A 115170-nucleotide genomic window follows, 5' to 3' on the forward strand; every position below is an offset into this window, starting at 1 on the left:
AAGGCTGAGAAGTACTTCCAGAAGCCGCCCCTTGAGAACGGGAAGAGTGGCCCTTGTTTGATTTATTAGAAGTAGAACACTGAGGGGTGGCAGTAGCAGGACCCCGATGTTGAAGGCCTGCAGCAATGCCTCATTCAATAGCTGCTGCTATGATGTCAGCCATATCATTAGGATTGACAGTAATAGTTCTGGGGGAAGGAGAACCCACATCTATGTCCGGGGTGACACTACCATCGCCTTCGGAATCATACTCCGCTTGAAACCCAATCCTACCCTCAGGGTTTAAGGGAGAAGCAGGAGTGGAGATATCCTCATCAGTATCAGTAGAGAGTAGGATTGATCATTATTTCAGAAAAAATCAGTGGGGCAGAGATGGGAGCAGTGCAATGCTTGTCCTTAGAAGTGGCCTTTCATGGAGCAGAATCTGAAGCCTTGTCCTGGTCGGAACCAGGGGTAGCTAGGCTTGGGGCCTCCTGAGGTGGAACAGTCTTAGGGGCCTTAGCAGGCTTGGCTGTAGGTGGCTGAGAAGCAGTGGTTCTCTTTTTGCTCCTAGGCTCAGAGGGGACTGGAGGATAAATAATGGCTGGGGAAGGTGGATCATCCCCCTGTGTAATAGTGGTCTCATTGGTTGCATTACTCATGGTTGAGGAGAGCATCTAAAATGGTCACCGCAGGCATCCCACCAAACAAAATGGCCGCCCAAGTAGATAGGGCCCTGAGGAAGGGCTGAGGGAGCAAACTGACAAGGCGGCTAAACACTGAACAGAATTTGCCACCCAACAAATGCCTCGGTGCAAGAGGATGAATGCCCAAGCCCGAAAGAGCCATTTGTCGAAAGAAGGAACACTGTTGTGGTGGCAATGAAGAGCGGTGGCATGCAAAATGCCCTGCACTCAAGCGGCTTTGGGGCGGCTGCCGCGTTTTGAAGAATCTTCAACCGGCGAGATCGAGATGATCGCAAGTTCTTCTGGCGGCGCAGCTGCAGCGATCAGCTTTTTGGGTGGCGTGGCAGCAGCAATCAGCGAATTAGCAGCGCCTGAGGTAAAAACCTTGTAGGCTAGACGCTAGTGTTCTCCGAGATTAGAGCCAAGCGAGAACGAGGCAAAAGCCCCTTGGAGGCTACGAAGCGTCCAAAGCGAAAGAAACCAGAGCCAATTGAATTAAATTTAAAAGAGAGCTAATTAGAAGAAATTTTGAAAGTTTTACCTAGAATTTAGTTTAAAATCGAATTAGCAAGGAGAGATACACAGACACAGCTAATCAAAGGATCGACTGAGTCTAAGCTGGGTAGCAGGAGCCTTGTGGGCATGTCTTTAATGCTTGTAGACCCAGTCGGATTGGATCCTGACGGAGTCATACCCATGTCTGGATGAAGTCTCCACCTACTAGGCGAATATAACATTTGAACTTTAAAAACATATACAAATAAGAGGGGTGATTGTGAATGTTATATATCACTTATATGTAGCTTTGCTTGTAAAATGTTCTTTCATGTTTTAACATATTAAGTGAAGCATGATCCCTCAATAAGGACAATAAGCTTATTAGACTTTACTCCTAATCTTATAACTGATTTGCTTTATAGCATACAAATGGGTAACTAAAACCTAGTGGACAATTTTGTTCAGACTGAGAATTATCAGACTTTGTGCTGTGAGTTGAGGATTTCATTCCAAAATAAACGACAGAATCTAAAATGGGCCTGATTGTGGGAAGGGTGAAATCGGTTTGTAAACTTTATAAAACTCCAATTTTATTCTTTAAATTTGCTCAAATTCCAAAAAATGAATAAATTATTAATCTTGCCTAGACTCATGGTATTACAGAAGTGATATGAACTCTATTTGATCCATTAACTACTGATTTTGCATCTTTGCAAAAAAACAATTTATTGTTAATGAGGCACTCCAAACCTTGGATCTGATTTTAGTAACTGAGTACTGCAACTTTGTTTAAAACTTATCAAGATACACGAGAGAACAAAATTTAGTTTTCTCAATTTTATATAAAAAGAATCTAAGTGGCATTTTTGTCCTACCTCTGTTCTTTCAAAGTTGAGAAGACTATTATTGCTATAATGCAATCCAACATGTGGGAACACTTCTGACAAGGAGGTCCAGATATAGATATAAAACAATTTCTGAGCAGTTGGAAAAGCTGACAATTTTAAACAACATTTTTAATGCTATTATACAGTGCTGCTCTTTCAATATATAAGCTGAAACAAAAAATACTAATTACACAAAGGTGATGATTACAGGGAAAATGATTCAGATTGAGCTAGTTACATTTATGACTCACTGAAATCAGTAAGAAATATAGTTATAACATAAATCTTAATTATTCCAGTAGAAAGTAAGCACAATTCATTTTTTTGTTTTAACTAATCATAAATACCTCAAATTTCAAGTTTTTAGAACCTATTACCTTTAAGATATGCCATTGTGAATATTACCTGTTTCCCCAAAAATAAGACCTGGTCTTATTTCCTTTTGGGTCCCAAAATAAGCAATAGGGCAGTAGTTTCCAAAGGGGGCGGTGGGATGACTTAGGGGAGCACTAAGAGGCAACGGAGGTGGCAGAGGGGCGCTAAGAGGCATGGGGGGATGGCAGGGGGTGCTCAGAGGCAAGTGGCAGGAGTGCTGGAGATGGCCCCCTCGCAGGGTGCAATTCTGCCTGGGGCTCTGTTGGCCGCCAGTCAGCTGAGCACTTCCAGCAGGGGTGAAATTCAGCTGATTCTGACCGGTTCTCCTGAATGGTAGGATAAATTATGGGCAGTTCGGAGAACCGGTAAAATGCACTGACTGGCTCCACCCTCACTTCCCGCCCCTCCCACTCACTCTTTTTCGTACCTCGCCTGCAGCTGCTCCCTGGCTCCCTCGCTTATCTCAACCACACAGCCCAGATGATCTCTGCCCGGTGAGTCTTCCTTTGTTTCTATTCTAGCTATATCAGGATCTTCTTTTGATGGAAATTCCAGATTGGGTGATAAATCAATTTTCAGATACTGAGGAAGATGGGGTAGTGGAGGAACAACTCATAGAGCTTCAAAATGACATTGAGTTGAAGCCAAAGTGTAAGAAATTGTACCAAGAGTTTTGGTTACAGAAAGAAATTTCTGATCGCTATCCTTCACTATAGCAGTGGTTAAAAAGCTCCTTGTTGCATTTCCAACATCATATTTGGTGGAATGTGGCTTCAGTGTGGTCATCCAACTTCTCTCCAAGCAAAGAAATCGACTCCAGATTACTGAACGTGGTGATTTAAGACTCCTGCTAAGTGACTTAAAACCAGACATTGGGAAACTGGTATCACTTCATCAAGTCCATCCATTACATTAAGAATTTACTGAACAGTGAAGTAGTTACTAAATTTTACTGAGTTTACTAAGTTACTAAGGTTCTTGATAAATGACTTATCAGACTTTGAAAACCTGGTATCACTGGATCATGTTCAACAATTTTGTTGAATTAACATTAACTAAAAAGGTTTTTAAATTGGATTTTGAATAAATGTGCAATTAATTGTTACAGTTTTGAATTTTACTGTTACTATCTTCCTTCCGTCGTGCAAACCGCCCAATCACATGACACCCTCCAGCCACGCCCACCAAGTCCCGACCATGGGACCAGTAGCAAAAAAAGTTGAATTCCACCACTGGGTGGGGGGCACTGAGGATCAGTTTGTAGCACCAAGGGGGTGGTAGACTGAAAAAGTTTGGGAACCACTGCAATAGGGCCTATTTTCAGGAGGTGTCTTATTTTTTACCATGTACAGGAGGCCCAGTTCTGCTTGCTTGCGGTGGGATAGGAGACCATGTGGTTTGTAAGTGCTGCTGCTGTGAGTAGGAGAAATGGAGCTGTCTCCATCCCTGTTTACCTCAGGGCCCCTGCAGCTAGGCAATCCACACCCTGACACCTGCCTCGCCTTACGGCCACGTCATCAGCAGCCACATCCCATAATGCACTGCTGCCACAGTCACGAGGTGAGGCAGTGAAGCTGCCCATGCACCCCATCACCTTTCTTGCCTCCCGGCCATGGTAGCATCACACCACTCAGCCTCCTGCTTCATTGTGGCAATGAGCAAGCAGAAATGGGCCAGCGGCCACTTGGGCTCCTGTTGCATGTGTTCTGATCCAAACAGAACAAACCCTCTGTACTTAATTAAATATCCCCTTTATTAGGAGCATCATCAGCTCTAGCAAAAAGTCTTTTTCTCTCTCATAGCAGGCTAACAAGTCTTTCAGTGCCTGTGGAAAGCTGAGCTCCCTCCCTTTCCCCCTGAAATGGCCCCACACACCAGGAGTCTTTCCCTCTCTCTCTCTCCATGCTCTCACAAAAAGTTCTGGAAGTTACACTAGCTTTTTTCCAAAAGCAGACACCCCCACACTCCCACCCAGAAGGTACACCCGACTCTCAGTGCCGCCGACTCAAAGGAAGGAGTCTGATAAGTCCCAGAGAGGATTCAGAAGTCAGTAGCTGACCAAGGGAGATGAATAGATGTCTGACACTTGTCTTGCCTTGACACTCTTAACACTTTCTCCTCATCTGACTCAGCTGTTAGAGAGGCTGGTGGACAACAGGCCACAACAACATGGTTGCTGCTGCTGCTGCGAGGCATCAGGGTGTGAATGGCCTGATTGCGGGGCCTGCGGGGCACATGGGGCAGCTCCACCACCCCATCTTGCCTCGTGGCCACCGCACTGTGAGAATCAGATGGAATTGGCAGGTAACTGGCTGCACGGGTCTTAAATAGGGCTTATTTGGGGGGCAGGCAGATTATATTATGCACACGTGTAAAACATGCTAGGACTTACTTTGAGGCTAGGACTTATTTTCAGGGAAACAGGGTATTAAATACGAAAGCAAGATTACAAAAATAAGGATAATTCTTCCATACATCCATGTTTTTAAGTTGTGATCAAACGAAATATCTGATTCTTTAGGTAAGTGCACAGTTGATTCATTAAGTCTCTGTTCTGTCCATCAATCCAGTGCATTTCTATTAAAATATCAGGACCTTCTTTCTTCACAATTAACACACATTTGAAAAGGAACCATTCCCCTGAAGTGTTATCATTCTGTCCAGTTTCAAGAGCCAGGATTTCAGTAGCAAAGGTCTTGGTCCCTTCATTTTGATTACTGGAAATATCTTTGGATTCTGAAATGAAGGATGGTTCCTCTGCACTGCTGCTTTCCTCAGTGGATCCCTGCACATTTTTCTCCTGAATTGCAGGTACATTATTGAGTCCATTGCCCTCTGAGGACTCAACATCTAGACAAAGTACCTCAGAGAATTTTTCAGTAGACCCATTTGCATTTCCTTCACACTCAGAAATGTTACAGGATGTTTTCTGATTCTTTTCTTCTGTTGATTGCAGGAAATCTTCAGATGCTCGAGGAAGTTCACGCAATTGCCTGACTCTATCTCTCTTTTTTCTCCTTAAATGAATCCAGGAATTTTCCACAGCTGTTAGAAACAAGCTGACCTCATCTTTTCCACACGGAAGTGTTTTATGCTGAACCTATTGAAGGGAATAACATCAAACTGTAGTGTGGCTCTTTTTCGGCTACTGGCAATTGCCTGAAGCAGAATTTTTAAAAATTAGCATACCTTCAGGTCAGTGAGTAGTTTTCTAATCCATGCGGCAACAACTCCTAATCCTTCAACAGCATTGATTCCTACAGATGAAGCTTTAATACCTAATTCTTTGGCTGTAGATGCCAACACGAGAAATGTGATTGGTTTCCGAGGTTTTTCTAGTTTCCTTTTCTTGGAAGGAGGTGACTAAGAGGAAAAGTACAATATTCAAGTTGAACAAAATAATTAGAAAACAAAATGATATCCTGAAGAACATGAAGAGAACATTGAAAAGACTTTGATCCTAGCGTACATATAGTTAGTGAATTCATAAAATATCCTAGCGTACATATAGTTAGTGAATTCATAAAATATATGCTACCCCATTCATCACTATGCACCATCCTCATCCCCACAAAATGCCAGTGGAAAGCCACATCTGAACATGGTGAACATAACAGAAGGGATTATCAGTGGGGACTAGAAAAGAAATGGAATGCATAAAGGTAGAAACCTGGTTTTGGACTAAAGAAATTCATAAAAAAGAATCCTTCAAAACTCGATACCTCATTTTTTAGAAAGCTTTTGTCATTTTTCAGATATATATCTGGGGAGGTAGATGATGTTAGAGAAGAAAGCCACTATGAGGTAGTTTCCTTCTGTGAATTTTTCCAATTTGATGTTCCCTACACATGTTAGAATGCACCTCATACATTTTTTGAGCCAGCCTAAAGCTAAGTACATATTCTAAGTATTCTGGGAACTGCAATAATATAGTTACAATACATCTGAGGGAACAACCAAAAAATTATCACCTCCTCCAATTATTTAATAATAAGTAGTTGAATTATTTTTAGTATCTTCATTGTTTGCTGAAACAATAGATATTTTTTGACTGACAATGATAGTGCCTGAGAAGTCAGATCCCACAAAGGCAAAGGCTATCACCCAGCAGAGGGCCACTTACTATTCCTTCCTCTTGAATTTTACTGTACAAGTAAGACAAATGGCATAATTTGCAATCACACATGGCTGATGGCTTCCACTTGCATGAGAGAAAGGCAGTGAAGAAAACCAATCTCTGCACTCTTTCTTTTCATTTGTGGTGTTGTCCACATTCATCTCTTTGGTGTCTTAAGACATGCATAGATAACTTTCTCATAAGTACACTTTATTAGGAAAGGCTCTCCTGTACAAAGAATAACCCGTCTCCGGGATCTAAAGAATCACCCCAGTAAGCCATAGAAATAAAAAGGGATCTGAATGTGTTTTATCAACAGATACTCTACCTCTCTCTATTTGCTCTAGAAAAACTGTGTGTGCAACTAGTCCCAGGACTATAGGTAGTTCTTGACTTATGGTCATAATTGGGACCAGAATTTCTGTTGCTAAGCAAGGTGGTCACTTCCAATTTTAAGGTCTTTTTTGCCACAAATAATAAGTGAATCTTTGCAGTTAAGTAACTTATCTGATTGTTAAGCGAATCCTGCCTCCCGCATTACTGTACGTGTCGGAAGCTGGCTGGGAAGGTAGCAAATAGGATCGCATATCCCTGGGATGCTATAACTGTTGTATATATGTGTTTGTTGCCAAGTGCCAGAATTTTGATCACATGATTCTGAGGATGCTGTGATAGTCATAAGCTTGGTGACCAATCATAAGTCACTTTTTTCAGTGCCATAATTTTGAATTGTCACTAAATTAATAGTTGTGAGGACTTCCTGTAAATAATTCCCCATGAAGATTCAAAGTCGATATTGAAAGAGGAGACAAGAGAACCACTTACTGGAACTTTGACATTTTCATAGAAGCTCCAAGCCAGGGCCCATCGCATAGTACGACCTTGGCAGAATTCAGTATGGGTGACTTTAGGAATCTACATGGAAAAATAAAACCAGTCTTAAACTTTTCCAGTTTCCAAAAGCTATATTCTACAGCTGTTTAATGACAATTTAAGAGATATCTGACATAACATCAATAATTTTTATCGACAAAGTATTCTTTTTTACAATTAACCTGTTAAAAAAATAAAAAAAATAAAAATAAGGAATAGTATGAAGAGCACATCTGGATAAGTTATAACCCACACAAGTCTTGAAATATATGGTGTCCAGCTCACAAAATGCACTTCCACAAACCTGCTGATTGACAGTTCGGCAGGTTAAAGAGGAAGCGCAGGTCTTGCAGGAGTGATGGTATACTGTATGTGGAATTTTAACTGCATACTGTTTTCTCAATTGCTGCATGCTGTTTTCTCATTTTGCTGAATTTGTATGGGAAGGGGCTGAATTTGATATGATACAAATTGTTGAGCATATATAATAATAATAATAATAATAATAATAATAATAATAATAATAATAATAATAATAATAATAATAATAATAATAATAATAATAATAAATATTTATTTCTTAGCCGCACCCTCTCCCGAAGGACTCGGGGCGGCGTACAACAAAACATAGGAAATAAATATATCGACATACATATAACAAAACATATACCAAGACATATACACGACATATACACGACATATATATATGAGATAGTGTGCATATACATCCAAGTAAGTGAAATATAAACATAAGAGACAAGTTTCTATAGTGGACATTTTTTCCTAATTTGCACTGGGCCAAATAAGAATGTATCTAAATATGTAGATACAGCTGGTCTGAAGAGCACTATGTTCTGAAGGTAAAATATGAACTGACAATTTCATTTTACGTGTGTTTCAGCCACTTTGTTGAATCAATGTTAAAGGAACTAGAATGGAACTTTTATAGCATGCTAGTGGTATGATGTTCTTTGAATTCACTAAGAAAAGTGAACTATACTGCTTATTAACCTACACTGCAGAATTTAGATCAATTTACATATTCTTCCACATAATTCCCTTTAAATAGTTGTGGGTTTTTTGTATAATAAAACAGCGAAACATTAGGAATAATTTCACCTTAATTCTTAGCACCAGCTTTAAAATTTCTTCAAATGAGAAAGAGCACAGGATGAGTGACTGGCCAGATAGGAAGGAACCAGCAATTTCACATAAACAGAAGAAAAAGCATTGTTTCTGCTCCAGATGTCTTTGTACAGTTCATATGGAAAACAAGCAAGCTACAAAAACAAATCCTGCAATGCACATCCCAAAATAATACCAACATTAGTTTCTAATAGATCGACACTGAAGAAAAAAGTGGTTTAATGCTTTTTTATAAGATTATCAGGGCTACACCTTTTTCCTATTAGAAGTTTTATTTTAACTAAGCATAATAAACAAACTTAAAGACTACTTTTTTCAAGATGTAACTTTATGTAAGTCACAATCTAGTCACAATTTTTAAATAACAGATAACTTTAGTGTCTTTAGAAAACTACTTACTCCATGGATTCGCAGTTCTTCTTTCAAAGGTGCCAAACTGCATTTCTTTCCCAACATACAACTATACCACCTTTAATAAAGAAAACAACATTTCAGAAATGGGAAATAAAGTTCAAGTAAATGAAATATATTTCGAAATCATCAGAATAAATCCTAGACTGTGATATATTGGAGTGACTCTCTTTCTTGGAACTAGCCTTTTTCAAATGGATGACTTGTCACTTTGACTTTTTTGAAATAGCAAATAATTTTACATTAAGATACAAATTATTATTTATTATTACTTCATTTAAAACTAATATTCTGATATTTTTGGTAGTTCTTTGATTAGTTTTAATTTCTGTTGACTGTTTGGTATTAATCCTTGCTTAGCTGGAAGTTGGCTGTTGGAAAAAATGTGTTCTGGTCTTTTCAAAATGTGGAAATTAGATAAAAGAGCACGTGTGTGCGCACGCACACACACACACACCACCGCATCTACATGATTCTGGGCACCTTGTGGGAGGCTGGGTTGTTATTTTGATAATGGAGCATTTGGTTAGTGTGGACCGATTTAAAAAAGACTTTCATTTCTAATTTGCTGTTGTTTCCTCTGATGAGGAAGAAGGGTAGTATGTTGTTGTTTTCTTCCACTCTAAATCTCACATCCTCAGCAATGAGGTTACTTCGTTGGGTAATGAAATGTTTGCAAGCAAACAACCAAGGTCAAATTCTCCTTTCATAGATATTTACACACGGTACCATGAATTAAGCAGGCTATTTTGGATACAAAATATATACTGTGATATACAAAATATATTATATGCCATGAAAAAAATTACATATATTGATTACACTTTAAGTCAAGTTGTAATATTTGTGAATGTCCATATAGTTTTGAATTACTTATATACTACATAGGAACTGATGACTGGATAATGGAAATGGATTCTTCTCATCTTTCATATTGTTTCTTATTATTAAGAAACTTATTCTTCAATATTGGAACGATAAATGTATGGCTACAATTCCTCACTGTATTGAAGTTATTCTGAAACTAATTATGATTTATAGGCATAGGTAGGGTGTGTGTGTGTGTGTGTGTGTGTGTGTGTGTGTGTGTGTGTAAAATTTCCATCTTTTTTGCTTTTCTTTAAATACAGACATACCATTTATACTAAATGCCAGTGCTTTTAAATTTAATGTAACTTCTTACCGTAATCTTTTTTTAAGTTGCAAGCTATCATGAATGATTCTCTTGACAAATTCTAGCTCTCCTCCTTCAGCCATAATCTCAGTTATGCCTCCTGTATTGACTGAACTAGGAGGTGGCCTTCTAGGATTACGAGAATTTACTCCCTGAAAAAGAAACAATTTCTTTTACAGCTAAAATGTAAACAACCAATAGCTATTATTGATTTTTTTCCTGTGAGCTAATTATGTCATATTTTCATTTGATTAACATTCAATTTTTTTTCCTGACATTGCTGTATTACTTCAAAAAACAAAAAGCAAAACAAAGCTGTTAAAGAAAATAGAACTAGTGTAATTTTGGGAACTAGTAAATAAAAAGTGGGAACAGCTTAAACCAGTGATGGCGAACCTATGGCATGCGTGCCACAGGCGGCATGCGGAGCCATTTGTCAGGGCACGCGAGGCGCTGCCGTCAGCTGGCCAGCGCGCATGTGTGTGCTGGCCAGCTGAGTTCACCCTTTTTAAAAGCCATTTTTCGCCCTCCCCAGGCTCCAGAGGCTTTATAGGAGCCTGGGGAGGGCGAAAAGAGCCTCCCCTGCCCCCCCCCCCGAGGCCCTCCGGAGGCTTAATGAGCTTCCTGACGCCTTCGGAGCGCTCAAAACGACCCTCCGAGCAAACCGGAAGTCACTTCCTGTTTGCTTGGAGGGTCGTTTTGAGCGCTCCGAAGGCGTCAGGGAAGCCTCCGGACGGTCCCTGAAGCCTTCAGAGCACTTAAAATGACCCTCCGAGCAAACCGGAAGTGACGGTTATCTTTCTAGTGCCATCTAAATTGATATCTAACCAGGATATCAATAACCTAACCACTCAGCCCTATACTACATGTATTCTCCATGACTATAACATAGCATAAGCATGCAGGAAAATAATAACTTGAATTAACATATTTAAAATAAATAGTTCCATGCTCAGGCAGGCAACATAGTTTTATAATGCATATAATAAAGAGTTAATGGAATGTTTTTGCAGATTTACTATATATAAGAAAACATAAAATACATGTAAGGAATTGCATTGTTTTACTTTAATAATAAAAATTAAGAGCATCAAAATTTATCAGAATCTTCTCTATTTCGTAATTAAAAATGGATCATTTATTATTTGCAATTCTAATGCTCAACAGGTAAAATAACAAAGATGAAAAAAAATATCTCAATTTTTTAAAAAAAAGTAGTGAAAAAAATCAACCGAAGAACAATTTTCAGTAGCTGATATAATAGCTATGTTTAATAATGGCTTTAGTCCCACAATTCTTTATTTTTTTATGATGGAAAGATTTTTGCTAGAACAAAGAGGCATTTTTCTCATAAGATGTGCTAGAAACATTTCATTTATACTTTTGACATCAATTTATAAACACTCCCCTCTTCAATTAAATCTAGTGGAATAAATTTATTAGTGAATGTTTTGCACTGTTTTTATATAATAAAAAATCTAAAATTATTACTGTGGTAACAAATGTCATAGGATTTTAGCAATATTTGCTATTACTAAAATAAGAAGTCATAATTATTGGAAATATATACCCACAAAATCATGCATAAATAAACAGACATTTCACAAAAGCAAAATGAAAAAATGCAACATTTTGATTTTTTAAAAAAATAAAGTAAAAATGGTTGGTAACAACTTTGATTAATAGTATTTTCTTAGATTTGAAATGATGGGGTCAATGCATGCTGTCTTATAACAAGCTGAATTGGACCTTACAATTAACAATTGTTATTAAAACAATAAAAACTGTACCTAGTTATGATATATGAGGTTCATAACTTTAAACATTATTTTAATTATAATCTCTTAGATCCATTGTGAACGGAATAAAATATATGACATAAATTGGTTTGGGATCTCATAATCTTTTCCTGTAGCCAAAAACATTTCACAGAAGAGTTTAATTTTGCTTCACAGCAGGTGGCAGCAGCTATCTGACCTTCTTTGATTTCAAAGAAGATAAACAAGGATAGGAAATCACCAAGAAACTGCAGCAATGTAGGTTGCAGAGTGACAAAAAGTGAAAGGCTTTCATAGTTATCAAAGAAATAAAATGTATGTATATATCTATTCAACCATTAAACAATGGTAAGTGTACAACTTCTATTTGTAAGCATCTCAAGGGCATCAGCTTGGCAAGAATGAGAAACAAAAAGCTGCACAAAAATGTGTCCTAACCTGAACCATTATGAACTTGAGGAATTTTTATTTATTTCTTATTATACAAATAAACAAATGGGATAAAACTATTTTTACATGCCTAGTTTCAGTTATATCACCATTCAGCTTCAAGCATTATAAATATGAAATATCCTCTCAACAATAAGTATTCATCAAATGAAGAAGGAAAGGTCCATTGATAAGCTCATAATAAACAAACCTTTGCTTCTAGTTGGTTGGCAAAAAATGGAGGATTGCACATACAGAAGTCATAAATAACTTCAGACTCTTCTTCTAAGGCATCCAGGAGTAGTGTTTTTTGTGGTACTTTAACCACTAGAAGAAAAATAAAGAAAAATAATTAGTTGACAGCCTTTCATTCAAACATTAGAGCTCATTCTTAATACATCCTGAAAAATAAATATGTATCTAGGTTGTTTATATTAAAAAAATTGATGCATATAACTCACCCTAGATCTTAGATGTTCAGTTTAATAACTACATTTTTATTTTAAACCTAGTGGTATTTCAGTGCAACAACTGAACAACAATTAAAAGCGATCATTGGAAACTCATATAGTCAAATAAATTAAAATTATAATTAGCCTTTAACACCTTCTTGACATTATCTATTCCTAATGGACTGGAGTAACTGGAAGGAAAGCTAGATGTTTTGTTAATTGATTTCCTATTCATTGCCACTAGTCTTTAACAAAGTAGCTTCAAAACAACCCTGTGAATCAAAACAACTTCTAAATAATGTACTTTATATGATTTTTTTTAAACAGCACATAAAGAACTCTGCCTAGGTATTATAAAAGAGAAACAAAGTGTTACCTTTTATAAGATCAGATAAGTTATTTTGCTCTACATTTTTCTTGGCATAGCTGAAACACACATCATCCACTTCTGTTGCAATAAAATACCATCCATTCAAAGTTGCACCCAGTAATGGGTAAATACAGGATGCACCAGTACCTGTATCACATTCAAGAAGGGGAAATTTGATTGATTAAAAGTGATAAATAGGAAAAACGTACTAACTTTCAAGTCTTTCCATGGTAATCACTCTATTAGTCGATTGCATCAAGTAAACCTTTACTAAATGAATTCTGCATGGCAAAGAGGATCTTTTTTGCTACTCCTTAGAACGTAAACAGCAAGTTTAAAAAGTAGCTTCCTTTGAGTTTAACCTAATTCCTGGTGACTGCATGATCACATCAATGTAGTCTACCACATACCTATGTCTATTCCCCATGTAATAGAACCTTTAGTAGCAGTATCTTGCTGAGCAATCAGATCTTCAACCCAGTGGATATAGTTAAGTCTCAAGGGAACAGTTGGAATAAGCCTTTCTAATGGTATATCAATCTGAAGTCCAAAATCTTCTTTCAGCAACGTACACGTCAAGGCTCTCACTGCTTGTGGATCCTTGAAATTTACACTAGAAGATACAAGAAACAGGTAGAGAGAACTGTGGAATGAGTAAACAACTGACAAAAATGGGGTTTAAATAATTTGCTATATCCCGAAAGATCTGCTGTTGTATTCCAATCACATTTTCAAAATGAAAGATCAAAGATAAAAACAGTATTTATCTAGTATAAATGAATCTAGGGAGGATGTCAAATATAGATTGATCCAGGATGAACCCCTTAGGTGGTGAGGTGATCATGGTCTGTTTCAGAATTGTTGGCATCATTACTTCTCAAAGAGAGGGATTAAAACCATTGGTAGCTTTCTTTGTTCCCTGAATAAGCCATGTATAGGTTCTAGCCCGTAAGTAGAACTTAAAAGTGTTCAACCCTGCACTCATTTGAACTGCCCACAAGATAGCTAAGGAAAAAAAACAAGCCCCTGTCAGACCCCATTTGGATTCATAAGATGTTTAGGGCAAATCATTTTAATTAGCCATTTCAATATGTAAATCTGGCTACTATTTCCTATTTAACAGACAAATACGTGCACACTATGTGAAAAAAGTGGTAGTAAAGTCCCACATACATTCTATCAGCCTGTGAATACTATCAAAAGTAAGATTGTGATTCGTTTTTATTATGGGTAATTATCAGTTAAAAACTACATATATGCAATATTTTAAACTGAACAACTGGAGATATATTTCTCTCTCTCTCTTTCTACTTCCCCCTCTCAGGAGTGAGATTTTAGATTATGAGTTCTATCCCCATCAGTCTAGCACTAAATATGTTACCTAGTTTGGATAATGAAACATCTACAAGAAAACAGCCATGCTCAGAGAGCACCAAGGGCATTTCATTTCAACCCTGTGCTACAAATATTCCTTTATATTGGTCCTGTGAATCCTCTGAAGACAGGGATGTCCAAACATGGCTGGCTGGGGAATTTTGGGAGTTGAAGTCCACAAGTCTTCAAGTTCCCAAGCTTGGACACCCCTTTCTTAAGAGGAAAACCTTTTCTCATTCGGTGAAACTCTGTCTTCAGCGACAGGTATTATATAAAGACGAAAGATAAGCGGATGTACATGCTGACCTACCTCACTCTTCCGGACAAGTTAATTTGCACGTGCTGCTTAAATTCTGGATACTTGGATGCCAGAAAAGCGAAGTCGGGAGGTTTGTTCTTGTACCTATTCCTCTCGTGCATAGATTTGTTGAGGGCCATTCGGAGGGCCGGCCAATACCTACTGAAACGAAAAGATTACCAGGTCATCTAAAAGTGCCTGAAGACTGCCCAAATAAGGTGCTCGGACCTCTTCCAGCGAGATCCCCACCCACGCAGTAGGCGCAGCGGCACAAGCTCGCCCAGCCCGGGAGCCGGGGAGGGGGAGAGAAGTATTTTAAAAAACAACAACCGCTCAAGTCTCTTTGGTGCAAACTACCGAGCAATGCGTCCTCCTCCTCGCGCACACCGGAAGTGAAAACGAGTGACTGCATTTGTTTTTAAAGGAAGTCCTGCAAGGCCCCTCTGGAGGTCGATACCTCTATGGTTAGAGGTGCTCTTGTCCCCACCTTCCCTTGGGGAGGAAGTGGAGGGGCGGGGGGAGCGCTTTGGGCTTCTGGCTTGTCTTCCTCGTTAGCAGCAACTGTCAGGGCGTCGGTTTCTACTAGGGAATGGAGGCAGTTACCTTTTTCCTGGTTGAAGGGCGAGGGAGACGCTCCTTTGCCGAGAACGGCCTCCCCTCGTCTGCCTTCAGAAAAGTTAGTGAAGGGGCTGTTGGTTGCTGCTGTTCGCTCGTTATTCCCTCGTTGCCAGAGCAAACGGATGACCAGGAGGTGCCTCTATGAAGTGTAGGGGTGCGGGGATAAACAGGTTGGAGGAAGCTGCCCCCTATTGCTGGACACCTCCCACACACACCTTGGGTTGCTAGAAGTTGTCGTTCACCAACGTTGGAGTCTCGCATGCCTACCACTCTCAGTTTAAAGTAACACTGAAATGTAGACATAAAAACACAGGTTGCGGATTTATAAATATTTTCCCATCATAAATGTGAACCTCTAAATAAATATGTACCAGTTAAACTCCATTTCCCAACATTTAAAGCATGATTATAAGCACGATATGCGCCTAAACACACAAAGAGGTTATTTAAATTAAACTTTTTAATCAAAATTTTAATCCAACAATATTATTTTAATTCTTTTACCATGCCATAGCGATTATTAACCCAAATGTGTGTAGAAATATCAAAACAGTAGGAATAACTATCTCCAGACTAATAAAATGTTTAAACGTTTGCAGATGGATTAACAAGTAATAATGTCTAATAATATAATTTGCAAATAATACTTTTAATTTGCATAGTTTAAAACTTTTTAATTGCTTTTCTATTTTTCTTTTTATGAACTGTAAGCTGACCAGAGTTATCTTCCGGAGATGGGTGCCATGTAATTTTAATAATAATAAATAATAATAATAAAATTTTATTTGATTAGCCGCACCCTCTCCCGAAGGACTCGGGGCGGCGTACAACAAAAACACATAGAATACAAATATAGACAATACATACACATAAATGCAGACGTATACATGGAGGAGGTAGATAGATAAGTGGAGATAAAATTAAAATTACTAAGTTAAAAACCCGTCAGGAGCGATATGATCGAACTATGGTTGAGCCAGGCCAGCTACTTGGAAAAGGTGGGTCTTAAGCTTTACACGGAAGGAGCGGAGGTCGGAGGTAGTCCTGATATCCGGGGGGAGGTCGTTCCACAGGGCTGGGCCCGCCACAGAGAAGGCTCTGCTCCTAGGCGCCGCCCCCCGACACTGTCTGGTGGACGGCACCTGGAGAAGTCCCTCTCTGTGAGCGAATTGGTCGCAGGGATGTATGGGGCAGGATACGATCCCGCAAGTAGCTAGGTCCTGTGCCATGGAGCGCTTTGAAGATCGTTATCAAAACCTTGAAACGCACCCGATAGACCACAGGAAGCCAGTGCAGCTCGCGCAGGAGAGGTGTCACATGGGAGTACCTTGTACTCCCCATAATCACCCGCGCGGCTGCATTCTGGACCAACCGTAGTCTCCGGGTGCATCTCAAGGGAAGCCCCATGTAGAGAGCATTGCAGTAGTCGAGGCGAGACGTCACCAGCGCATGAGTGACTGTGCGTAAGGCATCCCGGTCCAATAGGGGGCGCAATTGGCGCACCAGGCGAACCTGGTGGAACGCCCCCCTTGCCACGGCTGTCACATGATCATCCATGGACAGCCGGGCATCCAGGAGGACGCCCAAATTGCGCGCCCGCTCCACGGGGGCCAGTTGTACGCCCCCGATGGCCAGAGATGGAGTTAACTGGTTGAACCGGGGGGCCGGAACCCACAGCCACTCCGTCTTGGAGGGGTTGAGCTTGAGTCGGTTGTCATCCATCCAGACCCATACGGCTTCCACACACCGGGACATCACTTCGACGGCCTCGTTGGGGTGGTTCGGGGTGGAAATGTACAGCTGAGTATCATCAGCGTACAGATGATATCCCACCCCGAAACCACGAATGATCTCACCCAGCGGCTTCATATATGTGTTGAACAGGAATGGCGAGAGGACCGACCCCTGTGGCACCCCACAAGTAAGGGGGCTTAGGGTCGACCTCTGCTCCCCTGCCAACACACGTTGCATCCGGCCGGAAAGGTAGGAGCCGAACCACCGCAGAACGGTGCCCCGAACCCCCAACCCCTCCAGTCGGTGCAACAGGATACCATGGTCGATGGTATCAAAAGCCGCCGAGAGGTCTAATAGGACCAGGATAGAGGAACAACCCCTATCTCTGGCCCTCCAGAGATCATCCACCAACGCGACCAAGGCCGTCTCTGTGCTGTGCCCGGGGCGAAAGCCGGACTGGCGCGGGTCTAGATAATCATTTTCCTCCAGATGTCGTGGAAACTGATACGCCACCACACTCTCTACAACCTTCGCCAAAAAGGGAAGGTTGGAGACAGGACGGTAATTGGCCAGCTCCGTAGGGTCCAGGGAAGGCTTCTTGAGCAAGGGTCTCACCACCGCCTCTTTCAAGGCGGCCGGAAGAGACCCCTCCCCCAACGAAGCATTCACTAGGCCCAGGAGCCAGTCACGTGTAACCTCCCAGGATGCCAGTACAAGCCAGGAGGGGCACGGGTCCAGTAAACATGTGGTAGGTCGCAGTCGTCCACGCATTCTGTCCAAATCCTCGATGGCAACCAAGTCAAACTCCTCCCAGACTGGTCTCTCAAGACTCGCCGCGGACGTCTCCACTAGACCACTGAAGGGGACCCAATCCTTCCGGATTTGAGCGATTTTATCCTGCAGATATTTCCCAAATTCCTCTGCCCTACCCTGTAAAGGGGCCTCCCTCGGCCTCTGAAACAGGAGGGAGCGGGACACCCGAAACAGGGCGGCAGGGCGGTTCTCTGCGGATGCAATGAGAGCGGCACAATATTGACGTTTGGCCGCTCTCAATGCCACAAGGTACGTCCTTAAATGGGTTCGTACCTGTGTTCGGTCAAATTCGGAATGGGAGGATCTCCAACGACTCTCTAGGCATCTCTTGCGGCGCTTCATCACCCTTAGCTCCTCGGTAAACCAAGGGGCCAGGGTGGATTGTTGCCGGCGGAGAGGCCGCAAAGGCGCCATCCGGTTCAAGGCCCCGGTAGTCGCATTATTCCACGCAACCACCAGGTCCTCTACCCGGGGGTGGATCAGGGCTACAGGAGGTGGCCCAAGCTCCATCTGGAACCTATCTGGTTCCATCAGGCGCCTGGGGCGGAACCATCTAGTATTTTCCGGTTCCGCCTCCCCACAGCGGGGGGTAGCACCAGGGAAGGTGCATTTGTGTCACCCTTGCTAAGTAAATCAGATAGGAATCACAACCAGATTAGCTGGTGTTACTATATTGTAAAGCTACATTGGCTATGCTGCACACATGAAAGAAACATGAAAAAATGGAACTGTTGTTGAAGCACATCCAGTACATCAAATACAACTGGTACGTCTGTGGAAATCTAAAAGTAGTGGTTCTGCTTGGAATGCAGCTGAGACATACCAAGTACTATTGTTACACATGAGAATGGGATTGCTATATAAGAGTCACATTAAAAAGAAATGGCCACTGTGAAAAAATATAGTTCCAGGCAGAAAAATGTTGCATATGAACCACTTGTTGACTCAACAAAAATATTTTTGTTTCTGCTTCACATAAAACTCAAAATAATGATTTTTTTTTTTTGTAAAAGCAATAAACGGGGAAGTTTCTTATTTGAGACAGGTTTCCAAGAATCATGGATGCCAAGATTAAGGAAGGCATTTTTGTTGATCCATAGATCACATACGTCATCAATAGCAAGCAGTCTGAAGATCTGTTAGTGGGGCAGAGAAAATCACCTGGAAACATTCAAGGATGTTTTTGAGAATTTTTTTTGGCAATTACAGAGTGCTAAATACATTAAACTGGTTAAACTGGTTTTGTTTCAGGAAACAAACCTTTCAAAAAAAATTGTCGTGTTTCCCAAACTTACCAGAGATTCTGACAATTGCACTTAAATTTTTTTACACAGAAGATTATATTCTGTTTCTGCTGGACATTAATGATCAGGATGAAGTAGTAGCATGTTGTTATTCTCAACTGTCGTCTTGAACTTTCTGAATCATACCTGGAAAAAGATCACTGCAGTCAGTCCTCAACTAAGAATCACAACTGCGACCGGAAAACATTGTTAACCGAAGTGATTAAGTGTGTCATCAGGTGACACCTGACTTTATAACTTTCTTGCCACTCTAGTGAATCATGTGGTAATTAAATGAATCTGAATTTTCTCATGACTTTGCTTGTCAAAAGCTCCCTCGAAAGATTGTAAATGGCAATCACTTATCCCTTGGGACACTGCAACTATTATAAATACATGCCAGTTGCTAAATCAGAATCATGATCATGTGGCATTGGGGCACTATGTCATTTGTAAGTTGTAAGGACTGGTCATATGTTTTTTTTTCAGTCCTGTTGTAATTTCAAATGGATGCTAAATGAATTATCATAAATTGAAGACTTTTCATATGCTATTGCTGATACAGGAAAATGTTTAAAGTCCTGAAGCTCCAAGATACGATAACCCTGCTTACAGTATATACATTCACTGCTTTGACAGCTACAGTTCTGTACAGCTGTTATATTACTGAATTTCCAAAGTCATATCCTATTTCTCATCCTCTTAGCTGGGCTTCTTTCTTCCTAAATTGCTCTGCCACTCCTCCTCCTCCTCTTCATTTTAGTCATTCTGTCCACTGTAGAATGAAGGCCTCTTCCACATGTTTCCCAACCAATATGGTCCTGAGCTTGGTTTTGCCAACTGGGCGTGCAATACTTGCTGATGTAATTGATCCATCTTGCTTTTGTGGACTTTTTTTTAATCATGGGATCCATTCTATGACTGCCTTGGTCCACCTGCCATCACGTATTCTTGCTATGTGGCCAGCCCACTTCCATTTCCATTTGGCAAGCTAAGCATACTTTTTAAGAACAACCTCCCCTTATGCCTGAAGACAAAAGTTTTTGATGGGTATATGCTACCTGTTCTAACATATACCAGTGAAACATGGGCACTAACCTCCACCATCAATACAAAAGCTACGAGTGGCACAAAGAGTCATGGAAAGATAGATGCTCAGCTTTACAAGACAAGATAGAAAGACCTGCACATGGATTAGAGACGAAAAGAAAGTATACTATATCAAGAGAGTAATAAAATTGAAATACTGTATTCCACAAATATTTTCACAAATTCCAGCAGCTCCCACTTTATCAAAGTATACATTAAAAAGATACAAAAAGGTACATTAAGCTGAGGGATACTGTCTCCAAATCACTGAGTAAACTTAATTATAAAGGGGGAAAATGAATTGGGTCTCCCAGCTTCAGTTTAAAACTTTGTCTGAGGAAAAACAAAATATTCAATTACAGAATGAAGTAAAAATAAAGTATAAATACTATTGCTTTAAATTTGTAATGTTAATTTAAAAATGACAGTTGTCATGCTCCTTATCACATTACAGGTTGAAGAGGTTATCACATACAAACTATACATACAATACATACCACATACAAACTATATATACATATATACTGTTTATCTTTGGGATAGGAATGTTATGCAGACAATGGAAAAGAGAGTAAAAAAAAAAACCCAGTAAGACAAAGGCAGGAGAAAAGGAAACGAAAAAAAGGAAACGAGCTGTGGTGGCGCAGTGGTTAGAATGCAGTACTGCAGGCTACTTCTGCTGCTAGCAGTTTGGTAATTCGATTCCCACCAGCTCAAGGTTGACTCATCCTTCCATTTTTCCGAGGTCAGTAAAAGATTGTTGGGTGTAATATGCTGACTCTATAAAATGCTTAGAGAGAGCTGCACTATGAAGCGGTATATGTCTAAGTGATATTGCTATAGAAAACAGCTAAAATAGTTTACCTTAATTCTATACCTCTCCATATTTTTCTAGCCTTACACATCATCCTTCCTTCCAATATATTTATAAACTGCTATACACATTACCTCTTTGTCTTTGTCTTTTTTACATCTCATCAGTTGACAATTGCAACTTTCTTGGTATTCCTGTTTCCCTCAATTCATTCACTCTTCTTTCATATATGTGTATTCTGATTCACCCTCATTCAGTGAATCAGACTAAATCATTCTGCTATATTTCTTTTTAATGGTGCTCATTCATATTTATATTCAGTCCGCATTCTTTCTTGATACTGCCCCTTCTTGTTTTATCATATACTGTAACATCTAAGTGCAATGCTCCATTCCTACTGCTTTCAACTTCTTTTATGCACATGCTCAACTCTCATGTAATGAAGTACACAGAAGCATGTTCTGTGCAGCAATTGTTTTGACATTTTCAACTACCAGCCTTAGTTATAGCTGAGCCACATGCAAACCTGTGTACTAATAGTTAGTTTTGGCATATTTTGGTCAATATGCTATAAGTCATACTAAGTCTAATTTTACTCCAAATGTGCTCATACTATTCTATGCCGATTAGAATCTCTAGTCTAAAGGTTACACATTGATGCCTGCATTCAATTAACAATTCCCATTGCATTCAAATTACTTTCTCTGACATATATCACTCAATTCCTTATAGCAAAATAAAGGCATGCTCAGATGCATAGCCATGTTTTTTTCTTTCTTTCAACATTCATTCCTCATTTCAAATCATATACTACTCATCATCTGACTTAAAATTTCCATATCTATTTTTCTATGTTTAAATAGGTTAGCTTTCAGGACATTCTTTTCACAGAAACAAACTTAAAGATCTTCCTAAATTGTACTTTATACTGCAGAGAGGGGCAGCAAGTTGAATGCTTCTTCACAAAACAAACACCCCCCCCCATTTCTTTTGTTCATAAGAAAAATAGCCCATCAATTTATTTGCTTCCCAATCAACTGGCATAGAAATTAAACTGAAGTTCAAAAATATCAGAGAAACAGTGAATGAGCTCACTTATTGAAAAGATGCAACACAAACTTTGTCAGCACAATTTAGTGATTTTATTTTTGAGATTTATAAAAAGCACACTTTTATTATTTTTATAACTAACTCAAGGCAACAAACATATCCAAAACTTCTTCCTCTTCCAATATTCCCCACAATATCAACCACAAGAGATAGGTTGGACTGAGAACGTGACTGGTCCAAAGTCATCCAACCAGGACTAGGACTTAAGAGTCTCTTGATTTCTAGTCCTATTTCGATCACATGGATATTTCTTTGCCTTCTGCTTTGTTATTTTGACATCAAATCTTGAGGACTGAATTCTGTACTGTAGTCAGACTCCAAGTCATCTTCCTCTTAGATAGCTTCCAACATCTTTTGTGTGCAAAGCTGCGAGAAGATGAAACCTAGAAAGCAGGTATATCAAATCAGGACTGCAAAAATCCAGATGACCATTAGATGGCAGCAAAAATATTCGGGAAGCTCTTTTGGCTACCATCAAGAAGATTGTATTTTCAATTTTTGCAATTTGGGTACAATAGATATAAGAAGTAAGAGAATAAGATGTAGATAACACCAGGGAAGCATATTTCCATTCATGCAACTCATTGAATAACAAAGAACTTTCCCCCTCTCATTTGCTTTCATTCTCCATGCAGCTCAAATATGCAACATTGCTGAAATCCATATTACACCTTGCTGGATGTAAACAGGATTGGCTCAAAACAAATAGTGGCAACCACAAGGAGTCCCTTGAGTAATTTGTTCATTCTTCTTCAATCTATGACACCATAGTTACATGGCCAGTATGCATTTTAGAAATAGGTGGTTTATTAGCCATTTTAATTATTTACGTTAATTGTTAAATTTTTATTGTTTTTTAATCTCACTTGCCAATTGTCTGTTTATTTGTTGTATGTGTGTATGTGGGGGGGGGGGAGGTTACAAAAATAGAATTATTATTGTTGTTGTTAGTTTCCAAGAGTCACTTGCAGCCATATACATTGAATAAAACTCTATCAATCCATTGTATAAAGAAATATTGTTTGAGCATCCCAGGTTTCCTTTTCCTTGTCCTTGAATTAATATCCTATGCTGACTTGGAATATATTCAAGCTTCTTAACTGATTCCTGCTGGAGAAAAATACATTCAATAACTTGCCACAAACTCAGACAAGAGGTATGATACAACTGTATCACGAGCATTCATAGTTTGGAAGAATATTGGCTGGGATTTGTGTTAAAAGATTACATTTTCTGTGATTCAAATTTTGTGTTTGGTTCCTGTTTTGAAGGCTTTATTGATGGATTTTTACAACTGTACTAAAGAATATTGCTTTAGTTTCATCGATGTTTATGGAGAAAATAGCAATGACTAATCTAAGACCTATTCATTTCTGAAAGACTAAAGTATGCCTTAATTTGGATGTAATCCAATATGCATACCAGGGCTATGAAGAGATCCAGTAGCATTTAGTTGATCACCTGCATTGTAATATGCTACTATAAATAGCTGCTTTTTGAATGCAAATAGAACTTAGAAAAAGCACTAACAACACCAAGTTAGAGTATTTATTTCAATGATAATTTTTATTCTCTATTAATATCAGAAATAATTTCGCTTTTTAAGAGTTATCAATCTAGTTTTTATTGCTTCTCCAAAGGAAAATTGAATCATTTTTTCCCCAGCCTCTAAACTGCATGCTAAAATTTAGTGGAAAAACTTGGCAAAACTTCATATTGAGCAGGACAATTTTTGGCAAAAAAAAATCATCATTTTCATCACTTATCACCAAATACAGGTAGTCCTCGACTTACAGCAGTTCGTTATTAACTATTCAAAGTTACAATGGCACTGAAAAAAAGTGACTTATGACTTATTCACACTTACGACCATTGTAGCATCCTCATGGTCGTGTGATCAAAATTGAGATGCTTAGCAGCTGGTTCATATTTATGATGGAGTCATGTGATCAATTTTTGCAACCTTCTGACAAACAAAGCCAATGGGGAAGCCAGATTCACTTAACAATCAGGTTACTAACTTAACAACTGCAATGATTTACTTAACAACTGTGGCAAGAAAGGTCGTAAAATGGGCAAATTCATTTAACAAATGTCTCACTTAATAACATACATTTTGGGCTCAGTTGTTCATAAGCTGAGGACTACCTGTATGCTTCCTGCATCCCACGGAGAATAAACTTTCTTTAAAAATCAAAGTATAATTTCTAATCAGAAAAAGAACTAAAGCTAAATTAAATAAAAATTCAATTTAATTTAACCAATTTAAATTTAGTTTCTATTTTAGTTCAACTCTTGGTCATCTACATGTTTTAAAGGTTGAATTATAAACTTTTCAGATTCTAACTAAATATACTTATTTAGTTTGTCTTTAGATCAGTGCTTATGGATTTAAAACGTTTCTCTTTAGAGATACAACCTTGGAAGTTTTTGCAAAACCAGTACTTGTGTTAATTAGTCTAGAAGCCTTGTTCTTGATTTAACTGGAAGAATAGACACTGGGAATTTTTCTTTATTCTTAACACCATTCAGAGGAAACATGAGTAACCTGGATAGCTCTCTTTGACAGTTGACAGACTTATCAGCCTAAATCTTTATTGCAAAGAAGGGATTTAATTTAGAAAATAGGTTAGTAGCCACTTCAAATAGCAAGGCATGGTGCAGACCTTGTCAAAAATCAGGGTATATCTGAATACAAGGACATAGGACAGTGATGGCGAATCTTTTTTTTTCTCGGGTGCCAAAAGCGTATACATGCACGCTATTGCGTGTGCATGTATGCCCAAACCTGTAATTAAATGCCTTTCCTGGAGCCTGGGGAGGGGAGAAACAGTCCCCCTGCCCCCCAGAAGCCCCCAAAACAGCTGGACAGCACGTGCATACACGCTGGAGCTGACATAGGGCAATGCCTCGTGTGCCCTAAGTTATGGCTCTAAATAGGTTCACCATCACAGACATAGGGCAATATTCAAGAAACTATTCATGACTATCAAGAGCTGTCTTTAAGAAGAAAGGGGAAGAAAATTAAGTATCAAGATTTATATACCTAAGCACTTAGTCTTCTCATCACTCACATATGGGATCCAACCATTCTGAAGTGTTATCGATTAGCAGAGTGTGATGATGAGACACAGCTTCATCTTTCTTTTTCAGTGAGATGATGGTTTGAAGAATTAGCAATACATTTGCCTCATGCAATTGTTGTAATTCCTGTTTTAGCCATTGAAGGTGGATAAATAAAGAGCATAGTGAAAGATTAAAAACATAAATTAATGCTAACATCATGTATTAAACACCGGCACAGGAAAATTAAATACTGAGAGAAGTCTAAATACAGCTAAGGAACTACATTTCATTATGTTAGGGCAATGCAAAAAGTCCTCTTCACTAGAGCCTCTTATAGTGACATGGGGAAGATTATCAAAAGGTATTCTCAGGGAAATCCTGACAATTAGACAGAGGTACCTAATACAAAAAACAATTCTTCAGATAATCAGGTCCCAAACTAAATTATGCTTAGAAAGCAACTAAGAACCAATGCAATCCAAGGCATAATGTGATCCATGTTTTTTTCTGGTTATTAAGCTTACCTGCTGTATTTTGCACCAATTGGAATTTTTGGGCACTTTTCAAGGATAGCCTTACATTCAACATGTTCCAATAGCCAATGTAGAATGGAACTAAGGGAATGGATGACCTTTACCAAATCTTCACTAGTTTTGAAAGTTTCATATTTGGCATACTAGCTTTAATTGTGTGAAAATACTCCTTGTTGCAGCTGCCATCTAAGAATTCTGTGTCAGCTGAAGATTAAGGAGCACTCTGAGAGAGTGGACTTGCTCTTTCAGAAATAGAATCTGGTTCAAAACTGACTAAACATTAGTCAATAACTGTAATTTCATACTTATTTGCACCTTTGTCTTCTCTCCCTCTTTTTAAACTTTTACTCACAACCAATTTCGTTGTATTTAAGTACAATGACAATAAAGATTATACTTATTATCATACTTAGCAAATTTGAAAAGGAGGAAAGAGAAAAAAGGAGGAATGGAACCAAGTATCATCAGTATGTTGGCACCCCATTTCAAACCTCTGGCATGATCTCCCCCAAGCATTTTCATATAGATCAGGGGTTCCCAACTCCAGGACCCCATTGGGAACTGGGCCACTGAAGCACTGAGCGAGCATGTGAAGCATATGCACGGGATTTATGTTGCGCATGTAAAATTATTAACCCCCCCCCCACCTGCTGAAGCAATCGGTCCACAGAACCAAAAAGGTTGGGGAGCCCTGATGTAGATTCTGAATAAGTGGATCAACTGAGTAAATATTGATCAATAATAATCCCCCCCCGCATCAGTTTTGGGTACAAAGGATTGGAACTACTGGGGAATGGTATCCCCCCCCCCCTCCGTGACACCACTATATAATATTGTATCATGTAATCCAGAAAGTGACATGTACTGAAAATTGCCAAAAGGTCCAGGATAATTAGTAGACTTATACTCTTGTATTGGTTACAGAGCTTTATTATGCAGCACTGGCATATTTTAGACAGCAGTTTGCAAGCATTAAACCTTGATCAGGATGCCTGCCCTAAGTTCATATCTTTCATGAAGTTTGTAAGGCAGCTGTGATATGATAGGCCTTCTCAATAATAATTCCTAATAGATTCCCCCAGATGTACTTGCAGTCCTCACCTTGTTGCAATGCTGTAGCCAAAAGCCAGATTGAAATGGATCCCATACACTTTATCAGCTATATTTGTTTAAAGCTGCAAGACAATCTTCTAATTTTTTCCAGAAATAGATGGACCATCATTATTTAGCTCCCCTGGGCTAAGTGTGGCCAGCTTTAGAGAAGGCTTATAATTGCAGTTTTTAATGTGGCGGTTGGGGGCCTGGGAAACTTTCCCCAAACTTAAGGTTATATAGATTTACATGGGATACATGAAAAGGGATCCTTCTTGCATTTTGAAGCATTTGTTGTGTATATTTGTGTAGTACAGTTGCAACCTGCAACCTTTCCTGCAAGTTTCCTAGGAAGGAAGTTGCACGTCTAAAGGTATTGACACACTTCCACCATCAGCTGCAACATGATCTCCACTGACTTTTTCCCTGCAAGTGTCCCACTTTACTTATGGGAAGATGTCAAGCTAATCTCCTCTTGTTGCAAATAAGGATCACACGTTATCATTTCAGATGTTTGCTTAAACAGGATTATCAGTGGAGGGCAAAAAATCAGTGGGAGTGAGACCTACTTTGGACTTCCTATAGGCTTGCTTCTCCACTGAATTATCTTGTGGGAATCTGGCAGTGAGCATTATAAATCTTTTTTTCCTTTCTTCCATTCTTCTTTCCTTCCTCCCTCCCTCCCTCCTTTTCCTTTCCTTTTCCTTCTCTACCTCTTTCCAGCCAGGCAGGTTGTGGCTACTTCTGAGAAGAGGAGAATTGAGGGATTGCACAAGTGGCTTAGAAAATATAATGCAATTTTGAAAATGTGAATCACATGATTTCAGCAGCAGCCCTGCAGCTCTGACATAGCCACAACTTCCCCAAATTTCATTCCCTCAGGAGTAATGGTTCCATCATTTTCTAAGTTTGACTATGTTTTCACCCAGTTGAAGGTTACAGATATAAATTTATTTATAGGTTGTTCCTGATTTAGATTTTTACCTTGTTTGAAAATTTGCCTTCCTTTTCTTAAGGGAAAAAAAAGTAAAATATTTTAGGGAAAAAAAGTAAAACAATGTTCTGTCTGCAAGAAGATATAATGAATTACTTCCAGTATGATATATTTTTGGAAATGATAATGTCAGTAATTTATCACAGGCTGGAATCTCATATTATAAGGATTTTGTAAGTTTCAAAATGAGTTGAAATTATTTCAAATGTTACATGAGGATAACACTTCTCTGCAATTCACTAAAGGAGCCTGATTTTTTAGGTTTTTGCATACATAAGGGTGAAAAAATGTGCTTTAAAACAAAATCAACAGAATCATTACCTTCCTTAAAGAGTGGCATCACTCAGATGCAAATGTGAAAAACAGAAGACACTTTTAATTAATAGAAATGCGTAGCTGTGTTTAGGTGAGATCCAAAGCAGTTTCTGAATACAATAATTCTTGAAGTATGCACAACTTTAGGCAGTCATGCCTAGTCTATTGTAGGGCTCTTATCACTATATTTCTGTACTAATGGATGGGGAAATTTTATTTCAAATAAAGAGCTCAATCCTGAGAACAATCTTACTATTATTGGGAAAAACTACAGCAAAATGTAAAATTAGTAGAAATGGTTCTTAGCTCAGAATACAAGATGTTGCTGCCTTCAGGAATTATGAGTGGCCTATATTATATTGGGGACAGAAGTCTTGTCCAAATAACTATCTGGAGAAAGTTCTAAAATTTCATTAGGCATTTCTGATATAAGATCTTTTAAGGCAAACAATCATGAAGATTTTCCCAGCATAATGGACTTGTCCTCCAATTAAAAAATCTTGGCATTTGAAGAACCATTTACATGATTATTTATATTTAAGGGAAGGTAGTACTTTATTTCTGCCCACAATGCTTTATTCATTTTTACAACTGACTTACAATCTATCAGATCTTCCTATTAGAGAAGGAAAACCACATCTTTTTCAAATTCTTGTGGACTCCAACAAACTATTTGCTTATATTGTTTCATCAGGACCAATGTCTTTTATAGAGCTTGTGATTTTCATGCCTCTCATAACAATAACACAGCCTAAATATAAAACCAGGCAAGTGAAAAGATTGCATTTTTGAAAACATGTTTAATATCCATATTTTTGTCTGTAGGGCAAAGCCAAAACAGTCTGGCCTAGTTTCAAGTTACAAATCCATACACCTTTCTTTTTCCCTTTCAGTTAAATGAACAGTGTGGCAACAAAAAGGCTTGGATACCCAAAATAAAACAGTTCAGCAACCGCTTAAAGAAATGAAAAACTCAGTCTGTATTTCTCTTCCAGAGTGATTTAGCCTGGTTTAGTGATGAACTCATGAAAAGGGTAGAAGCTTCTGCTCAGGTACAATGAATGAAGATCAATATATCAGACAGCTATTATTTAATGGGTGAGCGGAGGAGGAGGAGGGGAGAGTCATTTTGCGATTTTAAACGTTATTGATTGAGATTCTTTTAAAAACAAAATTAAGTACTGTAAGGTTTATTTGGGATAAGATTTCTACTAATGATCAAGAATCAACTAAAGGATATATAAAATGCAGATTTCTATCTATCTTTCCAAGTAAGACATATGGAGAGCAAAAATCTACAATGTTAGACCTGAGCACTGACATGGACAAGCTTTCATATTTTGCATTCAGCTATGGAAAAATAAAGCAAACCCTATCCCAAAATAGATGAGATAACGGGCTAACCATTATTGTCCAAACAAGCTGAAAGCAGCCATATCTTGTTATGGCAGCAGTCATTTCTGCCTATGTATTTTGACAGTTAATATGAGCTGCATTTAGGTGAAAGAGCTACGAGTAACCATGGCACATATGAACCCTGAAAGAAACAGACATGTGAGTTGGCTTATTTTAAGACAAGAAAGTAAATTGAAAACTGGGAGAAGGGAAAAACAAAACAAAACAAAAAAGACATATTATTTTCATATGTTTTCAGAGGTAATTAACAACTTCATTGGGAGAAATAGGTGCAATGGATGTGATTCACTAGAAATCTAGATAATCCTGGAAACTGCTTACATTTTATCTCTAGTAAAAGATGCTTAAATATCAGTTGTTTGTTTAGGAAAAGAAGCAAAAAATATGATTGAGAGTGAAAGAAAAAAGGAAGACACGGTCCTTCAAAGCTTTGACAACATATCATACTGATGAGAAGCTCCCATTCTAAAGGTAGTCATCTATTTGGAGGAGATTATTTTAAAGATGACCACTATGAGCTTTCTTATGGTATCTTCAGTTGTGACAGTGACATATTGCGTTTCCTTACTCTTTTTACAGGCTCATTTAATTCCACTTAAGTATGAGAATCATCTTCTGATCGAATGGTGCATGCACTGTGCTGCTTCAGAAGGGTCAGGCCCCAAATAGACTTAACAATCAGGTCTTGTCACCTGATCTGCAAAAGTAGCCAGAGGATATCCTATTAGTTTACATACAAAGCCCTTATGCCCACATTTTGCTCTCTCCTAATTCTCTTGACTTTCAAAATATTTGGCCCCTGACTGCTTCTGTTTGTATTATTACCTATAAGAAATTAAGGGAGACTGAGAATCATCAGCTGTAAGTGAAGAACTGAGGTCTCTGCCAGGATACTTGCAGTAAACATCCTTTCAGCTATTAGCAGGAGTAGCGTTTTGCCACAAGTTTCAAGCAACTGGATTCTTCTTTGGTTTTTAAGGTTTTTTTTTAGAAGATGAAAAAGTAAAGAATATTAAAAAAACACTTCTTAACCGAGAAGAAAATTAAACACAAGACAGAAGATTAGAAAAGTCTGTCTCTTCTACATACACTTCCTTCAAGATGTAAATGCAGCAAATGCATCCAAAACAATGCAGAAAGCTAATATGAAAGATTAGGAAGGATAAGAACTTTGCCTAAAGGATTTGCTAGAGCCAGCATTTGTATGCATGTTAAAGAGAGCACAGTTTTCTAAAGGAAATATCAATGAATGGATCGAAGAATTAGGTAGGTAAAGAAAAAAGAAGATAAGAAATTCTACATTTATTCAAAAGGGAGAACTGACAACTGTCATAATTCCTGACAAAATAGTAACTTTCTTAGGATGCTGAGAGGGGAGAGAAATCTAAGCTCAGTTGTTAAGTAAACTCTGCATTGCATTCCTTTCTCATAGATTATGAAGTCACTCTAAGGAAAAATTGCTGCCACACTGACTTGCTATTTAATTCATCTTGTATCCAAAAAACAAATTTGTTACTAAAGATGAAATTATTTGGGATAACATGCTAATGCTGGTGCTGTCAATAGGCAGGACACTGCATTCTCTTGTACAGAGTGCAAAAATCCTATGCCAACCTTCAGTGTAACCTCATACCATTGACCTATGTGGTTTCTTCCCCCTCCCTCCAATGAGATGTAGTCTTACAAAAAAGAAAAAAAATATTTTAAATATTGATGGTGGACTGTCTCCAGCCTCTTTACCCTGCCACCAAAACCACATTTCTTCACACTAAGTGTGTGCACCCTGCAACATGGAACCGCACTCTGGGTCTGTAGTGTTTGGAAGTTCACGGTACATGGAACCATCTTTTTCCTTTCACTGCCCAGAGCAGATAGTGCCTTTGCAACTGCTTAGCACTAGAACCAACCAATCTTCTTTTCCTTGGCTACTTAGCTTAAGTTGCCATAATCCTTGCTGAGAATCAATGATGCCTTGCTCTACGGATGGGACAAGAATGCAAGAGAAAAACAAAGAACCTGATCCTGGTTTCTTGGAGCCATTTTGTGGACTTCTTGCCAATCCCAAGGCTGCATCTCAAAACATGTCTGACTCTCTCTGTTTCCTTCTGCAGTTCCAGTTATATATATGTTTTGGCCTATTGTTCCTGCTCAGTTTGAAGAGCTATTATTAGAAGATCCAGAAGTTGAGGCGACAGCAGCTCCAGCTGGACTGCTTGTTGATACAGACTTGCGGATGTGAGGAAGCAAGTAGGGGTCACATGCCAATTGTTGGACATCTATCCGATCTTCCTTCCTATATGCCAGGCAACGCCTAATAAATGCCTACAAGATAATGAAAGACAAGGAGAAAATAGGCACGAGAAATGAAAATTTGTATTCTCCCCCTTGTAAAGGGAAGAAACTAGCAGCACTATCAAAAACAAATCAAATTTGTATGTTAATGAAGTGTTATAGCAAATTAAAGTTATAGAGAAATCCTCCTATGTTGTATGAAATTTGCCCCAGGTAGGATTTCTCCAGGTCAAATTTTCATTTGTGATACAGGCATTCCTCCTAAAAATCTGATTGAAAGGCAGCTATTCAACATTTATTTCAGCTTCCCTACACTTATTTCACTGGTCTTTTATCTGTTTTAAAGATGATAAGCAATCCAAATGATCAATAGACTCAAAAATATAGTGCTTTTCCTCCAATAGGAGAATTAAACAAATCCCTAAAAACTAGACTAATCCTATTCCCCTATACGAAATATAACTCTTTTTACCTTTGCTTCTGGCGTTACCACTGGTTTAGGAGGAAACTGTACTTCCGTAGCTTTAAGGATTGTGTTTTCCTGCAGAATATCTTGCTGAGATTGGTTGTGACCAAAAGGCTGCAGAGGAAAAGAAAAAGTGCAAGAAAGGGATACAAGGATGACTACAGAACTAAAAATTTCTAGGAGAAGAAAATGAGGGAGCTAGCTTTGAGAAAAGATGAACAAGAAGAGATTCTGCTCTAGTGAAAAGGATCACGTAGAAGGCCATTTACTACTGTCCAGGCATGGAATAATGGTCAAGTTGTTGTAAGAAACCTGAATGGTAGGAACATCTCCTAATATTAAGTGTAGTTCAATAGTGGAACCAATTAACAAGAAAAATTGTGGCTCTCCTTTGCTGGATGTGTCTAAGCAAAGGTTGGCCAATATCTGTGAAGAATGCTTTACCTGAATTTCTTCACTGACAGTGAATTGCATTTGAAGTGTGAAACAAAACTGCTAGCTGTAATCATTAATCAAATTCCAAGTGTATTTTTTCAGAAATCCTTTCATTTTCCTTTATATTATCTCTCCTTTCCTGAATTTCATCTGACATTCCTTTATGAGTTAGACAGCCAATCAAGATTTTTTAAAAAAGTATTACATTTCATGAATAAAAATAAATGACTGAAGTCTTCAAAATATTCATATTGTTGGTTAACCATGTTTTATATACAATATAGATCTAACAGTTTTAACCATGGAAGTGTTAATAATAATATGTATTACTTAGAACTATGGGAATCCTTGGTATTAATGGCAATATACAAATTGTTAAATTCAGAAACTTTTAATATGTAAGCACAGACATTTTTAACAAAATCTATTTGCAAAAATTGACGTTATATCAACATGATAGAATATGTTCTTTAACACATAAACCAGATGTTAAGATCTTTAGAAAGCTGTAGCTCATGGAAGTTTATACTTTTTAATAAAATTTGTTACATGGAAAAGGTATCACCACTCCTCCTAATTTTAGGAGCTGTAACTGAATGCACCTAAAGCTTAGACTAAAGTGACTGAATATTTTTTGCAATACCTTAGTTGTCCTTCTACTTACCTTTCTGCCATAAAGACACTGGTAGAAGATAACTCCTACCGACCAAACATCCACTTTATTTGAAATCTTTGGAGGCTCTTTTCCAACAACAAAACATTCAGGCGGCAGATACCTGAGGAAGAGGGAGTAATAGCTACATTTATTTTAAATGCCCATTTTTTTCACCATTAAACATTTATGTCACAGAATATATTTTACCCAAGGACTATTATTTAATTTCATACGATTAAAATTCCTTCCCCCCTCCCCTGTCCCCCACCACCTTTTCTTTTTGCTTATCGGGGCATGTTCTGGTTCTATATGGCATACACTGAAACAACCACTATGAATTTCCATTAACTTTTGTTCTTGCAGAAATAGCAACAAGACACCAAGTTGCTTTAACTTGCTTCTTTGGTTTAAAGTTGAATAAAATGTCTCTTACTTCAGCTCTCTATTACAACAATTCAGTTGTAAATAGCAAAATTATTCTGAAACAATAAAAAACAATCATAGGAAATCAGCTGGCTTTATTAATATATGTCTAATTATTGAAATAGTGATTCAAACATTAGGGCTATTGCCAAATTTCCTGTACTACCCAATATGCAAATTCTGTGGATGTTATACCACACTTCTATATGTTCAACCTATGGACTCTAAAAATGTTCTTCACACTTGTTTACATCAATGGATCTGCATTTTCTGGAAAGTTATTTATAACGTAATAACCAGGGCCAACACTACAATTTGGGTGAAAAAGGATAAACAGTAAGTATTCTCAAATATGTTGCTTTAACTGAGTTGTTGACTTACAAGAAAAGGACACTATACCTTCAGAGTGCACCCCCCTCCCCAAGTACATATCCTCAAGTGATCTTTAGTTTGTCCATATCTTACAGTATTGCTTACTTGTTCAGGCAAAAGATCGTCCATCTTATATTTCAGTAAGCTACTACAACCAAAAGACTTCTGATTTGCTTTTCTTTGGAAGTGTATGGTGTATCAGTGGCTGGTTATAATATTCACCTTATTACCCATTCAGGATTCTCAGACACTGTGCCCTTCAGATAGCTGCTTTCAAATATGTGTAGAATGTAGGCAAAATGTTCTGAACTTGAAATGCAAATTATGACTATTTCAAGCTTGGAACAAACTATCCAGTGTTCTGTAATTTTATCTCAGATATAATAGGGCCTTTTAAAAGGAAATACTGGGATACCAAAATAGGTTGTTATTCTCTCAACTGTTTGTTCCAGGTCTACAAATTTAGATGGGGTAATAGGCTATAGTGACTTGCCTACCTACCAACTAGTCTAGAGAAAAATATTCATGATTATGATTTTTATTATTTTTTCAAATTAATTTCCATAGTAAAAATGTACAAAAATAAGCACCTCTTTTGCAATGATTTCCCCTTAAATATTCTCAGAATAATTTTTCTGTTGTCCTGAGATGTTCATAGTTTGGAAATGAGACAAGAGATGACCTTTCTCATGTATCCGAGTAAGTCTTTGAAAATCACTAAGGATTCTGCTATACATTTTACAACTAAGGTCCCTTATATATTTACATGTATCTAATCTTTTGAAATGAGGAGGTGACAAACTGCCTGGGAAAGCCAAGGGAAACCATCAAAATTATAAAAAAGAGAGAGTTACAATATTTTGGAGATGTGATGGGACACCTGGAAAAATACAGCAAGCTTCATTAATTCTCCTGGTAAATATTGAAGGCAAAAGAGGTCCAGGCAGAAGAACAACATCATGGCTTCAAAATCTAACGGACTGCTTTAGACAAAACTCAGCAGCAATTTATAGTGTGGCTTTTGATAAAATAGGGTCACCAATATGATCATCAATGTCCGATGATGGACATGGCACAAGAAGAAGAATTTTTTGAAAGATCTTTTCAATATGTCAGATTGTTAATTGAGTTGAAAAAACTAAGGATGTGCAAAACTCAATTATTTAAGGAATAGAATGTTCTGCGGTTCTTTAAAGAACTCAGAAGGTTCATACTAGAGAACTATTTTCTGAGTTGTTTTGCATATTCCTAAGAGATATCGAATTTCCTCTAAAAACTGTGATTTTGATATAGTAGTTGAATCTACTGTCCTCATTATTTCTCCTACTTTTACAAAATTCTTCTTTTGGAAAAATGTATGTTTTTCTCTTTTTTCCCTAATGTTTTATTGACAGGTATTTTAAAAATATTATGGACTGTGCAAGATAAAAAACAGATTATATACCCACCAGTATGTACCAGCTCCTTGAGATGTCAGCTCCATGCCATCAACTGAATTGTAACTGTCATCGTCCATGATTTTTGAGAGGCCGAAGTCAGTGATTTTAATTTCACCACAAGCAGTACCATTTACCAAGAGGATGTTTCCTGGGCAGGAAAAAATGAAGTTGAACAGGCCTATTAAGTATGAGCGTGGATAGAATAGCAAAATAATTCTTTTCAATCAATGTGATACCTTGTTGTATTAACCTAAAAGATAAAAAGATGCACTGGGTTCTTTCACAAAACTTAATGTAGTTATGTTTTTTCACATCCAAGAGAAACTCTCCTTAGATGTAATGTTACAAGATAAACTAATAGGTGAAGAAAAATGGCACAACAACAACAACCACAACAACAATAATAATAAATGAAATATCGCGGCCTGGCCATCAAAACTACATGGCTATGGATGAAGCATGTAACAGTAATACCCATTGTCATCGGGGCACTTGGAACCATTCCAAGAATTTTAAAAGATACATCAACGAATTGCAGCTTCCTGCAATAACACCAGCGGAACTGCAAAAAACTGCGCTACTCAGAACATCTTATATTTTAAGAAGGTACTTGGTTGTTACCACGGACGCTGGCAGCAAACCGTATCAACCATTAGCACCAGTCACTGGTATTTGTAATGCATTTTTGAATGTTCAGTTGGCTGAGTTTCATGTTTAATGAATAAAGTATATAATAAAAAAAAATCATGGCTATCAAACATAAAATAGGCTGATAAAATTTGACATTCTCCTTTGCGCTGCTTGGAGAATCCAAGCATGGGTTAAATTTAGCTCATTAGCCTGGAGACTGAGTTTGAAAAAGTCTTGATCACGCCTCTCTTGCCCTCCAGAAATCTGTTTTTTAACCCAATCTAGCCTAAGAGAAACATATTCAAGACTTTTTCCAACTCAATTTTCAACTTTGGAATAAAAGAAGTGAATTATTGGACAACTTGGATGCTCTAAAGTGTTTTACAGCAGATTACATACAGACAGAATTGAGTGTAAGCTTTGTGCGTCCCAGACCGCCTTTTGGCTACGGGTGAGTGCGCTGTTTTCTCCTGGTCTGCCGGATAGAACCGCCACCGCCCCTTCTCTGTTGGCTCTTGGGTGTGTTGGAGCTCCTAAGGATCATTTTTTGTTGGAGCTTGAGTGACCGGAGATATTACCCGATCACGCGGGCTAGCCTCCATTGGTGATGGGGAGGAGGATGTTGACGCTTGAAGAGCCAGTTTGCTGCTCCTGTGCGAGGGATCCCTCCATTTCAAGTTTTTTCCCCTTGTTTTGAATTCCGCGGCTGAGCCGGCAGTGCAGGAGGTGTCTGCTGAATTTGCGCCAATTGTATTCCTGACGTGATGAACCACGACTGTTGGTCTTGGCGCCAAGAGCACTGGTTTGCTGCGCCTGAACCATTTTTACCCGCACTCTTACCCTTTGATTACAGAACTTGCTTGGTGGCACCCTTCGCCTTGCCTTGATATCGTCCCTTGGTGCTGGTCTCCTGCCCTTGATCACTGCAGTGAGTGTTTTTAACATTGGCTGCTTCCAGATTGTGCAGCGCTTCATCTTGGGCCAGCACCTTGTTGGGAGGTTGCAAGATGGCAGATCGCTCCATTTTGGGTAGCAGTGGTGTGGCAGAGCCATCCCCCAGCCAATCACCTTCTATGGAGGCATCTGGCCCCTAGGACTGGTAGGGCCGCTGCAAGGGCTCTATCCTCCAGAGCTAAATCCAGCAGATCCATTATCAGGTCAGCGTCAGCAGCTGCCACTAAGGACACGGAGCGGAGTCAGCGGGCCTTGGAAAAACAGCTCTCCAAGGACACTAAGGGGGCGATAGATTCTAGATTCCCACCTTCCCTGGTAGTTGAAAAAGATTCCCTGAGGTCGCAGGCAGTTTCCCCTCCTGTTCTAAAGGCCATCTGATCATTGTCACCAGACAACTCTCATATCCAGGGCCTTGCCGGGGCTGAATTTGGAATTGGGCCTTACCTCCTTGCCTGCATAACAGTGGCAGGTCTCGATTCTCCACCCAGGGCGAAGCGTTCCACCCCTGAGGCTACCTTCACCCAACTGTAGTGGGACTCTGCTCAGAGGAGGGTCGGGGGATGGTTCTCACCCGGGAAATTAAAGACCTGATTTCCATAGCCATTTCCCAGGGGGTAGACTCAGAAATACAGAGCAGAGGACAGTCACTCCATCCATTGGGTATACCTAGGGTTCCTCTAGGTCCAATATTGGATCCCCTTCACCTCGTCATTCCTTGCACAGCAAGGCCTCGCTGTTAAGGGATGAAGACATGGATGAGCAGAACTGTCAGAGGATGAAGGTCTAGCCCCCGACAGGCCCGCATTTTCAGGGTTATTTTTCACAGCCTTATTTAAGTCCCTTCTGTACGAGGTCAAGGCTACAGCGAATATGGGAACCCTGGAGGCCCCAGCTGGGGCCACCTTAGGATTGGATGCCACTGAACGTCTTTTTTCTGAATTAGTACCCGAACAGGAGGTCATTCTCTCTCCTAAGCTATTCATGGATGTAATTCAGAGACAGTGGAACAAACCTGGATCCATACCTCCCCTCAGTAATGATGATTGGAAGCTTTATGGTTGCGGCCAGGACTTAGAAGGGCTGCTCCAGATTCCATCTGTGGATGCTCCGGTCACCACTCTAGCCTCTCCTGCCACTGTGCCTTCAGATGTTTAGGAGGGCCTTCATGCGGAGGATCGCAGGGTGGAGTTGACACTCCGTAAAACCCATCAGGTGGCTGCCTGGATGATCTGTGCGGCTAAAGCTGCGTCCTTTTTCAACTGGACTTCCCTAGTGTGGCTTCAGCAGTTGCAGGCCAGGATTTCCCCTGAGGACATTCAGCTCCACCAGGATGTTAACAAACTGGTGGCAGTAGTTGAATTCTCTTCAGACACAACTCTGAATGCTGCCAAGTTTGCATCTCGAGCTATGGCCTCCAATATTTCTTCTTGTCGTCTCCTATGGCTCCGCCACTAGCAGGCTGACATGCGCTCTAAATGGCATCTTGCTTCCACTTCTTTTAAAGGTGGGAAGCTATTTGGGGAGGCCTTGGATCCCATTTTGGTCAAAAATAAGGATAAGCGAAAGGTCCTGGCCTCTTTATACTGACAAATGGATCGTAGCACGCACCCTTATTTTCGTAGGCAGTCCTTTCGGGAAACTGAACTTAACTTCAGTTACCAGCCATACCACCGGATCTATTCACAGGCTCCGGATCAATCCTGGACAGATCAGTGTTCAGAGATAGGGGCAGAAAGCAGCAGTCCCAGAATAGGCGGTCCTTTTGAGGATTGGGTAGCTGGCTTTTTATCGTAGATATAAGTGACTTCCAAGTACCTACCCCCATTGGTGGTTGGCTTACACTTTGCCAGCCAATGGGAGGCAACAGTCTCAGATGCTTGGATAATAAAGACAGTGAGGCTGAGCCTCACTCTAGAGTTCCTTTGCACCCTGAGGCACTTCATCAGGTGTCCTACCCCCCGTTGTCAGATCAAGAGGGGTCTCATGGAAACTGAGATCCAACATCTGTTGGATATCATGGCCATCAAGCTGGTTCCATCAGACCAGGAGGAATTGGGGTTTTACTCAATCCTCTTCTTAGTTCCCCAGAGCTTGGGGTAGTGGTAGAGAGCAATCCTAGATTTGAAAAGACTCAACGTCCACCTGTCATACAAATAATTCAAGATGCAGTCCCTTCAAGCCATCTTTGGATGCATTTGCCAGGGAGACCTTCTTACCTCTGTGTACATCAAGAAGGCTTACCTTCATGTGCCAATAATGACAGCTCACTGGAGGTTCCTGAGATTTTGCTTCACAGGGCGCCACTACCAGTATCAGCCCCTGCCGTTCGGCCTGTCGTCATCTGCCAGAACTTTCACAAAGTTGCTTCCGGATGTGGCAGCCCATCTCAGACTGATTCCCGTGAGGTTACAATGTTACCTCGACAACATTTTGATCCAGTCGTCATCCCCAGCCTGGGCACAGCAGGACCTCCAAGTCACGATTCAATCTCTTCAGCGACACGGATTCGTGGTGAATTTCGACAAGAGCCATCTGCAGCCTTCCACCAGCCTGCTTCATTTGGGAGCGGTGATAAATACCAACATGGGCAAAGTCTCCCTCTCCCAAGAACGGCACTCCAGCATTCAGTCGATGGTTCCCCAGCTCCATGCTCAGCGGTCAGTATCCCTTGTGTCCTTTCCCAACTCTTGGGGAAAATGATTTCCTGTATCAATGTCATACCCTGGGCTCGACTGCATTCGCGGATCCTCCAGTGAGCTGGCAACAGCAGTTCCAACCTCAAGGTACGGTGCTAGTCAGGGTCCTTCACTCGTTACAATGGTGGACATCCCCCGCCCTTCTCAGGGGCTGCCTCTTCAAGGAGCTGGATTGCGTCATGGTCACATCTGATGCCAGTCTCTTCGGGTGGGGCACGCACTCCCAGAATCAGGTGGCCCAGGGTCGGTGGAGTCCACAGGAGCTAGCCAACAACATCAATTGGCTGGAACTCCGAGCTGTGCGCTTCATCACTTCCGGTCTCTAGTAACAGGATACCATGTTCTCATACTCACCAACAATGTGGCCACAAAGGCCCACATCAATTGACCGAGGGGGCACCCATTCCAGGTCCCTCACGGTGATTGCGGAATGGCTGGGTCAGTGGGCGGAGATCCACACCCTCTCCATCAGGGCAAAACACATCTCTGGGATTGCAAATGTCCAAGCAGACTGGCTGAGCAGATCGACCGTAGATCATTTGGAGTAGAGGCTACATCCGGACCTTTTCCAGGAGCTCTCCCGGCGTTTCAGGTGGCCGACTGTGGACCTGTTCACTCAACTCCCGAGGTGTTTGTCAGATTCCCAGTCCACCGGGCAGAGGGGGTGAATGCTCTTCATTGTCCATGGCCTCAGGAGCTGCTGTATGCCTTCCCTTCTCTCCCTCTCATTCCGAGAATTATCTGGAAAATCTTGGCAGAAGGAGCGGAAGTATTTCTTGCAGCGCCTCACTGGCCCAGGCAAGTCTGGTACGCCGACCTCGTCAATCTCTCCATCTCCCATCTCTGGAGGATTCCCGATGATAGGATAGTCCTCAGCCAGGGGCTCTACTCCATCCGGAGCCTCAATGGCTCCAATTAGCCATATGGCACTTGAAGGGGACATCCTGAGATGGGCTAATTTGTCCAGGAAGGTCATTCAGACTATTCAAGTGGCCAGATGATCTTCCACCACCAGGATATATGATGTGGCCTGGACAGCTTTCAGCAAGCGGTGCTGTGGTGCTGGACCCGAGGATAGCTTCCATCCCGCAGGTCCTTGAGTCCTTACAAGACGGTTTGAACAGAGGGTTAGCTCCTATTACCCTTTGAAGAGAGGTGGTGGCATTAGTGGACAACCATACCCTTATGCACCATTGTAGAGTCCATAGTTTCCTGAAGGGGGCGTCTAATCTCAGGCCTCCCGTAGTCCATCATTATCCCACCTGGGAACTACCCCTAGTGTTGCAGGGCCTCACCTCACCCGTTTGAGCCATTAAGATTTGTCAGTCTTCGGTTGCTGACCCTTAAGGTCATCTTCCTCATCGCTAGTACCTCGCTGAGGAGGGTATTGGACCTGTAGGCCCTGTTGGTCAGGAAGGACCTCTGTGTCTTCCATTCGGGCAGAGTTGTTTTGAGTTTGGACCCTTTGCCCCTTCCAAAAGTTAACTCCTAGTTTCGCCGCGGCCAGGAGGTTGTCCTTCCTTTCTGCCCTAGGCTGACTCAACCACTTGAATGGAAATGGCACCTCCTAGATGTCAGGAAGGCCCTTCGCAGGTACATTATACGCACTGTATCCTTCCGCAAGTCACGGTCCCTCTTTATTTCCTTTCAGCCAACTACTGTGGGCAGGAAAGTTACTCCCTCGACCATAGGACACTGGCTTAAAGCCTGCATTTCCTTGGCCTACACACACCAGTCTCGACCACTGCCCAGACATATCACAGCTCATTCCACCAGGAGCACAGCCACCTCAGCAGCTTGGGACACACAAGCAACAGTAGAAGAGATCTGCAGGATGGTGACGTGGTCTTTTCCGTTGTCCTTCATCAAACATTACAAGGTGGAGAAGTTCGCCTCGGCCGAGGCGTCATTCAGGTGGCGAATACTGCAGAGGATTCAATCTGAATCCGGGGCCCTGGACCAGGCCTCTTCCCACCCTTGTGACTCTTAGCTTGGGTATATCCCATGCTTGGATTCTCCAAGCAGCGCACATGAGAAAGTCCATTGGCTTACCTTATGCTGCGGGAGAATCCAACCCTGCCCTGTGTCCAGCTGGTCCAGGATTAGCGGGCAGACCTACCTTTGACACCAACTTATCGTCATCTTGGACATTTCTTCTTCTGGCTATGCCGCATTAAAAAACTGACTTCCAGAGGGCAAGAGAGGTGTGGTCAAGACTTTTTTCAAACTCAGTCTCTAGGCTAATGGGCTGAATTTAACCCATGCTTGGATTCTCCCACAACGCACAGAGAACAGCCATTCAGGTAAGCCAACAGACTTTTGCTTTATATGGATAATCTACAGCTTTGTAGAAAACCAGAAATCATTGTCAGTCATGGATAAATTACCTTAAGAATTTTTAGCATAGACACAGCAATGGAACTTGGCCTAACAAAATGTACAGTAGAACCTGTGGTCACAAACGCTTCTGAACATGACCACATCAGGTTCCGACCAAAAAATGCACAATTCTCTGCCTCCTGAGTACCAGCTGATTGGGAGGGAATGGGGATTTTGCAGTAACCTTCCCCTGGAGTGGGTGGGAATGGAAATTTTACAGTATCCTTCCCCTGCCATGCCCACCAAGCCATGCCCACAGAACCGGTGGTAAAAAAAAATTGAATCCTACCCTGTAGACCATTTAAATGTTTCAATCCTAAACCATGCAGTTCATCTTCACCTAGAGCTGAACACTTCTTAATTTTCCTTGCCCTTTTCTCCATAATTTTTTCTGTTATTACAAATTCATTCATTCCAGCTTCTTTTTAATTCTTATCCTCCTCAAGTTGCATTCTTGATGTATTTCTGTGCATTGGTTGATTTGTTTCTTTCAGTAAGCTAGTGCTTATATTTGTTATTACAGCATTTGTATTTTGTAATACTTGTGCTAGCTATTTTTTGGGGAAAAAGCTTCATGTCAGGTTCCGAAGGGTTAATGAAACCAGCCAAACACAGAAACGGTTTGTAAATACAGTTTGCATTCTTCCTTCGGCATGAACTGACCAATAAAGCACTAAGGCAATGAAAAAATTGTCAGAGCTGCCACCCTGTGCTTCCCACCACCCTGGGAAGTTACATATAGTTACAATAGTAATTAAGATAAACTGTACCCCGCGCATGCGCACACCCATCACCTTATGACCCAGAGCGAAAACCACTCAGCAATTAGTCATGGATTGTTAGCAGGAGTTTCTTCAGCTTGTGGAGGTGGGACAGTGAGTCTTGGCAGCTGGTCCAGTTTTCTCCACTGAATAGCAGCTCCAGGCCTCTGGGCTGTCCAGAGCTGACACTTGGCAATCTTACAGCCATTGTGCTAGAGCCATGGTGGTGCGGTGGTTAGAATGCAGTATTACCGGCTACTTCTGCTGACTGCCAGCAATTTGGCAGTTCAAATCCCACCAGGCTTAAGGCTGTCTCAGCCTTCCATTCTTCCGAGGTGGGTAAAATGAGGACCCAAATTGTTGGGGGCAATATGCTGACTCTGTAAGCCATTTAGAGGGGTCTGTAGAGCACTGTGAAGGGTTATATATGTCTAAATGCTATTGCTATTGCTTATTTCGTTGTTTTTATGCTGTTCTAGATGTTGAATTATTCTTTGTTTTAATTTTTTCTTTCGGTAGGGAACTTTGTTCTTTTTTAGGAGAAGGCACAGGATAGGGTGCCTGGTTTGGAAATGAAAATATTCAGTGTCTATGCTGTAAATTCAGCTACCAGTTCTTTAGCTAGTCTTGGCCTTCATGTATACAGAGTTCTTCCCAAGACATGGGCTTGGCATGTTAAAATTTTGGAAATGCCTTGAATCTGCTCTTATGTCCCAATAAAAAGAGAAATAATTCTCTATTATTGCCCCCCCTCCCCTCATTAAAACCATCCTGCTGAGTAACACTCAAAAAGGCTACCTTGTACCATTTCCCAAGGAACGGTTACCTTGCAGTCAGCACTCCCCAGGATCTGCTTGTGTCAGTTATCTTCAGGCAATGTCCTTTTTTTTGTTACAGGCCACTGCAGCCTATGTGAGGCTACTCTATGTCACATGAGGTCTTCATTCTTGAAGTGGCTTCTAAAATGCTCTTTTGCAGCCTCTGAAAGCTGCATAAAAGCATATCCCATTCTGACATGATTTTCAGAATATAGGTCTTGTGCGCACAGCCTTTAGACGTCCAAAAATACATAAGAAGATACCCTATTTTCACACAGCCTCCATAGCCTCACAAATTGCACAAGAACAAGGTATGTTTTCAAAAATAGTTGTCAGGTGTTGGTGAATGCTGGTATGTCACCAATATGCTGTGGCATGTCATGGGATACACAGGTATCATAGTTTTGCCATCACTTGTTTTGTGGTCCAAACTCTCCAGTTAAAATTCTAGCAGTATATCACATCATGGGTATAGCCCAGATACTAATGATTTTGATGGTGTTTCCATCATCTTCAGCACTTTTTCATTTTGGATGTATTATTTACTAATCACATTTTAGCTTCTTCATGTTTGATATTATCCAACTGTAAAATACTTGTAGGCTTCTTCATGATGGCTCCTGATGGTTTCACCTTTTTAATTCCATTACTATTCATGATTTTATCTCAATTTATTGCTACTGTAGTACAGTAGAACCTCTTGTCACAACCATAATTCGTTCAATAATTTTGGTTGCATACTGATTTGGTCATGACCCAAACCTAATTTTGGAAATTTAGTGCTTACAAAAAAATTGCCGCGGAAGGGGAAATTGGCAGCAAATGGTGGTGGTGGTGGGAATAGATGGGGGCCTGTCAGAGGAGGTATTTACCGGTTCTCCAAATTACTCCAAATTTCTGCTACCGGTTCTCCAGAAATGATCAGAACCTGCAGAATACCACCTCTGGTCTACACCCATTCATTGCTAAACAGTTTAACAACAAGGTGCAGGATGGTGAAATTAAAAAATACATCTGGTAAAATCTACCTGATAACAAAAGTTCCAGCCAAAGGGGCAGCACCAGGCAACTACAAACCAATTGTCTACTTAGCAATAACTTTCAGATTTTATCTGTGTGGTAACTGATGCAGTCCAACAGCATCTAGTTGAAAACAAGCTCTTTCCATTTGAGCAGAAAGGAAACTGCCCAGACAGCACTGGAACAAAACTTCAGCCCTTAACTGACAAGATGCTTTTGGAAACCGCAAGACAAGATCAACTGGAATGTAGCTTGGATTCATTATTAGAAGGCATTTGACTTCCTGCCATATGATTGTATAATCAAGTGCCTAGAAATAAGTGGAATTAGTAGAAACAGATCCACTGATCTTTATACAAAGATCAATGGGTCAATGGAAGACATAATTGCTGCTCAATGGTTTAGATCAGGAGATGTTAATATCAAATGAGGAATCTTTCAAGGAGACTCTCTACCACTATTACTGTTTGTTATTGCACTGATGTCAATAATACTGAACACATAAATCCATAGCTCTCAAACATCAAAGATATCTGCTAATCAATCCCATTTCTTTTACATGTGATGTGAAGCTGTATGGAGAAATACCTGCTGAAATAGAATTGATTCTCAACACTGTTCTTTTATACAGCCAAGAAAGTGAAAGGATTTTGGACTGAACAAATGTGCTTCTGCCACTATCAACAGAAAAAATATTGAAAACTGGAAGAATCAAGATGGCTTATGAAAATAACATTGAGAATCAAGAGGAAGACAATCACTACAAACACCTGGGCATATTTAAAGCTGGCAACATCAAGCACACTGAAGCCAAGAAGTGGGTTAGGAGTAAATACATCATAAGACTGAAGAAGATATTAAAAGTCCAAATTCAGTGGAGGAAATATCACCAAGGCAAACCTGGACAATTCCAATCATTAGATATAGAGGTGGAATAGTGGACTGGACTCAAGCAGAAGTAAAAGCCCTAGATAGAAAGACCAGAAAAATGATCATGAATCATGTCTTTCATCCCCACAGCAAGGTTGGCAGATTCTGCTTACCAAGGAAAACAGGTGGGTGTGGGATGTATTCCAAGCAACTGAAGAAGAGGCATTGGATGAATATTTGAAAATGCACAGAAGCTAGTGTACCAGGAATATTTACTAAGTACTGGAGAGCCCAAACTGGTCTATATGAAAGACCAAATGAAAAATCGAAAAGAGACACAACAAGACAAAGTATTACATGGCCAGTACATTAAAGAAATAGGAGGCAAAGCAGAGAGGACAAGACATGGCAATGGCTAAAAGCAGGAAAGTTGAATTAAGAGGCAGAAGGGCTAATTCTGGCTGCATAAGACCAAGCCTTAAGAATGAATGCATATAAAGGCAGAATTGAGAGGACAGCTACAGACAACAAATACCACCTCTGCATTTGTTGACGCAGAAGAAACAATTGGGCACCTAGTTAGCTGCTGTAAGAAGATGGCACAGACTGACTACACGAGGGAAAGACAAAATAGCAACAATGGTGCAGAGGAATATCTAGTAATAGAACATGAAGAAGTTAAAGTGCTCTGGGAATCTAGAATTCAAACAGACAAGCATCTGTCACATTTCTTGTCAATGACTGTTGACAAGAAAAACAAAAAAATCTGGATAGTGGATGTGGCAATACCTGGAGACAACAAAGGACAAAGAAAGGGAGAAAATCAAAAACACAAAGATCTGCCCATGAAGTAGAAAAATAGAAAAATAAAATAAAGTGAATATTACCAATAGTAATAAGGTGCCTTGGGTGGAATTCCAAAACGTCTGGAGCAGGGGTGAATTCCGGCAGCTGCTACTGCCTGTTTGCTTGTGGTTGTGCAGTGTGCACGCATGCACAGTACTGTAAAAATGCCTCTATGCATGCGCAGAAGTCAAAAAGAAGATGGCAGCGCCAGGAGAACCAGTTCAGGGGCTTGGCAGGCCTGGGTCCATGCCGGTTCCAGCAACCCAGGCTGCCAAACCACTACTGATTTGGCCGAACCGGTAGGAACCCACCACTGGTCTAGACCACTACTTGAACACTGACAAAATTAACATCAGTTAATGGCAAAAGATAGATTTACTTGGAACAACTTATATCCTGTGACAATACCTTTAATATTATTAAATAACACCTTACTATTTGTAGGTCTTTGGGAAGAATTTGACAGGTTGAACAAACGTGCCAAATCCAGTATGAATATCTGGCGGGCTGTGCAACCAACCATAATTTTCTAAAATGTATTAGTTGCTCTCCAATTAAGTGCTCTTATAACACTCAATCAAAACAAATAATCATCCATACAAAATGGTAATACAATAAACTAAAGCAGTTTTCTTTTAGGATGACTTTGTAGGAATAAAGATGAAGGCTAAACATGACCAGAAGATCAAAAGATCCATCATTATCATCTTAATAATAATTTCCATTCATGAGCTTTCTTCCCATCTCAGTCTAACTTATTTCACTGATAAAAGAACATCATACAAACATGAGCCAAATTAAAACCATGCATCAACTCCAGTTCACTAAAGCACCTCGTTACAACCTGAATAAGAGATAAAAATTTAAAGATAATTACTGATCTCCTTTTCAGAATAACATCTATCCACCATTGAAGATATTTAGCACTACAAGTGGAACAGAATATTTAATACTTCTCAAAGAAACAAAATGATAGTACCCATTTGGAAGAGAAAGGATTGACAATGTTCCCAGTTATGACCTTGGAAGTTTACAGTGATGAGAATTGCTAAATAATCAAACCAAACTACATATTTCACATTCAATCATTAAGGAAGCATAATCCTGTAAAATACATCATATTGTGCCCCCCACCCCACCCCCGGTGCAGTACAATCTTCACTATGAACTTACCTGGTTTGAGATCATAATGAATAATAGGTGGCTTGATTTCATTTAAATATTTTAATGCATTTACAATCTGCATGATTATAGATCGGGCTTCTTTCTCTGTCATTAATTTGTGCTGTTTCAGGTAGAAGTCCAGATCGTTCCCCTCACAGTATTCTAATACTGTACAAAACCTGGAGGAAGTGAAATCAAACAATCAAACATGTTTTATACATGTATCAAAATCAACTTAATGTTTACTTAAGAAATCACAAATAATGATTTTTCTTGATCTGTACATCAGCACTGATATATGAATGACTCAAAAATGTATAGTATGTATAGACCTATTAACCTGATTTTAGCCAAGAAGTGATAGACCTTGCTTTTTTTCAAAGTATGTTTATTTACTGGTAAAAAAGGATAAAGATAAGCTGGAGCAACACAACATCATTTATTTTATGTCTGATCAGACTTTCATGAGAATGATGTGACATACTTAAACACTTTTAGTTTCTACTGATCCAAAAATACTTTTCTTTTTTATATAAATCTTGATTGGCATTAATGTATCACATATTTTTTTAAAAAATGATACTGAATTCACCTGCAACATGCTTTAATAGAATTTGTATGAATGTACTTTCTTGATTCATTTGGAATTTTAATATGAAACTATTCATTTAATTACTATATATTTCTATTAATATTTTGATATCATTCCTTTCAATATCGGAAAAGAAAAAGTTTGGGCAGTATGTATTCCTACCGACATTTCTATGTACTGCTTTGAAATTTGAAATTCTGCACTGTTAATATGAACCAAGGGTCAAATCCTCAATACTGCCTGTATTTTCCTCTTATATTAATATATTCTTCCTTTCTTTGCTACATTAATTCTGGGTGAAATGTCCTTAAATGGGGTAACGTATACTATAGCATCTAACGTATCTGGAAAATAATAGGTCCTAGTCTTTGGAAATGACAAATTTCTTCGATTCTTAGTCGGGAAATGTTAGTCAGTCTCAGAGCAACCTGTACATGGCTGTCCTTAAAAGGTCACACATACTTCTGATTGCATTTCTGACACCTTCAGAAGCCTGATCTGGGAACTCTGAGGTCAGCTCCGATCTCTCCTTATTGGAGGGTCTAAATTTGGACCATAGCCACTCTGAAGGAATGGCGAAGCAAAGGGCAGGTATAGGGTAGAGGCCAACAGGTAGAGGGGAGACGCATCTCTCCCCCTGACTAGGAAAGACCACTCAGCAGCGGCAGCAAACATGGCTGCCATGAAGCCAAACCACAGCCTGAAAAACCTAAGACTGCAGGAATAGAGAAATGAGTGGCTTGTGAAATGGGTAAGAGACTACTTTTTATTGAAAAGTGACCCCAAGAAATTCAAGGGGAAAGCATATTGGAACTATTGGCCAGCAGCGGGAAAAGCACATAAAAAAAAATCAGAATATTTAAGAAGAGAAGTTTTTTTGAAAGAAAACTAAGGAAAGGAAAATTGAACTCTCAAAATATTTTTTAAAATACTGGAATTCGATCTGGAGCTTGCTTTTTTATTATTATTATAAATGTTGCCCTCCTGGATTTACAAATTTTAAATAATTAAAATCAGCACTACACAGAGAGGCAGAACCAAGCTGAAGTTTGAATGTCATCTGCTGCTAAAAGGAGAACTGTGCAACTTTGCCTTTTACATTGTTGGATTGTATTTACCTAAAAATTACTGGAGCCTTATGCAATAAACAAGACCTTTAGTCAAGTGACCCTGAATATTGTTGAGCAAATCAAAGTGATTGGAAGAGGCGTGGACAACCCCCTGGCTTTTCTTCAATGGGGTTGATTGTAAAATGGAAGCAAGTGGAGACAATGAAATGGAGCTGATGTACCAAGAAATTAAGGATTTTATAAAAGAACACAAGAGATGAAGAAAATATTTGGTTGTATGGAATGTACAGATCAAAAACTAGAAAATACAATACAAGGAACAACAAGTAAAGAACAGGACAATGAAGAAAAAATAGAATTATCAGAAAGAGTGGAGGAGATAGCAGAATCGGGAAATCAACAAGAAGGCAACAACAAGAAGATATTAGTACAATTGATGGTCAATAAGGGAGTAGAACAGAAGGAAAATATTCTAAAAGATGTGAAAAGGAAATGGGGAGAAACAGGAAAACGGGTAGAGAGAAGAAAAAGGGGTTAGAACAGGCAGTCGTAGAATTAAGACAGTAGGAAAAAGGGCGAAGGGAGAGAAAATTAGAGGGCATAGTTACAATACAGATTCAAAAGTAGGTGAAATAAAAGAATTGAAATATGTGCATGGGAGACAACAAAAAAAAAGATTAAAAGTTTAGATGAGGGTGAAACATGTGGGACAAAAGGAAAGGAAAGGAATGCAAAGTAACATTTTATGAAAATACCTTATAATGTGTATGAATATTAGAACTATGTAAGTTGAATAATTGCTTTATATGTAGTGTGAGAAAATTCATCTTTGAATATATATTAGTAAGGTAATATTGTAATGTATATTATTATTAGAATTATAGAGGCTGAAAAATAGTTTGTAAATTAGATAAACAGAATTTGTATAAGGGTATTATTAAATATGTATAAAATGTGATTAACAGTGAAAAGCTAGGATTAAGTAATTTGATAATTGTTTGAAAAATCATAATTGATGCTAGAAGTGCATATTAAAATACAGAATAATGAAAAAAGGAAACAACACCTTTGAATATTAGAATGATAGGGGAAGGGGGGAAAGGGGGGGCTAAAATAGAGATAGAAATAAGAGGGGAAAAATAGCAAAAACAGATATTAAGATATGTATGGTAGAACTATGAGAAGGTTTAGAATTGAAGGATGACAGTAGAAATTACATGTTAGTAAAACTAAAAATGAAAATGAAATGTAATTACTAGGAATAATACTGTTATGTTTATTGGTATTGAACTGTATGATAGCAATCAAACCATTCATGCAATGAGATGCATAAAAATAAAAAATAAACTTTATTATTTTTTTAAAAAAAGATCACACATATTTGTTGAAAAAAAATCATTCTCAGCAACTGAAATCTCCTGTATATTTTGAATGTATAACTATATCTTTTAAGCTGAAAAGTGGCCTAAAACAACATAAATAAATAGAAATGCTGTTATAAGTAAGTGTCCTGTGTTATGTAGTGTTACATTTGATTTTCTTGGATTTATTTTATAACGTGAAATATTTTCAGGTTATTTTTAATTAATTTCACCAGTACTATGCTTTATCATACAAATACATTAATTTTGACACAAAGCACATTTTCCTTTATTTTTTATCTGTTAATAAGACCAGAGCTGAAGAAGCTTCTTGGATGAGAAGTGAAATGTGTTCGAAGAAAAACAAGAAAGTTCAGTTACCACTTGAAAAAGCACCTTTGGGACAAGACCTTAGCCTGTTTCGAAATATCATATTTTAAACTTGGATGAAAAAGATAAATATTAAACTTATTGGAAAAAAATGGGCTAACAGCTAATTTACTTAGTATATTTAGCATACATTTCAATTGCAAAAAGTTAACTATTTGGCACCCACAAAATGAAATATTGCTGCAGCTTCTCTTATGTGCAAGGTGATAATACTTGAATCCCTTTTATAAATCCTATTTTTTCTTCCATGATATATTTCCCCAGAATGCTAATTATAAATTGCCTTTCCACAATTTATGAGGTTTGTGAAAGAAGGCCATCATGTATATTGTTTCCAAATTATGGAATGTACACCCTGAGTTTTACTAGGTTTCTACTGATTTGGTTTTTTTTTTGGAAAAGAAACAAAGCAGATTTAGGATGGCTCCTTTGGTATAAATGTTTACTCATATTTTAGCTATTTGTGTTTTTTTAATTGTAAGCCACCATGCTGTGTAGAAAGAAATATAAATCTTATGAGATGTATACCAATGTTGGCAAACCATTTTGGCACTAAGTGCCAAAATGGGAGTGTGCACGGACGGGGGAGTGCCAGAAACTGGAAGAGCAGCTCCCTGGCATGCACGTGCAAGAGTGACAGAAACAGGAAGAGCAGTTCCATGAAGTTGAGCTTCCAGTTTTGGCACACATGCATTTGCAAAGCCAGCTGGCTCAGCTTCCTGGCATACGCATGCACGCCAGGGAGCTGCCCTTCTGGTTTTCGACACTTCTGCAGGCACGAATACCATCTGGCCAGAACCTAGAAGAGTAATGGGCGATGGCTGGCATGCCCGGAGAGATGGCTCTGCGTGCCACTTCCGTCACATATTCCGTAGGTTCACCATCACGGTCCTATAGCAGTGATGGTAAACGTTTTCGGCACCCAGTGCTGAAAAGGGAGGAGGTGTGGTTGCTCATCAGGGCCACAATCTGGAAGAGGAGCTGCCCAGAGGCCATGCACATGCCAGAAAATGAACTTCCGGTTTCCAGGACATGCATACGCACCAGCAAGTTAGTGTTCTGGTTACTGGTGCGCATGCCAATCAGCTGGCCGGAATGGAAAGCCAGCGCTTCGTTTCCAGCATTGCTGCACACATGATGGCCAGTTGATTATCGCACACACATGTGCACCATAAACTCAGAAGAGGAATGGGTGATGCCGCACGTGCCAGGCTACATGGCTCCACCTGCCACTTCGGTCACGGGTGCCATAGGTTCGCCATCACAGATGTATACCTATATTAGTATCAAGCACTCTAGTCCTTTTAATTTAATAATTAAAAGCTCAGTGTAAACATTTAAAGATAATTAAAAGCTAGGAATAAACACCATACATGCTTGTAAAGCTAAACTAATCTAAGGGCTGAACCCAAGCTGGAACAAAACTGCTTTGTTTACAAAATGCCAGTAGCATTTGGGCCATCTGTTCTTCCAGAGAAAAGTATTTCACAAAATAGGTCCATCACTCAGAATGCATGCTGCATTTTCTATGCCCCATGCATCTTTGTAAGGAGTGGGGACTTTCAAAAGCCTTCTCCTAATAATTGGATTGGTCAGGCAAATACAATTTCTGGCAAGGCTTTACTTTAAATGTTATAATCCATATTTCAAAACAGATTGGTTTGCTCCATTTCCTCCCCCTGCAAATTTCTAAACAGCTTAATCACAAATTTTCAAGTGACTTTATTAACAGTGCAAATTACAAAGACAGCCGCACTTACGAGTCAGTGTCCAATGAGAAATAGTCATACAATTTAACTATGCGAGGATGATCCAGCTCTTTATGAATTCTGTACTCCCTACAAGCATGCCTAAAAAAAAAAGACAATTATTTATTACAAGTGACTTCTCACCATTCCTCCAGGAGGTGAAAAAAAAGGGGGGGGGGTAATGCTTTGTCAGGTGCCAAACTCAACTCAAGTATCCCTCAAAATTATTTCATAGAATACTTCCAGGAGAAGTGTAGGTCTGCAAATGGAAGATTGAATGCATCTGAATGTGATATTTTAAAAATGTTAGGTTATATATCACAATTTAGTTCACACAATATGTTACCTCAAAACTGAATGTATCGAATATCACTTAGTATGCCTGACTTTTAACCTGAACATGGCACATAAATGGAACCATTAAGAAAATATTGTCAAGATCATGACACAGGAATATAGTCTGCCTTTTTAAAGGGTTAACCTGAACCTGAAAAAAATAATAATTTCTAAAGGCTTTTGGAATAAATCTATCTTTTGAAATGGAGCCAAGGCAGCAATCAATGTTATCTCCAGATCATTATTCTATATTCTTCTCCAAGCATGTTCTGATTTTTCTGAAAACAGTCTAAAGAGTTATAACTGGCAGTGGACATAGTATCCAGCTAGATTCGAATCAACAAAGGATATTATTTTTGGTGATTTGGAAAATAACTCAGCTGTTGTTAGGCCCAGCCCAAGAATGACATAGAACAATCAAGCCAATGTTCGGTCCTTTACTTGCTTACATGAATAGACAGAATCTTGCAGACTAAACTTTTACGATTCTCACATCAACAGATCTACTCAGGGAGATTTTAGGAGTGGCTATTCTAAATCTCTTCCATCCTCTATCCAGTTGTGGGCTATGTTGTCTCTTATCTGAGCTACTTTCATTTAGACTAGTCTAAAATGTACAATTCCAGAAATGATAACATAATGAAGAAATGGATAGTGATTCATTAATTTTTGCTCACAGGGAACAGTTATTTCATGTTTTTCAATTATATCTAGAAAAAATATATTTACATTTTTCTAATTACATTTTCATTTACAATTTATAAACAAAGTTTTTAATAAAAACTTCAAACAAACCTTAATACAATCTAAAGGGAAACCTGAGTATATGTTAATATAAAACTCTTCCTATTATTCTATATATACCCAATATAGTTGTTAAGTGAACCACATGGTTGATAAGTGAATCTGGCTTCCCAATTATTTTTTGTCAAGAGTTGGTTGAGAAGGTGGTGACCATATGATCCCAGAACTGTCATAAATTCATGTTGGTTGCCAACATTTTAATGATGTAACTGTGGAAATACTCACTTGTGGTAATTCTCTTTCTTTTCATCCCTCCAGTTTTTATTTAACTGGTGGATTTTTACTGCTACATACCTCTGTTCCGTTAAATCAAATGCCTGAAAGAGAAGGATAGCTAGTAAGTAGTCAAAAACACCACAAAGACTGCCATCTTTAAACATGAAAAAGATCAGTTATGAAAAGAACAATGTTTAAATGCTTAACTTTTATTGACTAGAGCAGGGGTCTTCAAACTTTTTAAACAGAGGGCCAATTCAAAGTTCCTCAGACTGTTGGGGGGCTGGACCGACTGGGTGGGTATCGCTCGGTGGTCATACATATTTTAAATGTTTAGGCATCATCAGCATCATCATTATTATTATGTGGTTAATCTCTAGTGAGATTCACAGCCTTTGGGGCTGATTGGTAGCTCAACAGCTCGAGTTCTAACCAAGGACCTAGGAACTCTTAAGGTTATTAACATCAGCATCACCATCATCATCACCATTATTATTATGAATTTGGTGATCTCCCTGTAGGTCAAAATGAAGCTTGGGATTTAGACTTGGGAAAACAAATGGAACATGCAAAATAGCAAACACTATGGAAGTTAGGCTTTTTATCAGCCTCTATACAGTATAAAACTTGCAATGAAAGTAAATACATTATACAATAACTTAAATGTCTCTCAGCTATTCAGTAAAATGTCGGAGGAGTTGTCAAAAGAAAGGAACATCTTTTTATATGAAAAATGTGTCTTTCTGGAAGAAAGTGTATAAAGAAGAATTATAATTAAACAAAGAATAGAATGTGCTCCAAAATGGGAATTATTAAAAGGAATTCATTATATTTTTACTTCTGTCAACTACATGAATCATAATTTAACAAAGTAATTTCCCAAATAATTCAATGACTTATTGAAAATTGGTATTATTAGATATGCCCTCGCTAAAAAAATTACTGATATTAAGCTCCCAGAGTGTTTCCAGGATCTGGAAATGTTATACACATATATGATAATAAGAAAAATAATCCCCGTTTTGACAAACTTTGCAATTTATGAAAACTGTGAGTGAACTTCATGAGCATGAGTTTAAAAAAAGTCCCATTACCATATTTTTTGCTTTGTAAGACGCACTTCCCCCTCCCCCAAAAAATGGGTGGAAATGTCTGTGCATTTTATAGAGCAAATATTGTGGCGAGGGGATGGTATCACTGTTGCCGGCGGGAAACATTGGAGCCTTCACTGCAGGGCAGCTGATTGGCAGTTGGATCGGCTTCCTGGAATTCTTCTGATCAGCTGTTGTAGGTGACGGCGATTGCTGCCTCTGCCACTGTTTGCCACCGCTTTCCGTCACTGCTGCTTGCTGCCTATCGCTGCTGCGGTGGTGATAGGCAGCGGCAATGAATGGCGGTGGTGATAGGCAGTGATCTCCGCCACCTAGAACAGCTGTATTCCAGGAGGCTGATCCAACTGCCAATCAGCTGCTAAGCAGCGAAGGCTCCAGCATTCCCTGGAGGAGGCAGCAGACATGGAAGAGGTAGACTGTTTGCTGCAAGGATGCTAGCCAGATGAATACCATGTGGATGCTGGGAGGCAAAGCCAGATTTTTTTTTCTTGTTTTCCTCCTCTAAAGCTAATGTGCGTCTTATGGTCCGGTACAAAAAAATACAATATGTAGAATATAGGTAAATAGTAAAAGTTCCCTTTGCACATATGTGCTAGTCGTTCCTGACTCTAGGGGGTGGTGCTCATGTCCATTTCAAAGCTGAAGAGCCAGCGCTGTCTGAAGACATCTCCATGGTCATGGGGCCAGCATGACAAAACACCAAAGATGCACGGAACCTTCCTACCAAATGTGGTTCCTGTTTTTCTACTTGCATTTTTACGTGCTTTCAAACTGCTAGGTTGGCAGAAGCTGGGACAAGTAATGGGAGCTCACTCTGTTACACAGAACTAGGGATTTGAACCACAGAACTGCAGACCTTTGTGATCAACAAGCTCAGTGTCTTAGCCACTGAGCCACCACATCCCTCGTGTGAAATATAGAATTAGTAAATAATTCTATAAAATCTTCTGAAAATGATTTAAACTATTTACAGATTAATGGAAAGAAGGACTAGAGGATATAATTGTAGTGTTCCAATATCTCAGGGGCTGCCACAAAGAAAAGGGGGTCAACCTATTTTTCAAAGCACAAGAAGCAATGGATGGAAACTAATCAAGGAGAGAAGCTCTAGAATTAAGGAGAATTTTTCTGACAGTTAGAGCAATTAATCAGTAGAACAACTTGTCTTCAGAAGTTATGGGTGCTCCAACACTGGAGGATTTTAAGAAGAGACTGGACAACTATTTGTTTGAAATAGTATAGGATTTCCTGCTTGAGCATGGGGTTGGATAGAAAACCTCCAACCTCCAAGGTCTGCTACACTAGTCTGATTGACATGCTAAAAAACCTTTTAACGTAGTGTCAAATTTGGTGAGTATGAAATGACAATGCTAAAACAAAACCAAGAAAATTCACTTAATTGTAATGAGCATACAGAGTAACTTTCATTAATTTGAATCTACTGACTTCTCAGACCAAATAAGTCTCTTAGATTGACATACTCCTTAGAACACAAAGACAGAATTTTTAAAAAAAACTTTACAATATTTAATCAAACAAAATAGAAAGGTGATTTAATTTACCTTATATACTTCACTAAATCCTCCTCTGCCTAGGAGATGTAACAACAAATACCTATCATTTAGTGTTGGATGGTCTTTAAACCTAATCGGGAGAGAACAGGAGACTTTATTCATATAATGGTTAGAACAATCTTAAGCAAATCATCCAAAAGGTAAATTATTTGACAAATGGAATCTCTCTGCCTATAATGTGTAGAAAGGTTTGAGAAATACAGCCAAACTTTCTGAGTCTTGCACTGCCCACCAGAGACACATTTGGGCCTGTTTTCTTTTATATTTATGTTTATTCATTTACATTGTCATCTGGAAGGATATACTACACAAAGTAGCTAGGAGTCAGATTATATTCATTTAATAAATATTAATTCTAAACGAAGTTAATTCCAAGCAAACATTTCTAGGGTATTTTAACAAACGAGTCATCTTTCATAAAGTTGTAATTTGCTTCTCTCTTATGGGCAATACTCACTGTGAATTATCTTCATTATGTATCCTTTTCAATTCCCTAATATGCAGATTTCTAACCCGTTCTAATCGCTCTAATTCTGCTTGAATCTCAGCTTCTTCCTGCACAAAGAGAAAGATCACTTTACTGTAGTGTAAACTGCTGTACTGAAGATTTTAAACCAAATTTGCCTGATAAGGATTTCTGCAGAATGGCTTTCCTTTACACAGTATTCCCCAATCACAGGGAAAGATGTCATGGTATGTAAAAAGTAAATGAAAAGACAATGAGAAAATATCTAAACATTGGACTTGACAGTGGCCTGCAAATTACTGGCTAACACATCCTACGATATACTAATAATCTATAGGCAGAAATATTGTGAACCAAAATTGTCTGGCTTGAAAAGTGTTTGAATCATAGGAAGTTTTTGGAAAGAGATATTGAATTTTGCATGGCTCTTGCTTTACTGAGTTATTCTGACATCTCTATATTTTCACTTGCAACTCTTTTGTGTCCTTATCAAAATTTGGAGATATCCTTTCGCTAATACTCACTTGCTTCTTTATCATTTGCTGCAATGTTACAAGGAATAACATGTTATTATTTTCTAACTCCTTGTGTAAACTTGCAAAACAGGAAGCATTTCTGGTAATATATTTTTTCTTCTTATATTATAAATGGAGGAATGCATTTGTTCTCTTTCTTCTTTTTCCATTTTCTTTTGTAGATTTCACTCTAATTTTTCTTAGATGAATTTACCACAAAACATATTTTTTACAAGATAATTATAAAAATTAGGCTTAAAAATTCAAGAACTCTATTAGTTTTCTAAGATATGTTGACTATTTCCAAAGGTAATACACAGCCATCAAGATTAGTAATAACTGATAGCTCATTCTACTCTTAGTTTTGAATGGAGATTGATCAAACTTATTTGAATAATCAATTTTTGTAAAAAAGTACTTTCACCTGTGTTAAAATTTCCTGTATTTAATTTTAATGAGTGATATACTAATATTATGTGAGGTCTATTTTGTCTGCATAACTTATTTACCTATATTTACCATATATTTAAAAATCCACAGATACTTTAGTACAACAAAGTAGAATTACTTAGGAGATCAGTATTTTGTGAACAGAACACCGACAGCACTGTGTTATTACAATATAAAATTGTCAGAGAAGCCTTTAAAGTTTGAGACAGAGAATTTCACAGAAGAACACTAGGGGTGAAATCCTACCGGTTCAGACCAGTTAGGGAGAACCGGTTGTGGACATTGGGCCTGGGTCGCCAAACCAGTAGGGACTGCTGGTTGGCCATGTCCCCGAACTGGTTTGCCACTCGCTCACCCCGCACAGTCTCTGCTTTCCACGATCCCAGCCTGCCTCCTCTACTCCCTTCCCCGCAGCACTGCCATGCTTGCCTGCCTTCCACACAGCCTTCCAGGTGGCCAGCTTGCGAAGGCAGGCAAGTGGAGGGCTGCGGGGAAGGCAGGCAAGCATGTCGGGGCTGGTCGGCCACGGGGAAGGGAGCTAGGAGCCTACTCCCTTCCCCGCAGCCCTGCCATGCTTGCCTGCCTTCCACATGGTCCCTCATGCCCACTTGCCTGCCTTCCTGGTGGTCCCTCATGCCCACTTGCCTTTCAATGTCAGCATCCAGGCTGGCCCGGCCAGTAGGTGGGCAGACGGCCCTTGATAGAGATGCAGCCACTGCTCTGGGTCTGAGAGGAGTGGTGGCAGTGGAACTCTGGGAGGACAAGCAGACATTCTGTGCTGCGGCAAATGCGCCTGCCCTGTTTCTGCAAAGGCAGAGCCCCCCATGCAAGGTGATCCAAAGAGGGGACGGGTATGCTGTGGAAAAGGCCGCCTTCCACTCATGCCAGTGTGCCTCCCATGCCGGCTCCGTGGGGTTTGGAGCTCCGAAGCAGCCCACTGGCTTCCCACCCGGCCACCTGCCTACTGGTGAAGAAGTGGAGCGAGGCATGGAAGCCGTTGGTGGGCAGGTGGGCAGCAGCCTCCCGTGTGGTGAGAGGACCAGGCCTGGCTGTGCCACACAGCCGAGCCCACGGTGCTTTCCCTTCAGCGTGGGTGGTGGCACTTCATCTTGACGAACATCATGTTGCCACACTTGTAGTCATGCAGCTGGCTGGAGTGGGACATGGCACGGGCAGAGAGGCTGATGCAGAAGGGAGGAAGAAAGTGAACAGCAGTTCCGCAGCAGTGCTCCAGGAGGGCAGGTGGATGTCTGCAGCCAGGCAGGGAGGGAGGGCAGCGAGAGTGGCAGCAGCAACCCCTTCCAAGCACTGCCTATGGAGGTGGCTGGCAAGGTGGCCCTGGCGCACCTGTTGCTGGAGAGGCTCAGCAATCACTTGGCCAGGGCCATCTTGGCGGGGGTTGCATCAGCCTCTCCACCCACATGTCCCACTCCAGCCAGCCATGCAACTACAAATGTGGCGACATGGTATTCATCAAGATGAAGCGCCGCCTCCCCAGCCGAAGGGAAAGCGCCGTGGGCTCTACAGTGGTGCAGCCGGCCATGGCCCTCTCCCACCTGCTCATCATCGGTTTCCGGGTGTCTCTCACTCCACTTCTTCACCGGCGGGAAGTGAGGGTGTGACTGAGTCTCCTTCCCCCGGACTCCGAGTTCCCGGAATGATGCTGGCGGTCAGTCGGGAGAGAGCAGGCAGGTGGCCCGATGGGAAGCCAGTGGGCTGCTTTGGAGCCCCAAGTCCGCAGAGCTGGCACGGGAGGCACACTGGTCCGGATGGAAGGCAGCATCCCCCTCCCCTCTTTGGATCACCCTGCAAGGGGGGCTCTGCCTTTGCAGAAACGACTCCCCACCCTGTTAGGAGGGATGGGCTGAAGATTTTCTTAACTATGCTCTGTGATATTCTACTTGGTCATTTTGGAAGCCAGACAAAGGTTGATTACAGTATTTGGCAAATCTTGAGGGGATAAGAAGTTGAATCCTTCCTGTAGATAACTTCTCCCTGTAACAGAAGAGATGTTGGTGCCTTTCCAAAAATGGGGGTGGGTGGTTTGTATGGAGGATAGGTTGGGGGGGGATGTGCGGCCCTCCAGGATGGAGAGCGGGGCAAGAGAAGGCTCCAAGGTTCTCTTGGGCAGTCATGCCAGATGGGGAGGGAAACTCAAAGTGTTGTGGGTCTCAGAAGGACAGAATGTGCTTCAGAATGTGCAGCTCCTGGATCTAACAGTGAGTGATGTCAAGTTGGCCATGCCCACCCAGTCACATGACCACCAAGACACACCCACAGAAACGATAGGGAGAATTTTTGGATTTCACCACTGATCTACACTCTCAGAGAATAAACAAACATAAATCAATAAAGAAACAAATAACTAAGAACTAGAACAAGTAGGAAATCAAAAACATAATTCAATTCATACTTGAAGTTATAACATATCTTTTTACCTTTTTAAGGTGACCTAGTCGGAGTTTAAATATTTCCTCTTGTTCATGATATTCTGCTAATGTTAACCTGTACATGTATAAAATAAGTGGTTCAAAAATTAGAAATGCCTTATACCAAGAAAGGTGATTTATTCAGATGAATATATCTAGATGCCATAGGCTACCTTTGGAGTCCACTAAAACTTAGCAACAAAGTCTATTTTTGATTGTTATGGGACAAATCATTACATTCACAAGGAATAATAAATTAGCCCCATCAATTCAATTAGTTAGCTGAAGAGTCCATTCACTTTTTCTTGTGATTAGTTTTTGGAAAGTAGGCCTGGGCCTTCCACCCAAATGTCAAACATGGCCCTCAGTCTACAAAAACCAATCTAATTGTTCAGAAAAACTTAATCACAAACACAGAAACTAAGAAGGCCTACTTGGGTAAAACCTAGGAAGATCCTTCCATTTGACAGCACCAGAAAGGATTCTGAAATGTTTGTGCCACCTACGTCTCATTTTCTGCTCCATTGGTTTTGTTCTTGCGTTGCTTTTGCTCATTGGTAGATGGAGGAGCCTGGCCCATGGCAGGTGGTTTTCGTTTTGCTAACATTTTCCGTTGCCTTTCTATTTCTTCCCTTTGGGAATTTATCCTTTCTTGCTGCCTAAATAAAAGTAGAACATGGGCATTATTAGAGAACATAAAATAATATATGCCTATATATGATTGGTCTCCTACATCCTTTGGTAGGCATACCCAAACTGTACATTTCTGGTAATCTGTCAATCCTTAGAAGACTAAATATTTTAAAGCTTGGGCTTTGAAAATGTAGCTGGCTATTATCAAGCAACAGATTGAATGGTAAATCCAGTTTTTAAGGAATAATTATAAGGGCTTTGGTTTTAAATATAAAAAGTGTTTATAGTTGCAGACAGTTTTCAAATGAAGAGGTTAATCTTTAGGAGGCACGACAACTGCCTTAATTTCCTTTGTGGGGAAAAATATTTTTAGTCTTATCAGTTGTTGAGTTCGACCTCAGACAGGTATATGTACCTTTTTATTTCTTTTCTATCTTGCACACCACATAATAAACCAGTTATTTTATACATGATTATTAAGAAACCTAGTTGTTTATTTTCACTTTTGAGATAAGGTATTTGAGGTGAAGAAAACAAAATAGTTCCACCAGCCTAATAAAGCCTTTGCTTATCATATTGTTGAATTAGAGGACTTCTGCAAAGGATAGTAGGGGGAAAATGCAAAATTAAGTCCAGAAAAATTGTTAACTGGATATAAGAAATATTTGGAAGCTGTTATTTTTACTAAAGGTGGTGTTACAAGTATTTTTTGCACTATAAGATGTTCCGGATCATAAAATGTACCTAACTTTTGGGAGGAAAAGAAGAAAAAAAAATCTGCCTCTGCCTCCCAGCAATTTGCCTCCTTGCAGCAAACAGCAAAGTCAGCTTCAGCACAGCCTGATTTAGCATGAGCAGCTGATTGGCAGTTGGATCTGCCTCCCGGAATACCACTGCTCAGCTGTTCCAGGCTGTGGGGATCGCCACCACCCATCACTGCCTCTGCGCACCCCATTTTCAGCCTCTGCGTGCCCCATTTTTGGCTTGTTCCAGGCAGTGGGGATCACCGCAGCTGCCTATTGTCGCCACCACTGCTTGGCAGCAATAGGCAGCAATCCCCATTTGCCTGGAACGGGCCAAAAACTGGACGTGTGGAGGCCAAAAATGCTGTGCACAGAGGCAGTGATGGGTGGCGGCGATCCCCACAGCCTGGAACAGCTGAGCAGTGGTATTCCGGGAGGCAGATCCAACTGCCAATCAGCTGCTCATGCTAAATCAGGCTGTGCTGAAGCTGACTTTGCTGTTTGCTGCAAGGAGGCAAATTGCTGGGAGGCAGAGACTGAAGAGTGGGGGCCAGCGGGTAGGCGGGGCTTCAGCAACATCTGCTCTATAAGATGAACAGACATTTCCACCTACTTTGGGGGGGTGCATCTTATAGGCTGAAAAATACGGAACTGGAAAAGTGTCTAATATTTTGCAGCTGCTTTTTCATATTTAAAATCTGTACATAACTATGCACAGCTAAGTATGTGCAAATGCACATTTGTAGAAGGATTTATATTTATCATGCAGATGTTAATCAGTTTCTAGTCTTACAATTTGGTCAGGGATGCCCATATTTTTGCACCCAACTCTTAAATAAATCTGGATTTAGTCCTATATGCCAAAGGACCTAATGTTCATTTTTCCATATTTACAATAGGTTGCAATGTTTGAGAAGAAAATGTTCCCCCTAGTCTGCCTAACAACAAAGCAATCTCTGCATACAAATGCACCTTTATTAACAAAATAAGGCCTGGATTTTGCAGCTACAGAATTGAAGTTTTAAAATTATTTTTTCGTATTTCAGATACATTATAAGTTATAATCATTAATGATCATGCTAACAGATGTAATTAAACTTTAATCTACATATTTCCTGTTATTTCAAAAAGTGATAGCATTCAAAGGCATATAGCAAACAGTGATGAAATTTATGACATTGATATGAATAAGGCTTCTAAATGCACTTGCTACAGTGTTTCCCTGAAAATACGACCTATCCCAAAAATAAGCCCTAGCCTGATTTTTTTGGGTGGCCCTAATACGTCCTACTCCCAAAATATGCCCTAGTGAAGGGGATGGGTGTGGCCAGCACAGGAGGCAGCCCTTCCCTTCCCCGGTCACTTCATGTCTGCTTGGCCCCTTAATTGAAGCCCATGATCAGCTGAATCACTGAGGGCCAGGAGCTGCTTCTAGTTCCTTCTCTCTGCGTGCAGCCTGTCCTTTTCAAGTGGATCAAATGTTGCTTGAGAAAAGGACACATGTCCCAGGATTGCAACACTGAAGGCTCAGAATGGAATCTTTTTGACAAATGGCAGGAAAATCCCCCTCCCCATTTTCCTGCCATTCGCAAAAAAGGCTTCATTCTGAGCCTTCAGCGTTGGTCAAATAAATATCCATATTGTTTAAGTTAAGGCATTGATAAAGGTATGATGCAGGCATATTCAACTCTTGAACTGCTAATTCTAGTTGTTCTTTTCCTGGCACTACCATTTTCTTAATTATATATCATAGGTAACCATTACTTACTAGCAGCAGAAGCATTCTTGTATAAGCAATTCTCAAAACAATTTATTTAGTGTCCTTTTGAAATCTTCTCACAAGCAAAGTCAATGGGGAAGCCAAATTCACTTAATAACCCTGTTATTAATTTAACAATTGCAATGATTCACTTAACTAATATGGCAAGAAAAGTCATAAAATGATGCAAAACTCACTGAACATATTTCTCACTTAACAACATAAATTTGGGGCTTAATTGTGGTCATACTTTGAGGACTACCTGTACTATATTTGTAAGATTGTTGTTGCATTTACTGTTTAATAATATTACGGAGAGTTTCAGTAAGTGGTACCTCTCCTTTCCAGATTTCATGCAAATGTTTACTTAAAAGACAACAGTAGTCACAAATATTGTAAGTTATGTATGGATTAATATAAAAAAAAATCCAAGTAATCACCAGTAATAGAAAAATACATACTTGATTAAATTTTGGAAAGCATAGCCATCTGTCCATTGTTCTGTGTAAGAGGCTCCATGCCGGACTGTAGCAAAGTGACCTAAACGCAACCGATCTTGCATACTCTTATCTCGACAAGCCATCTTTTCCTGTTTTGACTGTAAAGGAAAAAGTAAAGTATTTGTATGCTTTGCAAAGTATCCCTATTTATTTAAATGATTTGTAAGTCATCCATCTTAAGAATGCAAGTTTGGGAAATTTACAACACTGTAATATTATTCAATAAAAACCGATATCTACATGAACAAAACAAAGTTGATTCCCAAAGGTCTGGAGGTTTTAGATTTCTATGTAAGACATACAGGTACTCCTTGCTTACCAATCACTTGTTAAAATTATGGAAGTTCTGAAGAAGGAGACCTATGATTTGTCCTTGAAGCTGGTGTCATCGCAGCATTCACAAGATCATGTAATCGTGATTTAGCCAGTCAACAATTAGTGCCCATTTACAACAATCACAGTGCTCATTGTTACACACCTATTTAATCATTAAATATTTACCACCAATTCTATTTCTACTGCTTCATTATTTTTTCAACATTCTAATGTTTTTTTTATTAATACTAGTTGCCTCCAAACTTTTGATGATCCAACTATGTGATATTACTACTACTACTACTTCTACAGTTATTATCTGAAACAAATAAGTTACCTAATTATGCAGGTTATGGGGATATAACTTCAAAACAAGTTGTGCTGGTTGTAACTCACCTTTTCTACAAGTAGCTTCTTGCTCATTGTTACACACCTATTTAACCGTTCTTTGTATTTCTCAAGCATTTTCTGATGTTCATCTATCTGTCGTCTTAAGTCACAGTTTGCCTGAAAATAAAAGTGAACAAAACAAAAATTACCCTATATTAGTTACAATTCATTATGTTGTACGGATGAGAAAAAAATTAAAACTGGCAGTTATCATCAAATACAACAAAAAGAATTATTCTGCACACAATACATTTGGATTTATCATTTATTTCAATGGTTTGAATCTCAAGGACGGGAATTCATATCTCCTAGAGCAAGTCCATTTTGGACCAAAAGGTCCATTTTGTTACTGTCTCTCCAGGTTGAGGAAGCATCCATCCTCCTGGACTGGCGAATCAATGTAGTTTCTCAACCCAGCATTATTATTTCTTTTAAAAATCAGAATACTTATTTAGAAACCATTATTAGTAACACCGGAGAAACAATAAAAAAAAAACCAAAATCAATTCCCAGGTCAACTAAGAATGCTTTTTTTGCCATTGTTCTTCCATTAGTAATAGCATTAACTGCTTAATTCTTTTATGACTGAAACATTAAAATTGCAAAAATAAATATATAACACACCTCCCAATTTTAAAAGTTAATTCTAGAATAGATGGGTTTTGTGAAGTTCAGAGAATACATTTAGATGTTCTAGACAATCTATAATCTGCTGGGTCATTTCAGAGATATTTCCTTACCTCTAACAGAGAAACAGAATAACCAAGGGTAAAAAAGCAATGGGGGCGACTTCAACTTCCTGCCAAATTGACTGCAGCTGATCACCTTCTGACAGCCAATGACAGAACTGGTATGCATGAGAATGCTATCCAGCCTCCAGAGGGATAGGGTGGGAACCAGTCTATCTAATTTCTGGTAGTCAAGAAGGTACCTTAATTCAAAAATGTTATTGCCCTATCATGAACTGTTTTCCCAACTGAATAGACAGAGATACGGATGTTTTATAGTGTATAGAAATCCAAATTTTCACATTTTCTTCAGCATCATAGACAGCATTTTATATCTTAAGAGTTAATCAGAAAAGGGGGCCAAAAGAGATGCCTACAAGGGATCAATATTCCTGTTTTACTGTACTTTGTAGGAAGTAGCCAAGGGTTGTTGCTGAACTCAATTTATCAATTTTATATAGTTTGAAGAAAGTATAAACTACTGAAGTTATTATTGATTTCACACATCATTTTGATAGGAAAATTATCTCAAAAGACAGTATTCCTCTAGGAGAATTAATACTACTTTTGGTGGACAATAGGCCATAATTAAGCACAATTGATAACCATCCATTAACAGGAGATACAAAATTTTAATGTCCACTAAGATTACAGTGGTTCACATTTTCTGAGGTTCACTATTCTATCCAGATAAGAATTCAAGCATAGTATATATAAACTATGTGAACCATTAGAAGTAGGATGGACCTTGACAAATAGGGAGAACTCTTTGTTCATAAGAAAAAAAGACACAGAATATGTACTGAGGCTAGGCCCCAACTTTTAAAACTCTTCTGGTCAATGTGATAACCAATTAAGTATCAGTAACGGTTGAACAGTTAACCACAAACTCAACGACAGAACCCACTAGAACAGGGGTGTCAAACTCGCGTCGTCACGGCATCATCTGATGTATTGGGATGTTTTTCTCCTTCGCTAAACCGGCGTGGGTGTGACCAGAGCATGATGCATCCAGCCTGCAGGCAGTGAGTTTGACAGCCCTGCACTAGAACCATAAAGCTCCAGCTGAAATTTAATGTGGGGAAATAGTGTCTAGGGAAAGGCATTAGGAAGACTATCCCACATAAGAATTACCTCAAACCTAGAAGAGAAGAAAATAAGTACTGCCTAAAATAATATTTCGTGCAACTAATATTGTCCCACTTATAAGAACTGAGATACTGGATAAATGATTAGATCTTGAGACAGAAGATCCTTTCCCAAATTTACTGGGGGGTTTTCTGTCCAATTCCTGTATATTGATAAATCAAGCTATTTATGTCAACAGGTTGCTATAAAGATAATCTGTGCTTTGTTGTCCAAAAAGTCAAAGTAGAAAATCACAAACACAAAAAGTGGAAAGACATCCAAATGTTTCCAGTTAGCTCAGTTAGCTATATTTGAACCATGACATGTATGTTAATGTTTTGATGTGTCTCCTGGTTCCAAAAAGGTTTAACATGGTCTATCCAAACTGGTATATCACTTATAGAAATGTTACAAAGACCTATTTGCTATTTTTAATTCTTAAGCAGATATCCTGCTACGCCAATGCAATCCAGTTCCTTTTCTCTGCTAAATTATCACTATGAAGAATGCTTCATGGGCCAACACTATATGGCTGTTAAGACACTATTATGCTCAAAAGAAAAAAGTCTTAGCTCTCCTGACTCCTTTTAACGAGTTCTGTCCCCTTTTCTGATCAGAATATGTAGAACTAATCTGGGTCTATTGAGAACTCCCAACTACAGATGTGTGAAGAAACTAGAGAGGTCCCCTACAGTTCTGCAATTACGTCCATGATTTTTCAAGTAGGCAAAGGATATCTGAAAGAAGGGCATTTATGTTCTGATTCTGCTTGAGTGCAATGATGTCTAAACATGTAGAAATGTTTTCTCTATCTCCAATGTATGTCTGACTTGATTAGTGTATTTATGGTGTTCCAAAGGTGTCCCTATTATACCAGAATATAAACACATGCCTTTGATAATCAATATAAACTAGAAAATATTTTTAAAGGATGATGCTACTACAGATCTGAGAGAGTTCATGAATTGCTTTAATTATTTTAAATCAGAATGATTTGAGCATTTCCATTCTGATGCCATTGTCTGCCCTTTGAAATACGATCATGCACCAAGGTAAACATGGCCCTGACCTGCTGGACTTCAGAATGACCTTAATGATCTGAATCATTACAATATATAAGGTACAGTATATAAACTTATTCAATATTGTTTATTTATATCTGTCTTGTCCTTGGTACAGTTGCTTTTGTTGAAAAACTTTTTACCCATGGCAAGTGTGTAAAATTTATACAATGGCAAAAAGTTACTTAATGGCTTTAAGGAATTTTAATTTGAAAATATTTGAGCTATTTTTTGGATTATGAGATTAAGGAAAATTGTTATGCAGTCACTAATATAGAATTTTAGAGAAAAGCCATGAAAATATTTTCTTGATTCAGTTCTCTGAAATAAACCTAGCTGAACTAAACCACAGCCATATAAGCACTATGAGCTATTGTCCAATTGTTCATTGGCTACCTGGCACCATACCCAGGAAACAAATTAGTTTTTTTTTAATCTAGGCTTCATTTCTCCTAGAATGAAAATACCTGAATTTTAATGTTTTCTGAATTTGTTTGAGGTTAGAAGAGGAATAAACAGTGCCATAAAGGAAGGAAAGAAGCAAATGTTTGTGTGGGTTTAATAGTTGATGCTGTTCTGCTTTTAAAACATTCACAGAGGTTTCTGGGAAGGAAATGCAAGGAACTTGAGTGGTGTATAGGAATCTGGAGATCTGAAATTTCACATATTTTCCTACTCCTTGGCAACTGCAGCAGAGGTGGTTTCCTACCGGTTGGGACTGGTTCAGCTGTGTAGGTGGTAAATTGGCTGGCCATGCCACCGGACCAGTTCTATTGGCAGTGCCATAGGCACCGCCATCTTGTTTGTTTCTGTACATGCACAGAAGCATTTTTTAAAGTACTGCACCTGCGAGCGTGTGAAGTGTGCGCGTGCCCGCAGCATGTCCCTAAGTGAACCAGCAGGAATGGCAGCCAGAAGCCACCCCTGAACTGTAGTATAATAATATTGTATGAGAAAAATGTTAGGAAAAGATGATTAATAGGAGGAGAGGATTCCATTTCTTCTTTAGAAAGTTTTATTAGCTCCCTTCAGAAATGGAGGATTCCGCCTATCTTTCTAAGTTAACAAATATTTCAAATAGATAATTTTTGCATGCTATATAATCCAATTCCCTCCTATCCTATAATGTAGAAGGATTGAGAAATCATCTTGCAGGCTACCACTGGCATTATGTTGATTTCTACTCTTAAGACTGGAGTTAGCCATATGGAATATTCCTTGTTGAAATACAAATTTCTTTCAAAAACTGGAGGAAAACAATAGCTTGGAAGAGAAAATGTGTTTCCCTTAAGAAATTATTGAGAATTGTGCTAAACTGACAATTCAAAACTGAGTAAACAGATTATTCTTATGTTTCTCCAGTAGGGAACATGTGCATATTGGGGTGAGGGAGAAAAATATGGAAAAGATGAACATTAAGGAAAGAAATTATTTGCAAAGAAAAAAAAAACAGATTTGAATTCTGTAGGAGCTTCAAACGATTCCAATCACTTTGTTAGTGGACTTGATAGATGTGAGAATTTTCTTACAAAGAAAAGCAGTTGAAAAACTGACTTTTCCTACCAGTTCCATCTGAAACTACTAAACTGAAATTAAAATGCTCTATATGGTATTCAGGAATATACAGAAGACAATAACAAAATTTCAGATTGCTCAATTATTTGAAACATCTAGAATTACTGTTTCATCAAAATTAATTGTTCAATTGTAAGAAACTTATATATTAAGATTTGATTGTGTTTCTTTAAGGAAAATGCTTTGCATGTTAAAACTAATTATTAAAAAGTTATCAGAACACAATCCATTTAATGATCTATTTTATTTTTTATTACCGTATTTATCGGCATATAACACGCACAGGCGTATAACACGCACCTTCATTTTAAGAGGGAAATTTCAGGAAAAAAATTTAAATTTCAAATAAAGAACTTTGAAGCAAAATAAGGGTAGCTCAGAACTTTTTTTTATTAACTTTTAGTCGGGAGTCCGGGGAGAGGAGAGACGGCTCATCCATTCTCTCCTCCTCTCACCCACACCCCGCTGTCTAAAGCGCTTCCTTTCGCCCGCCCGAGCTCTTCCGCGGGTAAAAGAAAGCGTTTTAGTCGGGTGTCGGGGAGAGGAGAGAATATTCAGCCAGTCTCTCCTCCTCTCGCCCACACCCCGCAGAAAAGGATCACGGAGCGCTTCGCCCCAAAAGCAGCTGCTTTTCTGTGTGCCTGGCGTTTAAAACATCCAGCTATCTATCTAAACGCCAGGCACACAGAAAAGCAGCTGCTGTTGGGGCGAAGCGCTCCGCGATCCTTTTCTGTGTGCCTGGCGTTTAGATAGATAGCCGGATGTTTTAAACGCCAGGCGCACAGAAAAGCAGCTGCTTTTGGGGCGAAGCGCTCCGCGATCCTTTTCTGTGTGCCTGGCGTTTAGGACATCCGGCTATCTATCTAAACGTCAGGCACACAGAAAAGGATTGCGGAGCGCTTCGCCCCAACAGCAGCTGCTTTTCTGTGTGCCTGGCGTTTAGATAGATAGCCGGATGTCCTAAACGCCAGGCACACAGAAAAGGATCGCGGAGCGCTTCGCCCCAAAAGCAGCTGCTTTTCTGTGCGCCTGGCGTTTAAAACATCCGGCTATCTATCTAAACGCCAGGCACACAGAAAAGGATCACGGAGCGCTTCGCCCCAACAGCAGCTGCTTTTCTGTGTGCCTGGCGTTTAGATAGATAGCCGGATGTTTTAAACGCCAGGCACACAGAAAAGCAGCTGCTGTTGGGGATCGCAGAACGCGAACCGGCGAAGCGCGCTCAGGAAGGCGGGGTAATGGGGTCACGTGTGCTTGAGGCTGAGGCAGCCTCAGGCTACTGTAAAAACAGTATCGGCGTATAACACGCATACATCATTTGCCCCCTATTTTTCGGGGGGAAAAGTGCGTGTTATACGCCGATAAATACGGTAAGTATCACAAGCTATTTTAGTAATTTTTGATGCAGTAAATTACCATGACTATCCTAGATATTTTCATAGCACTTTCAAATTAAAAAGTAGTTTGTAGAGGAAGTGTAAAAAGGAGGGAGATTGTTTGAGTATTAAAACTGTAAAGCTCTTGAATGAATTTAGAGATACATATTTATCAAGAGAGAATACAATTTCCTTCTTACTTTGCATGTAACTAATTAAATGTCAATCATTAGCAATTGTCTAGATTTTCTCCATGACAGCCTATTTCCACTTACATAACTATTAAGTGAAACTCTTAACCTCTTACCTATATTTATATTATATAGATTCTATGGCTTGAAATTTGAATATAGGATGTAGAATTACAACTACTTACCCTTAATAAATCATCTATTCTGCCTTCTTTTTTCTCCAGATCAGAGTTCTTACTGTTTTCTAATGCAGATAATTTCTCCATTGTAAGATCAGACTTGGGAGGGGAAAAAAAAAGTTCTTAAGAAAGCTCTGCTCCAATTACTGAATGAACAAGACTGGGAAAACAATCTATTTCAAGATTGACAAATAAATTAAGAAAATAAACATATAACCAGGCCACAATTTTCTTGATTTCCACAAACTTATAAACATTTGCGAAACAAAGGGAATTAAACCATCTCACAGATGATCCAATCAATAAAAGAGGGGTGCTATAGAAGCTTTAAAACTAATAGAATTATGATAGTGTCTACAATTTGCCTGTGAACATGGTCTTCAGTTTCCCTATGCATTTTACATAAGAGCGCTTTAGATTAGTATTAGAAAAGGCTCATATTGCATAGGAAAATGCTGCAATAAAAGTATCAACATCTTGAAGACTAAGATTCCCCAATTACTTCCTCATTCAGCCAAAACCTACTATAGGTTCATAATATTTGTAAAATGTCTATACTGCCCCATCACACGTGCATGGTTTTGGGAAATTTACAAATAAAACGGTAGCCTTTGAAAACTTGGCAAGCTGAGACTTGATTACTGCGATCCATATTGGAAGCCCTAAAGGTAGCAGTATGCACAGCATATCTACTAGCAGGTTACAGTACAACATGATTACTGTGGTAATTTTCTTCAACGTAGCTAACCCAAGGGTAGCTGAACTGGGATTTGAATCTTTATTTTTACATACATGGCAATAAGTACCAGCATATAAAGTTTTTTTTTTCTTTTCTAGAGAAGTGGCTGAGGTAAACTCGCAATTACTATGTTCCATAAAAGCAACATTAGTGTTCACTAAAATAGTGACAGAGGAATATAATTTAGACATTTGGGATATGAATGCTTCCAATAGCTAAATGTCTCAGACAGAGGAAAAAGGAGAGGAAGAATGGAGTAATAAGATATTTTAAACAAAAATAGCATAGCATATAGCTGTTATAACATATATAACAAACAAATGAAAGATCTAAAGAAACAAAGCAGAGCAACAACGTTTGATACATGTTCTTGTGAAAAGGCAAAAAACTAAAAAATATATGGGACCCAGACTTTCACTTATGAAGCAGGTGATTTTAAAATATTCTGAAAATGGCAAAATAGGTTGCCTAAAAGTCATTGTCCTCTTACTGCAAAATGTTCCTTGCATATCCTCAGCTATGTAAGTCTATAATGGGGCTTGAAAAAATTGGTATATAAAATTATAATTGTAAAGCAATCAACAAAAATGAAAGCAATAAACTTCCAAGGTGGCATAAATTTTAAAAGAAAAATGTTCCAACATTTCCTGATCCAGGTAAATGAATCCTTTAAAAAACTGAGAAACCTAAATTAAAAAATACAGTGACACCGGGAAAAACACCTCATGGCTGGTGCTTGTTGCAATATTTTCAGGGAAGGCTTATTTTCGGGAGAGGACTTATTTTAGCGCACGCTTAAAAGTCCGATTGCGCTTATTATCCAGGGAGGTCTTATTTTCAGAGAAACAGGGTATATACCATGTATACTAAAGAGTGAGCAAATATTTAGCCAAAATATGAACTGAATATCCATTTTACAAAGTGGAAAAAAACCAGAACATAATTTTCATTGAAAAAGCAAAACAAAAGATTATGTTAATTGTTCAAAGGGAGAAGCAGCTGGTTAAAGAACAAGATAGAAGTTGGAAGGGTGTGGCAGGAAAAACAGTAAAATTATTTTGGAATTTGTTGTCCAATGGAGTATTTTACTTTGAGGTAGCCTCTAAAGCTGTAACGTTTTTAGATGGCATGATCATAACTGAGTAAGTTTGAAGTTTCTTGTGGACGTATTATGTCCTTACATCATAAATTTCCATTTTTTTTTAGTAAAAGGTGAAAGATTTATATGATTTAAAGGGAAACAAAAATATATTTCCATTCATTTCTCAAATGAACATGTATTTGATTTTAATGAGATATAACTTTGAACTATGTAATTCATTTGTCTTGTACCTGAGTCTGTTTGTACTGGACGGAAATCTGTTTTTGAGAGCTGCAGCAATGCTCTGTGTTTCCTGAAACCGCAGATGAGGGACTGCCTTGCTGGGTCTGTAACAAGAAAAGCAACAAGTAAATTGTAGATACAGTATTTTGCAAAACACATTCTTCCCCACTTTTATTTGAAAGAAAAACATTTCAAGCTAACTAGCTATACGTGGTCAACCTTAAGAGGCAGCACGTTGCAAACCCAGGTTTTTTCCCCCCAGTTCTGCACCCAGAGATAATCTGATGAGAGAGAGATCAGGAAAAAAATTTAAACTTCTGTATAAAGACATGATTCTTCCTGGATTATAATTCTTGTCTTAATCAAAGCTCAAGTTTTTCTGCTCACACAAATAACATAAATTGCATTAATTACTGTTTTCACTGAAACGGTTCAAATAAATTTTTAGATTTATTATTATTATTATTTTATTTTTTAGTCTGACAATGTGCCGGTTTCTGTGTCAATGAGTTGAATAATAACCTCTAAAATTAAATTTGTTCTTGCAGATGAAGGTATATATACCTATATATCAAAATAGAATTTGAAAAAGCATTGCAGAAAATAAATAACTGGATAATTGATGAGAAATAATTTTTTGAGATAAGAAATGGTTGGCTTCTAAATTAAATTGAATAGCTCCAAATTAACATTTCATACTTTAATAAAAACAGTTTTGATTCATCTTCCAAACAACTTTTTTATAATAATGAATTACACTGTAGCTTATCATTACTTCCAATATTTAAATTTCTACAAAATAGGAATATTTTTTTTAATATGGAAATTTAGCTTTTGAGCCTTTGAAATAATATTTCATCAAGCATGGAAACCATGCAAATGCAGGAATATGCAGGAGATGAGAGATGAACAATGTAGAAGAAAGAAATCTATTTTTGTCAAAAAGTAAGTACCTAAATAAAGAATAATTCCAAAGTAATTCTATGTTAAGATATTTTTTTGTTATTGTACTGTTATAATAACTGTTATTTTGTTATTATACTGCAGCAATCCAGAACCAGAATTTTAAGAAAGAGAAAGAAAATAGATTCTATTGCAGCAGTGGAGACTACATACTGTCTAACCACACAAGATCCATTTAGTCCCCCTTGTGGGTTCTATGACAACTCACCATGACCACCTCACCACAGCCAATTTGCTGTGGCCAACTTGCTGCAAGTCACTGCAGGACAAAAGTTACATTAATATCAAAGAAATGGTGGAATAAAAGGGACAGAATGAAATATGAATGGCAAAAATTAAAAATTTATTTATTTTAAATAATAGAATTCTTAAATTTCTCTACAGTGAGTAGGCTGTACTGAGTTGTCCTATTCTGCCTCTTGAGTTTGATCATTGAGCCTTGCTCACCGAAGCAAATGGAAAACAGACACTTGTACTCCTCTGTGCCAGCTGCTCGCCCTCTAGCCGCTGTTTTGCCATCATTGTTGATACAAGAGTTGGGGCAGCAGAATGCTCCTCTGGCACTTCCTTGGCTGCACTGCTGTCTACTCCGTAAAGTGGCTGCTCCATTCGCCGCTGTATACATTAAAGAAAATTATCAGAAAAAAAGCTTATGTGGAAACAGTTATAAAACTGAATCATGCAGCAGCTTGGACACAAAGCTCGTAAACATCTAAAGAAAGCAACCCTGGTGCTTTTAGAGTACTCTCCACATTTTTCTTAACAAAATGTAATGAAATCAGAGGTCTTTTTAAAAATAGAATATAAACTTTAGTGCTGCATGTTTGAGAAGCAGAAGTCTAGGTTCATTTGATACCATTTGAATACATTCTTCATTTCTGGAGCTCCAAAAATCCCCAAGAATAAAACCTGATTGCAAATAGTTTATTGCTACTTGTGTGATTTTTTAATATTAAAACAAAATTAGGTAAGAAAATAAGTGCATTAAATCCACAGAAGGCTCAATAAACTTGAATCAAAACTCCCAAATTACTGGACACTGGAGAAGAGTCTTTGCTTTCTTCATCATATCAATTACCACCTGTTCTTATAGCCATGGAGGCTATAAAATTTTTTAAAAATAAAGTGATTTCCCCCCCTCCACTTTCCAGGTACTAAAAAGTTAACTATTCCTATTGACTCTAATGCACTGTATTCTTATATTTCATTAAAACATTCCATCTGGAATGTATGTTAGATTTATATTAAATCTTTTCTTCAGAAGCTTTGAGTTGGCCATTTTCTCTCCATAAGAACAAATTGATTTTTAAAATACCCTTATATTTTTGGCTTCCTTATAGTAATAAAAGACAAAGACAGTAGGCAGGCATGTGCATGCACATACACTCACACACAGAGCAAACTCTTAGGCTCCACTGCCTCTCTATCCTTAGGAATATTTACTGGTCTCAAAAGCTTTCTCTCAGGACTTGACAAGGATCATATGACAATGGATTTAGATAAAAATGTTTACAGAAACATCCTCAAATACCATCACTTCATTTTTTTTCTTATGGTAGTAGGCTTAGTAAAGGGCCACATCCTGGATTCTGAGAAAAACATGTGTTTAAATAGAATGTTGAGAAAAATCTGCCAATGGCACCCTCTGTTTGAGAGGCAAATATAGGAAATCATTACAAAAAAACTGATAATAAGCACAAAGGGTTGCTGCAATATGAAACTTCAGAACTGAGCTGTTAACTATGACTATGCATATACAGGATAGAGTATTTTTGCAAATATACCCATGTACTATATTCCTGCACATTGAAACATTTTGCTTAAAACGTGATGATGAATATTCTTCTTCAATTTATTTATTTGAAAAAACGATGAAAACTCTTGCTAGTCATATTTCCAAGGTTAATCTTTTTAAGGAAAGCAGAATACATATATTTCATAATAGCAGAGGCAGAAGGATAATTCTATCAACTTTACAATTATCTTTCTCTTAATTCTCTTTAACATGAGTCCATTTATGACAAACTAACATGGAATTGTCAGTATTAGATTGTAGCTTTAACATTTACTCACACTTAAAGGGCTGATTGTATTATATGACTCAGTTATCTGAAGTAGATCTTAATTAAAATCTATTCATAATTGGGTTAGAGAGATAATGAAAGCTGAGAATTAATATAGAAGGACAGGAAAGGAAGGCAAAAAGATTCTACTATATAATCCTAAAAGATCTGCACTGTTTCTATCACATGTATGTATTAACAGATTGTGCTCAGAAAATTATCAGGATAGTACTCTATCCTGTTAGGTACTTACAGGTAAGGGATTAGATAAGGAATGTTGTGGTGAAGATCGCGCTACTGGTGGCACACTTCTCCCAGGGCTTGTTCCTGGACCACTTCCACCAGCAAACTAAAGCAAGGGAGGAAGAAAACGAAAAAAGGAAAATATCAGTTACTTCAGGAATGTCCTGTACAGCAAGTTAAATATAGAAGTAGAACCAAATTATGTCAGAAAAGAGAGTAAGAAAATAATCAAGACAAATTGCCCGGAAAACTTAATTATATTTTCAAGGACCTACTACTGAGGAATAATACACAGAATTTGGAGGCTATTTTGTTAAACTACACACACACAATAAATTACTAAACTACTACACACACTAAATACACACACACTAAACTACTACATACAATATATATATATATATGGACTACTGGAACCCCAAGAGTCACTGCACGTCTTTGACCGGCCACAAAGGTTGCCATGCCTGCAACAACTCGACTTTCTCTGGGTCCATCTCCACCCCAGCAAGCGCGATACAATGACCCAGAGAGTCGATTTCCAGTGTTCCTGTAGGGATGACGAGTAGACCAGGATGTCATCAAGGTAGATGACTACAAACTGATCCAGGAAGTCCCAGAAGACATCATGCATAAAATGTATGAACACGCCAGGCATGTTGGTCAATCCGAATGGCATCACAGTATATTCAAAGTACTCATAACATGTCCGGAAGGCAGTCTTCCACTCATTGCCAGCACGAACTCGGACCACGTTATAGGCCCCCCTCAGGTCCCGCTTTGTGAAGATCTTGGCCTGACGAAGCCACTCGATCAGTTCAAGGATAAGGGGAAGCAGGTACCGGTTCTGTACTGTGATCACTTTCAACTTGCGATAATCACAGCACAAATACAGCTCCCTCAACTTCTTCTTGACGAAGAGCACCGGCGCAGCCAATGAGAGGTAGAAGGCCTGATAAACCCCTTCTGGAGATTCTTCTCGATAAAGTCCTGTAATGCCGCCAACTTCGGTTCTGACAGGGAGTAAATCTGACCCACTGGCAATTTGGCATCAGGCTCCAAATCAATTGGACAGTCATAAGACAACTGATCCGCCTCCTTTTCCCCCAACACATCAGCACACTCTACCATCTCCGTGGATACGTCCAGGTCCACATGCGTAACTACACCCCTGAGCATACCTGCACGTGATGGGTGGCACACTTCTTGCTGGGGAACTGCACTGGTCCAGACGACCAAGCAATCTGCGGATCATGAGCTTGTAACCACTCCAGCCCCACTGTGAAGTGAGGCACTGCGGCGACATAGAATACGGCTTCTTCCACATGTGGTCCAATGTGAATGGGTCTGGTCGCGGCAACCACAGAGCCTGAATGAAGGGCTGACATCAATTGTTTCCACCAAGACCAGTGGTGACACCTCTGCTGGGGGATGGACCACTGTGCAGCAAATCCCGAGTCCATGAAGTTGGCCATGGCCCCCCTAAGTCCACCAGGGCGTGAATCTCCACCTCCACCACTCCCTGACCTGGCACGAATCCACTCGCTGCTAGCACAAGGTGCTTCAGAAAAGCTGCCTGTGATGGAGATGGTTGACCCATTGCCCCTTGAGCCTGACCTAAGGAGCCCTCAAAGCCGGGCCATGCCCATTTCCCACCACTGCTCCTGCCGCTTCTTTGGGTGCCTTAGCAGGACACTTGGCTGCCGTATGGTCTTGGCTGCCACAATATAGGCACTCCTTCCGCCGCTGATCCTTTTCGGCTTGGGTCAGGCGAGGTCGTGCAGCTCCAACTGCATTGGCTTGTCAGGTGGCGGTACCGATGGCAGCACTGCCTTGACCGGTGCAGGCATGGCCTCTGTTCATCATCATGCCCGTCACTGCTGGAGATTTGCATCGATGTGGAGGCACAAGTGCATGAGCTCCTGCAGTGTGCAAGGCATTCAGTGCATGCCAGCTCATCCAGGAGCTCCGATGAAAGACCTTTCTGGAACTGGCCCATAAGCCCCGCTTCGTTCCATTGCAGGTCCCGGCAGACCACCCAGAAATCAGAGATATAGTCAGCAAGCGGGCCATGCCCCTGCCACAACTCTCTCAAACACCTGTTAGCCAATTGGGCCCTAACAGGGTCCACAAACAATGCCCTTAGTTGACAGCAAAACTTGGCATAATTATCTAACAACGGGTTGGACTGGGTCAGCAGAGGCATCGCCCAATACACTGCTGACCCTGACAAAAGACTGATTAAAAATCCCACTTTATCCTGGTCAGCAGAGACGTTCTCAGGCCAAAGGCTCGTATAAAGCTGGCATTGTCCACAAAACACTGGAAATTGGTCCAGCGAGCCATTAAATTCATCTGGCATAGCTACTGGGCATTTGCAGCATGGCCTGGCTGCTAGTTGTTCTGACCTAGGCTTCTCAAGAGCATGAAGCAAACTCCTTGTCACGACAAAAAACCCTTTTATTACTGTGAATTATGCTCATTCACATCCAGCAAAGTCTTTCGAGGGAGGATAGACCTTATCTGGCTTGGATGACAGACCAATATCTGCAAAACTTGGCAAAGTCTTGGAGAGTCACGAACCAATTAAGCAAACTAATTGTCTCCTGCAAATTCCACTCCCCTTTCGTTCCTCTTTTATTTCCTCTAGGAGGGGCCATTCATCACCAACATGTAGCCTTACTGCCAAGTTGACCCATGTTCTTTAGCTGTTCCCTTTGTCTGGCAACTGTGCACACTGGGAACAGGCTCCATCTGTTCCTCTGCCTCACTCATGTCTGACTCTAAAGGCAGCTGATAACTGACAACTGTGTCTCTGCCTCCGACACAGAGCCCTCACCAGAGCCTTCCCCAGACTCCAGGACTGGTCCCCAACCTCCTCACTGTCTGAATCTGCTGCAAGCTCCGTTGGCCGCTGGTGGGCTACAATGCTTACATCTGCACAACCTGCTCAGTCAGGAGGGTCACCTGCTGGACTAACACAATCATTGTCTGCTTGGAGCTGATCTATGGCTACCCAAAGTGGTACGGAAGAGCAAGTTGGAGTTTGGTCGGGAACAAAATGTGATGACCTAGGGCGTGGCATGAAAGCAACAGAACCAGAGAACAGGTCTAACTCCCCTTTATTACTCCAACTCACTACAAGTCCTGGAGCAAAGCTCTCACATGCATCTTCAGAAGCTCTGGCTGCAAGTAGTCCAGTAAGCCATGTTAACCAAACAGCAACCAAGGCCAGCCATTTGTACCAATTGTTCCAAACTGGCAAGTTCCACAAGACAGCAATCTCCAGGTTTTGGCAAGTGCACACAAGGTTCCACAGATTCAACGTTTGTTCCCAATAAATGCCCCTCCGGCCAGCACTTCCTTACATCTCTGTCCCTAGGTGTGTCTTGGGAAAGTGGGAAGGGCACTCTCCTCCCTCGTACATGACTCAATCTGTGTTGTTCTCACTCTCTCTCTTCCCTCCTTGCTGTTGGATCAGGAGAGGGTAGTCCTTGCTCTTCTCCTAAGCTCTCTCTGTCTGTAGGCCTTACTAATTCAGAAAAGCCTTGCCTGGACTGACTCTGCCCTTTCCCAGTTTCCTCAAGGCCAATGGAGCCAACCTCTTCAACTCTGTCAATTTTTATTCCAGCTCATCTTTCATTGCAGATTCAGACTACAATGGGGGCATCGCACAGTGCAATGTGCCAGTGCAGAGGCCATGAGGCGAGGTGCGGGTGGGTGGAGCTGCCCTATGCACCCAGCACTGGCTTACCTTAGGGTCCCGCAGCCAGACTATCCACACCCTGGCACCTGCCTCGCCTTGTGGCACCAACACACCACTCATCCTCCTGCTCCATTGTGGCTACGAGCAAACAGAAATGGGCCAGTGGCCATGTGGGCTCCTGCTGCACATGGGTGCTAGTGCTGCTGCCATGAGACAGCTGTTGAGGCGTGGATGGCCCGGCTGCAGTGGTCCTGAGGTAAGCCAGTTTAGGGTGCATGGAGCAGCTCCACCACCATCGCGCCTCGCTTTGTGGCTGCTGCACTAGGAGCAACCAGATGGAATGGGCGGGATACACAGGCTCTTAAGTAGGGCTTATTTGGGGGGGTAGGGCTTATATTAGGTACATGTGTAAAATATGCTAGGTCTTATTTTTGGGACAGGTCTTATTTTCAGGGAAAGTGTGAGTGTGTATGTATGTGACAAAAAAAGTCTGGTTTACCTCAAAGTAGTCACTAATTTTATGTCCCCTGGGAATAATTTTGCCTGAAAAGAAAAACAAGTAGCATTACCATAAATGATATTAAAACAAATAATTTGAAAATACTTTAATTATTTTACTGCAAAAGCTGCTGAATACAACTTGAAGTTAAGAGCTTCTGGTTGCTCTTATGAACATATTATACCCGTAGGTATATAAAAAATAAACAGCAGAAAAGACACATTTACTTAAGTATCAATTACAGTTTAAATTAACTTTCTTCAACATACCATTTTCAATACAGCCCATTTTAATATAACTTTTCCAAAAAATGTTCCAAAATAAAACATAGCATATTATATCATTTCATTATCTAATACATAATAATTTCATGATATATTTGAAATTATTTCATATGTTCTGCATATACTGCAGAAAGCCATCATTTTTTAAAAGATCCTAAATAAAAGCCTTACTTTGGTTTGTTTCAAGTGGTTCACCTTTCCTTTTTCTGTTGCGCTGATCATTCTGTTTCTTTTCAGGAGTCTTAAAAGGGATGGAAAAAATCCCAAATTAATTTCTACAAACATCCAAGGATTTAAGGTCACAACTTAAAAAAAATATGGTTACCAGCAACTTCTCCACATGTATCAAAACAGGTTATATTTCTCTTTTTGGTATGTAATTATGGAACACCATACTGACTAAATAACCAATTACTGATTAGTGTAAATTAATTAGTTAAGTTGCTGTAATAGTCCTGAGTTAAGCAGAATATTTTTTATTATCAAAGATTAAATTAAGTCTTTTGGGTCACAGTTAGCTGCAATATATGCAGTCCTCCATTTATGATTGTTTGTCTAAGATTACAACAACCATGGAAAAAGTGAGTTACAACTGTCATGTTGTTGGGGTCATGTGATTGCAAATTAGGCACTTAGCAACTGGTTCACATTTTCAACTGATACAGCATCTTGTGATCACATGATCAAAATCTGCAACCTCTCAGCTGGCTTTTGATAAGCAAAGTCAATAATATCCTTAATTGGAATCATTAATAATATCCTTAATGCCTGCAGTGATTTGTTCAATAACCACATAGTAGTCATAAAATTGAGTCTGGTCACCTGATGACTTAATGACCACATCAGGTAATGGCTGAAATTCTGGGATAAGCTCCTCTATGAGGATTATTTGAAAAATATCACTTTTTAGTTACCTCCAGTTCCTTATCACTCAGGGAACCCACACTGCACAAACTCTGATTGGAAGATTCATTGTTCAAGGGACCCTAGTGTAAAGGAAACAAAAGTGTGTTACCAACAGAAAATTTTGTCTTCTTTAAATGAACTGTATATTTGTATTTGTTTGACCATGAAAGTCACTGATAATTAAACTTTAAAGTATTACAATTCAGATTCTTATCTCTCTCTCTAGTCTAACAGACAGAGGCATTTCTTGTATACAAGCCAGGGGAAGGGGGGGACAACGACACAACCCTGTTGGCCTTATCACCCTGAAATTGTGTTTTCCTGAAAATATGTCCTTATACTTATGTTGGTGCCCCCCAAAATGTAAGATCGGGTCTTATTTTCAGGAAAGCATGGCAGATTATGCAATCATAGAGGTAGAGCACATTTTTATCAAATCAGCAAAGCATTCCACAATGTTTCAAATGATACTTTATTAATAAAATGGTAACATAGGTGGTAGACTACAGGATAAATGACAAATTGTTAGATGAAATTCTAATTGGCTGAATGTCTAATAAGCAGAATACCATAGCACTGTTTTATGTCATCTGTTATTCAATATTTTTATAATAACTGGATGAAGAGGTTAAGAAAATGGGATTATCAAATGTAAGTTATACACACAAAAAAGTGGCTAATACTTTAGAAGACTGAAAACGAATAGAGTCAAGTTTCATGAAGAAATGTATATGACAGCAACTTGGGAGAAAACAAATGAAATGGGGAAATCTACCTTGACAATATAATTGTGAAAATATGAATCTTCTAGCAAAGCACACACTGAGTATTAGCTAACACTGTAATAAAGCCACTATTGGATTGAATTTAGACAATGGGATGTAATTTTTTCATTCTATTCTGTCTCTTATCAAGGCCTACTTGGAATATTGCCCCGGACACAGCAGTGTAAAATGAGCATTGACAAAGTGAAACAAATTTGACAAAGTTGGAGACTTGAAACCAAGTTCTAAAAGGAATAGTAAAAGGAAATAACCATTTCAGTTTGCTTAAAATAATGTTAAGTTTCAAATTATCTATAGGGTTGTCATACTGCTGAGAAAGTAGACTCATCTACTAGAGAGGGCAGGTCTGGAACCAATAAGTTACAACTACAGAGAAATAGACTTGGATTAGATATTGGGTTTTATTTCACGACAGCAAAAATTGTCAATTACTGGGTATAGGCTGTCTATAAAATGGTACCTCTACTGTATATGATAATTTATTCTGAAAATTTGGAGGATGCCTGTAAAAAAGAAAAAAAATTGGAGGATGTGAAATGCAGCTAATTCTTTTAATTCTTTTGGCATTTGTAAGTTGAATTTTAACTACTTTTTAATGTTTTATTTTATCAATGTGTCTCTTTACTAATTCCACAGGTCTGCTTTAGAATATGATTAAAAAAGGCCAGTCACAAATATGTTGATTTTGAAGATGCTGCTCAATAAACAATCAACTTATATGGCTTGAGGCAAGTTTCTTATTATTATACTTAACACTGAAATCAACAAGTTGATAATAAGACTTTGAATCAATTCCTTTGTATGAAATTTGATTATGCAGATGTTGATTGTATCCCTATTTTACATATCCCCATCTCATAAAATGTTACCAAAACATGCAAAGACATACATACAATTTAGCCAACTGTTGTGCACATAACTAACCTTAGCAACACCTGCTCCAGTAAACCTGGCCTCTAATAGTTCCTGTCGTCGTGGATCCAGGCTGTGCAATTCTTCCATCATATCTGCTGGTAAAGAAAATAGAACACTTTAAGAACAGTCAATGCTATCCAAATTAATACTCCATTAATAATATTCTTCTAATTACTGGATTAGTATGAATTTATTTACATAATGACCTTTTTCATGGTCCAAATATTAATCTGTAGTGATAGCACTAGAAGAGATATATCAAAGTAGTATTTACATTTCTCTAACATTAAATATTCATTTGTTCATGTTTAGTTCGTGCATTAATTTACCATTTAGGTGTATTCTGTTTTTATTATTTTTACAAATAACTGAAAGTGACTAACATATCCAATATACCTTCCTCCTATTTTCCCCACAACCACCTTATGAGATGAATTGGGCTGAGAGAGAGAGTAACTGGCCCAAAGTCACCCAGCTGGCTTTCTTGGTTAAGCCATGGGTTGAAATCACAATCACCTGCTTTCTAAACCGATGCCTTAACCACTAGACCAAACTGACTCTTTACATTCATTTATATATATTATACAACTATAAGAATATTGTACTATTACTTTCTCCATTTAAATGAACACAAGTGCAATGGATTTTTCAAATTTAGTCACTTCTTATTCAGTTCAGATATCTATGCTTTACTAAATAAATAATTGGCTGGGTTTGCTCAACATTCTAAGCCAAAAGCTGTTTATAAACCATAACAACTAAGTTCACACAGCATACTTAAACAAACTACCCTAGTTAGTCTAAAAGTGCCTTAAATCTCCATTCCTGTAGCAAAAGATTACAGATCAGCATTTTCTCCTCTAGAAAACTTTTCTACATAAACTTTTCTATATATATATAGTATATATACTGTGGTTATTGGAATTCAGTATCAATAAAATCTTTTACATTAGAATTAAGGATGGAGAACTATTGAATTCAAACTGCAAACTAACGCTGTTAAAAACAAATGGTATAGGAAAAGGTCTAATTACAGTTTTACATTATAACTTCAGAGGAATAGTACAATTGTATATGTACACACAGTACCATAATGTGCTCTAAAATGATTGTATCTATCAAATATTCTTTTGCAACGAGGGAGTATTAAAATTGCATCAAATATTGACACTGCTCATCATCAACTATTGTTCACATCAAACCACAGAAAATATGATTTGCTTTTACTATTCAAGATATTTAGAAATTGAACAGACAGCTCTCTTCTGAAGGACTCCTTTCTGTTATGTTCATTGTTCAGAATTAACTGGGAGGGACAAGTTCCAACAACAGGCACATAAGCAACCTGATACATGAAACTGTATTAAGATAGAATTCCAAAGTGACCTTATATACACAGTAGCAATTGCATGTTCCTAGAAACTCAATTCTTAATCACATTCCTCTTTAGACCTGACATTATCTCTGGGTAATAAAATATAGCAAGTATTCCTTTTTTTAAATTTAAAATGCAAATATATTCATAAGCAAAATAGTTACCAAATGTTCTCTATTGTATCATTATTAATCAACTTCTATTTTTTTTCAGTGCAATAGAAACAAGACCATGAATGGTTAATAAGAAGCATTTACTTCTCATTTTCTACTAACTGATGAAATTCCAGTCAGCTCTACCTGGAACATATTATTAGGGTATTAAACAGTGATAGCACAAGGTTCTCAAATTGTGTATTGCGTGTATGGGTTGCAAGCAATTTGGAAAGAAGCACACATTGTTTAAATCTAGTAAAACCTATGCAGGCAAAGCTGGAGCACTGTCAAAAGTCATTCCTGCTTTACTTGGGCATACCCATAATGGGAGTCCTGGCAAAGCAGGCAGCAGACCCTGGAGCGAACTGTAATCCGTTTACACAGGCAAAGTCCAGAGGAAGTTTTGAGAAATAGCTGAATCTGTGGGTCTAGCCATCTGTCAGAACAATTCACCAATCATGAGGTTTTTTTTTCTTTAAAAAACCTTTTTTTAGTTTTATTCGTGGGAATAATCCAAATTCATACATCATTTTAGGGCACCATATCTTAGTTATAGAACAAATAGACATGACAGCAAAATTTTGCTTGAACAGTTTCAATGAAATAAGTGAACTGATTATAAGCAAAATGGCATAATTGAGAAGTATCAGATTGACTGATTCATACATTTCCAAACACTTTATTCCCAGATTTGTTCTATTTTCATTTCCCCAACAAATGATAAGGCACTGAATCACTCAGCATCTAGCACATGCTTAGGAGGAATATTCCTGAAGGGCAGCAAATGCCCTTTAGAGAGAGAAAAAAATGCATACTGACATCACACCAATTATTCTCTTTGCTTTTTATTTTACCCCAACATCACTTCTCTGGAAGACTGTTGTAGAAGAAAACCATATGTGGATATTGTTAAAGTTCAGTGGCCATTATAAAAAACAGGGAGATATTTTTTTATAATTTGACATGAAGTAGTACAACAGAATACCTAAAGGACTGTTTTCTCCCATATAAGGCTAAATGTTTAGTTACATTTTATGGACAAGTTCACCTCTCAGATCTGCCAATATCAGAACTAGGTTTAGTCTGGATTATGGTGCAGTCTGTTTGGAATTCCCTATCTAAGAAGATTCACTTCATCCTGCTGGCACTTCAAATGGTAAAATAAGATTCTCCTTCCCCATCAAGCATCGTTATTGCCTCTACTCTACTGTTAAGTCTTTCTGTCTGAGATTTTAGGTTAATTCATTCACCTCAAATATTTTAATAGATGGATGCAAATAATTATGAAATGACCACAACAGCATACTACTAGTAGAGGAATGTCCAATGAATTTATGAATCAAAGCCTTATAGAAGAAGCTTCTAATTATGTTTTAAAAATCTATAAATGATATAACTTCCCAAATCGTTGAACATAGAATATTTAAATAAATCTTTTCCTAAATTACAATAATGTAACATTTTAAGAACACCTAATTATTTACTCCTCTACACTCCCCTCAGAACCTTTGACAAAAAAAAAAAATATGTTTGAAGGAAGGGTGTGTATGTGAAGCAGCGTGTTAATGGAAAAATGTTCATTTCAGCTTTCTCCAATTTGGTGTAAAGTCCACACGCGCTGGGATCACGAACTTCAGATTTTTCAAACAGCATACCATACTTTTTAGGAATTTGGGGAACTCCGTTGGTAATACATCTGGAGGGTACCAAACTGAAGAAAGCTAGCAGTCATGTTCAAGCATGGACATGAAAAAACAATCCCCTTTCAGTTATAAACCTATCAAGCTTTATAATAAGCAATCAAACTTTTTCTGCTCCTTTGACAGGTACATTTACTGTACTCTTCCATTCCATTTCCTGTGATATACAGGAAATGTATTTTCAAAGATACATTGTTAATATTCATTTAACCTAGTTTCCTAAGATAACATTCATGTGCGGCTTATCAATTTCTGATAGTTATTAGTTTAACCTTAATCCTATTACTGGTAATGTAATACAAACACATTACAAACCATTTTCATTAGAAAGATGAAACACACACCCTCCCAAATGATTAACAGGGAGAAGTTACCAAGTAGTATGGGACTATCAGCTCCTAAAAGTAATCGCTCCTTCCAAATCCACTCATTGACAAACAGGAATTCATCCATCTAACTTAGATCTCTAGTTATGGCCATAGGAACAGACCCGCCCCTCCTTTGAACCCCTTTTAATCAATTAAGAACCGGCCCGAACCTACCCAAACTTCCAGCTGAAGTTACTACTACTCTTCCTGACCTTCCCTCCCCCGAGGATGTGGTCGCAGCCATCTCGCAACCTACAGGATACACCCCAATAGCCACCACAGTTCTAGGCCAAGATCCAGTCCTTGAAGCTAGGCCCAGCCAACCTTCAACAGCACCCTGAGTTTCGCTCGAGGAGTAAGCGGGACCCCACGACACTCACAGAAAGGAGCAGCCTCAGTCTCTCCCACCCACCCACCGCTTTTATAACCGCGAGGAAGGGCTCCCCGCAACCGACCAGAACGCTCCCATAGCAACAGCCGGGCGTTCGCGTTCGCTGCCCCCCATTACTCGCCCTCTCGCAGCCCTCAGATGCACCCCTTCCAACTCCGCGATGCAGGATCGCCCCGAGGCCCGCACGCGGGACGGCAAATTCGGTCGCCATGCGCGTCTATCCACCCCCCCACCCAATAATATCCCCCCTCCCCAATGGATTTCCTTATTCTTAAAACAGAATAAACTCTCCTCTACCCGCGGCCTATAAAACACGCGCGCGCGTGCTGGTATGCCCCCTATAAGCGTTACCATAGCAACGGGAACCCCGTTTCTGAGGCTTAACGCGGGGGTGGGGGGCGCGCGTTCCCCTTCCCTCCGCATAGTTACCATCGTAGCAAGCAGGCGAAGGGCTCCGAGGCCCGGACGATCGGCCAGCAACCTCGTCTCCGGCGGTATCTGCACAGCAATTAAGGCAGCGGAGCGGAACAGGAAAAAGCGAACCCAAGGCCAGCATCCCCCTCCCTTTAAATAATACGTACATCACCGCCAAAGAGGCTTAAGTAGTTGCAGGAGCACCACCACGTCCCAACCCCGAGGCCTACAAGGAAGACAGGAAAGGCGACCCGGCCTGCACACCCGCCTACTAGCCAACAGTCTTGATAGCTATGGAGAGAAGTGAGTCCTTTTTCTCTCCCAACAACGTGGGGATGAGGGACAGGTTCACGGGACGCATCTCACCTGTGGTGGCTCGGCTTCACTCCTAGCTAGACAGCTGCGGGCCCTTTTTTTTTTTCACAAGGAGAAGGTGGTGAGGGAGAGAGGGATTGTTGTGGGGGAGAAGCAGCTGCGGTGCCTTCTCAGCAGAGACCCGGGAGAAACACAGGCCGCAAAATCCTCGGGCTCGCGTAGTTTCTGTCCCCGGCAAAGGTAGCTTCACTCCCAGGAGGAATTGAGGGACTCTTCACCTCCTTTCCCCCAAGGAACAGATTACAGAGGGAAAGGGAGGGGGTGGGATGGGAGAGGGGGTTACAAAAAAAAGGCTAGTCAGGTGTGTGTGTGGGGGGATTGCAAGTTGCGATCGATGGGGGAGGGGCACCCCCACATTTCACTTTTTCTCCCCCCCCCTTCTCTACACCCCTTTCCCCCCCCCCGCCCTTCTTTACTTAGTCATTTTTTTAAGCCCAGCCCTGGATCGATTGGTGCAAAAAAACGGGGGGGGAAAGCACTACTTGTGAAAATGCATATTGTCTCGCGAGATTTGCACGTGCGGGAGGTGGGAGTTGGCGGTGGTGGTGAGAAAAGGTTGGGGGAGGGGAGAGGTCAGTGCAAGGAGGTGCTAGAAGCATAGGGTGTGGCGATGGGGTTAAGGGAGGACCTAGAGAATGGATGTGTGGCTACACGAGCGATAAAAGTTAAGCCGGTTTGAGATAATTTCTCTCCTCTTTTAGTGGGATCATGGCGGAGGGGAGACGTGTCCCCAGGTCAAAGGCGGAAATCAGATTATTTTCCTGGAAAGTTGAGACCTGGCCCAGGGATTCCTTTTTTTCATGGCAGTCATTGCAAAACAAAGACTCGAGCAATGCATCTTGGAGAGAACTCGTAAAAGCAGCTTCTGCGGCCAAGTAGGGGCGTGGCAGGAAGTTGTCTTGACATAGGGGAGCCTAAGGTAGGTTACTTTGAGATGGTCGGACTCAGGCCGGGATGCTTCTGCAGAGGAGGCGACCCAAGAGCCCCGAAGAACTTTGGTTATCAGTATGATGAAAGCAAACTGGGAGGGGGAGGGGGAGGGCATGTGGGTATAAGGTTAAAGAGAACTGTAGCTTTAAGGATGTGTCCTTATTAAGAAAGTAAGGTGTACAATAAATAAGTACTAGTGTTTAGGGAAGTTATTGTGTAAAACAAAATTGGAAACTGTCTAACTTCATCACATTCAGCTACAGAATGCAGGTTGGTTACATAGGAATCATTTAGGAGAAAGCTTAAAAGGGCATGTCTACTCAAAAATAAACCTTATTGAATGTAATAAAGATTACAGGATTGCAATTGCATTGTAAGATTAATGGAGGGAACCATGAACTACTGGAACCATGAAGTTATGAAGTTACATTTATGATCCTCATGTCTATTAAAATCAGTAATAATGGAATCATATCTGTGTTTAGTTTATTTGTCTCTTGAAACAATTTCCATCCCTGAAATCAATAGTGGAAATTGTCTTTGTAAATGCACATCTACGCCCTTAACCATCTTATTCTCCAAGGAATTATGCCCTACCCTTCGTTGCTCAGAGACATATATAGTGTTAACTGTGACACTTCAGGCAACTTAACTCCAATTTTAATCTTATCACAATATTTTGGAGACAAATTTGAAACACAATGAGAAATTCACAAATAGTCACACACAAACTACTTGAGTCTTCCCATATATGTTTACCAAATGATAAATGTTATTACTTATCACTTGGTAAACTTAAAATCATGAGTTCTAGTTCTACTTTAGTCACAAGGCAGTTGATAACCTTTAGCTAATCACTTTCTCTCAATCCAGGGAAGGGCACAATGGCAAACCATTTCTGAAAAACCTTGCCAGAAAAACTATAAGAACTTCAGTCCCAGGCAGTATCTAAGAACGGACATGATTGAATGACAGAAGAAAAAAAACAGGATATTACCATATGTTTACTGCATGGGCACATGAACACATATACATGCTATTTGCCTGAATATTAGTCAAGTTATACAAGTCCTACTACAGGCCATGCTTAATAAACATGTTTTTCCCTAGTGCACCTTAACTGAATACTGATTACTGAACACTGAATTTATCTTAGTCTCAGCCTGATGAGGAAATTGGTATATTTTGTAGACTAGGTTATCTCTATTATCATTACAGTTTAAAACATTCTAAAGGACAGTCATTCAGTATTATCATTCTGTGTGTCTTACTCCAACCTAAGAAAAATTTGAACAAGCAAAGATGCAAAGCATAGATGGGAAGTGAATGGACTCTTTGTACCCAACCGGCTAACTATAAAGCAGAAATAACTTAGAAATGGGAGGAAAGAGAGAATGTTGTGTAATGCTGCTCTGAAAAGAAACCAGACCAGGCTGTTGAATCTAGGTTATAAGAAGAGCTTTTGGGTACCAAACAAACCATCTCTGGAGGAAAACCATGCTACTCTGGATAATGGGAGAGCCCAATTCAATCTGGATGTTTGTAGAATACTCATAGCTAAGTGGTACGTTACTCATAATTGTGCACACATGCCCCATTTTGGATCATTTGCCTGTAATATTTATGACCTATACCTCAGCAAGAATCCCAAATATATCCTGCTTACTATGCAACTTGTAAACATTTCTAAGATATCTCTTAGATAAAATGTGGTAAGAAATAAATTATACCAGTCTCCTGAGGGGGAAAAGGAGGTTTATAATTTTATCCTGGTCAGATGACCTCATTTTCCACAGACACACTCCTACCAATAACACAAGTCCTTTGCTCTTCAGAACAGGAATCAAAAGCCTCCAGGATTATAATGTAGTATCTACAGGTACTGATCTTACCATATTAATGGTGATTGCCAAGGGACTTGCCATTTGGCCCCAAAGTACACCTTATACCATTATATACTGCAATGAGTTGTCTCCCACAGACCTGTGAAAAAAAATGCTAGTTGACTTTTGCAGCTAAGATGGAAAATTGGGTAGTAATAAGGAAGTTCTTGCCAATAAATACTATTTAAATAAATACAAGTCTTCTATGTCTTTCATAGCGTGGTAATACTATGCTAAAATGGCAATATTCTTTGAAACCGAGCCTGGTAAAATGTAGAGCTTCACAAATGCATGATATATGATGCCCTGGAGCACATCTACTCATGGTTCAGAAGACATTAGTACCAGTTTCATACACTGCCTCACCTATACAAAGAAGCAAGATTATGTGGAGCTGTATTTGGTAACTTTGTGAGATTATGAACAGTATGGATGTAGAGCACAGGAAAAGGTGGCTTTTGGGACTTTATAGAACATTTGCCTATGTTCTGTCCTCCCATTATCCCACATCTTAAATATTTAGCTGAACTATACCTGAAGTGTATCCCAAGGCTCATTAACTATGCTATTAAAAACAAGCATAACTTTCAGTGTTTCCTCCTTCCTACCATAATTCTAATTGCATAGCATATGGTCTTTGTGTCAAACAAATTAGTCATACTTTCACATGTCATGCTAAGAATAGGCTTCATGAGCCTCAGCAAATAACAAATAAGCATACCTGTTAATCTTGCAAGCACATATTCAACACCATCGTATGCTGATGGTTTCATTTTTGTCCTATACTTCTTGTCAATACCATTTCCATGCAATATGTACTCCTGTATCCTAGCTTAGCGGGGAACATTGCTAAAAACACTTTGGCAAGCATGACCTTAGTAATTATTCTGAGCCATGCCTATTCAGAGACAATGCAAGAATTTGAGCAGAACATTATTTTTATCAGCAATTTAACTTTGAAAAATTTGATCTAAGACTAATCAGCTTGCCTGCATAATATTATAGACCAGGAAGTACCCAACTCATGGGCTGTGGCTCACTACCAGGCCACAGCCTTTGCAGAACTGGGCAGTGAAAGCAATGGGTAAATGATGCATGTGAAGCTGCATTTTTGGAAGCAATGCATGCAGGAAAGTATTCCCTCTCCTCACCTTATTCCACCATCTCCGCCAGTCGAGCAAGCCAGAAAGATTGGGGACTGTTGCTGTAGACCATGGATCCTCAAACTATGGCCCTTGGGCCATATGCGGCCCGCCGAAGCCATTAATCTGGCCTGAATAGAACAACGAGGCTGCTCTGCCCACATTGCCCTGCCCACCCTTCAGCCAAATGCATGACTTACCTTCGCGAGCCCCATGGGCTGGAACTGAAAGGTAAGGCCAACAATGTTGCCTGCAGAATGTTTCTGGAGATGGGGTGGTGGTGAAAAATGGGGCGCATAGATGCTAGGAGGCCAGAAAATGGGAGAAAGTGGCCTGTTTTTGGCCAGAAAATGAGCCGTTTTCACCTGTTTTTGGCCTGGAGAATGCTTTTGGAAATGGGGTGTGGGGTGTGAAAAACGGGCTGCATAGACACCCCAGGAGGCCAAAAAAACTGGGCTGTTTTTGCACTGCAGAATGCTTCTGGAGGTGGGGGTTGAAAAATGGGGCACACATGCCCCATGAGGCAAAAAAAACCTGCCCATTTTTTACCTCCGCCTCCAGAAGGTAGATAAAAAGAGACAGAGAAAGAGAGGGGGAGAGGGAGAGAGAGAAAGAGGTGGTGGGAGGGAGAGATATTTCTCAAGCTCCTTGGGGATGAGAAGAATTGCTGCAAAACTGAGTTTCCTGAAGTGGACCACTAGAGTCCTAAACAACTGAAAAAATGATCTAGTAAAACCAAAAGAGCAACATGCAAACAAAAGCAAATAGGAGCAAAATGAATTAAAGTTTAATTTGTGTACATTGTTCAATGGACTGTTAAATTGGCCACGCCCACCTAATCACATGACCTAACCATGCCCACCTAGCCATGTGACAATCTAGTTATGCCCACCCAGCCGGTCCAGCCCCCCAGCAGTCTAAGGGACCGTAAATTGACCCCGTTTAAAGCGTTTGAGCACCCCTGCTGTAGACCTTCCAAAATTGGAAAAGCTATCTTGGATACAAAATGTCAAAACCTAAAGGGATTCAGTATTGGCTAAAATTTAATGATCTTTTTAAACTAGAGGAAAAATGACCTCCCTCAGGCCATGTTAAGAGAAAACTATTTTAGCAATGGATAAACTGGAATTGAAGGTATTTCTGTAGGTGTGATAAATTAGCCCAAATAACTGATAAGCAATCATGTAAATTATGAGAATTCCAAAAGAATTGTGTAATGTACAAAACTCATTATAAATGCTGGGTAAACAGAGAAACTTTCCCTCAGTTCCCGATTTAAAATATTCACCATCAAAAAGTAATGGTCATCCAAGAACAGCACAACAGAGTTACATGTGTGTATCATATATATGATGATTTTCTCTATAGCACGGAAACATTCTCCCAGAAAAGATCTCATTAAGTTCAATTAATAATTGAAGAAATTCTCCCTGCTACAGGCTTGTTATCTCCTGGTGGCTTCTGGTATTTACATTGGATCCAGACCCTGTACATGGTGATTTGTTTTCCTCTGTTCACCTGGAGGCGGCGGTCAACAATATTTTGAATTTTCTCTAAGCCAGCAGTAGAGAACAGAAAATCCAACTCATCTACGATACAAAGGAAAGAATTTAATTTACCTAAGTTTTCATATTAATAGCTATAAAAGACAAGTTTCAATTATTTATTGATTACTACATGGCAATGAAATCAAAAATATCAATGTAGCCAAATCATTTAAATTATACCTTGTAGGGAAACCATTTTTGGTCGGACAATTTAGAGGAATTCCACAGGGGCTAGTCAAAGGCTTTTAAGGAAATTGTTGAGGATGTTTGGTAGCATAGATCCCCCTCCCCCATATTTCTCATGGGAAAGAAATATAGCCTTAGAAAGTAAGAAAAGCTCTCAAGAAGTTATGATAGAAAACAAGTGAAGTTGTCATGTAGTTTCATAACTAGTAGACCAGCTAATTTTAAAGGTGACAACTTAGCACCCTAGTTGATTCTGTAATAATTCAGGATTAATATATTGCTCCAATCAGACTGTACATCTCCAATGAGAATGGCAGAAGCTATAAGATCTGTCTATAGAGCTTCTCAATCAAAGCTATAAGATCTCCTCCTCAGGAATGCCTCTCAATTGCAAGTCACTGGGTAAAACTGCCAATTGATTACCTTGTGTGAAGAAATAAACTCTCGTTCCATCTCCTTTCACATAGAAATTATCAGCCAGACATTGACCTGAAGAGACGAATGAGATTTGACTGCGAATGCATTTATTCCACTTTTCTTCTGTCTCCCACTACCTCCCCCAAAAAGATAAAGGCAGTAATAACCAATTCTACTGTCAAAATACTTTAGCAAAGACAATATTTTTTTTTCTTTACTTAGTACACAGTGGTACTTCAATTCTTGCTGAAGCATTCTTAAATTCATGAACTATATGCAGAAATCTAGCAGCAATAACCAGACAGTGGTCTCTGGATGAAAAAGAGCTCACACAATCTATAATTGATTTATTTACCCTCAGAAATACTTGTATGTCTGTCAAACAAAATAACATTAAGCAACTGTTCTTAATTTTTCACTTTCCCAGATCATTATTAAATATTCTGATCTGCATATTGCCAAAGACATAACCTGCATATTATTTGGAACAATATTACCACTTCCTGCATGGTAACAAGTAATTCCTGGTTAAAAGCTGAAAATGTTAGCCCAAAAAGAACAAGAAAAAACAGTTTTCTTCAACTAGGCCATAGATCTCGATGTTTATTTTGTATGAATTACTAAATCACTAAAGTTTTTGAAGATCATCACACAAGTTAGGATTTGGCAATGCAGTGTCTGTGATTATATCTGTGCATGTGACCTCTATAGTGGCATTCATGAAACCTCAAAATTAAATTAAAATTTATTTCTTTAAAAATATGTGAAATCTCACAATGAAATATAACAAAATTTCAGGGTACTCATCTGAAATCCAATGAAATGTTAACATAGAGCACCAGATTTAATTGGATCTGATGATTATAGGATTTAATCCCTTTAAAAAAATAGTGCTCATATCACATCTTGCAATCATCATCATGAATCACCATTGGTGTACCAACCATAGAAGCCACTGATTTCAGAAACTCAGAAAAAGTTGTCATTCATTCACAAACAATAATATCTTGTGAATGCTATTTTGATTAGTGGAGCAGAGCAAACATAGTCCTGTACCTATTCAAACTACTTTGATATCATGAAAATGGCTAGTATTTTATTTTAATGAGAAGTAGAATGATTACATTTTTAAAATATCATAGTTTTGCCTTCACCCTACCTTTCTTAAAGCGAAGTTGGGCTAGATCAAAACGGCCATAATCTCGTAATAAAATAATTCCACCAGGTTTTAGAAGTTGGCTAAGCCTATTGATTACACACTGCATTCTGGAAAAAAGAAAGAGAAAAAAGTCAATGCCTACTGAGGGGCTCACTACAAAAGTTTCATTTTGAAACAGCTCATCATATCTCTACCCCTCCCCAATGCACATTTCTCTACTAGACAAATACAATGTAACATCAGCATTTCATACTTTTCTGGAAGAATAGATGAAAGAACGAAGATAAGAACGATCACATCAAGGCTCTCGTCCGGCATTGGAAAAGGCATCTGATTCTTGGTCAGGTCATGAACGAACGCAAAGCAACGAGAGGCATCATATTCTGGATGGGCCTGTGTGTTCACACAATTATCTTTCTTATAGCAGTTCTTATTTCATAGAAACCTGTGGAGTAAATTAAGCTAAGAGAGAGAAACTTGCCCAAATCCCACCAAGTAGCCTCATAGTTGAACCAACGGCTTTTTAGATGTTCCAATGTACACATAAACTTGCTATAGCAAACCACCCATATTTCTGTGGGAAATCTCTGAACATACATGGATACGAGAAACCTTTAATGGCATAAATAGTTCCATTTCATCTAGTTTCTTATTTTCACAAATGAACAGCATTTTTGAAGAGTTGATGTTCTATTAGAGGAGTCATGAGACGATAATAAATGGAGCTCACCCTTTTCATTGTTTTTGATTTTGTTTACAGGGGTAATGTATTGTTTAAATATCTATACTCTTATCTTCAATAGAATATGTTAGGAGACAATAAAAATTACATACTTTCAGAAATAAAGGAAGCTAGCTAAGAAAATTACCAGGACAAGATCCACTGCTGTAGTAGAGAAGTCACAACAATACACAAAAAGGCCTGGATCACTGAAATGAAACAGAAGTTTTATCAGAAACACTTTTTATTTAGAAGGGCAAGCTGCTACAGTTTCCAAAGATAGCATCTAGAGCAGTGACTGTTTTCCATTAGAAAGCGGCTAAATATGGGATAAACAAAGACTCCATGACATTCTAGAGCAGTGACTATTTTCCATTAGAAAGTGGCTAAATAAGGGATAAACAAAGACTCCATGACAATTAGGCACAACAGGAAGATAAACTTTCCATTAAAATTTTTACTCTGCGGTCAAATAGAATTAAATGTTAGTCAGGATCAAATCAAGTGACTAGAAACAGAACAAAGATGGAGCAAAATGCCCACTGTTGTTGCAAATAATTGTTTATTTATTTAGTATTGGGACTTATAGACTTTTCTAATCAATTGATTTTGAGCAGCGTATGACTTTCCAAGATCATAATATGAATTAAAATAATACATCACACTCAATATGGTTTTTAACATAAAATAGAAACAATTATGTTAGCCAAGAATCAAACTCTCTAGAAAACATAACAATGGTTACTCATTCAGAGGGGCAATTATAAGAACTCCATAAATAAGAATGAGAAATCATTACACCAAATGGGACCTCTTTTAGGTCAGCTGACAAGACAACTCCTAGAGAAATTAACAAATGCTGTGTTAAAGTTTAGGTTTTTGTACCAACCAAAATCAAAATTTATAAAAATGCAATTTAAATACACTGATGGCTTTCTTGCTGTCAGATATATGCAAACTATTTGTATTATTATAAATATACAAATGTAAACTATACATAATTTCAGAAGATTAGTCTTCATGTTGGGGAAAAATCTCCTAAATTGGGAACGGATTACTTAAAAATGAAGTGACAAGGACTATGCATCTAAGTGATCCCGCAATGCTAGAAAGTATCTATGCAATCTATACATTTGAGTTGTAATTTTTCTTACTTATTGGTTTGAAGGATAGGAAAGACTGTGTTTCCTGCACCACATCCCACCTGTCAATAAAAGAAACAGGTCTCAATTATTTTGCTATTTATTAACAAAGTAATAAAATTGCTAGATAGTTTGAGACTTCCAAAGACTTTTGTTACTTCCATGTCAAGAGATTACTGCGGTTTCCCTTTTGGAAATAATTTTTATTATCTAAGCTTGTTTCCCATATATTCGTCATGTGTTGCCATAAACATGTTATTTCTGAGGTCAGCAATTAGGTGTTTTTTTTTTAGGTCTGCATTTGTAAATTAAATGTAACAGACAACAGCATCATTCTATTCTAAAATGAGTTTCTTTGGAAAAAAAGTCATGTATTTTCCTTTGAGAACCATATTTAGTTTTAAAACGTTGCCAGTTATTCATTCCTATCCCCCCCCCCCCCATTCATATTGTACTTTTCAAATGCAAAACACACTACCTGGCGAGGCTCACAGGCAGCACCATTGAAGGCATATAGTAAGTTTGTGAGTAATTATGACTGAAAGCAAAAGAACTTCAGCTTGAACTCAAAGTTCACAAATAATTACTTAGTGATAGCTAACACAAGGCACATGCCATCATGACTACTGCATTAATTGTCAAAGGGGGCCTGGAACAGTTAGTAGGCCTATGCAAACTGATGATGCATTGCATTCAAAGCCATTGTACAAAGGCTAAAGATACCAATTCAAGGTGATATTTTGATTCAAAAGTGAAGGATTATGCTTCAGTGCCTTCAAATAGACAAAGTAATGGGCAAGTAATTAGAAGGGCTAGCAGAAGTATCTTCTGTGCATGTGCAGAATAAAGGCAGACCTTTAGAGCAGCCACTTTGATGTGGCTTGGCTGGACCAAGCTTTTAGTAAACTACACGGGCCTGCTTTAGTTGAAATGAAGTGCCTCTTTGATGCTTTGCATAATAGTAGTAGCCACTCCTCCTAAACAGGATGCTGAGTCAATTAGGATTGTGCACTCAATGCAGCATTCTTAAATTTTGATTTGTAGTGTTTTTACCTCTAATATTCTGTACGTAGCAGATGATCCTGGGAAGTCACCATCTTTCTCTTCCTGCAGCTGTGATGCCATTTTATCTTCTGACTGCAACTGATGGATGATGCTACTATTATTTTTTCTTTCTGTATCCAGATGTTCCAAGTCTTTATTATCTCCTGCACAAAGTTTGTCAGAATAGCTTCCAAGACTTGAGTTTTTGATGTTTTTCACAGTTTCCTTAGAATTATGTAAGCCAATCTGACCTTGAGGATGGTTTGGAGCTAGTTCAGGAAACTCAGTGAACAACCAATGTCGATCTTTAAAAAATCCATTTTCATGGGTTTTATAGAAATCATCCCAATACATGTTTGCATTGATTTCATAAGCATCTTGAAAGAAGAAAAACGGATAATGTCAGCAATTCCATTTACAAAGTCTCACAAATTATATAATTTAGCAATGATACCTTAAGTGTAACAGGAACTCTACCCAGTAATTTGCTTTATTGCTGCCTTTTCATTTAAGATATTTACTGTTGTAACTAGTTTCTCATATACCCAAGAAGCACATCCTTCAAAATCAGATAATATCTGACTGTTACTCTGAATCTCAGTTCTCTGAAGCTAAGAGCTTATATAGCTAGGATCTTATGCTAGGAGCTTATATACTTTTAAAAAAATGATATTCTAACTAGGAAAGCACTTGTGTCAATCATGGATATCATAAAGAGTGAAGCTACCCACTAATCTGTCCTAATGATTTCAGTGGAACTAAAAGCAAACTTTTTTTAGATTGAAATAAATATTTTATTGATATTGATATATCCTCCCCGCCCCTATTGTTTCATGTTTGTCTTTTAATCTTGTAAAAAAAAACATTTGATAACAATATATATGGTTCTATAGCGTTAATAGGGTTGTCATATATAAAAGGAAGAATTTTCATTATATAGTCTGCAGTACCTTGCTGATCTTGTGGTACTAACTGCATGCTCTGTTCTTGGACCTTTGCTTGTGCAGCAGCTTCCTGCTCTTCAGACCATTCCACATTATCCCTACAAAAAAGAAATGTTAACCCACCACAGTTAATTGTTAAGTATTAAAATCCAATTCTTCAGTACAAAGATAGAAGGCTACAGAAACACCAATAATAGAGGAATGGACTGTAAAGATAGCTGAGTTTGCAGAAATGGCTATATTGACTTGTTTAAGGACGGAACTAGAATTACATTTATAAATGCCTGGAAACCCTTTGTAGTCATTTTGCTGAAAATGGATAAAAATTAAATTATTTCAGGTTTTATTGATTAGAAAGGTTTGTTTATTGGAGGAAAGCAACTATATATGCAATACAAAGGTGGAAATGGCAATTTCTAAGAATAGCTGATAGAAACAAGACAAAGTTGCTTTGAATACTTTTCTTGCTTGTTTGTACTTTTCATCCTTTTTTCCCTTTTCCCTTAATTCTTCTGTTTCTGAAAGTTTTAAAATCTTTGTAAAATCTTTTAAATAAAAAATGTCATTAAAAAATCAAAATCAGTTCGTTGGACCTGCATACAGTTACCATCAGACAAAATAACCACACATACAAAGGACAAATATTTTTGGACATGTGATGAAGGGAAAAGTGGCCAGCAACAGCCAAGGCAAAATTTAATGTCACCGGCCATTTTATCATGTAAGTATAGCTAATTACATACAGGTAGACCTTCCTCACTGATTGCCTCATTTAGTGACCGCTTGAAATTATGGCAGAATTTTTTTAAAAGGCCTGCAACCAATCTTTTCATTTACAACAGTTGCAGAATCTTGAGGTCACATGATTATCATTTGTGCTCTTTGCAACTGGCTTGTGACAAGCAGAGTTAATGGAGACCATGCAAATAAAATTGTAACTTGCAGTCACATTAATATTTGCTTAATGATCAAAGTGGCACTAAAGTGGTAAATCCATCACAATCATATAATTTTATGCTTAGTGACTGTGACCCTTTGCAACAGTTTAGGTTATGTTACATACTTTGCAATAGTTGTTAACAAGGACTGCTGTACTTATGTTCTAAGATGTGGCAGGTGTGATGACATCATCATTTATGTATCCTCGGTTGCACCCATTAGGAGTAGCGGAATTTGCAGTAAAAGATAAAAACTGGAGCTAAAATATCTGGTGGCTTGATGTGGCTATAAGGCTTTATAAAGATGAGAAAAAGCAATTAATACTGTGTATTCCCCCCCCCCCCCATTTTTTCTCATGAAGCTCTTATTCTTGATTACTGCTCATAAATAAGCTGAACACCGTCTATTAATTTACCTTTTCATCTTCCTTTGTGCCAACTAAGCTTAACATTTCATCCTTTCGACCTGTTAAGATGCAGCATTAATATAAGATGTGTATAGAGAACAAAACAGATAATGCGGTTTTGTTTTACTTTTTGAGATCCCACGTAGGGATCTGGCATAAACTATGAAATAGCTAAAACGGATCAGAAAAGAGATTGCAGAGAGAAGCAGCCACAATCGCTACTTACCAGGCGTTGTGTTGAAAAACCCGAGCCGCATCGGTGAGAAAACGATTCCCAAACTGCTTCCTTTTCTTTTCATCCCGGCTGGGCGCAGCCATCATGCAAGATGGACACGACAGACAGGTCAAGAGAATGAACATCCGACCCGGAAGAAGAAGAAGGAGAGGACTTGATTTCTTGTGCTCTTTCTACCGCTCTTGAGGTTCATGCAAGAGAGAAACGAGATCGCCCAATGCGCATGCGTGAGATGCTAAGGCTTGCTTGCTTTCAAAGCGCGCCTTTACTTAAATGAGGAGGTTGCCTCGCTTCCTGGATTTCCCATATCAAGCTGTCTTCGAAAATGAATCTTGAGGCGGTCTGTCTCCCTAAACTTTTGTTCCTTTCTAGAAGGAAGGAATATTAATAGACCCGTCTCCTAAAAAGTACGGTATTTGGGTTGCAAATAACACTTCCGCCAAACCCGAACATTGATTTTAAACGTTTTTTTTTTTTTTTTTTTTTTTTTTTTTTGTAATAAAATTTTATTGGTTTTTCAAAATTTATAGGGAAAAGGGTAAATGGACAGGTATACAAATTTTGGCAGTTGCAAAGTGTGTGAGGCCCCCCTCCCTCCATACCCATAGCGTACATTTATATATAATGCATTAGTATATAATTGATTATAATCAGCATATTAGTTCTATTATTAAATTCAATCAAATTAAACATTGCAATATAAAATCCAAATATAATTCCATTTTCACTTTCGGTCAATTTATAATAATATGATTTTCATATTTATTTCTGTGATCTGAGTCTTCTTGCTATTGCCCCATCTCCCTCCACTGGCAGAGCTCTGGCCCCTCCCGTGTCCTGCGTGTCCGTTGTAGTGTCTGGTGGTTTCTCTAGGAGTGTTTTATTTTTTTCCATAAAGGCCTGCGCCTCTATGGGTGAATTAATTCTGATTCTTGTCTCCTCCCAGAATATCAGCATACCTTCAGGCATCAACCATCTAAACCACACCCCTTTCTGGTATAATTTATTCGCTAATTGCGAATAATTTTTTCTTTTTTCTCTAATCTTCTTAGGGATCTGCTTCAGAATGGTTATCTCCATATCATGATATGTCAATGCTTGCCCCCTTTGTACACCCAGAATTTCATCTCTTGTGGTTTTTCTAAGGAATTTAATGTGAACCTCCCTGGGTAAATTGTGTGTTCTAGCATAAGCTGAGTTCACTCTATAAACCAGATCTATATCCCACCCCATCTGTTGTTTTTCTTTGTGTGTATAGTCAGCCAGAATGTTTGTCATGATGTCCCTTATATTTTCCCCATCTTCTTCTATAACATTTTGAAATCTAAGATAATAGGACATTCTCTCAAATTCTAATTTCATCTGTTGGATGTCAAGATCTTTGTTCCCTTTCTGCACGGCTTCCACCCCCCCCCTCACCTCCTCCACCCCCCCTTCCACAAGATTCAGTCTTTGTGAGTTCTTATATATTTGGGCTTGATTTTCTTTAATTTCATCTTTCATTTCCCTTAACTGTTTCTTGATTTCCTCCTGGCCCTGTAGAATTTGTTGAAGCATTTGTTGAAAGTCCATCTCTGTAGTCTTATGTTGCATCAGTTCTGTTATCTTTGACTGTGTGGCTGGACTGGATGTTGCGGATGTTGGAGCAGAAGTGGCAAAGCCAGGTTTTCCAGGAGGGGGTCTTTTAGATGCCATCCTTTATAACGTTAAAAGTTCAGTCCAAATATGAAGTAAGCAATTAGAAAAGAAGGGTAGCCAGGTGAATCCGGGAGCAGAATAACCAGGCAGAAGAGAATCTCTCCAATAAGTCTGGCAATAGATAGAAAATTTCCCCTAGAAGGTTAAAGAAATACCAATCCACAAGAGGTTCCTCTGGGAGACACGGAGACAAAGACCGGAAGCCTGAATTTTAAAGGTGGAGTCAGGTTTCAGAGTTCATAAAGACAACGGAAGTGTGCCATCTTGCCCTGCCAGTTTTGGGCACAGAGGCGTAACAAAGTTTTAGAAAGTTCCAAAAGTCCTCAAATCATTGTAATATGTAAAATTAAATTGAAAAGAAAATCATCTCAGCCTAAGTGAGGCTTCATTCGTTGGCTCTCCCCCCTCCTCCTTCCCCGGGGGCTGAGAGCAAAATTGTTTCTTGCCGCTTGTCCAAGGGGGGGGGGGAAACCCCCCTCCCTCCAGCCGCACCTCCAAAATGCTCCGAAAGTTGTTTTAAAGTTTTAAAAGCTGAATCAAATCTTCATGCAAAGTAAGGGATGAAGAGAGAGGCAACCTCACCGCACCGCAGCTGCTTCCTTCAATTGTAGCATTCTCCAGTCGGCTTGTAGCGAGGCGCGAGGCGTGGAAACGCGATGCGCCCTCCGAGCTTGCTCCCCGGTGCCTTGGGCGCGCGAGAGAGCCCCCGCCGGCTGCCGCCGCTGCAGGAGACCTCCGCGATGCCGCCCCTCCGGCAGGACCCCTCTGCGGGGTGTCCTGTGCCCCCCAAGGAGTGGGGAAGCCCACCGGGGAGCCGGAGCGGGCAAAGAGCTGCCCGTCGCCGCCGCCGCCGGAACCGGAACCGATTTTAAACGTTTTAAGCATCTGACATCTTTTGCAAGTCAATGAAGAATAAAATTTCTGCATACAGCTGAGCTCTAGAAATCACTTGAACAATGTACCAAAATATCTTGATTGCAACCCAAATGAAAGTATTTTAGTGGAAATAAGCTTTCAAACCAGTTCCTAGCTTCTAATATTAATAGCTTTTATTATACTGTTGCTGAATGACAAGTCCATATTTAATCTTTAACTGGCATGATGGGGGTTTGATCACTCTCGGAAGAGTAATATGATTATTCCTTATACATAATGTCTAATCATGTGTTAAACAGAATTAGAAGCTGTTGAAGGAGCTATACACAAATGGTACCACTTATTCAAATATAATTAATTATGAAAAAGCCAAGCAAGATTGGTTAAATCAATATTTTGATAGGGCATCCTAAAGATTATGCCAGGAAGTTTTAAAAACAAAGCCACCTGTACATTCCCCTCCCCCCCCATCCAATATGGAGATATGTTGGATTTTTTGCGTGCAAGATTTTACAAGCAGAACCATTTTGTGCACGGAACATAAAAACTGAGATGGATGGTCTGTGCCTAAATAAAAACAACTGAGAATTGTTTGATCCCTTTATGGACCAAAACTCAGATATTCTAGCAAAACTGATATATAGGTGGGGACAGTTAGGTAAGAATAGGAAATATCCAAGATATTGCTGCTAAATGTAGCAAGTGAAGGACCTGAGAAAATTGGGGCCAGACGAGTATGGTGTGCTGGAAGCTATGTACAGGGGTGATATAGAGGGATTTTACAAAGAGTCCAATTCCAATAAGACATAACTTTGAATGTTCCCGAAGAAAAAATATTGAGGCTAGCAACAAATTAAAAACCTGGATCTTGTGGGCAAGGGAATTATTATTTGATAATATTGAAAATTATTGTTAAAAGAGAAAGCTGGAAAGTGCATAACAAGTTTGCTGAATATCTAATTCCCACAATACAGTCTTATGTCTGAGTATATTTACCCATTTAGTATGGCTGTATTACTATTATACTTTTCATCTATTCCAAATGAAGGACCTGAGAAAATTGGGGCCAGAGGAGTATGGTGTACAGCGATGATATAGAGGGATTTTGGTTTTACAGTATTTGTTTCATAAAATCTCATTACATTTTTGCTTAGATGGAAACTCACAGTAACAAATAACTTGTTTCTGATGAAATCATTTGAAACAGTGTGACATGCAATAGAGCGTTCCATACAGATGCCTAAAATTATTCATGAAATTGTCAAACGTAAAACTTCAGTTTGTGTCCTTTGACTGAATGATGTTCTCAGGTATTATCCTCTTCCCCCCCATAAGCATGTAAGAAGATAAGAAGAAATCCTAATTTACACTGATCAGTTGTACTGACCAGTCACACTCGCTCAACCAAACCTACGTGATATATTTATTGTATTGAAATGGGAGTCATGCACAGGCTACGTAGAGTTGTTCAAAAACAAGGATATAAATTTAAACAATCAGCAGATAATTTTTTTTGCAGCTTAAGTGCCTAATATATGTACCATTGACAGTGTTTTCAGTTTGCAATTAACATGCAGAAAAATCTCCTTCAAATCAAGTTTAATTTCTGAACTTCTGGCTGACATTGCAGCGAGATGGGACACATGGAGCTTGTCTCTATGCTCCCGTGCTGAATTCCCCCTGTCAGAGGGCTCCAAAAGGAGATAAGCCATCCTGAGGGGATGATAAAGAAAAGAAGTGCACCCTGTAGGTTGTGGAGAGCTGCATCTCTCCCGCTTGACTCGGGGCTCTTTTCCCTCTCATCCATGACGAGAAGAAGCGGCAGCCATCATGGCTGCTGTGAAGCTGGGACAACCAAGGCAACAAAGAAAGTGCAGGAGCAGGGTAGATGAACAGTGACTGGAACTGGGTGAGATGATCCCTTTTTTACCTAGAATCTAAACCTAAAAGGAAAAAAAAGCAGCATATAATTGCTTAGATAAAAATCCCAGACCCAAAAGTGGAGGGGAGAAAAGTAAAAAAAAACTTTCAAACATTCTGGAGGTCTGGCAGCATAAGATGGTAGAGATGGGAGAAATATTCAGACTAAACAGTAAAGAGGTAGATGTAGATAGAGACTTCTTGTCTCTATTCATTGTCTTCTTGCAGGGTTTTTACCTTTTTATGTTTCCACTTTCCACTCTCATTTACAATCATGATATTCTGTAAAGATCTCTCTCTCAGGGGCTTCTTCTCAACTGCTGATTATGCCCAACAACTTTGTTAGTTGACTAGAGCTGGGAACCTGAGTGATTGAGCCTGTAATAAGGTCAGCTGGATATCCCAGTTTGCAATATGGAAATAACTGCATTGATAAAATGATTTTGTTACAAAACTAAAAACAACACAACTGTCATAAAATTGGATAGGGGTTTCAATCCCAATTTCTCCACTGATTTGCAAACAATTTCTTCCATTCAGAAGCATGGTTTTTTGTTTTTTTCCATTTGAAGTCCAGACATGCCTGTTCAGTCAGTGTGATCTAGTTATTATTTCTTGGTTAAGCATTTAGATCATGTGCTCACAGAGTAGCTATTATACCATTCAATGGAACTTTCATGCAGCTAAAAAAATGACCACTTAATCTTGCAATTATATAGGTGCACCCTCTAATAATTAATGCTAAATAATAGGTTGATAAATTCAATGGAGCATTATAACAAATAATGGATTAAGCCAAAGGTGGTATTCAGCAGGTTATGACCAGTTCTGGAGAACCGATAGCGGAAATTTTGAGTAGTTCAGAGAACCAGTAAATACCACATCTGACTGGGCCCGCCCTCATCTATTCTATGCCTTCTGAGTCGCAGCTGGTCGGGAAGAAATGGGGATTTTGCAGTAACCTTCTCCTGGAGTGGGGTAGGAATGGAGATTTTGCAGTATCCTTCTCCCGTCATGCCCACCAAGCCACGCTCACAGAACTGGTACTAAAAAAAATTTGAATTCCACCACTGGATTAAGCATGAAGGCTATTCTAATCATGACTAGAAGCTCTGCAGCTGGAGAGGAATCTATTGAAAACAGAAAATCTGGAGCTAGAGACTTGCAGTGATGCAAGATAATGGCTGATAGACTTTTCTGTAGAAAATGGTATGTTGTTATAAACACAGTCTTTCAATAACGCAATATTATATATAGTACTTGTAGGTCTCAAAATTGACAACACTGTAATTAAACAGATTATATCTTACATAGCACTGAATGAAAAGATTTTGTGCTGATTTGCAGAAACATCAGGTACTAATCACCAAAAAATGCATTGACTAAAAAAAATTACGAAAAGTTCAATTCCAATAAGACATAACTTTGAATGTTCCCAAAGAAAAAATATTGAAGTTAGCAACAAACTTAAAACCTGGATCTTGTGGGCAAGGGAATTATTATTTGATAATATTGAAAAATATTGTTAAAAGAGAAAGCTGGAAAGTGCATAACAAGTGCTGAATAGCTAATTCCCACAGTACAGTCTTATGTCTAAGTATATTTACCTATTTAGCATAGCTGTATTACTATTATACTTTTCATCTATTCCACTACTCTGATTGATATTATTATTACTTTGTTGTTTTGCATGTACACTGAGAGTTTATGCACCAGAGACAAATTCCTTGTGTGTCTAATCACGCTTGGCTAAATAAAGTATTATATTCCCATTCCCACTTCCAATTTCCCGTTCCATTCCATTCTTAGCATTATGTTTTGAGGATTAAAAATGTGATGTAGTTTTTTTTTAGCAAATGTCAGCACCTTGCTAATGTAGGCTGGATTGGACCTGAATTATATTTAGGAGATTATCAGGAAATCCCAGGATTATAGATTAGAGTAGAAAATTGAGCAAAAGATCTTAGAAAGGTAACAAGGAATTTTTATCCTTTTTACACATCCATAGCCATAGAATTTCTAGGGATCAAACTCAAAGTAGATTTTAAATTCTTTTATATCTTTAGAAAAAATACTTTTTGAGTGTGACAATGGTGCATTTGTAAAAAAAAAAAAGTGGTATCTAAAAACCAATGTGAGTGCATTTCATTGTGCAACAAGTGCTATATTTAAAAAGAAATACAATACAAATGTATGTTGTGCAGTTTGTCAAAAGAATGAAATCTTCTCTGCTTCAATTGCCCTGCTCTGTATATGTAACATAACCTAAACAATTTACTATTTGAATTAGGGAGGGGTATGCAATCCATGTTATGTTAGGATTGGAGTGATTTCTTCATTTATTCCTTTGGCATCTACCCACTTAATCTTGGCATGCTTCAGCAGTAAGTAGTGCATAGCAGCTCTTTTTCTTCCTACAATGGTGTTGATGCAGATGGTGAAAAAGCAGTGCAAGGGTGAGATAGGCCACTGGCATCATTGCTACATATTTTGCATTCAGCCCTCAACACCCTACATTTGGCAGCATAGGAAAAGTGAGTCTGTGATGGTACATCTGACAACAGGGCTTTTTTGTAGTTTTTAATCTCATCATTTTAGGGCCAAATAAGCTCCCCCCCCCCCCCCCCAGAGAAGGCTGGTTTTCAATCAGTCCATGAAAATCCTATAAAACAAGAGTCTCCAACCTCCAATCGGCAGACTGGTACCTGTCCGTGGCCTGTTAGGAACCAGGCCACACAGCTGTAGGTGAGTGATGAGTGAGTGAACCTGTGCATGTTGGGATCTATGTTGCATGCTCCTTTACCTCCAGTTCGTGGAAAAATGGTTTCCACAAAATCAGTCCCTGGTGCCAAAAACCATGGACCAGGGCTATAAGGCAGTGGACTCCTAGCAAAAGCTGCTAATACTGAATTTGGAGCATTATTGCTGCAGGTTCCTAGAATAAGAGTAGCTTTATACAGCAGAATAAGTGAGCAAAGAGAAAATAAATAGAACTGGACTTATCTTGAAAAAGGACATTTTTATTAGAAACTAACATTTAGATAGAAAACCTGTTTTATTCCAATCTCCCTTTCTTTGTAGATTATAACATAATGCATCTTTTCTTGCCACCAGCTTGCTTTTTTTGAAAATGACATCTAAGAGACGAGAATGCAGGGAATGCAGAGGCCGAGCCGCGGCAGCGAAAAAGAAAAAAAAAAAAGAAAAACAACAAGAGCAGAAAGGAGAAGGTCTATGTGGCTGCCAGGGCGGCGGAACAACGGGACAGCGGAGGAGCGACTCCAGGAAGATAGCGAGTCGGTGAGGAGAACGTGTGGGAGGCGAGCTACATCCTGCTATGCGGGGGCGGCGTCTGGATCTAACCGACGATGGCGACGGGGCGGCAGAAATGGCGCTGGAATATCGGGCGCCCTATTTCTCATCTATTGCTCTGACCGCAGCCTGGCTAAGAGGCCAATGGGGCCGGTGGGACTGGAGAAGAAAGCCAGGGGGTCGCCGGAGGTTCTGGGCGACCTCCAGAAGATCAATAGGCTGAGCAGCTGGCCTTAGCACCCCGCCTACCCCCCCCGCCCATCCCCCACCCCGCACCCCCGCTGAGGTGCGATCCCTGTATACTCTAAGAACTACCTCTGGGCCTCTGGGCCTTAAGAACTACCTCTAGGCCTCGCTGGTGGTCTGTAGATTACTATGGATCCCTGTATACTCTAAGAACTACTTGTGGGCCTCTGGGCCTTAAGAACTATCTCTGGGCCTCACTGGTGGTCTGTAGATTACTATGGATTGCGAGGTCTGCTTCCTCTTCCATCTTATCTGCCTGTCAAATACTCATTGCTCTATTTTACATCTAGTTACATCTTGGACCTGCTGCAAAGAAAAACCCTGCCACAGCCATAGTCATGGATTGATTAACATTTTTATCTATTCAAGGTCTGACATTCTTCGACTGCGAGGGTCCCCCCTCTCGCAGGCATGCCCCCTTGCCCTGAAGAGGGCCCACCTCGATGAGGGGTTTATTAACCCAGAGAGGTGGAGGAAGCGGGGGATTAGGGGTTTTTTAATAAAATGTTTTTTAAAGGTTTTAAGGGGTTCCAGGGAGGGGGGGAGGGCTACTTTGCCTTGGGATATGGACATTGCCAGGTCATCTACCCGGGCCCCCTGGTTTAACGGGGAGCTAAGGGCAATGAAACGCCTTAGGAGACGCCTAGAGAGCAAGTGGAGGTCCTCCCGCTCCGAATCCGACCGAGCACAAGTAAGAGCCTACGTAAGGACTTACCTTGTGGCAATAAGAGTGGCCAAACGTCAGTATTGTGCCACCCTTATAGCGTCCGCGGAGAACCGCCCTGCCGCCCTGTTTCGGGTGACCCGCTCCCTTTTGTCACAGGGGCAGCGGGACCCCCCATTACTGGGCCGGGCAGAGGAATTTGGAGAGTTCCTGCAGGATAAAATCGATCGGATCCGAAGGGGATGGACCCACCTCAGTGCTCCAGTGGGGACGTCTGAAGCTAGTCTTGAGAGACCATGCTGGGAGGAGTTTGACCCTGTTGTCACCGAAGATTTAGACAGGTTGCGCGGGCGACTGCGAGCCACTACATGTTTATTGGACCCGTGTCCCTCCTGGTTGGTACTGGCCTCCTGGGAGGGCTCACGAGGCTGGCTACTGGAGCTGGTGAACGCTTCGCTGGGTGAGGGCCTTTTACCAGCCGCCTTGAAAGAGGCGGTGGTGAGGCCCCTGCTCAAGAAGCCTTCTCTGGACTCAACGGAGCTAGCAAATTACCGTCCTGTCTCCAACCTTCCTTTCTTAGCGAAGGTTGTTGAGAGTGTGGTGGCTCAGCAGTTTCCGCGTCACCTAGAAGAAGCTGATTATCTAGACCCGCGCCAGTCCGGCTTCCGGCCCGGTCACAGCACGGAGACAGCCTTGGTCGCGTTGGTGGATGATCTCTGGAGGGCAAAGGATGGGGGTTGTTCCTCCATCCTTGTCCTATTAGACCTCTCGGCGGCCTTCGATACCATCGACCATGGTATCCTATTGCGCCGTCTGGAGGGGTTGGGGGTCGGGGGCACCGTATTACGATGGTTCCGCTCCTACCTCTCTGGCCGGACGCAATGTGTGTTGGCAGGAGAGGAGAGGTCGACCGCGTGGCCCCTTATCTGTGGGGTCCCACAGGGCTCGATCCTCTCGCCTCTCCTGTTCAACATATATATGAAGCCGCTGGGTGAGATCATCCGTGGTTTTGGGGTGGGATACCATCTGTATGCTGATGACACTCAGCTGTACATTTCCACCCCAAACCACCCCAACGAGGCTGTTGAAGTGATGTCCCGATGTCTGGAAGCCGTACGGGTCTGGATGGATGACAGCAGGCTCAGGCTCAACCCCTCCAAGACAGAGTGGCTGTGGCTTCCGGCTTCCCGGTTCAACCAGCATATGCCATCGCTGACCATCGGAGATGATCAATTAGCCCCGGTGGAAGGGGCACGCAATTTGGGCGTCCTCCTTGATGCCCGGCTGTCTATGGAAGATCATGTGACAGCCGTGGCGAGAGGGGCGTTCCACCAGGTTCGCCTGGTGCGCCAGTTGCGGCCCCTTTTGGACCGGGAGGCCTTGCGTACAGTCACTCACGCGCTGGTGACGTCTCGCCTGGACTACTGTAATGCTCTCTACATGGGGCTCCCCTTGAGGTGCACCCGGAGACTGCAGTTGGTCCAAAATGCAGCCGCGCGGGTAATTATGGGGAGATCGAGGTTCTCCCATATAACACCTATCCTGCGCGAGCTGCACTGGCTTCCTGTGGTCTACCGGGTGCGCTTCAAGGTACTGGTTACCACCTTCAAAGCGCTCCATGGCACAGGGCCTAGTTACCTGCGGGATCGCGTCCTGCCCCATACATCCCTGCGACCCGTCCACTCACACAGAGAGGGACTACTCCGGGTGCCGTCCTCCAGAGAGTGCCAGAGGGCAGCGCCCAGAAGTAGGGCCTTCTCTGTAGTGGGCCCCACCCTTTGGAATGACCTCCCCCCAGACATCAGAACTACAACCGACCTTCGCTCCTTCCGTATGAAGCTGAAAACCTACCTGTTTCGACTAGCTGACCTGGCATAACTCTACAACCTCCCCAGCCCAGGGCATTTTTAATTGTAATTTTAGTTTTTAAGGGTTAATTTCACTGGGGTTTTAACTTTTTAAGTATTGTAACTTATTTATTTATTCTTACCTCCTCTATACGCTATATAATACCTTTGTACGTCGCCCCGAGTCCCTGTGGGGAGAGGGGGCGACTAATAAGTTCAAGTAATAAATAAATAAAATAAATAATTTAGGCATTATGTTTTTTATAAATGCAACTCTTAAATTCTAAATACATACACACCAATTTCTAAACCTTAAGTTGTGAAGGAAGCACTAGAGCTCTCTGAGCACCAAATCCAACCTCTCAGATTCCCTCCACACCCAAAGGTGAGAAATGCCAATAGCAGACCTTAGGAGGATCTAGCAATTAAAAGTAACTAGGAAAAGGGTAGAGGAGAATCATATACTTCTTCCTTTCTACTACTTCAGTAACAGCTGGCCTTAATTCTATGATAATCCTGTAGTTGCCCAAAGAATCCAATTTCGCCCTCCTGCTTGACCACCAGTATCTATGTTTCTTCCTCCAACTAGACTGCTTCATAGGTACCCCATACTTGGATGATATCGTTTTGCTGCCATTTAGTGATGTTTGCAACCAAATCTGGTGCCCCTAATCTCCCCCCACACACACATTCCTTCACAAGGCAGAAACATGAGAAATGGTCTACCCCATAATAACCCTGTTTCCAGTTGAGGTGAAGGCAGAGGAAAAGCTGCTCATTGCTCCTTGGGTTAACTTCTATAGCCATTTCAGTTTTGATTGGGGCCTTGAGTTGGGTTCTACCATATCTCCTTTGTACAAATCCAGATGGGAAGTAAAACTGGTTTAGAAAAATGTAATTCTTGGCTGACATTTAGTGCAATGTAATTTCGCAGCTCAGGAATGATAGCCCTCCATATCAACTGGGTGTCCTTAAGCTGGAGGGCAAGGACTGAGCAACAAGGGAAAACCCAATAATTCATTGTCCCTTGGCTACCAATGTTACTTCTACTGGAAATGAGGTGTAGAAATATGAAATCAGAGAAGAATGAGCAAAAACCACTGAGCAATGTAGCAGATGTAAAGTAAATTATACAAAAGGGAGCACAGCAACATTTTTCTGTTTTATATATATAAAGTTTAAGATAGATAAATTTCAATCTTAGAATTCTCCAGGCAGCAAAAAGGTATATTTGGTAGCAATATCACTTGGATTTATATACCATTTCAAAGTGCTTTACAACCCTTTGTGAGTGGTTTACAGAGTCAACATATTGCTCCTAACAATCTGGGTCCTCATTTTACCGACCTCGGAAGGCTGAAATTAACCTTGAGCCTGTCAGCATCAAAGGAATCAGACTCCTGGAAGTGAGCAGCCTGTAATACTGCATTCTAATCACTGTATCACCACGGCTCTTAATACTATATACTATACCTGTGATGGCGAACCTATGGCATGTGTGCCACAGGTGGCACACATAGCCATTACTGAGGGCACGCAAGGCATAGTCCTGTCTGCTCCAGCGGCATGCGTGCACTGGCCAGCTGATTTTCGGCCTTGATTTTCGCCTGTTTCTCCCTCCAGAGGCTGAATGTGCAAACTGGATGTTCAGGAACAGACTTTCAGTTTGTGCGTTGGGCTGTTTTTCGCCCTCTGGAGGCTTCAGGGAAGGCTCCGGAGCCTGGGGAGGGTGAAAAACGCACCTACTGGGCCCACCAGAAGTTGGAAAATGGGCTATTTCCGGTCTCCGGAGGGCCTTTGGATGGGGCGAGGGAGGCTGTTTCGCCCTCCTCAATCTTCAAGAAAGCCGTGTGTGCATACACAAGGGGCACAGCACAGGGGGGCGCATTATGGGGGTGGACACATGAGTGCGCGCAATAGCACGCACACACATGCTTTTGGCACCCAAGGTGAAAAAGGTTCGCCATACTATCAATGCATACCCAAGATTACATTGTTCTTGAATATAATCTATTTTTCTTTATAATGCTTTCAAAGGATTGATAAATTATAGTGTTTCTCTATGTTAGTAGTTCTCGAGGTTTGATCTGGGGTCCTATAGGGATCAAGACCCAGGGGATTTGCAAAGTCAAACATTTTAAAATTTCTCAGTTATTTCTCAAATGTCGTCTCGCCTGGACTACTCTAATGCTCTCTACATGGGGCTCCCCTTGAGGTGCACCCGGAGACTGCAGTTGGTCCAGAATGCAGCCGTGCGGGTAATTATGGGGAGATCGAGGTTCTCCCATATAACACCGCTCCTGCGCGAGCTGCACTGGCTTCCTGTGGCCTACCGGGTGCACTTCAAGGTGTTAGTTACCATCTTCAAAGCGCTCCATGGCATAGGGCCTAGTTACCTGCGGGATCGTGTCCTGCCCCATACATCCCTGCGACCCATTCGCTCACACAGAGAGGGTCTCCTCCGGGTGCCGTCCTCTAGAGATTGTCAGAGGGTGGTGCCCAGGAGTAGGTCCTTCTCTGTGGCGGGCCTACCCTTTGGAATGACCTCCCCCCAGACATTAGAACAACAACCGATCTCCGCTCCTTCCGCAGTAAACTGAAGACCCACCTGTTTCGGCTAGCCGGCCTGGCATAATTCGACAACTTTTCCACCCCTAGGTCATTTTTAATTGTCAATTTTAGTTTTTAAACTATTAATGTTATTGGGGTTTTAACCTTTTTCAGTATTGTAATTATTTATTTATTTTTTACCTCCTCTGTATGACACTGTGCTGACTGTTGCTTGTGTACGTCGCCCCGAGTCCCTGTGGGGAGAGGGGGCGACTAATAAGTTTAAATAATAAATAAATAAATAAATAAATAAATAAATAAATAAATAAATAAATAAATAAATAAATAAATAAATAAATAAATAAATAAAAAATAAATAAATAATAAATAATAAATAATAAATAATAAATAATAAATAATAAATAATAAATAATAAATAATAAATAATAAATAATAAATAATAAATAATAAATAAATAAATAAATAAATAAATAAATAAATAAATAAATAAATAAATAAATATAAACCAAAACTTTTAAAGCTCCACAATCTTTTTAAGAATTTAAAGCCTTTAG

General features: G+C 39.6%; 3 protein-coding genes across 14 annotated transcripts; all 3 read right to left on the minus strand.

Moving 5' to 3' along the window:
• Positions 1-2158: 2158 nt before the first annotated feature.
• Positions 2159-15302, minus strand: METTL16 (methyltransferase 16, RNA N6-adenosine). 3 transcript variants are annotated; one of them, XM_081933285.1, is made up of 10 exons: positions 15178-15302; positions 14860-15006; positions 13586-13788; positions 13182-13322; positions 12565-12680; positions 10156-10298; positions 8961-9030; positions 7368-7457; positions 5615-5788; positions 2159-5525 (listed from the first exon to the last, which is right to left on the minus strand). In XM_081933285.1, the coding sequence occupies exons 2-10, from the start codon at positions 14985-14987 to the stop codon at positions 4911-4913; spliced, it is 1680 nt and encodes a 559-aa protein (XP_081789411.1). In that variant the 5' UTR covers positions 14988-15006; positions 15178-15302; the 3' UTR covers positions 2159-4910. The 3 variants fall into 3 exon arrangements, with proteins under 3 accessions (XP_081789411.1, XP_081789410.1, XP_081789412.1); XM_081933284.1 differs by having other exon boundaries at positions 14860-15009; positions 15178-15228; XM_081933286.1 differs by lacking the exon at positions 15178-15302 and having other exon boundaries at positions 14860-15094.
• A 7024-nt stretch (positions 15303-22326) lies between these two features.
• Positions 22327-89223, minus strand: TLK2 (tousled like kinase 2). 10 transcript variants are annotated; one of them, XR_014173603.1, is made up of 23 exons: positions 88428-88555; positions 84019-84104; positions 82318-82389; positions 81575-81644; positions 81120-81163; positions 76928-77023; positions 75059-75226; positions 73657-73752; positions 71592-71684; positions 65354-65464; positions 64604-64740; positions 61514-61666; positions 61017-61083; positions 57605-57702; positions 57136-57217; positions 54471-54562; positions 53118-53207; positions 47954-48123; positions 35816-35954; positions 33582-33693; positions 32489-32596; positions 31741-32046; positions 25383-25518 (listed from the first exon to the last, which is right to left on the minus strand). XR_014173603.1 is itself a non-coding variant. In XM_081933289.1 (22 exons), the coding sequence occupies exons 1-22, from the start codon at positions 88552-88554 to the stop codon at positions 22642-22644; spliced, it is 2289 nt and encodes a 762-aa protein (XP_081789415.1). In that variant the 5' UTR covers position 88555; the 3' UTR covers positions 22327-22641. The 10 variants fall into 10 exon arrangements, 9 of the variants coding, with proteins under 9 accessions (XP_081789415.1, XP_081789414.1, XP_081789418.1 ...); XM_081933289.1 differs by lacking the exons at positions 31741-32046; positions 32489-32596 and adding an exon at positions 22327-22691; XM_081933288.1 differs by lacking the exons at positions 31741-32046; positions 32489-32596 and adding an exon at positions 22327-22691 and having other exon boundaries at positions 25355-25518.
• A 4294-nt stretch (positions 89224-93517) lies between these two features.
• LOC309401840 (tRNA N(3)-cytidine methyltransferase METTL2-like) lies at positions 93518-101680 on the minus strand. The gene is made up of 9 exons (XM_081971129.1): positions 101474-101680; positions 99909-100000; positions 98968-99335; positions 97927-97976; positions 96921-96981; positions 96305-96444; positions 96052-96158; positions 94899-94964; positions 93518-94331 (listed from the first exon to the last, which is right to left on the minus strand). Exons 1-9 carry the CDS (start codon positions 101605-101607, stop codon positions 94147-94149), a joined length of 1203 nt encoding a protein of 400 aa, XP_081827255.1. The 5' UTR covers positions 101608-101680; the 3' UTR covers positions 93518-94146.
• Between the last annotated feature and the right edge of the window lie 13490 nt (positions 101681-115170).

Source organism: Natrix helvetica (genome assembly GCF_964273705.1).
Source record: "Natrix helvetica genome assembly, chromosome: Z".
NCBI classification, from domain to species: domain Eukaryota; kingdom Metazoa; phylum Chordata; class Lepidosauria; order Squamata; family Natricidae; genus Natrix; species Natrix helvetica.

Coding starts and splice junctions, on each gene's coding strand:
- TLK2 (XM_081933287.1), bottom strand. CDS start 88,554: ATGCTGGCCTTGGGTTCGCTTTTTCCTGTTCCGCTCCGCTGCCTTAAT. Junction 61,084..61,513: donor AATGGAGCAGAAAATGAGAC/GTAGGTGGCACA, acceptor ATACATGTACAG/GTTAACATTAGCAGAATATC. Junction 57,703..61,016: donor GACTAGGTCACCTTAAAAAG/GTAAAAAGATAT, acceptor CTCTTTGTGCAG/GAAGAAGCTGAGATTCAAGC.
- METTL16 (XM_081933285.1), bottom strand. CDS start 14,987: ATGGCCCTCAACAAATCTATGCACGAGAGGAATAGGTACAAGAACAAA. Junction 12,681..13,181: donor CTTATCTGATCTTATAAAAG/GTAACACTTTGT, acceptor TTTTTCTTCTAG/TGGTTAAAGTACCACAAAAA. Junction 5,789..7,367: donor ATGAAAATGTCAAAGTTCCA/GTAAGTGGTTCT, acceptor TTTTCCTCTTAG/TCACCTCCTTCCAAGAAAAG.
- LOC309401840 (XM_081971129.1), bottom strand. CDS start 101,607: ATGTTCATTCTCTTGACCTGTCTGTCGTGTCCATCTTGCATGATGGCT. Junction 99,336..99,908: donor AGTACCACAAGATCAGCAAG/GTACTGCAGACT, acceptor TCTTCTTTCAAG/ATGCTTATGAAATCAATGCA. Junction 97,977..98,967: donor CTACGTACAGAATATTAGAG/GTAAAAACACTA, acceptor TTTTATTGACAG/GTGGGATGTGGTGCAGGAAA.